A 122,786-nucleotide genomic window follows, 5' to 3' on the forward strand; every position below is an offset into this window, starting at 1 on the left:
AGTCTGCTAAAGGAATGAATAAAGTTTAGTGCAAGTTTAGCAAAAATTAGATAAGGAACACCTCTATTTTTTTTGTGCTTGAGAGAACAAATCTTGTTAAACTTAAGTTTTACTTAAGTATTGAATTGATCGAATTTCTTACAATAATATTATACTTTTAACAAATTGCAACAAGTGATCTCTCAAATTAAATGGCCTGCAAACCTTTTCGTATCTGGCAAGTTAAGTTTAAGTTTAAGTCTAAGTTCTGCTGATTTAATCCACCTTTAAGACACTTTTGATAGCCTTTCTGCTTATAACGCAATCCCTTGTCGTCCTTTTCGATTTTTCCCAGAACTGCAAGTATCCATCTGCTTGGCAAACGTGTCACTTCCTGTCGCCGTTCATCACCGTCCCGCATCCTATCGGCGAAGAGTGCTTTGTTGTCCTTTTGTGACTTTATTATAAACAAATAGGAGTAAAAATATCCTTGGCTCTCAGCGAGCTCCTATCGCCTGCTCACAGTGACAAGGCAAAGCACAGGATGCGCACACAAGAAAAGTGCACTGACATATATGTAATTTTCTTAAATAAAAATTAATAATCTTTATACAAGATTGATGTAGAAAGTATGATCCAAAATAAAAATTATTACTTACCGAACGATATATGATTTGTCCGATATTTAATCAATATTTTTCGCTGTCAAATTGAAATTTATTAAAATATTAAATTAAAAGAATTTGAAAATTGTATAGATTAATTGCTCTAAAGATAAGGAGATATTCTTGCAATTGATCGATAGACACTTATCGAATATTTTATGATTAATTGTAATCGATATTTTATGTCTGCCATGGTTTGGTTGATAAACCATATTAGCAATTAGCAATATAGAGATACCCAAGGAATACCTTTTGGTTACACCATTTGATTTTCCTATAAAAGTAGTTTTCAGTGTGTGGCCAGTGGGCGGTGGCGGGTTACGGAATGGGCGGGGCCAAGGCGCTGAGATGGTGCAGGGCAAAGCAAAATATTGTCGCCTGCAATAAATGCCAAGCATCCGCTGCGACAAGGAGAACCGGAGCGCCGACGGAACGACGACAGGAAGCGACCGAACCACCAACCGCCATTATGAATGCAGCGCCATTTTGTTTTGCCCCCATCCGCTCTATCTTCCCTATGTGTAAGTGTGTGTGAGTGTGTGTGAGTGTGTGTTTGTGTGTGTGTGTGTTATACTCCCCCCCCCCCCCCCCCCCCCCCCATTGCGTACACGATAAATAATGCGACTTGGCAATTTTCATTGCCTGCTCTGGATATTATGCCTTTTTTTGAGGTCCCAAATTCAAGCCACTCGCCACTTAAAGCTATCTTAAAAAGTTGCCAAGATCCCTTAAGATATATGAAATATTTTAGACCTGGCTATTCATAATCTATGGAACATTCTCTGTGCAATATGCTTAATTTATAGTACGTTTATTATAATTTACAAGTATGATTTTGTAATAAAGTAGAATTAAGAGAACAAATAACATAAATGATATTACGCATACGCACCATGCTTCAGTCAAATGTCCATAACTCGTACTTCTTTTTCTAAATTTGAATGTACAATAAACAATCATAAGAGCTGCGCAAATATAAGATATATTTCAGGGGAGAAACCCCTTAAAAAAAAAGAACTGAGAAAAACCGTGATTTGTGGAAATCTGTCACACTTCGCATCACTCATACGCCCCATCGGTTCATGCAAAGCCCAGCAGCAAACAACTATGAATAAAAACAACCCCCCCGGCCTTGTCACATCCAACAAGTTTAATTAAAACATAAACTAAGAGCATAAACAAATGAATAATTCACATTATGATGAGGTGCACGCCCCACGTGAAGGACCCTCCGCTGAAAGCCAAACCATCGAAACCAAACACTTATCCTGACCGCAACTAGACAAAAATTTGCATTAGTAACGCAGAACAAAACCAAAAAACAACCCAAAAAATAAACCAACATGGAAGTGGGAAAGGAAACTTTTGGTTTTTGGTTTCGCTGGTGTGACTTTTATGCAAATGGAAAAGAGAAATATGAAATTTCGTTGCATAGTTTTGGGCGCGCATTTAAATTGGTGCGGATCAACCCTCTCATCCTTTATCCCCATCGTCCTGCACTTGCAGCATGCCTTAAAGGCTTTAAAAGCAATTTGTCTACAGTATTTTTTTGGCACGTGAAATATTTGGATATATTCCGCCACCGATATGGTGAGTATGCTTGGGTATATCGACACATTTCGAAGATTGTCTATAGTATGTGGGAATAATATTTTAATCGCTATTGGAAACTAAACATTAAAGCTAGCTCATTGAATTATACAAACAATTTTGGTAAGACAAATTTCCTATTTCTAATAGTTAATATCTTGGAATTGAGGGATATCTGCTAGTCCAGCCCATTCAGCCAAAGCTCAATTATTTATTATCCTTTTTTTTTGTATCATTGTACGTGGCCGTGTACACAAATATATATATATTTTTTAGTTTTTTGACGCGTGCGAATTTAATCAAAAGTCAAAAAGCGCACTCACAACCTCCCCCGCCGCCCCTCTGATTTTCCCAAAGCTATCGCTTTCCCCCCAGCCCCTCCGCTTTTTCCACCAGTTTTCATTTCTCGTTTTGTGCGTGAGCCTCTGACCCAAATAAAAACAAACAAAAAATAACAACAGAAGTGGTAACTAAGGTGGGGACAACGCACAAAAAGACTCATCAAAAACTCATAAATTTGCAATTTTCGACACATGACAAAATAAATTGTAAACAAAAGGCAAGCGCGAAACCCGAGAAAACTAACAAAACAACCAGGACTATAAACTTGCCTACCCATGGCCACATTTCCCCTTGTTTGTAGTTAATCAATGAAACAATGTGCAAAAAGGTGTTAAACGTAAAGTTGCCATGAAATTGGGGCTTAGGCGAAGGTGATCCTAAAACGATATGTTTGGTTGAGGAAAGATATGATTTTAAATAAATAATAATAAAGGAAAAACAAAAAACATAAATTGTTAAGGTTAGAAACTGAAATGAGGAAAGATTTAAATGGCATTTCCATTGAATCAAATGATTAAAGAAATTATTTATAGTAATTCAACTTTTTTTTTTTTGTAGCTTAGCAACTAAAAAAAAGAATTAATATACTGTCTTAATCACTGTTGTATAATTTTTAACAAATCTTAGCGGCACCTTTCCCATCCGAATGGATCCCACGGATTGATAAAAATAAACAACTTGCATGGAATTGCATTGTAAAGCATTTCTCGCCACTCTACTTAAATTAAATTTAGCTTTGTTAAACTTTTTTTTTTAATACGATACATATACATACACATACACACAAGTGGGTATAAAATACAATATCTCCATTGAGTCAGAGTTGCATACATACATGTGAATTCACGACTCTCGAGCAATTTAATAACTTTTAATAAGCGTTAAGCGAGAAATCGTCGATGAGTCAGAGGAGAAAGAAGGGAAGAAGGCATTTCCCAGGTAAATGACTTATAAACGTCACATTATACTCCAAAAAACTTAACTGATAAGCGATTTAAGGTTTTAAATTCCAGAAAGGGGCGAGAAGTTACACTTGAACTTGTTTAAAAATTTTTGTATAACTTTGAAGGTAAGTACAATTTTCGTATAAGGTTAAAACCATTAAGCCATATTCTTATAACTCATTAATATTTATTAGTTGAGTATGCAGTTCTAAATTATTGAAGTTAAAGTATATTTTGGTTTTTAGTTTAATTAATTTTAATTTTATTTTATTATATCATTAACTCTATATTTGGTTTAAGTCTTCAACCATATTTTGAGTTAAAAAATAATTCAAATTCAAATAAAAAGTATATCGACGAATTCGCATAGCTCACATAATTTTTTATAAATCGATTTAAATGTCTTTACCTTATGGCGTTGCTCGCAGTTCAATTCACAGTATCAATATATCACGTTTACCTACTCTTTTTGTAGAATTATTAGAGAGGGAAGAATTCTTGTTGCTATTCTTTTATGCCATCTCTTTCTATGGCATGGCAACTTGAGAAGAATTGCGAACCGAATGAGAAATGGAAATTCGCAACTGTCTGGTGTTGATGGTTTTATTTTTTATTGTTGTTGTTGACGTAGTTGAGGGCAGTGCTTAAGCTTCGTTTTGCAACCGCAAAAATAGAAAACAAAAAAGAGGGTACACCATGAAAATACCCTGGAAGTAAGCAGTACTTTTAAAAGCTAATACCAATTACCCCAGAAAAAAAATAATGTAAATACATAAGTTAAACACTTTTTTAAAGGCTTCTGTATTTAAATATTGTTCTAACAGACGAACAATCCAAAATACTTTTAAATTAAAGTATTTATATTTAAATCTAATTTGTTTTATTACCTTTGAAAATAAAACTTGTACGTAACCTGGTAGTATTTTTTTTATTCGAGTAAAAATAAGAAGATATGAAATGAGAGAACAATTTCTATCTAAAACCGGGATAAAACGGCGTTGGTAAATAATCGGCTTTTGGTATTTTAAAACATTTGCATTTCGCTAAAAATGTGACAATGAACACTGAATACACCCTTGACCTACATCAATCCCACCCGTTGATACCCTGTAAAATGCATATGCTGGTATTATAGCAAGCGAACGGCAATAGAAAAAAGTTCAACTTATTAGCGCAAGTGACTTTTGAACGTTGTCGTCGCAGGTTTATTTTTATTTGTATTTTTTTTTTCAATTGAACAGCGGCATGGATCGTGAAAATACTGCAACTACAACAATGACAGAACAGTGTAGAAATATTTACCATACAACACAGTAATAATAATAATAAAAGCAATTAACACATTTTTCTCCGCCGTCAACCAGTTTTCATTTCGGGGGCAAAAGACGATCTATTCATTTTATTCGGAGACAACAAAAAATGTAGATCGTAACTAACTACACAAAATATAGTACGAGTCTCCATCTTTATCGCTCTCCAGCAAAAGCACACGAACGTATCAAATACAGTCGTGTTCAACAAAGTAGTAGTAGTAGTAGTATTTGCAAAAATTAAAACAAAAACGAACAAAAAAAATTATTTCAATTTTGTAATGTTTATACAATTTTCTTGAGGAATATTAATTGATGTTTCAGTGATTCAGTGTTTAAATTGGTCTTTTAAATAAACAACTTGTTTTTATTAACATTTAAAATTAAAAAAAAAAAATGTCAAAAAACACTAACAAGTTTTTGTTACTGCAGAAATAAAAATTGACTTTTTAGTGACCTTCTTTATTAAAATAACTTAAATCTAATCTTACTGGTTATAAGATAAATTAAATTTTGAATATTAAATTGAAACTTTGTCGTCAAAAAATAGCTTGATAAGTACAAACGATACAAACGAGAATATATGTAAATATGTAAGTATTTTATATTATTAAATATTTTTCTTGTTATAATAAATATATGCTAATATAGTATACATTTTGTGTTGTTGATTGAAAGTAAGGTATTTATTGCAGATAACTACTATTATTATGCACCCAGCTGTACCCAGAGTGTTTGCTGTCTTTAATCTTTTTGAATTGAAAGAAATCTCGACGCGACTTGGAGGCTCTGCGTTTTTTGTTCCGGCGTCAATTTTTTAGTTCGAAAACGAATGCGGCACGGTCAAGACAAAGGAATCGATTTCCAATAAATCGAATAGCGAAAGTAAATGTAGCGGAAAAATATTCAAAATAAATTGTAAAATACAGAAAAGTTATTTTCCCTATAATTCATTTTATTTTGTGTGTTGTGGAAAAGTGTGTTGAAACAAGGAAAGGAGAGAAAACTGAGTGAAAAGAGCGGCAAACAAATGGCAAAAAGGTGATAAGTGATACTAGGGGCTTTGCTCTCTCAATCACTCTTTCAATACCCCTCCCTCTCTTATTCGTTCTTCCCTCTCTTTCTCATTGTGTAGGGCATTCCGTAAATACTTAGGCGGTCCTTATCAATTCACCTGATAAGCTTTGATAACAGATAAAGCGAAAAGTTTCGCTCTCTTTTGCGCTCTTCATATAGTTTTCTCATTCGCGAACAGCTGTTGGAGCCAACAACAACAACGACAATTAAGAACAAAGCTCAAGACCGCAGCAAAAACTACGTTAAACGCTTGAAAAAAGGACAAAAACAAAAACAATTAAACAAAACATTTGAAAGTTGAAATAAATTTCAAATCACATAGAAGTCAATCCAACAAACCGAAATGGGAAAAGATCGACTACCTGAGCTTTTACAGGTAAGTGAAGCGGCAATAAGAAAATATTAGGTATGTGGGCGGTTGGGAGGTGTGGATGAGGTAACCGCTAATTAGCTTGAGGCACAGTGGTTCAACAACATTTAATTAGGCGTAAAAAAAAAATTAAACAATATTCCATTTTTACAAAATTCTATTAAACGTTTTTTTTTTTTAAATTTAAAATATGCAAAGACTGAAATTTAAATTGTAAACAAATATCGAGAAAAAAAAAATTATTTTTTAGACAAAACTGTCGTTATGAAAAATTAGTAAAATGTACTGTTATTATTTTATTAAAATAAATGTTATAATGAAATGTAGTTATTTAGCGTTGTAATGATGTACAAGTTTGAAAAATGATTGTGAGATATGTTCAATACATTATTGTCAAAAGTTCTCTCAGACTATTGTCACTTCTGAAATGAAAATATAAAAATATTCCCCTTCTTCTCTATAATAAAACGTAAGATATTAAAAGACAATATATATACAATTTAAATCACTTGGTGACCACTGTTCTGCCGTCTCCTTTGCAATTCGCTCAATTTCTCACAATTTTGTGGCCGCTTTTGGCACTTTTCGAGTTGAGAACCAGCAAAGAGGGGGCTTCTCTATGGTATTTATCAGATCGGCCAGAGATAACGGCGATAATGTGGCCACACATCACACTTACGGGGCACACACACCCCACACCCACCTCACGTTCCCCTCCAAACTTTTAGCACTAAGTGAATTTCAGTACCGAAGTCATTTTTATTGTTCATTTACACCGCGCCAGATTGTGAACACACAAACGTAAATAAAAAAAACTCAACCAAAGTTTGTAGTTTCTATTTAGTTTTTTTCTCAGTTTTTCGCTGCAGTTCGTTAAGATCGCATGGACCCATATTGAATTTATTTGGACATTTTTTTTTGTTTTTTTTGATTCCAGCGCTCGCTGACCACGAACTCAAACTCGAATTCGTCGTCCAACGGGTCACTGCTTTTGAACGTGTACAGTGGAACCACGGAGTTCATCATCAACAACACCGGCGGCAGCAACAATAGCTACAGTGTCATCAGCCAAACCAACAACAACAATAATAATAACATTAGTAGCGAAGCCAAGGATCGGATCAGTTCGAAAATGGCACAATATGGATCGAATGTGGACGATATTCTCAATCCGGTGAGTTTAAAACAAGGATTTGGGATATTATATATCATTAAATAACAAAGTATATATACCAATTGAAACAAAGTTAATGATAACCGGCTTAATAATTTAAACAGTGCTTTTAAAAGTGATAGTTTTTATGAATTAACCTCTGTACTAAGATAATAAATTGACAACTTTGTTGGCTCAACTTCAAAGCCATTCTTTTGTGAATAATTAAGTGCTGAAGCATTTTTTTTACAAACAATAGTAATTTATATTTGAAATTACATTTAGAATTTAAAACTGCATATTATAAGTTTTCCATGTGGTATGTATGCAAATCTGCAAGATACCCTTAAATCCAGAAAAAGAGAAGCGTATAGATAATCATAACAAAATCCGTTAATATCCAGTTAAACAGTATGACATTTACTCTCTATGAGAACTTGAGAACAGAGAGCCAGAGAGGGAGAAAAACTCATTTTTAGTGAAGGCTTGTATATGAATCAGCTGTATTACTCAATCGCAAAAACTCGTGATAAGTGTAGAAATGAACCTTTTCCATTGAGTATATTAAGTGTGTTTTGTTGTGGTCACGGGAAGTTGAGAGAACAGTGTAGAGAGAAAAGTCCCGCCCACTTTGTTTTGGGGGGTTTCTCAACTTTACGTCAATGTAAACAAATATTTAGCACTTGGCAACCGGCAGAAAATCGTATGGAAATAAAACAAAGACGAAACGAAAACATTTCAACAAACTCTATTAAAAATTCTAATTTTTTTAAATTTTGTTTTTATAAATATTCTTGTACAACAAGATTTATATATATTAAAACCGCAATTTTAAATGTTCTAGGAATATACTATCAAGAACATATCTAGCACCTTTAGTTGCTAACTTTTTTTTATTAGAATTTTTGATTCATAAAAAAAAATGTTAATTCCTTAATTCTACTGGGACTGACCTCTAAATATATAGATTTTATAAATTAAAAAAGCTTTATTAATGGCTTTTTTAAATATTAAAAAAATAGTTATTATATAAACTGTGTTCTTATTAGTACACGGAGATACGACAACAACTCGCACAGATAGCCGCCAATTTGGAGGCGATGAACCGCATGTCCCAAACCATCAATCTGCGCACTTTCAACGGTGAGAATGGGGTTCCCATGAAATAAGATTGGTTTATCTATAATACTTAGCCTATTTTCCAGAGAACGAAATGGATGACCTTCACAACAAGAACCTGAGGCTGGGCAATACGCTGATGACGAGATTCAAGGACTTCAAGACAAATCTGCCGGCGGAAAACGATTACAGTTTGGAGGCGAGGATGAAAAGGACACTCTTCTACGGCCTCCACCAGACTTTCATAAATCTCTGGCATAAAAACGAACTATTCCTACAGAACTACGAGACCAAAGTCAAAAAAAATCTGAGACTGCATACAAAAATCAGTAAGATTGCTCAGTAAATATATATAAAGTTATTTGAATTTTTTTAAAATAAGCACTTTTCTGTTAGACCTTAAGCTTAAATGTCAAGCGATTTTGTTTTTAATACTTATTCTTCCTTTTAGTTAATTCAGAAGCCAGCGAACAAGAAATCGAGTTACTCATCGAAAACAAGACAACCAAACTCTTTGTGGATAATGTAAGTACATAACAAATTGCGGGAAATGAAAAATAACAATAGCAACATCTGTTTGATAATAACATCACCACTGAGAAATGTTGTAAACATATGTGCAGAGTGGAATTAAAATTTTGATTTATATAGTAGGCAACAATTAAAAATTAATTTACGTTTACTTATTTTGTTCCTTCCTTAGAACTTTAAATTTGTTTTTAGACATATCATTAATTGACACATTTCAAAGGACAAAACAAGAAAAATATTTATTTAGAACACACTGAAATTTTTCTTAAAGTTTAATTTTTAAGTTCTATTATTTTGAATGCAAATTTATTGGTTTTTTAAAGAAACATTGTTTGATAATAATTAGAGTGGTCCAAATTTGTATTAAAATGTCAGGAAAAGAATTTTTTTTTAAATGCATTGGATTCATAAATGTTTTTTAACTGACATTATGTAATTTTACGAGAAATTTGAGACCTTTGCGCCACGACTAAAACTACAATAAAATGTTTTGCTTTTTGAGAATCACAATCTACCGCAATAAATGGTGCATTGTTAAATATTTCGAAAATAATATTTTCATTTAAATTACTTTATATTTTCAGTTCCTGCAGGAGACGGAAAAGGAGCGACAGACGCTGCGCGAAATGATGGATAGGTTCAACGAGCTGCGCCGCCTGGAGAAGTCCATCGAGGAGGTCCACGCCCTGTTCATGCGCATCCAGACGCTGGTGATGGAGCAGAGCGAGGTGATCCAGCGGGTGGAGTTCCACGCCCAACAGGCCACCCTCCACGTGGACAAGGGGGCGGACGAACTGGACCAGGCCGAACAGCACCAAAAAAAAGCGCGCAAGGTGAATATAGCCTCCCCAAATCCCCAAGACAATCGCAAATTCAAATCAATACTTCTCTAATTGCAGAAAAAAATAATGCTCATCTCGATACTTGTGACCGTTTTGTTAGTATTACTCTTTGTTGGTATTTATTTGTGATCCATATAAGACAATTTTAATTTTTTTGCTAATTTTTAAGTCTTTAATCTAAGAAAATAAACTGTAAAACAACACGAAATGGGATTACGTTTTTAATGACTTCTGTGATTTGTCGACTGGTAAGCTAAAAATATTTTGCTATCTGAAAAATATATTTTTATAATTTACTTAGAATGTAAGTCATTTAAGTATTTAAAATATTATAAATTAAAATAATAATCAGGTACTGATTAGTCAATTGTATTTATAATTTCTTTGCAGAAACTGATCCCTCTTCTTGTCTTATAATATTTTGAACAGTTATTTTGGCCACTTTCCTATATGTAAAAATTAATTAGATTTTGTATAGATTGTTAATAGTCATGTTCTTGGAATACCCTAAGAAGAAACTATTTTTTGTTTTGCTGCACTGTATTTACATATTTCCTTGTTATAATTTCCATTCTTAACATTTCTTAACGGTTTTGTTTAAATTGTATAGACTAGCGAAAAAAATTCTATTAGTTTAAGGATATAGCCAAAAAGGCTATATCTAGCTAAATTTAGCTTTAAATTAGCCTATAAACGTAAGCTATATGGCAAGTGACTAGTTACTAGCTAGAGCTAGCTAGAAAAGAGCTCGGTAGTCGGGACTGGGCGTAAACAAAACAAGTTAACAGCACGAATTTCACTGTTAACGGTCCCCCGTTAGAGATGGCAAAACATGGATGATGCTCTGCCCAACATCGCAAGTGCCGATGTTTTGAAATCATCGATGAGATTTGGCATCGATGTCCACCTCTAATATAGCATTTTTAATATAGCCATATAGCACCGATTTTCCATGTCCGATTTTTAGGTGAGTGCCCGCGGGAGCCAAGCAAATGTTCGGGCTCGTTACGGTTTAGTGAAGGAGCAATCCGTACGGACGGTGTGGCAAGAATACCAAACAATCCGCCACTCCGGCGGCGGCGAGCGCCATTTTTGCCCACCTCTCCCCCAAAGACTACGCAGTTTAATTGGTATAACCATTGGTAATCCTGTCCAGGCGACAAGCGGTTGTGGACTGGCCAACATGGAGGACCTGTGCAAGCCGCCGCTAGCCGTTTCCGTCGAGGAGCCCTTGCCAAATGCCAATGCCACTGCCAATGCAAATGCAAATGGCAAGGGAAGTGGTGGTGGTGGTGGAGGTGGAGGTGGAGGTGGCCAAATGCACTCTAAGACGATCCAGCTGCCCAAAGAGGAGGAGCTCCTCGGCTCGGTGACCACGCACAATTGCCCGGGAACGCGGGCCAGTGCCCGGGTCATCCAGAAGATGAAGCAGGACCAGACGCGACCGATGACACCGCCGCCCAGCGAGCGGGAGGTGAGCAAGAAGGAGGAGAAGGCCGCCCAGAAGACGCCCAGCCAACTGAAGACGGGCAGCGGGAAGACCACCTGGACGAACGTGGAGCGCAACTGCTTCTTCGACGCCCTCAACGAGTTCGGCAAGGACTTCGAGGCGGTGGCCAACTGCATCAATGCCAAGCTGAAGCGCCGCAACGCCAGCAGCGACTACAGCTTCAAGACCAAGGACCAGGTGCGCCAGCACTACTACCAGACCTACCACAAGATCTGCAAGTATGTGCGCTACTCGGAAGGTAAGCCAGCTCCTCCAGGAGTCTTCAAGTCGCCCCCAAACCATTAAGCTTTCGGTGGTTAACATATTCGTAAATGGGGTCAACAAATCAAAAAGTTCTAGAAGGGTATCTTCTAAAAAAAAACATTCGGAGAGGTTCTCCTATCAACAATGATCTTAAATAGACTTCTCCTATCACTTTAAAATGAATGAGCTTATTAAATTTATGTTGGCTTTAAAATGAAAGTTGTTCATATGGATAATCTAGGTAAATTCTAAGAATTAATTAAATACACAACTAAAACCCTGCTTCCTTGTTAAAGCGCGCCAAAAATCGTATGTATAAATGTGTAAAAGCTCTTTGAGTTCAAGAGAATCGTTTAATTCGGGGAATTCATTTGCGTCTATTTTTCCAAGAACTCTTTGCGATTGTCTTGTCTGTGAATTTTAAAATTCGTAGAAACCACATCGAAACTCAATAGCCCTTTGCCTTTTTGAAGGTTTTTAAAAGGTGATTGACAAAAAAAAATACAAGTTATTAATGGAATAAATACAACTTTAGATCGCATAACTGATGATTTGTGTTCTTTTCAGAGCTGAAAAAGCCCGCCCAGGAGTTGTACACGCTGATCAATTACGGCGAGATGCGGCGCAAGCTGCAGTTCCTCACCGAGAAGCACTTCATGAAGCTGAAGCAGCTGGTTTACCAGGGGCAGATCACTGTGCGCTGCAAGGGCAAGAACATCCGCATCAAGACGCCGTCGTGCAAGGCGCTACGACGCCTCAATCAGCTGGATGGTGAGTCTAAGGTCTAGGGTCTCCCCAAAATATCATTGTCTAATGTCTGGCCAATCACCAACAGATTCCCTTGAGGACATACGGCTGCCCAGCAAAGTGGAGGTGCTGGTGACGCCCGCCAACATGGAGGCCTTCGGTCGGGTGCAGTCGCTGGCCCAGAATCCGCGCGGCAGGATCATAGTGCCGCTGCACAAGAAGCTGATCGGCCTGATCAAGACGTTCGAGTTCAAGTGGCGCAGCGCCGACCAGCGACTGCACGAAGAGAAGGCCGTCTTCACCACCGCCGCCGCTGCCGCCGCCAATAACAACAATGAACCAGAGCCGCCGCCGACGACTACCACTGCCGCCTCGCTGGATCCATCGCTGTGCTTCCAGCCGCGGCCGGGAGTGGCCATCCACCGACCGCTGCTCAGCATAACCGCCTACCTGAGCAGCATCAACATCTGCCTGGCCGCCTACGAGGAGCGCATGGGCTTCAAGGTTCGCAGCGAGACGCTGGGCAGCCAGCCGTTCATTCCGTCGGCGGCCAGCAAGCGACCCCGCACGGAGAGCGGCTCCGAGAAGCGTTCGCCGGAGGCCAAGAAGCCCAAGTCGGGCGCCAGTCCGCCGCTGGAGAAGAGTCTGGACGATGCGCTGCCCTTGGAGGGCAACCTGTTGAAGCTGGAGAGCAGCAGCGGCGATGAGCTGGGCGAGGAGATTCACGAGTTTCTCGGCGACATTGTGGAGGCCACGGTTCAGACGGTTCAGACGGCTCTTGCCCCTGTGCCCGCCGATGACCAGCAGCCCGAAACGTTAACTGATCCGGCTGCACCGACAGTGGCCAGCGAGCCAGCTCCACCGGCACCTGCCACCCCAGCAGCTGGTCCCCCGGCCGCGCGCTCCAAGCGCAAAGAAGCCAAAGAGGCGGCGGCCGCGGCCACGGCGCGCAACTTTAAGCCGCTGCTCAGCGACGAGATACTCAAGCGCATACGCAAGGGCTGGACGGAGGCCAATGCGGCGGACATCACAATTGGCGATCTGTACGTGGTCTTTGGCCAGGACTCCAAGCTGGAGCTGGAGTACTTCTGGTGCGAAACGGAGAGCAGTTCGGTGGCTGTAGCAGCCAGCAGCTCCTCCTCCTCCTCGTCGTCGGTGGCCACGCAAACGGGTAACAGCCAGGCGAGCAGCGTGTCTTCCAACTCCAACTCCTCCTCGTCCTCCGTCGTAACCGCCGCCTCGCTGCCGTACAATCCCAACGACTGTGATAGCGTGGAGCGCGTGAAGGCCGTCACCACATCGTCGGTGGGCAACAAGCTGAAGCACCTGCTGCTGGTGGCCAATCTCAGCGAGCGGGTGCGCAAGCGGCAGTGCACCTGCGGCCATACCTGCGACCGCAAGCGGGACCTGATGAGCAAGGCGCAGCAGCTGGCGGAGGCGGCGGCCGCCGGTGGCGTCATGGAGGGCACCTTCCGCACCCCGATGCTGCCAGTGCGACGGCCCATAGCCAACATCATCGATCCTGTCCGCCAGCTTTCAGCGGTGAGTACTGCCAGCTAAGGCTTTTGGGGGTGTTCTGGTTTGGAAGCCCTTTAAATCCCTCAACTCATTCACTAATCCCCAAATCTATACGCTCAGCTCACGCGCCAGAAGATGAGTCGCCAGGTGCTGGTGCAGCGTCGCCTCCTGCCCCCCGCCTCCATGGGCGGTCGTCCGTACGATCTGCTGAGTGTGCGCCAGCTCCACAGCGGCCTCTTCGAGCCCATTGAGCGCCTGGGCGACGGCGGCGGCAGTGCCAGTGGCGTCGGCTCATCCGCATCCGATGCCAGCGGCAGTGTGGTGATGCCCCCGCAGTACCACCAGCAGCAGGTGCACCCGCAGACGATGCAGCAGCTCCTCGACGAGGGATCCGCCCAGGGTGGCGCACGGGACATGCCCAATCTGGACTTCTGTGTGGCCACCAGCACCACCGGCGTCGGTAGCGGTGGCGGCGGCGGCGGCAGTAGTTCCCTGGCCGAGGCGGTCCAGGATGAGAGCACAAGTAGGAAGATCTATGTCTAAGAATGGTTTCGGTTTCACCTTTGAGTTCACATCCTCAGTCGAATTAAGCTTTTGTCTGGGCAAAGTCTTCATTAAATGCATTTTTGTATTGCATACCATTATTTTGTTTGGTTTTTGTTCACATTTTAACATATTACAATCATATAAATGCTTAGGAGCCAAGTTTGGAATCATTTATCATAATTAAATTTATTGATTTAATTTTACATTATATATAAACATATTTAAAACCAATTAAATGCTTACTAACCAAGTTTCGAATCATTTATATTATTTTTTCGCATTGCAATGTTCTCTTATTCCTGGCAGCACAAAATTTTTTCACCTCAATCAGATTCATATTTTGTCAGCATTATTTTGTCTATCATTAAATGCATTTTTCTTTAGTGCATTAGAATTATTTATAATATTATTTCGCTTTTAAAATGCTAAATTTTCTCTGGTAGAACACAATTTCTTCGAATCATTTGAAAACATAAAACGAATTCAGGTTTTTGTCTTCTGTCTTTCATTCAATGCAATTATATTGTTTGTTTATTCATTTTTAAACATTTTTACATTTAAATTAGTTAGATATTTAGATTAATACTCTCCTTTAATTTCACTATAGCAATGTTAACAAATCATTAAGCAACAATTAACGAACTCATGCTTTCAATATTTGTCTTTCATTTAATGCATTAATTTTGTTTAACACAATTTGTTGTTTGTTTTTCCATATTTATGTGTTTTTCAAACATATTTACATTTAAATTAGTTAGCTATTTAATCTTTTAATTTCACTATTACAATGTGATCTTTTCCCTGGCAGCGCAAAACTTCTTCCACGGCAGCGTGAGCCCGATGCACTTGCTCAGGGATTCCACTTCCAATGCGCGCTGGCTGGAGGACAACATCAATGACTTCTCGCTGACGTCGCTGCTGGGGCACCTGGACGAGATCGATGCCACCCGGGACATACTGGTAAGCCAGCCCTTATTTTTTGGCCACTCCTGCTCGATAATGAAATGGTGTCCACCTCATCTTCTTTTCACCCCCCAAAAGGATCCCTCGTCGAGCATGTCGGTGATCAGCGAGAGCAGCGTGGACTTTCGGCACAAGTTCCAGGAGATCGCCGCCCTGCTGCAGCAGCAGGAGAAGGATTAGCAGTGGCGAGGAGTCTCCCTTGTTTGTTCACACAGATCCAGAGAACCCTGAGAGGATGGGGCTATCAGCATTCAGCTATCAGCTATCAGCTATCAAGTCTAATGTCTCATGTCTCAGTCTCATTTTTATTTAACTCACTGATATTATTGATCATCCCACATGTTATATGGATTAACATCTGTTTTTATGCGACTCCTTGTGATCTATTCTCATTTTATGTCTGCCAAGTATTAGCAAGCACTCACATTGTCTAAACATATATATATATATATATTTATTTATGCATTAACTTTATGTGTATCCACGCGATAGAACGCGAAGGCATCTGCAACTGCAACTCCCATTTTAATTAATTCTCAGCCTCTATGTTTGTCCATTCGCTCGCACACTCGTTCCGCACTCCTCTAATTGGTTTCTCAGCATGTAAAATCGGTTCAACATAGTTATTAAGCATAGAAAACACCAATCCCAATCGAAACTTCCAGTTGTATGATAGAGATTCTCCGTATGAGAGGCAACCAAAATCCCGAAGCAAGACTCGAAAGTTTTCAAGTCGGGGAAATGTTTTCCCTTCCACGGCCCCGCCCCTTGTTAATATATATAATATATATACAATACATAATTTAGTCGAGAGCAGAGGAACAATATTTAATCCTAGAGCGTATTTTGTGACAGTAACACTCAGAACTTGTTATTATACAAAGGCAAATACCGAAAATAAAAGCAAACTAAACTAAAAACTTCACTTTGTATTTTAATGGTTTAATGAAGCAAGGGGAATTCAATTAATTATTGGTGACTTTTAAATGGACGGGGAATAATCGAAAATAAATTAAATAATTAAACATATAACATAATGTTTTTTGGTGTCGCATTTTAAAAATATAAACTAAATAACTATTTTCTATATGAAGAGATATACAGATATACACAAAATTAAATACTTAACTATTTAGTTTTAGAGAAGCAAGTGTATTTCGTTTACTTCTTGGTTTTTTTTTACTTTAAATGTGACTTTTAAATGGACAGGTAATAATCCAAAAGAAATGAAATAATTAATTATAACATGAAAGTGAATGAATTTAGCACCTACAGTTTTTCATTAGGAAACCTGCTTTTTGGTGTCGAATATTAAACATAATTTTAACAAATTAAAAAGTAACTATGACCTAATAACCATTTTGTTTATGAAGAAATATAGAGATATATTCTGACCTAAAAACTTACATATTTATAGTTTAAATAAGGAAGGGGAATTCGTTTATTGGTTATTTGACTGTAAAACAAACTTTTAAATGGGCAGGGAATAATCCAAAGGAAATTAAATAATTAATTCCCATTGAAAGGGAAAAACAAACGAATATCATCCTGTGTTTCAATAAGATAGAAATAATTAAGTAACTATTAACTAATTAACCATTCTGCATATAAAGAGATGTACAAGGTAAAGTCTAGGTCTGGGATCAGGTCTCTTCGTGACTGTCCGGATGCATGTTCCGATCGTCCTTCTTCCGCTTCGTGCCCTCCTTGTGCGACTGCAGGTGGATGCCGAGGGAGACCTGCCGCTTGAAGGACTTGCCGCACTCGTCGCAGCCGAACGGCCGATCGCTGCTGTGGACCAGCATGTGGCGGTTCAGCTCGGAGCGACTGCCGAAGCTGCGCTTCTGGCACACCTGGCAGTGGTGGGGCTTCTCCTGGCTGTGGCACCGCTTGTGGGCAATCAGGTTGCTCGAGTACCGGAAACTGCGGCCGCAGATGTCGCAGCCATGCGGCTTCTCGCCCGTGTGGGTGAGCATGTGCTTCTTGTAGCCGGACTTTTGGGTCAGCCGCTTGCCACACACGGTGCATTCGAACGGCTTAATGCCGCTGTGGATCAGCAGATGGGTACGCAGCGAGGAGGCCTGCCGGTAGACCTTGGAGCAGGTGGGGCACCTGTTCGGATTGTTCACATCGTGCAGCGTCACATGGCCGTCGTGGGCGTTGCGCGTCTTGAAGGACTTGCCGCATATCTTGCATGCGTACGGCGTGGCCGTGCCATGCAGCTGCATGTGGTACTTGAACGAGTTGTTGGTGCTCAGTTGCTTGTCGCAAATCTTAAAAAAACACAAGAGTTAACCATCTTTTGAAGTCACATCTGTTAAGCCAACTTACCTGACACTGCAGCAAGGGATTATGGGGTTTCCCTTGCCGGCTCCTGCTGGCCAAAGGCTTTTGCATCGCCAGTGGTTGCTCCTCTGGCTCCTCCACAATCTGATAGAGATCGTCGCCAGCTTTGGCCTGCAACTGGGACTCTTGTGGACTGTTTTCTTGGCCATTGTTGAACGGACCATGGAGTTTTACATGGTTCTTGAAATTCCGATTGGTGCTCAGTTGCTTGCCACAGACCTGCGATTAGGAAAACACAAATAAAAAGATTTTTTAATATTCCTGATGCAGCCAACCCACCGGACACTGCAGCGCGGGATTAGGATAGTTCGCTCGCCTTCTGTTGGTGGATAACGCCTTCACTACAGATTGCTCCGGCACATCCACAATTTCATAGAGATCTTCACCAGCTTTGCCCTGCAAAAGGGGCTGTATTTGGAGGGTTTCTCCAACGCTTTGTGGGCAATGGAGCCTTAAATGGGACTTGAGGGTCCTGTTGCTGCTAAGCTGCTTGCGACCGACCTGCAGAAAATGTAGATACCATTAATATCTGTTAGTAATTCTCGATTTAGTCAAACCAACCGCACACTTAAGCAAGGGATTGGGAATTTTAGCTGGCTGAACTTTCTTGGTTTTGCCTCCCAGTCGCAGCACTTCAATGGTGTGATGCTGCTCCATCTCTGCGATTGCCTCCTGGGCCTCCAACTCCAGATCCAGCCTCTCTTCCTGCAGAATAAGCTCCATCTCCTGATCTGCCTCCAAGTTCAGGTTTTCCTCCTCGTTTGGGCTAGGTTCCTCTTGATTTTTCAGCTCCTGCTGGGGATCGTCTGCCATTTCCTGGTCATCTAGGTCAAAGATAAAGTCCTCTTTGATTTGAGGCGACATCCCAGCCTTGGTTTTCGGTTCATTGTTCCTTTGGTTGCGGCAAAACTCCAAATGACTTTGTCTCAGAAGTTTGTCCATCTGGTGGACCCTCCGCTTGAAATCCACCGCCAGCCATAATTTTTCCACGCATCTCGGGCAAATGTGGTGGGGCAGGAAGAGCTCCGTCTCCAAGACCTCCAGGCCGGTGCAGAACTTCAATATGTTGGCCAAAGTTGTTAGTCTTCCGGAAATCAAATTATCAAGTGGCTTGAAAAGCGGCAAACAGAGGGGCGATGAAATGTGGCAAACGCGGCACAGGGCGTCCATTGGGGTTTGGAGACGACTTGGCAAGGGGCTGTCCAGCAGCTCCATCGAGTCATCCAGCGACATGGTTGTCATTGGTTAGACTGCTATTAAAATAAAACTGATTTAAGCGTTTTAATTCGCCAGTTTATTTTTTTGTGGTTGTTTGCTTGCAGCTAATTGGCAACCAGTGTTGTCAAATGGTTTCAGCGCTCAGCTGACGGACCAGTGTTGGTATGTACAAAAGCCCAAGTCAACCACAACAGCTTAAAAATAGCTACATTTGTACGCAGTTAGTGACATATTAAATATCACTGAGATAGTGGTCAAGACGAGAAAAAATGTTTTTAATAGGAAAATATCGACATTCTTTACATATACATTTTTTTTTGAGCAGCCCGCAAAACTTGTTTAAAATTTATTGTGCACAGTCTGCATAAAAGCAATTGTTTTAACGAAATAACCTTTGCTGAAAGGTGACAATACTCAACAAAACACAAAAAAAACCGCCAAATTTGGCTTGCAAAACTGCAATTCATAGCTGGCGGGCACCACGTGCTAAATGTACTAACGCCTTCTGAGGACAGCCAAGCCAAAAAAACCCTAACGCTATCGCTGTGCCGGTGCGAGGTCGAAATTTTTATTGGAAATTTTGTAAGAAAAAAGTCGCTGCGAGCGGGCAGGACTCGTAACCAGCGCAAGGACACGAAATCGGGAAGGGAAGGGAAGCATGACCATGGCACCGGCCACCGTCCTCCAGATGCTGCGCAGCCTGAGCACGCCGCACATTCTCACCCGAATCCACCAGCACCGCGCATTGGGTAATCACCACCATAACCAGCACCGCCGTGCTGCATCGCGGCTATCCCACTCCACATCGCTGCCAGCGGCTCCTCCGTCGCTGTCCCCGATCCTGCACACTGCCCGCGGCTACAGCAGCAGCAGCACGGCCAGTAAGTGATCCGCTCCAGAAGCCCAACGAATGCCCCTCCAATCATGTGTTTTTTTTCCCTTCGACAGAGCAGGAAACTGGAGGCGCCACCGAAGGACCCGCCGCAAATGCCCCGCTGCTGGCCAAACTGTTTCCCCAGACCGCTCCGGAGGTGGACAGCAGCGCCGAGCAGGAGCGCCAGAAGCGCGAGGAGGAGGAGGCCAAGGAGAATGAGCGCGCCTGGAAGCGCATGAAGCTGGGGTAGGTTCTCGCCAGGACTGGGATCTGAGAGGGTGTACAATGGGTTATGCCTATGCCATCCACCACTTCCCCCATTGCAATTACTTACCCAAAAATGAAACCCCTTCTCCGGCAGCTTCGCAATCTTTGGCGGCGGCGGCGTGGCCGCTGGCCTGTGGGCCGTCTACGAGTTCGGGAAGCCCGAGGTGGATCCCAACGGGCAGACCATCGAGGACGAGTTCACACACAAGCCGCTGGTGCAGCAGTATGTGCAGCGCATGTGGAAGAGCATCCACTACTACCAGCGCATGATCCAGGAGCCGTCGCGGGCCAAGCTGCTGCCCGATCCGCTCAAGCCGCCGTATGTGCAGCCGCGCTACACGCTCGTCCTGGAGATGAAGGATGTGCTGGTGCACCCGGACTGGACGTACCAGACCGGCTGGCGCTTCAAGAAGCGCCCGGGCGTCGATCACTTTCTGGCCGAGTGCGCCAAGGAATTCGAGATCGTTGTCTTCACTGCCGAACAGGGCATGACCGTGTTCCCCATCCTGGACGCCCTGGACCCCAACGGGTACATCATGTACCGCCTGGTCAGGGATGCCACGCACTTTGTGGACGGGCATCATGTGAAGAACCTGGACAACCTGAACCGCGACTTGAAGAAGGTTCTATCACGCCGCTATCCCCCGTTTTGCATAGAAATCTCTAACTGAACTGAATTTATTTTAGGTGATTGTCATTGACTGGGATGCGAATGCCACCAAAATGCATCCGGACAACACATTCGGCCTGGCCCGCTGGCATGGCAACGACGACGATGGCCAACTGCTGGACCTCATTGCCTTCCTCAAAAGTGAGTTTCTCCGTTTCTCCGTCTATAAGCAAATAATAATGAAAATGTACTCCGTAGTCATTGCCCAGAACAATGTGGACGATGTGCGCGAGGTGCTCCACTACTACCGCCAGTTCGACGATCCCATCAACCAGTTCCGGGACAATCAGCGCAAGTTGGCCGAGCAAATGCAGGAGGCGGAGCGCATCGAGCAGTCGAAGACCAAGCCCATGGTCAAGCAGTGGTCGCGCAACATTCTGGGGCGCTAGGAGGCTGGCCAAACCGCACAACCCGTTCCATATCCATACCTTAACCTTCCGCCTGCCGCCAAGGCCACGCCCAGCCCAGAAACCAGAAACCGGAAATCGGGATTGGCAACGAAAACTCACCCTCGGAACAGCACACTGGCCATATATTTTGTCGATCAAGGAGCAGGAGTTGCAGGGTGGCAGGATGGGAAGGCACGCTCCTTTTATTACCTTCTTGGGTTACGATAAGGCGAATGTTTTTGTTTAAATAAATAACTAAACTTGCTTGTTTTTGTTGTTTGGCAATGTAACCATAATAATATTAATATAAACGGATGACCTTAAAGCGAAACCAAAAACAATATATACAAACCCATATGTTTTATTACAAAAGTGGAGGGCAAATTTGAAAAGTATTTAATGACCTGTCAATTGGAAATGTGCGTTATCTTATCAAGGAGACTGGATAAGAGCACACATTATCGTTGGTGGCTTCTGCAAAATAAGTTTCTTTAAATACGATGCACATAGATAAATAGGGAAAAAATTTAACGGACTTTATGGGAGATATATTTCTCTCATCAAAACTGTAATAGTTTCCTTATTCTTTAAAAATTAAATTTAAATAAAATAAATTTTATATACAATTTACAGTTTAATAATTACTTTTTTGAGTAATATTTAAAAATAATTATTTGAGCGATTAAATAATACTCAATTCAAAATTATTAAATTGTGATTTTGTATTATTTTACATGTAATGATTGTCCTTGTAATATATAAAGTATATTTACTTATAAAATAATAAATATAATAAATCTTTATATACCCCGCTAGATTAAAAACAGACACTTAGGTGCGGGTAAAAAAATACATGTACATGGTACAATGTCATTAGCGTTTAATTGATTCCTAACAGCTCCAAATAATCGTAAATGTAGATGTAAAAACCTTAGGCTAGTCTTAGACCCTAGAGCCGCATCCTCCGCCCGGCAGACGCCGCTCAGAGCACCACCACCACTTTGGAGGTGGACACCGGCTGCTCAGGTACTTCGGTCAGGTGGTGGCCAGCCGCTGCTCCGCCGCCGGCTGCTCCGGTTGGAGCGGCGCGCCGGCGATGATCGATGCCGCTGGCGTTGGCGGTGGCCATCACCGGCGTCTCCTTGTTGTGGACCCGCAGGTGGCTGTTCAGCCGCTTCTTGGTGGGAAAGGCCTTCAGGCAGACGTCGCACTTGAACGGCTTTTCGCCGGAATGCAGGCGGACGTGGGCATTGAGGTTGCTGGTGAAGGTGAAGGCCCGGCCGCAGATGTGGCACTTGTGCGGCTTGGCGCCGGAGTGGACCAGCATGTGCTTCTTGTAGCCCGACTTCTGGGACAGGCCCACGCCGCAGATCTCGCAGGTGAAGGCCTTCTCGCCGGTGTGGCTGATCTTGTGCTGGCGCAGCGAGGACGAGTCGTAGTACGCCTTGTCGCACAGGTCGCAGGCGTAGGGTCGCTCGCCCGTGTGCGTCAGCTTGTGGCGCCGCAGGTGATCGTAGGCTGCATAGCCCCGGCCGCACTGATCGCAATTGTAGGGCTTCTCCTCCGCGTGCGTTCGCTTGTGCGCCGCCAGACTGGAGGTGGTGCGGTAGAAGCGGGCGCAGATGTTGCACTGGTGCGGCTTGACGTTGGTGTGGGTCAGCATGTGCTCCTTGTAGTTGCGCAGGTGCTTCAGCCGCTTGCCACACTCCCCGCACTCGTAGTGCTTCTCGTCCACGTGGGAGCGCATGTGCTGGTTGAGGCGGCACTGCTGGCGGAACGCCTTCTGGCACACGGTGCACACGTGCGGCAGGGCATCGCCCGCGGTCAGTTGCGTGGAGTCCAGCGACTCCTCCAGGAAGTCCTCCTCCTCGCAGACATCCTCCGTTTCGGCCAGCTGTGGTGGCGGGCAATCAAATGCTTGGATTGGCTGTCAATTCTACCAACTCGAACACTTACCAAATGCTCCTCGCGCTCGTCCTCGTCCAATTCGAGAGCCTCCTCGCCGATCACCTCGTCCATGGCTCCCTCCGCCGGTATCACAATCAGCTGGCCCTCGATTATCTCGCCGTGTGCGCCTGACTCGTCCATCACCTCGATCTCGTCCTCCTCGGTGACAATCGTTTCGTATTCGTCCTTAATTGTCACGTACTCCACCTCGGCGGGCTGGAACTCGTGCACACTCTCCATGGTGATGTGCTCCTCCTGGTTGCCCACCAGAGTGTGCTGGTGGTTCTCCTCTTCCGTCAGCTCCTCCTCCTGCTCGGCCACTTCCTCGATGACGAACTCTTCCTCGTCCTCGTGGTTCGAGTGCGAGTGCGAATGACGTTCCGCTTCCGCGTCTTGTTCCTACCAAAGTCAATATAGGTTTTTGCTATGAAATTTATGTCGGTAACTTAAAGGGAGAGTACCCAGAAGTTAAATTCATATATTTGTAGGACAAGCGTAAGAGTCGGATTATTATGCGTGCAACTATATGCACATTAATAATAAGGCTCTTTTTTTAAGGTTGTCACATATCACACATCACATGTATCACATTAAAAAAACATTTTTTTAAAGGTCAATTAAAATATTGCTTTATAGAACACCTATATATTGGTTTCCTACGATTAATGGGTTCTGTTTCTTATTGAGCATCTGTATATTAATAATAAGGCTCTTAAGCGGATAACTGGGATCTGTCTTTTTCTTCTTAGTAGTTTCCTATACTTATGGGTTTTTAAGGTTGTCACATATGTCCCATCCTATCAAAAAGTGCCTCTATAAAATAGAGTGTTACGGTGCCTAGGTCACTTACTGACACTATTACCACCGCGTTCTAAGCTTAAAGACCCGTGCATACTGGGTACGTACAGTGCATGACTCCTGCTCCTCGTTGAGCATCTCGATCATGACGTATTCCTCACTAGGATCGGCGGACTGCAGGTGTTGATGTGGCTGCTGATGCGGGTGGTGGTGCTGCTGATTTTGGTGGTGGTGGTGGTGGTGGTGCTGCTGCTGCTGCTGCTGATGGTGGCCATGCGCCTCGTCCAGGCCCAGGCGGAGCAGCTCGTCCGAATCGATCACCATGCGCTTGAAGTTGAACGCCTGTTCCAGGAGCTGCAGGCAGTTGAGGCAGATGTGCTGCGGCATGGCGGCGCCGTCCTGCGGCTCGAAGGAGAGCCCGGCGCAGTAGTGGAGCATGCTGGCCAGCGTGGTGCTGCCCTCCGGGCCCAGCTCGATCTCCTCCTGCAGCGGCTTGTGCTGCTTGCAGGCACGCGTGCACGTCCGGCAGTTGAGCACCACCACCCCGCCCGCCTTGCCACTCATCATACCGATCCTGTCCGTCTTCCTTTTCGTTTCCGGGCTTGCTTCCGTCGGATTACGCCGTATACGCTAATAAAATTACGTTTAGCTTGCTTTTTTCAAAATAAAATTGAAAACTTTTTTGATGCACTGGACTAGAGGTGGCCAAACATCGATACATACATCAGTGACGTCGATGTCTTCAAAAACATCAGTAGTATCGATGTTTGCCAGGGATCATCGAGCGATTTTCCATCTCTAACTAGCGCTAAAAAATGGTCACCCGAAAAATAATAGCTCCACTTTGTGCGCAATGTTAACAATTCCACTCCATTTCTTAATTTTAAAAAAATAATTTTTAAGCAAACAAAAGTCAAGAATATAGTAAATATTTTTAGCTATCATTTTTGACAAATCTAGCCAAAGTGAAAAGCGCTCGGGAGACTATCCAAATACAAATATTTAACGAAATTGAACAATGGAGAACCCCAAAAATCATCACATAAAAATTACTAATTTTTCATCTTTCACAAACAAATATTAAAAAAAAAACGTTAAAAGGATTTAGGGTGGTGATTGAAGCGAAATATATCGAGTACATATTATCGATACGTATTCAAATTTCAAACGAGTATGCATTATCGATTAGTATTCAAATTTCAAACTTACATTTGACTTCATTCTTTTTGTGTTCGACTTCCAAGCGGATGTGCCTTGCTCTCTTCTCAACTGGCTCCTTGGCCATTAAACTTGTTTGATTTTTTTTTGTTTTCCCAAGTGCTTTTGGGCTCGTGCCCTCGTGTTTTTTCGGGTTTTAAAGTGCTGAATCGGATGAAAAGGGTGCATCAAAGCAATGAAGCCGCTGCAGAATGTTGAGGTTCCCAGCTTTACGGTCGAGTCCCACGGATCCACCTTCACTTACGCCAGTCCAAAATCCGGAGAAGCATCCATGGACTTTTTAGCGGGCACTATCGGGGGAAAAGACCCGAGCAAAAGCAGAATTATTTTGATATGTCAGCAAAATTCAGAAAGCGAGCGTCTGAAATCGGAGCTTGCCATTCGCAATGTAAACACAATTAGACTTTCAGCGGATGACCCAATGGTCCACCAAGTGCTGCTCCTCTGGTCCAAGGGCGTAAGTTCCGACAAATCTCCGATTTTAAAAAATATGTATGGAAAAAATATAATTTGCATATTAAATTGAACAAAATAAAGTGATCAATGAACTTTAAAAATATAACAAATTATTTAAAGAGCCAGATGCAAAACTTGCCTTTAATTATTTTAATCAAGAAATTTGTTATGTTAATTCCGCTTATTATTTTGTCTTTTTTCATGCCATTTAAAGCAAAAATAAACACAAATTTAAAACACACAGAAATATTGAATAATTATGATAGAGGCGTCATTTTTAAAATGATTTTTTTGCAATTTGCTTAGAAATGCGGTTAAGTCATTTTTTTGGTAACCATTTGATCCTATTTTCAGTACATTCAACAAGCTCTGATCCTTTGCGATGGTATGCTGAAGTTTCTTGAGGGGATCGAGGTGCATTATGTGATCCATGCTACACTGCCGCCCTTGAAAAAGTTCGAGGAACGTTTGGCGATGCTGAGCAAGTCGGAAATTAAGGCCGAAATGCTGGTTATTACTGGCCACAATGAGATAAACAATACAAATTCAGGCAACGATATAAACAAACTTGACCCGGAAAACGCCATAAATGTGGTGGTTAATCAATCAAATGAAATGATTACGAAACTAGAGAACAAAGCAATGACATCCCACAATATGTTTTTCGAAGATATAAAGCCATTGGTCAGTGCAGAGCCTACACACTTAAGGCTACTCCATTTAAAGAAAAGGGTGTCCTCCACGGATTCTAAAGGCTGCCAAACACCAGTTAAAGTTTCAGATCTTCAAAAAACCGAAAGAGTAAGCAAACCCTCTTTTGGCATCGCAGACATTAGAGGCGCTTTGAAAGATCTTCAAAAGTTGGTGGCCGTTGAGACAATCCCAACACCTCTGGATAGTGTCGAGCTTGAAGACAAGGAGCAGCAATCTTTAGAGCAGGTCCTTGACCGGAGTTCCATTGGATCTGTGAATTCGGGCAGCTCCACCAAATCTGAATCATCTTCAGCAATTGAACACAGTATGACGGATACGGATCCCGATGGAATCGGCTCTGGGGAAGATCCCCCTCTGGCGAGGGCGTCCTCTCCGGCCGCTGGAGTCCGGCATCACTTCGGCGTGCTGGCCTGCAGTCGCCACCTGCTGTGCCCCTGCTACTCGATGACCGGAGTGCCGGACATCAGCATGGCCGTCTGCCAGGCCATGCATAAGCTGGGCTTGCTGGACGAGCGGGCCCGCGGCATCCAGCGATTCGCCTGGCCACATGTCGCCTCGGGCAAATCCCTGATGGTCGTGGGCAACACACAGACGGGCAAGACGTGGTGCTACCTGCCCACCCTGTGCCAGCGCAGCCATGGGGATCTGCAGCGCCGGCCGGCGGATGACCATGGCTTCGGACCCACCAGCATCGTTGTGTGTGCCAGTGCCTCGCAGGGCAGTAAGATCGAGCACTGGGTGCGGCAGCTCCTCGGCTCGCTGGACACTGAGGTGGATGTGGAGCCAGTGGAGCCAGTGGAGGCAGTGGTCTCGCTCTGGGAGAAGGGCAATGTGGCGGAGATCGCCTGCCGGCTGTGCCAGCCCGTGGGCATTCTGCTGACCAGCGCGGATCTGCTGCTCCAACTGATGACGCAGCACCACTCGAAGAGGTCGCCCATCTTCGATGCCCGAGCGCTGAAGTACATAGCCATGGATAACCTGCACGACATGGTGCGTCTGCTGCCGGTCGTCACGATGAAGCTGCTCAAGCGGCTGCCCCAACTCTTCGACTTTGGCCAGGGCAAGTGCCAGCTCGTGGTCTCCGGACGCAACTGGCACGGTGGCCAGGTGATGGACCGCCTCCTGTCGCTGATGCCCGATGTGCTGATACTCTTCGAGGATCCCCTGGAGGCCAGCGTCTCCAGGGGCCTTCGGCTGGACACGCAGCTGGTGCAGGCGTCACAGAAGTGTGCCCACTTGGTGGGCCTGATCCGGGGCAGGAATCTCGCCGAGCAGCGTGTCATTGTGGTCTGCATGGGCAAGGCTGAAGTCTTGGAGCTGCAGCACAAGCTGGGGCAGTTGAATGTGGAAGCTTTGACCTGTTGCCTCGCGGAGGAGGGCCTTTCCCAGGTGGCCAGGTGGCGCGCGGCGTCCAGGGCCTCGCTGCTCCTGGTCACGGACGATGTGGTGCCGAAGCTCAAGTGCGGCCCCATCGATCTGCTCGTCCACTACAGCTGGGCCAGCAGTTGGATGCGTTTCAAGCACCGCTTCACTCTGTTCTACGAGAACTACAAGACCACACAGTCCGCCCAGCTGGGCCACCGGTCCGTGGTCCTCGTCCAGGAGACAGGAGAAGTGGACAGCATCTGGCTGCTGGCCGACTTCATGCTGAAGCACCTGCTGCCGCGGCCAAGCCACCTGCTGGACATCCTGGCCCATCGCCGCCTCACCGACCAGCCCAATGGGCAGGCGCCCAAGCTGTGCCGCCAGCTGACCGCTTTCGGGGATTGCCTGCGGCATCACTGCTCGTACCGCCACGTGCTGGGGCCGCAGGAGCTCCTGCCACCGGATCACTATCCCAGCGAGGGCAAGATTCGCTTCACGGTCACGGCTGTGAGTGCTCTGAAAATATATATAAACTTTTTTGTAAACCATTTTTACAAGTCTATCAACATTTTAGTGATACATTGTACTATTATATCTATGAATATGGGAATGTTTGGTAATCTTGTTAATTGTAATTGATTTTTAAGTCGATTCTACACTAAAGGGTATTATTAATTACATATGTAATGGCAATCTTGATAATCTTTATATTATTATATATAATATATATTATTATTCATAAGGTATATATAGGCATTATTAATTACATGTGTAACATAGGTATGCCAAGATAAATAATAATAAAATCTTTATCTGGATACATGTAATAAATAATCACTGGACATCTTTTTAAACGATTATCATTATATATAGTATTGCTACATCTAGCAAGATTACATCTTCATAGATATAATAATAATACAATTAATAAGCAATAAAAATACTATAGCCTTTGCAAAAATCTGTAAAATACCTTTCCTTGTTGAAAATCTTTAGATCTACTTAGTTGTCAGCTAATTAAATATAAAACATGTTTAAGTATTTAAGTATTTCGATAAGCTACTATATAAAAAGGCCTTGTCTTCGCAATACATATATTTTATTTATTTTATGGGTAACTATTGATTTGATGGGTTTTTTTTTTATCGAACTTACATTTCAATCCTCTTTCCAGTGCAACAGCCCCGCCAATTTTGCAGTTCGTCTGAGCGACCGATTCCCCACGACGACCTACTTCCTCGGCTTTCCCATGTCCCAGCTGAGCGAGCAAGTGCAGCGCCACTACGAGGCGGATGCAAACCGGGTCAGACATCCATATCCGATGCCCGGGGAGAAGGCCGTGGTCAGGAATCTCAACCGATACGAACGGGTGGTCATTTTGGACGTGGAGAAGGAGAAGGAGAAGAACGACAAGGTCGTGGCCCGCCTGCTGGACTCGTCCGTCGAGATTCTCACCTTCAAAGCCAGCCAGTTGTACATCTGCGAGGAAACATTCAAGGTAATTAGCCATGTCTAAATAGTTGCAATACATTCAAAATATATATCACATTATTCGTGCCTAAACTTGTATTTTTCACATATTGTAATAAAGGTGGATATAGGTGTGGGTATAAAATTATACATAGGAATAGGTATAATGATATATATTATAGTATAATATAATTCGCAGACAAAACATTTTTGCTTCCTAAATATTAAATTCAGATTTTCTTAACATAAATCGATATTATATATGTATTATCAAATTCGGGGATAAACTTCTATGACTATAACGATGTCTGACTGATTCTGATCATAGGTAAATCTATAAATCTTAAATATAATAATCCTAAATATAATACAATTTTGGAATAAACAATTTAGACTACCCTTATGTCTGATTTTTTTTTCTGATAATAGGGATTTCTTAAATTTAATTCAAAGATCGATCTGGAATATTAGCAAATTTATCTGACTATGACTATCTGATTTTGTCATGATCAAAGGTATTTCTTAAGTAAGATTATTATATCCTTAAATTAACATTTTTTCACATTATCTTAGCAGAGATCGGTCTTAAATATTACCATGTTGTGTGGTCATGTTTCTACTTTATCATGGGTATTTCTTAAGTAATGGCATTTGCTAAATAAAATTACTATCTGGGTTAAACACCTTGTAACTCTTATCTCAATTTCTCGACAGGATCAACCCGGGGAGGCGATGGAAGTACGGATCCTTGGCCTGGAGCCGGGCAACCTGGAACGCATTTGGGGCGAGGATGAGCGCCAAGTGGTGCGCAGCCAGTTCTTCAGTCGGACGCCGAATAAGCGCGGTCGCCTGTTCACCGCCCATGTGCAGTTCGCCATCCACGAGACCATCTTCGTTGACAACGTCTACGACAATGAGGGCAACGACCTGCTCGGCTTCATTGGGGGTCGCTTCAACTTTTACCACGAAAATCGTTGCCTGGGCAAGCTAAAAAGGATAGTACAGGCCACCAGATCATGCCTGAATAGCAACTGATTTTGATTTGATTTTGGAACTTACTTAACTTTTAGCAAACATTTCTGTACCATTGACAATTGTCATTGCTTTTCTCACATAATGGATTTTGTTTTGTTTTTGCTTTTAAAGTTTATACAATTATCTCACCAATCGTGAACGTTGCTCAAATTGTTTAGACAATGTTTGGGTATTTCCATATTTTTCACATATTTAGTTTAAGATTTGTATGCCAATATTTCATTGTGCAAATGTATTTTATTTTATTATTCCTGCATTTTCAAAATATTTAGTTGTGAAGCAATTATTCCAATTTTTATTAGGAGAATCAATTCTTTTTCTGCTTTGCAGTTATCAATTAATTATGATACTTAATCTTAAATATAATAACATTTTGGAGTCAACAACTTTGATTTTCCTTAAGCCTGATTTTTTTCTGATAACAGGTATCTTTATAATCTTAAATTCAATTTTTTGTAATGAATGTTTGCTTATAATAAAATGAATGACCCTAAGAAGGTAACTCAAAAAGGGCAATCTTTGGAGTCTTGAAAGATAGAGGTTAATATTACAATCATATTGCAATCATAACATAAGGGAAATCAATTATTGGGATTAGTTTGGGTTGAATGGTAAGACTTCAAAACATAACTATACATTTAAAAGAAAATATAAACACCTTAGTTAGATCTTTCTAAGAAGTCTTGAGTTTAAATACAAAAGTACCAATCGATATAAGAAATCCCAATTTATAGCACTATATTTACCATATCTATCCAAAGAACCGTTGCATTTTCGTGAGAGTGTGTGTCCATCTACATACGTGTGTAAAAATCGCAGTTTCCGCATTTGATGTCTTTTTCCAATGTCCTAATCATGCGACAGCCCGACGAGGTAGTGCATCCGTCCGAACATCGCTGTCCATGTACCTTAACGATTGCTCTCCGTTTTCCAGGGCAAGTGTCACTTTTGTAAGCGCGTCTTCTGTTGCGGCAAATGCCGCCAGAAGCATCAGTTCAAAGCGCACGCTATTGTAGTGCGCGAGCCATTGGGATTGAGGGCCTCCGGTGGCGGCGTCACCGAGCACCGCCAGCAAATGGAGTCCGGAGCGACCACCATTTACGTGTTCTGCCCGATTTGCGAGCGACGGCCACTGCTGCTCCGCGAGGAGATGCACGGCGAGCTGTTGGCCCACATCGAGGCGTGCCACCTGCCGTTGAGGTGCCGCAAGTGCCAGCGCAACTACACGCGCGTCGACGATCTGCGCGAGTTCAGCAAGTGTGTGGATCAGCAGCAGAACTGCACGGGCACGGGCATCGGCAGCGGCAATGATCTCACCGGCGACACGGAAACGTCCAAGGTGACGGTGCGCAAGGCATCCAACAGCACCGCCATCTCCACACAAACGTCGCCGGGCGTAACGCCCATTTCGCTGATTAACATGCGCTGGAAGGCCAAGAGCCGCATCGCCCACGAGGAGTTCATCAGCGACAGCGTCTCCTCCATCCGCAATCTGTCGTCCATCAGCAACAGCTCCATTCGCCGCTCCATTGGCCACCTGGGCGTGAATCCGCCGGAAACTGTGGAGAAGGGAAAGATCATACGATCGACATCAACGCCGCTGCAGGTGGAATCGGTGTTCGCCAAGCCCAAGGAGCCGATCACCTTCAATGCTTCCAATGGCGGCCATGTGTCCAGCATCTACCAGGAGGAGTCCAGTCCAGCTGTGGACAGCAATCCCGTCCAGCAGCCGTTGCATCAGCGCAACTGGAAGATGGGCGCCCGTAATAAGATGAGCGCCGCCACGCCATTGCGCCAGGTCATGTCGAAGAGCATACAGAAGGCCTTCGTTGAGCATGGCGGCATGCTGGTCCACCAGCCCGCATCCGGCGTAATCCAGCGTCGCGTGCGCCTCGATCTCAGCGAGCACAACTCGACCGAGGCGGCCGGATCCGCCGCTCTGGACCTGCGACTCTCGCCAGTGGTGCGGCGCACCCAGAGCGAGTCGAGTAGCTCGGAGGTCAGCAGCTCCTCCACGCAGAATCCTGATCTCTACCAGCGGCCGTTCTTGCTGTCCGCCCAAAAACTCACCACCGAATCGATCGTCATCACCCGCATGAACTCCAACTCGCGGGAGAGCTTCTCCACGGTGTTCAACTCCTGCGAGAGTGTGGAGATCATACGCTCCTCCTCGGAATCGGCCGAGGTCCATGTGCCGGCCATAACGCCCATTCGTGTCACTGGCGGCGCTCCGATCAACAAGAAGCAGATCAAGTTCGAGACGCCGACGAAGAGCTGCCAGGAGCTGGTGCTCAGTGGCGAGGGCGACGGCGAGGGCGACGACACCAAGGATCAGTTCTTCACTCCGGAACCTGGGTCGCCGGAACGCCCGGAGCGGCGTCGCCAGGCGATTGTGCCGCGCCAGCTGAGCGACCAGTTTTCGCCCAAGAAGGACAAGTCCAAGGAGCAGGAGCTGACGCAGGTTCTGGCCCTGGTCTCCCCGCCAGCGCAGCGCCCCAGGGCACGTCCTCCGTTGCGGGAATGCCGGCAGAAGAGAGTCTTTAGCGGCGTGCAGGATGTGGGATGTGGGCCGGAGGAGGAAGGGGAGGAGGATGAGGAGGACGAGGTGTTCCGGCCCACGAACGCCTCCACGCGGAATGACAAGAAACAGGAGGGTGCCTCCTCCGGTCGCCTGTGGTCCTTGATGAGCTCCATGATGCGGCTGCCGGCCAGCCTGCGCAGCGAAAAGGACAAGGATCAGGATCAGGATAACAAGGAGAACGCTGGCTCGGGCTCCCTCATCCGTCGGTGCGCCTCCATCGCCGGCTCCCTGGTGCGTCCCAGCGCCAAGGAGTACTCCATGGAGGACAACCAGACCCTCAAGCGGAAGCGCACCCAAACGCTGGACAACCAGTACTGCAGCCCGCTGTCGCCGTCCAGCTCCTCGAAACGGTACCGCATCCGGCCCAGGGAACCCATCGAGCGCATGCGTCGCCACTAGAATTTGAGTTCTCATTTTATTTAATTGCAAATTTGTGTTTTCATTGTGAATTTAGTTTCGTTTTTAATAAATGTTTGGTATTGCATTCGCCGTTATCCGGGGCGTTGCCAATTGGGGGAAAAAAAAAGCTCAACCGAAAGAGTGAACGTGCAAAGGGCCTTATTCTGTCGGCGTTAAGATGCCGGAGTTGCCAGCTTGACTTAAAGATCCTGTGGCAAAGAAGAGAGTAAATTTTGTTTGCGGCGTAATTAATTGGATTTAACCTAAAAACCACCAAAATTCGGGATGTCCAAGACGAGATCCGGTCGCGAAGCAAGAGACGATCAGGCGGACACCTCCACCGCCTCCTCCAATGCCCCGCAAATTGAAGAACCCGAAGCCCACAAGCTGTGGATCCACTGCAACTCCTGCTGCGAGCTGTTTTGCAAAAAGAAGTCCATGTTCTTCCTGCTCGCCTGCCACCACGTGTCCTGCGAGCGGTGCGTCAAGGTCGCCGCAGGACGCACGCCCAGCGACGCCCCCATCTACACGTGCCCCGTCTGCAAGCGGAGCGTCCGTGGCCGCCAGGTGAACAACGCCATGCCCAACACCTTCAAGAACTTCTTCCACCCGGAGCCTTACGCCCTGACCAACGACTTCCTCGAGGCGTTCCAGCGGGCCAACCACCGCCACTTGGACAAGCACAAGGAAAAGAAGGTGCGATTGAAGGATCTGGAAATATCTCTCAAGTATTTTAAGGTTGCCATACATATACAAATGATTTCCCATCATCAGAGGATCCGAGTTGCATCACGTGTACTCCTTAAATCCTTTTCATTATTCCCCAAAATATCTCACAAGGACAAGCTCGAGGATCTACACGACCTACAAGTCTCTTCAAATATTTATTAACTAACTAGGAATATCTAAATCACCTTTTTTAAAAATAGGAAGAACAGGCATTTATTAGTTGTATTTTTTAAGGGTCTTAATTAACTTAAATTGTTCAATTGCTTTTGCAGGAAAATGAAATGGACAAAGTGCTTAAGGATATTGAACTGGTGAAATCCGTGTGCCAGAAACGCTACCTGGAGTATCAGATGCTGCGCGTGGAGCGCAGAAGGATGACTGAGCGGACACGGCAATTGAAAGTGCAATTGGCTAATGAAAAGGCGGAAAGGCAAAGGTTTATATTATACGCTAGCGACTTGTATCGTAGAATCAATTATCTGAAAGTCTTATAAACGATTTAAATTGATTTGTTATTTACAAACTGGACAGAACAACTGAGACTTGAAAAAAACTAAAACTAACTAACTAAATTATTATTGTCCATTCCCATTAGGATTGCTCAGGCCAAGATTAACCGCGTCATGGCATCGCAGAAACCCACATCCTCCGCTCCTGACCGTGCAACCTCGCAAACCAACCAAAAACGACGCAGTTCAAAGGAATTGGCTCGCAGTTCTTTAGCCAAAAGCAAGAAGGTCACCAGCTTTAGCCACCAGCCAAACAATTCGTTTAATCTATAATCTACATTAGTATTTAAAAAATAATGTGTGACAATTTGACATTTTTTGCATTGAAAACTGCGTTTATGGTTTATGGTTTTTGGATTTTCTATTTTGTTAACAAGTAATAAATAAGAAATAAATATGTAAATTTACAAAAGTTAAACTTAAAAGTTGCATTTTGTTGAATCAACAATACCAAACCTGCAGAAAAAAATATATTTCTTATGGCAATAAAAACATGAATTAAATGGAACAGCAAATAGTTGCAAAAAATAAAATGCAACTAAAACTTTAAATGCTTATACTGCATTAATATTAAATATTTTACACCTTTTTATTGTAACTGATGGTTTTGAATTCTAAAGTGTTTAATTCAAATATTAATTGACTATGGTAGAGTTGGGAAAAAAGTTGTTGCTATTATTTAAATAATAATTGAATTGGCCTTATAGTGATAATAATTAATTAATAAATGATGTACTGAAATAATAAGTTTATAATGGATTTTTTATGTCGACCGAATTTCTCCAAAGTAGTAGTTTATTATAAGTATGCGATACGATATTTCCAAAAACCTAACAGAAAATGAATTAAATTTCTTATACACTATGGCTTTTTTCACGCTAGAAAGTGATTTTTAATCGCTAATTTATCTGGCAACTCTCTACTCAACATTCGACGTCACAGATTAGAGTTTCGTGCGGCACCCCACCGAAGTGTGGCCACCTTGCGCTGCTGTTTTCTTAACAATTCGCATGAAATTCAATATTGCAAGAGTGCACGTTCCATTAGACCAATCCGCATAGTTAATAGTTTAGTTAAGTTAAGTTAGCGAACATGCTGGACAACGACACCAGCAACAACAACAACTGCAACCCACTGAAACTGCCGCTGGGCGACTTGAAGTTTGCGCTTTCTGGAAAGGATGGGGTGCGCAGGCATGTTCCGGCACTGGTAGGTGGTCACCATGGTCTTGTCGCCGATATATTAATGCATTTCGTCCCGGCAGGACGAGCATTGGGTGCGTCGCGAGAAGCCCTTCGGCAGCTACCTGTGCCAGATGAGCTCCTACGGCCGCCTGAAATCCGGAGCAGCGCTGGAGGAGTGGAGCTTTGCGGCCAACAACTGTCGCCAGGACATGGAGTTCCTGCTGAGCCTCAGCCAGCACGAGTTCTGGTCCTACATGGTCTACGAGGAGTCGGCCATGGCGGCCATCGTCACATTCCTGCAGCGCGCCAATCCCTACTACAGACAGCAACCGGAGGCGGAGTCGTCCGGCCGGGACAAGGAGCTGGAGCAGGCCAACCTGCTGTACGGCCAGCTGCTCGATCTCGTCGTCCGCCTGGTGATGCGGCTGTGCACCGCCGAGGAGTCGGACACGGAGTGGATCAGCCCGCAGCAGCACAGCAGCCTGCTGTACACCAACTACCTGGTGTCGGTGCCCATGCTCTTCGATCTGCTCATTGCCGTGGGCGATGCGGAGCCCGCGAATGTGGAGCTGCTGCGCCAGATCTTCGAGAAGGTGCTGCGCCAGCAGCCCGAGTACCGCAAGGATCTGAAGGAGGCGCTGGCCTTCTACGAGAGCGCCTTCCTCAGCATGCAGATCCAGGTGGAGAACGAGGGCTGTGAGGGCGCCGGCGGCGGGGCGCCCCTGGATGCGGACCTGGAGACGCCCTACGACGACGTGGTGCTCTTCGCCATGGACTGCGCCTACACGCTGCGCCTGCTGCTGCTCCTCTGTCCCGAGCTGGTGGAGACCATCGAGCAACTGCGTTTGGCTCAGAGGTGAGTTGCGTTCGCCGCTGCCAGCTGCCATCTGTGAGTTTGAATTGAATTGAATTTGGCATCTCTTTCGGTTTCGCAGCATTGCCAATTTCTATGACATGACGGTGCCCATGCTGTACAAGAACATCTATATGGTCAATCCGGGGGCCAGCTCGCTGCGCTGGCTGAACGAGACGCGCCAGCAGTTCCTCAGCGTCGTCCGTCGCCTGGTCAGCCTGCAAATGGAGGCGGGTCGCGGCCAGCAGCTGGTGGAACTGCTGCAGGAGTGCCTCTCCGCCCAGACCTTCGTGGTGGACTACCAGCGGCAGTATCCGCTGGAGCACGACATGGAGATGCTGCTGCAACGCTGCCCGAATATGTGAGTTGATAGATAGTTGATTATGTGAGCTGATAGAAGATGGATGACAAAATGTAACCCCTGCATCTTCGGCTCTTCGGCAGCAAGAACTACAAGGTGGACTTTGTGATAGCCGGCTACCAGAAGGCGCTGAGCAGCTGCCCCGGCGGCATCATGGCCGACGACATGGCCCTGGACAACCTGGTGGACACCGAGGAGGAGGACGACGAGTTCGAGGACGAGGACTCCTCGCGCACCTCACCACTGCCGACGACGACGGCGGCCAACGGAGCCGCCAGGGACCTCGACCTGGAGGTGACCGCCGTGCTGGATGTGCTGCCCGATCTGGGCAGGGGCTTCATCCGGCGCCTGCTCACCCGCTACGAGAACAGCGAGCAGGCCATTGCCGCCATTCTGGACGACAACCTGCCGCCGGACCTGGCGCAGATGGACCGGCAGGAGGTGTACGTGCCGCCCGATCCGCAGGACAAGCTGCAGCGTCGCACGGGCGTGCGCCACTTCAACGTCCACGACGGCGATCGCTACGATGTGCTGACGCGCGACCAGCCAGAGTGCATCATAAAGCAGGGCAAGGGTCTGCCCGGAGCGCCGCGCAATGCGGAGCAGCTGCTGGACGACAAGCGCGACCTGGAGCAGCTGAAGGAGCGCTACCAGCAGTATGCCATGGTGGAGGAGACGCCGCTGGAGAGCGGCGAGTATGACGACGAGTACGACGACAGCTACGAGGCCCTGAACGAGGGTCAGGCGCCGCCGGTGAGCCTGCTGCGGGCCAGGCTTCAGGGAGCCGCCTCCAACTCCGCCTACGAGGCCCAGGACCAGGTGGAGGACGACGACGACGAGGAGAGCTCTGGCAGCGGATCCGAGGCGGAGACGGCCAAGCGCAACGGCCGGGAGTTTTGTGAAAATCCGGAGGTGATACGCGCTCGCTACCAGCAACGCCAGATGGCCAAGTACGGACAAAGAAATGGTGGAGGCGGAGGAGGAGGTGCAGGAAGCGGAGGTGCTGCTGTAGTGGGAGCACCCAAGGGCCAGGGCCAGTCGCAGCAGACGCAACGCAACCGCGGCCAGAAGGAGGCCCACAAATCCTCGCGTGCCAACCACAATCGCAAAGCCGGAGCGGCATTCAAGCGCAGCAAGGGCATGATGGGCTAGAAGAAATCCAGTTGGAATAAAAGCAAATAAATAGATATTTATACTAAGTATATATCAACAATCGGAGTTGAGTTTGCTTTGGGTAGCGTTGAATTCAAAACACCATCTATAGTTTATATTTTAAAAACTAGACACCAGAGTAATTTAATTGAATTCCGTAGCGTTGAATTTAAAGAACCATCTATAGTTTTATTTTTCTTAATGTTTTTTCTATTAAAACTAAAACTTGCCGTGCTTTTTGGTTTTAAAAACTAGACACCAGAGTAATTTAATTTAATTCCGTAGTACGGATTTAATACAGCTTGTAGTAAATAATATATATGTATGTCACATTTGCCGCCAGCATTCGTTAGGGGTCTTAAAAAATAGGAATTATGTATTAATATAAAATATAAAAGTTCAAACGTAACAAAGGTGCTCTAACAACAGGTCGGATTGATCTTCGAGTACTGCTCATTAAGCAGCCGCATTTTGGCGCTGTGCGTGGTGCCACTCACCTCGCCCAGCTTCAAGTAATGTTCGCGCACGAAGTTCCTGAACGGAGTCACTGTTGGATCTGGTCGCGATCCGGTGAACAAGTCGGCTTGGCAGTACTTCTTGACGCCCACCTCAAACTGGCAGTAGTGACAGCGCAGCTGATCTTTCGGGAAGTCGATCCTGCCGTAGGCACAGCGGGCGCACAGGGAGCAGGTGTACTTGAACGTGGGCTGGCAGTCGGCGATCGCCGGCAGCTCCGGCATCGCGTGCTTGGCCTGGTAGGCCCTAAAAAATACGGAAAAAAAATCGGGAATACCGGTAAGTAATGCAGTATGCAGGTAGCAAACAAAATATTTATTATTGCCACTAAAAGCTGATTGGCTTTATTCGGTGGTCATATATGAACTCCAAAACTGCCATTTTTTAGTGTTCAAAACTTTAAAGCGTTCTTTCCAAACTACGTTTTTAAAGTTGGTGCCTCGAAAAACTTGAAAACTTATGCACCGATCGTTTTGAAATCTTTAACACTGTTTCTGTACAAATTGGTTAATATTTATAATTCTAAATTCAAAAAAAAAAAAAAAAAAAATAATTGAAAATCTAATGATATAATTTTGAGTTTTTAGGTTTAAATGAATAAGCCATTTTTTTTAAGGAACTAAGAGGATTTTTTTTGTAAATGACATACTTTAATATTTATATTTTTCTATCATATTTATAAAAACCAATGGTAAAGTTTTCATAAATATGTTTCATTAAAAAAAAAATACAATTTTTACACGAACTAAGCCTGTTAATGAAAAAATGAATGATCTCGATCTCACCATCTGCGGCAACTGTCGCCGTGTCCCGTCTCCCGGTTGAAAACAAAGGCCGCCGCGTGTATCATTTCATGTAGCAGCGGCTTGATGAGCATGCACGGGTGGCTGATGTTCTCCCAGAGCAGGATGCGCGCGGTCCGCTTGCCGTTGGCGTCGATGGCCAGCTCGGCCTTGCACGGCGTGCCAATGCCGCGCTTCCACAGGATTGGCGCCACCAGGCCGCAGCGGAAGATGGCGTGATTGAAGATGTTGAAGAGCCGCTTGGCCAGAGCCACTTTGCAGGTCTCGAAGTTCTTCTGGCGATAGTCCAGGGCCAGCGGATGGCAGAAATTGATCGAGGTGACCGCTGGAAAGGCAGCAAGAGATTAACGCACCGGCATTTAAGCTCTGCGACTTTGGCACAACTCACGATCGAGCGACTCCACGAATCGGTAGAAGTCGGGATGATTGTCGAGACAGGGAACGCTGCCCTTGTGGCGACGACATATAATCGCCCGCTGGCGATGGCTGGGCAGCTCGCTCAGATCGATGGGCTCCTTGAGGAAATCGGGCGTCTCCGCCTCGAAGGAACTGGCATTGGCCAGCAGCACAAAGTTGTCGAACATCTTCGTCTGGCGCTCCTTCTGGGTGGGCGGGTTGAGGTGCGACAGGTTCAGGCTTGCCCAGGAGGAGCTGGGCGGGGTTGCTGGCGAGGCATTGAGACGCTGGGCTGGCGATGGCGTTGTGGCTGGTTTTGCGGGCGAGCAGATGGAATTGATCAGCAGACAGCTAAGCGATAGGTTCGCCACCTCCTTCCCAATCTCCGCCGGTTCTCCTGCATCGCCGTTCTCCTGGGGATTGTACAGCTTGCGACGGAGCGCCACCAGACCTAGAAACTTGTGCACCTTAGTCTTTAGCTCGCCATCGCTCTCCAAGTCGAGATCGGCCAGCGGCTCCTGCCACACGATGGCCACTGGCAGGCCCAACTCTAGGAAGATAATGGGCGGCACCGGCGACTCCGGCGAGGAGTGGCTGCCGTCGGTGCTGCAGGCACTGCTGCTGCTGTTCCCAATGCTGCGTCGCTTGCGACACGGCCACTGGCTCCCCAGGGGCTCCTCGAAGGCGGTTGCCAGCTGGTAGTCCGCGTCGTCCTCGTCGTTGGTCTCCAGCGACGGATCGTCGGACTCGTCCGCGTCCGCGTCCTCGTCCTCGTCCTTGCCCTGCGGGGAGGTGTAGTCGAACTCCAGGTCCTTGCGCAACACAACCGCACGTCCACTGCGTGTCACGACCGAGCGATTCGATGGGGTGGCCACGACGTCCGGATCGCGATGAGCTGCGTTATGATAATGATAAAACATAATGGTTTTCGTTAAAAATGGGTTTTATAATAAGATATGTATACACATCTATTATTCTACTTTAGGTTAACAACTTAAACTAATTTCTCAGACGGATTCTTCTTTGGCCTGACAATCAATCTTGTGTGTTAAAAGTTAGACGACTCACTGCCTGGCAACTTGGAAAAGTATTCAATATTCACCAAGAACGTAGGCAAAATATGCTTTTGGGATATACAATCAGGCAAAAACACATATTTGGTTTGGATTACTTAACTATGATATTTTTCCTCGAAAACCACCACATTTTATTTGTATATAAAACAAATGTAGAGGAGATTATCAATGCATTATAAATTTACTTTCATGCATTCGCTATAAAAACAAATACATTCATCAGCTTTATAGATCTCTCAAATATTTACCTAGTGAAGCGTTAGAAACTTTTTGCTTTTTATATCGCAGCATTATTAGTCATTATCCGTAGAAACGAGTTAAAAGGCAATGGCATAGACCTGAGCATTAGTTTAGTTTCAAAAATACTGTGTTGCTGTGGTTGAATGAGCCGGTATATTTTCCAACATTCCAACTCACGTTTCTTAACCGAAGGACCATTCCCATCGTGGTTCGCGGACCCTCGCTTCAATGGAGCCCTCATTGAGGACACGACTTCGGCGGCAGCACTTGTACTGGGACCTAAGGCAACTAAAATATATATCCCAGAAGTTACTTAATTATTGATTCAACATGTATTCTTCGTCCGGGTCCATAAAAGGTCCAGTGATACAAAAACATAAAGTCAATTCAAAAACGACCCTTATTTGAGAGTTTTCGAACACAAAAATAGACCAAGATTGAAAACTCTCAATTCGAGGTACTTTAGGATATTGAAAGAAATTCGTCAATACGTGGGTATTATTTTTGGTCTGCAATTAGTTAATGGTCAACTTAAGCTCCACCGAAACGAACGAGTTTACAAGTTTGAACACATTCTATTGGAATAAGGATTAAGTAACATTAAAATAAGTCCCTGCTCATCATTGGTCTTTCATTTCGTGTACCAAAGCGCTAAAAAATATTATTTATTCAACGTGAGCATCACCTTGATTATGTTTAAAACTACTGAAACCTGTGGAAAACATTAAATTCAGTCATTTTGCTCATGCCGTCGAGTTAAGAACATTTTAACAAATAATACGGAATTGGCTTATTAATTAATTATGGTTGCAATATGTTCCTGTTTGTCAATTAGAAAAATTAGTTTCAGAATTTTTCATTTTAGGACCTGCCAACGAATTATTATTATTAAATAAAATAGAAAATGTTATACTAGAACTGTACTGAAACACTTCAAAATGTAAATTCCAGTAATGTTCCATAAATAAGATTTGGAGTTCCACAAATACATAATAACATATAATGTACATTAGGTTGTTGTTTTTTAAAACCACTGACGTGGTAGAATATTTTCTTAGCATGATTGGGATGATGGACAAGGCCATATCAATTAGAATAGTATATATTTTATAAACGAATCTTTTAGTTTGGAAATAAAAGGGCCGTTTTCTCGTCCTCATGATACTTCAAAAAAGGTTTAAAACTGAGGAAATGTATGATATTGTGCAATTTAAAATCTACTTATGACTTAGCATGAGCAAGAGAGATGCGCACAAGGATTGCATATGCTATCTGGCCTATGGATGCCCAAAATTCACTCAGATCACCATCTCGGCAAGAGGCCAACCGGCTGTCCACTTACGTTTTTTTATCTGCAGATCGTCGATCTCGGGATCTGGGGAGTGTCGCTTCAAAGAGGAGCTGGCACTCATGCCGACGTCGGCGGAACCAGGACCTAGGACAATCGGAATGGAAATGTGGGTGTTACAACCGGGCGCGTTATTGTTTTGACGCGGCGGAACTCACGGCTGGCGGACAGGGCAGCTTCGCTGTCCGTGGTGGTCTCCTCTATGGTGATGGCTCCCTGGGACACTTCCGAGGACGAGATGAATTGGGATGTGTGCAGGTAGCTGACTATCGACGAATCAATCGACGACACCGAAATAACGCTGCTACTTTCGTCGGCGTCCATGGATGAAACACTGTCATTGGTGTTCATTTCTATTTGGGATTGGGGCGCCTTGCACGGTGACACGAAATGATTGGGATTGCATTAGTGTTTGGTTTGACTCGGCTGACAGAAAAGTCACAACTTACCGGATCGACATGGCTCTCGTCCAGGTGACAGTTCATGAGCATGGTCGTCAGACTTTTGTCTGGATTATGGTTTGAGGACGACATCGCATGCAAAACCAATTTCTTGTTTTTTGCGGCTTCATTCAACGGTCGGTGTTGGATAAAGGCCGCAGGTGCTGCCGCCGGGTAGCTCTGTTAACGGCAGTGTTGGGCAGCATTGGCTTATAGCGGGTAAATTAAAACCAGAAAAAATAGTATTGTTGAAAATTTAAGCACTTAAATTGACATAGCATATTAAATTCCGATTAATTAAACAGTCGCATTTCTTAAATAATACATTATATGTAAGTTTTTAGAAAACCAAGTGTCATAGTAAATCAGGAGACTAAAGTGTTTTAATGAGGAGAGAATGGTGCATTTAAAATATCTTTAAAAACTGGCTTTTGGCAGTTCAATATGATAGAATAGCCAAATTGCTTAGATGGGAATAAAATACCTCAATCCTTGATTTGCTCTAATATAAACCCGTTAATATGTAAACTCTGTTAGGCAAGATGTTGTAAAAAAATTATTTCGCCCGGCTTTTGTGAATTGAAAGTATAAGCGAATGGGTTGGATGGGAACCCGATTACCGATTAACAACTATTTGAATAAGTTTAAGTAGACACCCGTTGGACAAAAATAACAAATAAATATATAATATTATTTGTTAGTTATTTGCTTTGCGCGCTACCTAACAATTTCGGCACGGAATTGGTCAGCAAAAAAAAAATTTCCAAATTCACAAGAGGTTGCGAAAATACATATATTTTAATTTGTTAGTCAGTTTAGTTTTAGTTTTTTAGTTTTCCCACTAGCTTGTACTAATTTGAATCTTGTGTTTTAAAGCTTAGCTTTTTTTCTGATGGCAATTAGCTATTTCCCGACAGTTTTTAAGTGGCCATGTTTTACCACACTGAGCACATGACGTTTTCCAGCACTAGACTACTGTTTATTTTTACTTGGGCACCAAAAAAACGCCGCCGCTTAGGTTTAAAGTTATATTTTGCTAATTGGCAGACAATATAACTCGCCGCAAAGATGGGGCGCCGCTCCATCAACACCACCAAGAGTGGCAAGTACATGAATCCCACGGACCAGGCGCGTAAGTACGATAGTTGGCCCACGGCGAAGTGTTGAACCCACCAGGCGCTTTCTTTCAGGCAAAGAGGCTCGCAAAAAGGAGCTCAAGAAGAATAAGAGGCAGCGCCAAATGGTGCGGGCGGCGGTCCTGAAGAACAAGGATCCCTCACAGATACTCGAGGAGATGGAGAAGATCGACGAGATGGGTGGGTAGCCGGGTAAGCAAGCATTAAAACCAGCCACTGATGCAGTGCCTCCGCTTTGCAGAGTACAATGTGCTGCAGCCGTCGCCGCTGAACGAGAAGGTGCTGCGCGACAAGCGAAAGAAGCTGAAGGAGACCTTCGACCGGGTGATGCGCCTCTATGTAAGATTGGCCCGAGTGCCTGTTGAAATAAAGCTCCCTAATCAGCCCACTTATCACGCTTCCAGCACAACGACGAGCCCGAACACTGGGCGGACCTCAAGCGCAAAGAGGTGGAGTACGAGAAGAAGCGTCTGAAGAAGCAGCAGTACTACGAGAGCGTCAAGCACGCCCAGAGCGTCCAGATCGATGAGATTCCCCTGCCCGCTCCGGTGTCGGCGGCCATTCCGGGCGGTCCCGCCGGTCCCACTGGCGGACCCGTTGTCGGCGGATTTGGGGCCGCCGTTGGCATACGTCTGCCCCCGCCGCCCATGACCATGGCCCTGCCGCCCTATGCACCCGGGGCTCCGCCAGGCGTGGCCAAGAACAGCGATGCAACGGCCAGCGAGGCGCAGGCGGAGAAGTCAAAGGAGGACGAAGAAAAGGATTGGTTGGGTGTCCCACCGGGACCGCCGCCAGATCTGTTTGCCCTCTCCGAACTCGACTCCGATGCCGAGGGCAATACGGACTACGATGGCGAGGCCGAGGAGGAAGAGCCGGGGTCGCACAAGAAGAGCAGGGACAAGGACAAGGAGGAAAGCGAACCGAATAACCAGAACATCGATGACTTCATGAAGGAAATGGAGCATGTGCACAAGCGCAAGCATCGCAAATTGGCGGCCAAGGAGGACGAGGCGGATAAACAGCGGGACGAGGACGATGACGACGAGTCCGAGAAGCGACAAGAACGCGACTCTAGCTCTGATAGGAAATCCGACAGCAGTAGCGACAGCGACGATGATCAGGATGAGGATGAGGATGAGGATGAGGAAATGGCCGAACTGCCGGCCAAGCCAGCGCCAGTAAAATCCTCCTCCGCCTCCTCCTCCGTTGCGCCATCACAGCCAACACCAGCTCCTCCGACGGCGCCCACACTGCCGGCTATTCCACTGCCACCAGCGTCGGCGGTGCCAGCGCCACCCCAATTGCCCCAACTACCGCCCTTGCACAGCCTTGGGCCACCGGGCATCATGTACCGCCCGCCACCCATGCGGCCACCGCACGCAGGCTCCGGCTTCGGCCTGCGCATGCCGCCTGGACCGCCGCCAGGAGCCAGACCGCCGCATGGCCTGGGACCGATGCCCCGCATGGGCATCAGGATGCCACCGGGTCCGCCGCCGGGCCTGCCACCTCGTCTCGCCCACCACAACAAGCAGGGAGGCGGCGGAGGTCCGGCCAAGGAGTCGGCCAAGGGTGTGACCACCATTACCGCCAAACCACAAATCAGGTGGGTTGTGACTACCCTTATTTAATATACATATATATATATGCACCACATATTGGCAAAAATTAATAATTTGTTTATCAGGAATCTGAGTGCGGATGTCACCCGCTTCGTGCCGTCCACGTTGCGCGTGAAGCGCGAGGATCAACGCCGGATGGCGAGGCCCAGGCATGCGGCCAACGATGGCCACCACGCCCCCTCGGAGACGCACAGCAAGCCGCCCACCAAGGACGACGCCTATCTGCAGTTCATGAACGAAATGCAGGGCTTGCTGTAGCCCCTGCTGCGAGTCCTGTAAATTGTGTAGTCTAAGTCCTAGATAAAATGAGTCATCCAAACCAAATACCTAAGGCCTTTCACTAATTATTTGGGCACAGGATTAGGCAAGTATTTGAGAACAATTCTTTTTTTTTTACAGCGACAACAGGCTCCATTTTCATTCAGCCCACTTTAATATTTTAAATAGTTTATTTTCATATTTTAAGTTTGGTTACAAAACAGAAATAAGTATATGGCATTTTTATAAATTTTAATTTACATTTTATTATGTTTTAAGTACATACATACATATGTCATTAGATTTAAAGCATTTGCTATATTTACATGCTTTTATCTGGAGTGTTAGAAAATGATATAAGTTACTACAAAAAAAAAAGGTGGAAAACACGCATGAAATCGCTAGTTGCCATTAGTCTGGACTGCATTTGGGGATCCTGCTTTGACTGGCTTCTTGCTGAACGGCCGCATCTCAACTAAGTCCGCCTTGAGGGCCCGAAAGCTTCTCCTCAGCGAATCGGATACCTTTTTCGTGTAGCTCGTGCTGTTGCTGCACTGGGAGAGCTTGTCGTCGCCATGTCCGTTGCGCAGATCGCCGGCCAGCGGACGCAGTTCGTCCTCCAGGGGCGTCGAGTCGTTCAGAGTGTTTCGCAGATATTTGCGATTGAAGTGCAGCTGCGGAGTGCCCCACTTGCGCTCGAGTTCCAGTCCCCCGGCGCCATCTCCATCGCCATCGCCGCTGGCAACCACATCCTCCTCCGAGTTCAGAGTGGCCACCTCTGCCTTGTTGGCCTGGGCAGCCGTCGCCTCGCCAATGGCCTCCTTATACGTGCGCGTAATGATCATGCTGGTCGGCACGCTCTTCCCATTGACTCCGCCGTTCGCGGTTTGCTCCAGGTCCACGGGATGTGGCAGACTCTGGCGAGGAGGTTTCGCCCGGCGCGGTGACTTGACCGCCAGCACACTCACGCGGTAGTGGAGAACCTGCCAAATGGCAAAGGGCGTTAGTTAAGATCGTGCCATGGTTTGTCTTTTTACGCTTTATATGCCAATAATGCAGATTAATTTAAATTAATTTCAATAGAAATACATTTGTATATACAAATATTTCTGATTAATCACAATAAGGTTATCTTTCTTTTTTAGTTTCCACTTACTAATATAACATAATAATAATTTTAAAAATTTAAAAACTCGTAATTTCATCTAAAAGTTAAAGATTAACATATAAAGTTTAATATTTGATATTTCGGATTGATCACAAAAAGGTTTTTTTTTTTTTTTTTTTAAACCTATTTAAAAAATTATAAATTAGCAATTTCACTCAAAAATTTAAGATGAGCAAAGTTCTTCTTTTTTTATGTTTAATTTTTTTTAACGAAATTATATCTTGAAAATAAAGATTAAAATAGGTTTGCTTTTAAATTCCACTTTATATTTTTAATGCGTTTAATAGGCAACGTCTTGTAGGTGGTAAAATAAATTGCTTTTATAAGCGCATATAGGGTTTAATTCTAAAAAACTAAATTCGAAATTATATCATCTTGAAAGTCAAGATAAAATAGGTTTGTATTATGTATGATATTTTTTATCATACATGCAATGTATTTAATGCCCGAATATTTGCTTGGATTGAATTTTATCTGTGCTTATAAATAATAGTATTTTACATTTTATATATATTATAATTATAAAATAATATTATAATTATAATAATAATTTAAGAAGCTGGTTAAAAAAAATTGCACTTATATGTGCAGATAACTTTTAGTTCTTAAAAACGAAATTCCAAATGATCAAATTTAGTTTGTATTTGATAACTGGGACTGCGTTTTGTTCGTGTGTATATAAATAATAGGATTGTCAATTTGTTCTATTTTCAGTTAAAGAAGCTATAAAACGCTTTTCGAAGCTGGTGAAAAAGCGCAGATAAGGTTTGATAATATATTCCAGCTAACGGGCGATAAGAAAAATTCGGGGAACTCTGGTCGTGAAAATCAAATACTAACCACTGTGGCAAATTTAACCAAGTAATACAGCAGGGTACAATAATAGAGTACAAACCCTGCACAGAACTCACCTTGTCCTGGTCCAGGAAGCGGTTGAGCTCCGTCAGCGGAATGCTGACGCAGGTGCCCTCCATGAGGATGTCCTTGTCGTACTCGCTGTGCACGGGGAACTTCTGGGTCATGGAGAGGGCCTCGTTGTCCGGCTGGAGCACGGTCACCTCGAAGGCGTAGTTGTACTTGCTGTCCCGCCGGTTCGAGGTGCAGGTCATGGTGAACAGGATGCGCTGGCGGTCGTGGATCTCGTAGAAGTTGAACATCTCGTCATGCGCCTGGAAGACGTAGTAGCCGGTGAGCGGCTTGCGGCGCGTGGCCAGATTCCATTCCAGATCGGCGCTGCTGGCGCAGAACAGGCGGTCGCCGTGCTCCCCCTCCAGATGCTCCTTCCACTGCACCTCGCGTCCCTGCCAGCGGCAATCGCCCCACACGCGACCCATGAAGCACTTCATCGGCTTGTACATGCACTGCTGTTCGTGCCACGGCAGGAGCACCACGGGCATCCGCACCTGGCAGCCGCCGGAGGCGTGTCCGCACCGGAAGTGCGCCTTGGCACAGAGCGCCTCCACGGTCAGCGATCGGGAGGAGGTGAAGGGTTCCTAAGGCAGAAGGACATGGCATTACTAATGGGCAATTATATATGAAAAGCATTTGTTTCTATAGAATGAAGATGGTATGAATGGTGGCCCAAACACCATAGATCTATACAATACTTAAGGTGTAATGTGTAATTATATGTTATGTATATATGTTTTTAAAGAGTAAAGATTATGTGAACTTTTCTGTAATTTAGTACTTTTTTTAGAGATCTAACTTTGATAAATTAATATAGATACATTACTCATAATCAAGACTATTTGACTTTATCTTCTATTACCGAAACTTGAAAGGATTTATAAGATACATATGTACATATTTGTAGTGAAGAAGGCAGATACTTAGTTAGGGAACAAACTTACCAAAATAATAAAGTCCTTATATAATTATGTATTACACTTTAGAAATCAGATATAGTTTCCTCTTAAGAATTTGAAATTTCAGCAAATAATAATAAGGAAAACAAGAAGCTGCAGGACAAGACCTATTTGATTATAATAATTTGTATTATTGGTTGTAAGAAGTATATTTTATAAAAAGCTCTATAGTCAGTTCATAAAATATGGAAAATATTAATATGGCTCGTCTTGAGAATTAATTGAGCATCCTTCTCTCTTAAGAAAAAACGATATTTAAAATTCGAGATAATAAAAACGAATATTAGAAACTAACGCATTAGACCAATACATTTAAATACTTTGAATTATTTATAGGAATGGCTTATAACTTATTTAAAGTAAGTAATATAGCCCATACAAAACTTTATAACCACTTTTAAAAATTCCTTGTAAAAAACTCTATAGTCAATTGCTAAAACCCAGATGATATGGAAAATAAACGGACAAACGGGCAAACGGACAAACGGGCAAACGGACAAGGTGTATTTATACTTCTTTATAGAGCAGATAGTGGCTCCTCTTGAGAATTGATTAGAGCACCCTCCGAAAGGCAATAAAAGTAATCGCAACCGGAGATCACGATCACTCTGTCCTGCGCCTGTCGATGATATGATGACAATCTGCGTCTAATTTCTCAATAGTTTCCACCTACAATATTTGCACGTCACTAGATAAGGAAAACATGAGGGGGGGGTGGCGGTATATGAGATATTGATAACGACCGGGGCTGACGTCAATTTCAGTTACCTTGCACAGTGGGCACATGAGCAGAATCCGGGTGCACTGTTCGCAGACACTGTGGCCACTTTTGCAGAGCAGGATGGGTGCCTTCATGGCGCCGGCGCATCCGGGACACCGCAGCTCCTCGATGAGTCCCTCGTAATGCCGGGCGGACACGGTGGCGGGTGCTTCTTCGTTGGGAGTGGGAGTAGGAGTAGGAGTAGGAGTAGGAGTTGGAGTGGCTGCGACTTGAGTTGAGGGAGACTGGGGCCTGATCTTGATCACGCCCTCAGGAAAGCTCTGGCGGATGAGGGAGTTATCGGTGCCGTGGCCGGTGCCGTTGCCATTGCTCTTGCCATCGCCGGAACCTATGCTCCGGGTGCGACCCAGCATGGGCGGCTTGGGAGGCGGCGAGAGCGGGGAACGCAGGGTAGCCACATTGGGACTGGGAAGGGTGGCGTATTTCACATTCAGGGCGAGCGTGTTGGGGGGCTGCGGCTTGGACGGCTCCCCCTTTTCCAGCTCCTTCCTTGGGTCCTCCTCTGGGGGTGTTCTCTGCTTCACCTGCTTCTCCACCTCATCGTGTGTTTTCTTCGTCTCCAGCTGCTCCAACTGCTTCAGATCCTTCTCCAAGTCCTCCTCCTTCTCATCCTGGCTGGTCGCACCATTGGAGCCCTCCGAAACCTCCTCGGTGATCGTGCCGTTGAGGAATATCCGGCGCTGCTCGTTGATCTGCTCGATGCTCCTCAGTTGGCCCAGAATTTGCAGTTCCTCCTCCTGTCCACCGTTAGCCAGCGCAGACATTTTCCAGATTTTTTTTTTTGCAAAGGGGTTGTATAACCGGCGGAAACAGTTACTCCAAGCTCAGGGACCAGAATGTGTGCTTTTCTTCCAGCGGAATTCTCCGCAACTCGTACTCGTAGTCTCGTAGTCTCGTAGTCTCGTATCTTATCAGAGAGACGCCTAACTAAACTAACTTGCACCGGCAATCGATTTGGACTTGTGACATATGAATACACATATGTATAGTCGAAAACCAAACCAAACCGAACCGAACCCAAAGCGACACACACATATCAAGTGCCCGCCCCGTTGGCCAGTTTTTTGCTTCTTTTTTTGTTTTTGCCTTGCCTTGCCTTGCCTGCTCCGCTGTGGAAAGAAGTGTCTTCCGGACACCACCAATTGGAATGTTGCATTTGAATTTGAATTATTGGCCATTTGTGGTTTCCTCTGTTTTGGTTGCACTTTCATTCCTCGTTTTCCGCCGTTTTCCGTTGGTCAAATGCCGCAGCAATCAATGTCAGGGTGTTAACGTGTGGCCATGGTCTAGGGCACGGTACAGTACGCCATCTGTAAGGTGAACCGATTCGGTTGGTGTAGGGACAAAAATTCACCTGAAAATATAGCATATTTCAAAAACAATTACTTATAAATTATGTTTTATTTCTTCTGACATTTCTTTAAAGATCCTTGAAGAAAATATTGATGATAAAGTTTAATTAAGTCTATTTATTTTTTTGGACAATCATACTTTTTTTTTGTATTTTGTCTCTCGGTCTATATTTATAAAGAAAGTATGTCACATTTTTATAAAGGGAAACACAAGTAAACAAGTTGTATTTCTGTTTTTTGGGAAAGTACTCGTAAGCAATTTAAATTTAAATTTCAAACCGATGCACTTTGAATTGTTTCTCTTCTTCATCCGAGAGCTCACTGTGCATGTTTGTGCATGCAATAGTTATAAGCTTGAACAGAACAACAAAAAGCAATAAGCAATACCTTTCAACGGTGTAAACAAAAGGCCGATGCACCGATCGATATTCCTGTCAATCGCTTTTGTATCGAAGTGGTTTTAAAATTAAAGGAATATTTAGTGGACCACCGTTTGGAATAAACATGCATTGCAATCCTTGGCATGTAAGTGAAAGCATGATTAACTAAAACTAAATTACTGGTTTTCAAAATTTATAAAACAGTAAAATTTGACTCTTTTAAACGATTAAATTTTTAAAATATTAAGAAGCTGACTTCAGCCAATCAATAAATGTTTGAGATTATTTCAAACTCGATACTTTTGAGTGAACTTTCCTATCGAACTAGTTCTATTAAATTCAAAATAACATTTTGGAAGATTATTATATACTTTAATGTTGATGAAATATAAAAAGCATACTCTATACTTAACTACTGATCACAAATAATACAGTTAGTTTGATAATGTTTGATAGTAAACTTTGAAATCGATAGATCTTAATTGTATATATCGAACCAGTTAAAGTGCTACTGCAAATACCGCTATTTTCAAACAAAAAATAGAAATCAAATTCAGTAAGACATTGAGAATACTGGAATATAATCTTTTAGATAAAAGTTAGGAACTCACGTTTTAGCTGCTTGTCGATGCTAACAATAGCCAGAAAGCGAAGGAGACATTTTTTGTGTTGGTTTTGATTTTCTTTACAGATAATAAGACTAGGGAATAAGCAAAGCACGCGTCTTTCACGTCACGTCCCACACAGAAGAGGCATCTTTGCATTTACATACAAAATCTTATCGGACGAGGCACTCAGCCAGTCGGTTCGCTAAATCGTGTAATAAAAGATACTTAACATACATATATGATATTTCGGTGGCCGGGGAATCGGGGGAACAATGTCAATGCGTTGACATTGAAGGTTAAATGCCGGCAAAGCCAAGTCAGTCGGCTGTGGAATTTCCATGCGCGCGCAACCAGCATCCGTTGTTCATCGTTAACCATATATTGCCGATTATTGCCGCCTATATCCATGTCGCCGCCACGTCACATCCTGAAGCTGAGCCTGGAGGAGCAGCGCCAGTTCATCGACTCCTTCGACCTGGTGATCAGCGACTGCGATGGCGTCGTGTGGCTCCTGGTGGGCTGGATCCCCAACACCGGACCCGCCGTCAATGCCCTCAAGGCGGCCGGCAAGCAAATCAAGTTCGTGTCCAACAACAGCTTTCGCTCCGAGGAGGGCTACATGGAGAAGTTCCGGCACATTGGGGCCAAGAATGTCCAGGAGGACGACATCGTGCATCCGGTGAAGACCATTGTCAGGTACCTGAAGAAGCACAAGCCGGGGGAGCGGGTCTTCTCCCTCATGTCCTTGGAGGCCAATGAGACGTTGCGTAAGCACAACATCGAGTTCGAGTCGCTGGTGAGGAAAATAAGTTATTATTAGCTTGCAGTCGAATGACGAACAGTAACGTAATTTAAGGAGCTTTTCGATGACTTGCAATCTGAAAACATGGATTAACTACCATTGATAAATTCATAAAACAATATTTTATTTAAAAATATACGCAACTAAAGCCAATTTCATTAAAGAAATAATTACAAATTTTAAATTGTAGTAAACAAGCAATAGTTTTAAGCTAACTACAAGTTTTTTGGCCTATTAATATTATGATAAAGAATGTGAAAGTGATATTATAGCCTATTCCTAAAACTAATCTACATTTTAATTTTATTGGTTAAAAAAAACGTTCAAGCTAATTATTTTCAATATTATATTTAACAAATACCTTAATCGTTAGCCAACTACAAGTATTATTTAATATTAAGATAAAATACTGACTTGTTTTTGTAAACATACTTACAATTCTAGGCAAATTCCTTCAGGCAATTCCTTCAGAAAAAAAGTTTCACACTAATTATAGTATAAATATTTAAATAATACTTAATATTTGTTCAACTACAAGTTTTGTTGCAAGCTATTTATAAATACAATATTTAGGAAACACTAATTATTTTACTAACTACAAGTTTTTTTGCCCATAAACATTACGTTAAAATACGGACTTGGACCTTCTTACCTGGCAGCAAGTCAAGGAACACCTGACGGCCGCCTCGCTGGTGGATCACCTGGCCATTGAGAAGCCAGTGGGCGCAGTGCTCTTCGACATCCACTTGGATCTCTCGTACGTTGAGCTGGCCAAGGCCATCAGGCATCTGCAGGAGAACGAGGACTGCCAGTTGATAGCCGGTGGCAGCGATGTCGTCATGCCCCTGGCGGAGAACCTCAATGTGGCCGGGTTCTTTGACTTTCTGGAGCATGTGAAGCGCTACACCCAGCGGGAGGCCACCTTCCTGGGCAAGCCGTCGCCCATCTTAGGCGAGATGTTTGGCGAAATGTTCGAGATCCGGGAGCCCAAGCGCTGCATCTTCATCGGCGACACCCTGGTTCAGGATGTGCAGTTCGGCAAGGCATGCGGCTTCCAATCGCTGCTGGTGCTCAGCGGCTGCCTGACCAAGGAGGACATGCTGAATGCCCCGGTGGCGGCCCAGCCGGATTACTATGCTGATAGCTTGGCGGACTTCACGCAACTGCTCAAAAATGTTCAAAAGTAGATTCAAGGAATCAAACGAGAAAAAAAGCTACCTGAAAGAAGCTACTATATCACAGGGAGTGGAATTTGATATGTTCCTAAAACGTAAACCGATCCACCGCAATGTTTGATGTTCTGTTATTGCTTTCAGGTAAAATCTAAAGAAAACTATTCAATATTGTTAAACATTGTTGTTTTGTGAAATAGGCATTTACTTTCGAATGCACATAAGGCGAATTTAAAACGAGTTTATAAATGTTTACTATCAGGAAGTTAAAATATTCTATAGTGTTGTGAGAAGGACGTGCAAACGAAATAAAATTAGACTAAATCGATCAAACCCGAAAAAGATCTGCTTTTGGATTTAAGATTTTGGGGTCAGCGTTTATTGGGCGATTTTATGAAATGGTAAGGAGGCAAACTCGGTTTCAAATCTCCAGGTCCTCGGGATGATAAAGTTCCGTGAGTAGGCGGTACACATACGAGGGGGCGTGGCCACCGCTAAAGGATAACTTTATAAGTAGTACATTTGTAGGACGAATTAAAATCACTACGTACGTATTGGATATGAAAAGGGTGACCAGTTCTGGTGGCACGTAATCGAACATGGGACTGTAGACCTTGGCCTCGCGTGCTGGAATCGAATCGTAGGAGATCACATCCTCCGCACAGCCGACCATGTTGAAGGCGTCCTGCTCGCACAGATGCAGTGGGGACAGTTTGTACATGGGCGCCAACACGATCACCGGTACGGAGTAGTGTTTGGCAGCCAGTGCCACCGTGTAGGCGCCACAGGCCGCTCTCAGTCCGCCGTTGGCCAGCACACTGTGTGTGCCGATGATCACCTTGTTGACTCGCGACATCATCGCGAAGATGGCCGCATCCGGAATCACAACAATCTCCACGTTCTTCTCACCCGCCAAGCTGGCAGCCAGATTGTGACCCTGCAATAGGAATGCGGAAGTTATTAAGGTATATAAACATTATTACAACGAAATCACTAATAGTAAGCTAACAGAAAAACTATAAACTAAAGAAAAGTAAATTGCCTTAAGGCATATGCAATGGTGTGGTTCAGAAATAAGGACATGGGAATAATCTTAAGGTCTGTCTTAATCTGGCATTCTTAACTACAAGATTATCACAAATAAATCATAGTAGTAATAGTAAACTTAATGACTTTAAAATGCTTTAATTTTGTCTCTTTAATGATGAGCCCTATAGCTCACTGTTTCCCACTTTAAGATAACCAGATGAATGCCCTTTGAAATTTTTTACTAATACAAAACGGAATCCCCTGGAGGCTCACAACTCACCCGACAGGCAGGCGCACACTCGGCCACGATGATGGTGAGGAACTGGCGCTTCTTGATCGCCCGCTTGAGGAAGCTCTCGACACTGCGCGAGTGGCCCAGGGTCAAGATGATCTCCGAGGAGTGGATGTGCTCCTCGGCCTGCACACAGATGTTCTCCGAGCTGGTCTCCAGCTCCGTCTCCACCTCCTGCAGGTGGTCGAGCAGGGCCTCCCGCAGTCCCTGCTGCGGGACCGAGTAGTCCACGCTGACGTTGCTCTCGCTGGTCTGTGTGACCAGTTTGTGGAGCGACAGCGAGGCCTGCGAGTCGTCGGCGAAGTGCTGCACCTTGGCGTGCAGCAGGTCGAACTCCTCGCGCGTCAGCTTCAGGATCCTGCGGGCAATATTTGAGGTGACCGTCTCCTGGGGCAGAGCTGCCTGGAGGATTTTGCACTGGGCGCGCACAATCTGCATGAGGGCACTGCACAAAGGGATTAGTCCATGGGTTATACTGGCCGGGGGCACATTTTCAACTCACTCGGCGTTCTGCCAGCTCTTGCTCATAATGATGTATTTGAAGATGTCCAGCGTCTTGTTGGTTATGCTGTAGGATCCCTCTACCATCCTGCGGGTGATTGTCCATTTAGTGCTTGGCCAGAACGAATTCCAACCCACTTACCCCACTTTGATGGCGTGGATCAGCTGGGTAACCTCCTTCAGTGGCTGTTCCCGCATCCTGTCTCCTCTGAGTTTCACAATTTCCCAAAAAGTTACCAACTTTCTGTAAATATGCAAACCAAATCGCCACACGGAAATGTGTTATCGATAACTGGGTTGGCGAAAGCAATGCTTAGTAATGAGCAGCGCAGTATCGATAACAATCAGCTGCGTTATGCAAACAATAAAAGCTAAACAATTAATAACGGCCTACTATTTGTTTTGTATACAATTTTTAATTCTTTTTTTTTGTTGCCATATGAAAATTTGCAAGGACTTTCATATAAGTTTAAGGCTCTACTTTAGAGCTGAGTTGTCAAGCAGAAACATATATTCTGTAGTTCTATAGCTCGTCAATTTTGATTACCATTGACTGCTTAAAATAGCTTTTAATTTCAGATAAAGTCTACTGCCTAATGTGACGTATATATATCAGCACCTGAATAAATAAAAACAAAACTACTTCAAACAAAGCACATTATAAATTTTAAATCTTGAATTTTGTTTCTATGCGTTTCCCCAGGAAATGGAAGTTGAAAATTTAAGAAATTTGTACTCGTTTGATTCGATTGCAAGACTGATTTCTGAATTGCAAATCTTATAAACAGTGAAGGGTATGGAATAAGCCAAACCGGGAAATCGGAAATGCATTTTTCTAACTATAGTTTTTTTTTGAGCATATAGCCAATTTCAGCTTCTTTTTTTTTGCATGCAACTTTAGCTTTTTTTCGCATGCATCGAAGATTGCCGCGCGCACTGGCCATCACTGGTGGCTATCGAAGTGCCGGCCGCTGCCGCAAAAGCAACAATAACAACAACCACATGGACGGCGCTGCGATAAAAAAGTCGCCGATGGCAGAAGCTTGGGGCTCAGATTGTTGTTTACGTGTCGCGATCCGGTGTCGTCTTCTTTTCTCCTCCTCCGGCCAACTTGAACGCAGCGATCCGCCACCGCCGCACAGAACGCTCCACCGACAACTGAACGATCTTGGCCAGAAACGGAGGCCGTTTGTATAGCAAACTCCCGGCATTTGTTTGCCTTTGATTTCGGTTTCGGTTTCTGTTTCTATTGGTTTTGGAGTTTGTGGAGTTTGTGGAGTTGGAGTTGCGCGACTAACAAAGAGCAGCATGAACATACACAGTGAGTAGAGTATTTGGCCTTTAGTCGAGTGGCGTTGCTCCAGACGTACTGACATGGCGCTCCTGCCCGCACCCGTCACCTATTACTATTCCTATTCCCATCGTCCAGTGAACGCCAATACGCTGAAGTACATCAGCCTGCTGACGCTGACTTTGCAGAATGCGATCCTGGGTCTCAGCATGCGCTATGCCCGCACCCGGCCGGGCGACATCTTCCTCAGTTCCACGGGTGAGTATCAGTTGTGCCCTCCAACGGGTTGTCAGCTTCATTGGGGTCACCGGTTCATCCAGTTCACCGGGTTCATTCAGTTCACCGGGTTCATTCAGTTCACCGGGTTCTTTTGGTTCATTCGATTCACCCTGGCAGTTCCACGAACCCTCGACGTGGGTCTGTCCACGCAAGCAGCAACATCAGCAGAAAAAGAAAAAAAAAAACAGTAGGAGGAGGTGGAGGTGGAGAAAAAGCAGGCAGGGAATGGCCGTTCGAGTAGATGTGGAGCGGCCGAGGAACCTGATAAGCAGCCACTTCCGCATGGGGCGCCTAATAGTTAGATAAAAGTGGTTTCGGTCTTTCCCAACAGTTAGAACAAAATTGTAGGTTCACATTTGAGTTTATGGAATTCCAAGTCTTTTAATCTTTTAATTCTTTTGGTTTTAGGCTATCCACAAGTATTTTTTTAAACTATTCCTAGGCTTACACCAAGTGTTACCAATTTTTTTTTATTAGTTGACCTTATGCGTTATTAGATTTTAAACAAAATTATTGTATTATAAAGGTATTCCATTTTACTAGTCACTCGTTTTTTTTTTAAATGAAATCTCGTTGAAAAGAAAAAACAGTTGTAAAATAGTTTGCATTAAATTTAGAAAATTCTTACACAACCAAATATTTTATTAATATTTTGTAAATTTGAATTTAAATTACAATTTTTAGAGCCTATAGGTGCAAAACCATTTAAGTGGGATTGTAGATAAGCTATCGTCGCCCGTAAAACTGTTAGGGTTACTTTCTACGCCTTTGAAAACCCAAAAATATAACTCAGTGATTAAATATAAATAGTTTTTTTGGTTTTTTAAATGGACGCTTTGGTAATAAAGGTAGTGTTTAATTGTCATAAGCCCAGAATGGTTTTTACGCAGTGCCGGCAGATCTCTATCGCCCTCACATAAAATTGTACCCACTAATTGCTTTTACCGCCCTCGTTTGCAGCCGTGCTAATGGCCGAGTTCGCCAAGCTCATCACGTGCCTGTTCCTGGTCTTCAATGAGGAGGGCAAGGATGCCCAGAAGTTCGTCCGTTCGCTGCACAAGACCATCATTGCCAATCCCATGGACACGCTGAAGGTGTGCGTGCCCTCGCTGGTGTACATCGTCCAGAACAACCTGCTGTATGTGTCCGCCTCGCACTTGGATGCGGCCACCTACCAGGTGACGTACCAGCTGAAGATCCTCACCACGGCCATGTTTGCGGTGGTGATACTGCGTCGCAAGCTGCTCAACACCCAGTGGGGTGCGCTGTTGCTCCTGGTGATGGGCATCGTTCTGGTGCAGTTAGCCCAAACTGTGGGTCCGTCGAGCGGTCCAGCCGGTGGAGCCGGAGCCGGAGCTGCGGCCACGGCCGCCGCCTCCCTCGCTGGCGGAGCACCCGAGCAGAACAGGATGCTCGGACTGTGGGCAGCACTGGGCGCCTGCTTCCTGTCCGGATTCGCTGGCATCTACTTCGAGAAGATCCTCAAGGGTGCCGAGATCTCCGTGTGGATGAGGAACGTCCAGCTGAGCCTGCTGAGCATTCCTTTCGGCCTGCTCACCTGCCTCGTGAACGACGGCAGCCGGATCTTCGAGCAGAGATTTTTCCATGGCTACGACGTGTTCGTCTGGTATCTGGTCCTGCTGCAGGCCGGCGGCGGCCTGATCGTGGCCGTTGTGGTCAAGTATGCGGACAACATACTCAAGGGCTTCGCCACCTCGCTGGCCATCATCATCTCGTGCGTGGCCTCCATCTACATCTTCGACTTCAATCTCACGTTGCAGTTCAGCTTCGGAGCTGGCCTGGTCATCGCTTCGATCTTTCTGTATGGCTACGATCCGGCCAGATCGGCTCCAAAGTCGAGCATGCAGGGTCCTGGCGGCGACGAGGAGAAGCTGCTGCCGCGCGTCTAACTCTGGAGGAATCTGGATCTGTCATCAGTATTTGTCGACAACCCGGAGACCGTTCGATGATTGCATCTAGTGTTTTTGATATTCCCCACGTTGTGTGTATATATGTTAGGGTGGATATTAATGTCTGGACAATTCGTAGCACTTTCCGCTGGGAAACGATAGTTTTAATGTGTAGGAAACGAAAAAACGATAACAATACTTAATTATTTATATAATATAAATATATTTAGGGCGTTTACCAGCTACTTTAAAGTATAGATATTTAAATGGTAATACATAGTTTTGATAAATACATTATTAAAGCTAAGGAATGCCAAACAAATTTACTATTGTTTTGTAAATATCAACTTGGACCTGAGATTAGGTTGAGATATTATATTTTCATATTAAATTAGTTTCTTGGGCAATTCTCAGCAGTATTATTCAATTATCATGAATTATGTTTGAGTATATAATGTTCATTTGTTTCAAAGCTCCCTGAATAACCTATCATCCTGAGCCTTATGGAAAATGGCTTCGAATTGTCCACAGAATCTTTTTTTTTTTCGAGTCCCTATAATATTTACATCGTAAAATCTTATTTTCGGACTCTTCCCTGATATTTGTACTGAAGTCGTATTAGTCGCCAAGCGTTACAATTATATTCCATATCCAATCAACGCAACTCTCAATATTTTGTCATTTTGTTTAAATAAAAATAAGCATTTAACTTTGCGAAGTTATTTCAAATGCGCATTCAAAGTTGTGTGTACTTAAGATTCTCGATTTATTTAGAGTATGGTAAAATTAAAAAAAAAAAAGATTAAGAACGATTTTTTATAGTTTTAACTAAGAAATTCTTGATTACTATACTTTAATATTTGTTACTTTTTGATGAGACCGTTCCAAATGGGTTTTTAACGAGGTTAGTTGCCCACAAAAGTGTCACGTGCCTTGGTTTATCTTTCTTTTTGATACCTTCCCGTCAATAAACTAGCAACCCCCTGGCTTTCCACATTTGAAAAAAAATGTATTTGAACAAAAGTCATATTTGTTTGCAAATATAGCAGATATCATTTACAAAGTATGTGCCTTTGCAAGTGTTAAACTACAGAAGAACATCTTAAAAACTGGAGCGCAGGCCAGACCATCCGCCGGAAGACTTAATATAAGCTTTTATTGGTGGCCAGCGGACGAGGCCACGCTCCGACGACGAGTGTATTAGATTAAAGTTACAGTGCGGCGTAAGGATCTTAGGTGCTAAGGAGGTGGCGGTTCTACTCGATGCTACTCGAACCAGGCGAGTCTCACGTCGTCGGAGCGACTCTGCAGGGACATGACGAGTTCAAAGACGCGCAGCGCCGGTCCCAGCTTCAGGCCGAATCCGTTCATCACATCCTGGCGGGTGAGCAGCAGCAGGGAGGCGCCATCGATGTCCTGGTAGCGGAACACGTTCGCCTCCTTCGGATAGTGCTTGGCCACAAAGCCGACGACCTGCTCCACGGACCAGCTGGACACGGGCTGGCCCTTGATGTCCACGGGGCTATCTGTGGCCGCAGGAGCCGGTGGCGTTAGACGTGAGGGATACGATTTCCGAATTGGCTGCAGCGGCAGCTCCTCTGCCCGATGCTCTGGCTGCATGGGTTCATGCTTATTCTCCCCATCATCTTCCACCTGCTCCACCTTCTCCACTTTGACCACCACCACTGGCTGCTCCCGCTGCTCTTCCATCTTCTCCATCTTCACCACCTTCTCCTCCTTGGCCACCTCCTTCCTCTCTTTTTTCTCATCCATTTTCAAGGGCGGAATGCGTTTGCCCAGCTTCTCAATCTTTGCTGGTTTCTCCTGACCCGTGGGATCGGACTGAACGCGCTTCTTGCGACCCGCATTGGACTTTCTGGCCGCCACAACCACCGCCACTGGCTGCTCCTCGCGGATTGCGTGGGACTTCCTGCCCCCCGCCTGCTCCTCGCTGGAAGGGCTGGTGTTTTGGCCGCTATTACTCGCCTCGCATCGGAAGCACTTCCACTTGGGGTTGGTGTCCACTGACTTGGCCTGCTTGATGGTGGGATCATTGCAGTCCGCATGGTAGGCGTCCACGCAAGTGCTGCAGATGGCCAGATCCCGACCCCTCACGTTGCACACCTGGCAGTAGCGACACTTCTCGCACTTGTACCTTTTGCGGGCCAGGCTCTGGTTATCAAAGTTGATGGGCAAACAGGGAAAGTGCCCTGAAAGAAGACAGAACACACAGGTGATGAATATATATGTGCATGAAAGTGTGGTCATATTATGATTTTAAGATATACATAAATCTTTACCAAACATACCTATTTAAAGCCTTTAAAATGGCTTGAGATTACTTTAACCATTCAAAACTATTTGAAATCCATAGGCAAATTAGAAAAAAGGACGTTAAAATAAGTTAAAAGGGCAAACCTTTCGCTTGAGAAAACAAATCATAAAATACATTTTTTTCGTGAACTGTAAGCAGCATTATCTTCTTATTATCTCTGTGAAGAGATAGTAATCTAATAACACTTACAGAAATCAAATTTTGCTTTGAAAACCTAAATTAATGTATAAAGTATGGAAAATATGGGTAAATTGACGAGCATAATGCCATTAAAAGGTAATATTCTAAATTTAAGAGTGTTTATTTTTAAATCATTAACCCAAATCTTCTTAGCACCAAAAAGTGGGCCTTGTGTAGGTATACTTTATACCTGTTGCAAACATTTGATCTTTTTATGTGCACTAACTGGTTGCATAAAATAGCTAAATATATGATAATTAATATGCGTAGTTCAAGAATTTGGCAAAGTACCAGGAACTAGTAGGGTAGCAGTAAAGCAACATGACTTAAGAAACCAGATTGCATTGACAAACTGGACAAATGTAGGCTTTTTCTGTGGCTATAAAAATGTAGTGGTTTGGTAGCCCTGCTCCCCTAGATGAACCTGACAAAGAAGTGGGAGTTCTAGTCAGAACTACTGATCCAATACATAAAAAACATAAGTGCCTTAACAAACTGGGCAGATCTGGGGCAATCTGCCAAAATACCAGAACAGTTGGGGAATATTTACATTTCTGCATGCAGCCCTTGCAGGTGAGAAAGTTGCTCTTGTGGCCGGATCCTCGCTTCGGTTCGCTCTTGGAGCACTTCTGGCAGGTGTCGAAGTTGCGATTCTGCGCCGGATGCTGCTGCTGCTGCTGGTGCTGCTCGGAAACGGCCGGACTGGGTGTGGAGTCCTGGGAATCGCTGGCCACCAGCTCTTTGGCTGCCTCCTTGGCAGGTGATGACTGCTGGACACCGTGGATGACAGTGACAGTGGCAGTGGCAGGAGCTGCAGCGGCTCCAGCTGCGCCGAGGGAACTGCGATTGCTGCTGGCCCGGGACACATAGTTGTCGGAGGGATCGTACACCAGTTTGGGTTTCTGCGGCAAGCGGACGGATGGTTAGGCAAGATGAGCCGGGGGGATGCTCGGGGATTGGGATTCCAATCACACACTCACCTTCACGCGTCCCGTCGTGCGAACGGAGGCTCCAGAGGCCGAGGCATCCGGAACGGCGGAGGAATTGGCCGCCGGCGCAGATGTGGCCGCCACCGGAGATGGGGCGTCGTGGCCGTTGCTGCCGGCGCTGGAATTGTGGGTCACCGGCTGGGAAGGCGACTCCTCCTTGTCCTCGTCCTTAGTGCGCTTCATGTTCGCCGGTGTGTCCTCGGAAAGCAAAAAAAATGAGCAAAACAAAATTGTTGTTACTTGCGCGCTCGGTTGTAAAGTGTGACCGTCGGTTCGAGATTTAATACCAGCCCGGTTTCGGTGTGGCCGTATTCTAATCGCTGGTATTTTCTTGCTCTTCTTAAAAACGTTTCCGTTATTTAAAAAACTTGTTCTCATTAAAAAAAAAAAAAACAATTTTCTTAAATGTCTATCAGCTATATTTATTAAGGGTAGTTTTGGTTTTACCATAAAAGTGGTTTTGAAAAAAACGCTTTTAATACTTTACGAGCACTAAAATCATGGATCGAGGCACTGTAACAAAATTAGTATTACCCCTTTTTTTGACCAAAATTTCGGCCTTAAATTGCTTATAAAAAAATATTTGTCGGTATTTAAAAAGCTCGTGTTAAAATTGGACACTAATTGATTTTGCCGATTTCGTTTAAAGTTTGTTCTTGTACTTTCAAGCACTTTAAAACGACTTTTAAAATTTGCGTGTAACTTCGAATATATTCCCCTGAACGATATGATATTTTTTGTGTGTATTCTTTAATATACATAAACTTAGAAAATAAAATAAATAAAATCGGATATGTTACCCCTTAAGAAATCATAGGATTTAAAGTTCCTCAGGAGCAGCTCCACACACAAAATTATGGTACGACAACTCCATTTTATCTATGGCAAAAAAATATTATTAATTTTTCAATTCACATCCTTTGGATTGAAACTATGATATTTGATCAATAACAACTGTGCTTCATAAGGACTTAGGTCTAATCATCATTTCAACGTAGGTGAGTGATATTTTCCAGTCGTAGTCATGCCATGAGCCCCAGTATATTCCGTTCGTTATGTCTTCATTGGTTATTTGACCATCTTTATAGTATTTTGCATTGAGCTGACTGTAATGTTAAGAGGTTAATTTAATAACAATGAATTCGATTTTAATTGAACGTTTATACCTAGAACCACAATTGCCATGCCACCAACCACCGTATTCCGAATCAGCGCAATTTCCTCCATCCCATTTGTCATTATCCCGATCAAATGTAGAGAACTTTTTGTTCTTATTGTATTCAAGGGAGTTTCCGGCTTCACCGGAATAAATTCCATAACTCTTCAGCTCATACAATTCGTCCTCACTGCCAATTTTAAAATCGTCATAGTGAGCATAGCTGGTTGGTCCATTTACCTTCCCAAGCTTAATGTAGAGTTCGTGGGGACGTGCCTTCGTCATCTGATGCAATTTTTCCAGGCCAATGAAAAATTCTCCCTTAACGTTTCCAAATCCATTTTTGTAATCAGCCCAGTTTCGATCGAAGTTCTCGGATCCGTCGATCCGTCTCTGAATTACGGTCCAGCCATGTGGAGACGACGAACATGACACCCTTAATGGTTGTGTTTTTTCGAAATGTAATCGGCATTCCGAAAGCTCATTAGATTGGTTACGTTTTGATGTTTCAATCGAATTAATCTGATTCTTTAGGTCTGCGATTTCATCATCTTTATTTTTAAAGCCTTCATCGATTTGTTTTTTTTGCGCATTGATAAGATCGTCTTTGGTTTTGATTTGATTCTCCAAGTTTGCAATAGTCTTTATCATAGTATTTTTCCGTTTGAGTTCAGTTTTGGCATTGAGTTGTACCAAATGATTAGGGCATTAAAACAATAATCATTCAAGTCCGTCTGTAGATTTGTCAGTTTGCAACTTACCGCTTTTAGGTGGTTTTCGATTCCGGCTAATCTCGCCTCGTAATCATTTTTCATCTTACAGGAATCTAGCTTTGTATGTACCCCCTGAAGTCCTGTCATGAGATCACTGAGGACCTTCTGCCCTGCTTCGATGCCATCCAACCTGCTTCGGATATTATTAGTATCGGCAAAGAGCGGATATAGTGCGCTCAGGCAAAAGGAGCCGCACTGCGTTGGCGCATCCCGAAGGACGCACACCCGATGACCCTGAGATTCTACAAGGGATCCTTGTAGAGAAAGGACAATACAGACTGTGTACAGTGCCAGCCTCAGCATTTTGAATTGATATTACCGACGGAGTCTAAGTTTCGGAACGTACTGAAATCGAGGTATTTGTTGAAGAAACAACGAAGACTCTAATATTGCTGATAACTAAAATAAGCCCCACAAGCATATACATATATAATAGAAATAGCAGAATTGAACTGGATTGACAAAATATTATATTCACTGCATACTCAGAGTTTATTTCGATCGGAAATATTCGGTTCTCCAGTTAAAGGCTTCGCATTCGAATTACTTGTGGAAAACTACTGAACCGTTCTTTACAAAATTTCTCTGGCTTTTAAAGCACCTGCAAATGTAGTTTTTAATCGTTAAATTTTGTTAATAACAACATGGTGTTATTTAACACACAATATCTAGTTTTCTAGAATTTCGGTCACCGCAAAACAAAATCAATAAAAGGTCACATATTTATCACACCATTTTTACATAAATATGTAATATGTATATATATTAAATATTTTTTAATAAACAAATTACCCAAGAGTATTTTTTTTTTTTTAATTAAAAGAAAGTTTTTTAAAAATAGCCTGTGATTTCGATCTGCATAGTGGTCGAAAAAAGCCTTGACCCACTGTATATTATTTGTGTATGGCATTTTAAGTATCTCAAATATTTTTCCATACCAGACTATGTTTTCGGTTTCTTTCATATTATTTTATTTTTATGATTACTTTCTAAATGGAAAGTAAAGACGGAGGTCAGACATCAGGAAAAAACTGATATTGTCTAACGAGGCCAGTTCTTCGATAAACTGGGGACTCATCAAAAATAAATATAATTAGAACTAATATAACATCCGTTTAAGTTTTGTCTCTCTGGATTTTTTCCACTAAAGATTACTTTTTATGTGTACATATGTATGAACAAATGCAGGTCAGAAGTCAAGACAACAATCATTACGTGATGTGTGGCCACATTTGGGAATCACTAAAATTAATAACCTCTCCAATCCACTGGCCCACAAACCCACAAAACAATCCCTCAGATTTTGTTGACTTGCTAAGAAATTGAAATACTCTCATGCAAATAACTTATTCGTGGCAATAGAAAATGAAACGGTAACAGTAATCGTTGTCTTTTAATGCATGTCTTAACAATAGAAAGCAATCAAGGCTCTACAAACATCCGGTAAGTACATAACTTAATTTCGGAATTGATTTACAATTGTCAACTATGTATAAATATGTCATAATGTCTCGAACTGTGCGTTTCATTGAATCGACGAGGGGTCCATGCGGTCCATGCCCCAGCTACTCGATCTTGATGCGGCGGCCATAGCGCCAGGCCAGTCGCACCAGATCCCGATGGGCCAGTGCCCAGGACAAGAGGCAGGCGAGGCCGGCCAGTACACCCACGCCCAGATGTGTGGCGAGGCCAGAACTTTGGTACTGCAGGAAGTAGGGATAGGAATAGGCCTCACTAATGAAAAGAGAAATAGCGAACGCATACTCACCCAATAGCAGACGATCCCGGCCAGGAGGAGCGTGCCGCCGAAGAGTTTGCCCGGCCAGAGGCCCAGCAGCGGATCCAGCGACAACGGTCGGTACTGAGCCCGGATGTAGTACGTGCTGTAGAGGATCCTGCTCAGCATGTTGATGCAGTTCGCAAAGATGAAACCGACCGGGCCGAAGATGCCCGTCAAAATGTAGGAGAGCACCAGGAAGCTGACCGAGAAGATGGCCATCAGGTAGTTGTACTTGTCGATGTCGCGACTGGTGTTCGTGGCAAACATGTAGCCCTCGCTGATCCCGTTCACGGCCAGCAGATAGATGGCCAGGCAGTGCCACTGCAGGAGGCTCTGCGGCAGTCCGCCGGCCACGAAGTCGGGGCCGCCGTATAGCAGCAGCACCGGGTACGAGTAGCTCTGGCCGAAGGTGAACGCAATCAGGCCGATGGAACTGACGCCCAGGAGCAGGTTGTTCAGGACGCTACTCGCCTGGCGGACGCGCTCCTGCGGCTGCTTGGCCAACTTGATGTCACGGGACAGCGTCTGCGTGAAGTAGAAGTACGAGCTGTCCTCGATGGGGCGGAAGATGAAGCGGGCGGCCATGCTGCCCAGATTGTTGACCACATCGTAGGTGGCCTGCTCGCCGAAGCTCAGCACTGGCGACACCGACATCACGTACTTCTCGCCCTCGGTGAGGATCTGCTTGAGCACGCCCTGCTTCACGAAGCTCAGCGTCAGCGTCTGCAGCTCACGGTTGAAGTGCTTGCCATTCGGATTGAACATCACGCCGGGCAGGAAATCGTTTAGCTGCTTGAAGGGGAAGTCATCCATGTGCTCGTACAGCGACACCTGCCAGGCCTTCGCTGTCGGCGGCTTCTTTCGCGCCTGTCGCGCCACAAAGTCCTTGAAGCCCCTGAGGTAGAAGTAGAAGAAGCCATACTGGCCCACGACAATGGTCACTGCGCTGGAGAGTTGGGCCAGCGCGAAGGCATTGATCGCCGCACTGCGGTCGCCGGTGACGATCCACAGGAAGATGGCCGAGCGCACCAGGATGTGCAGCGTGTTCAGCAGGATTTTCAGCTTCACAAAGCAAAACACCTGGGCCACGAACACCGCCGACTCGGCCAGCAGTTCCAGGACGCAGGACAGGGCCACGGCATAGCAGGCGAACTCGTACTGCGAGGCGTAGATGGCGTCCACCGCCGAGAGCCAGTTCAGCCAGATGTACAGGCACGGAGCACACAAAACAGCGCAGATGGGCACCCTAAAAGAAAGGGTCTATTTAGTCAACAATCTGGTGAAGTTTTAACACAAGATGCAAGCCGATTTTCAACTGACTAGTTCACTTGAGTATGCATTGTAACCTATGCCGATTTTTAAACTTAAGTCTTTCACATTTACATTTCGTTCGCAGATGGTGCCGGCTACGAACATAAGAACTTCAAAGCGCAGGGTACTATGAGTGTACTTAATACAACAAATGGAGATGGTAACAGCTATACATTTTCATACAAATTCAGAAAATGAAGAAGGTATCCGCATTACTGATTTGAACAATTATTCACAGAAAGAGCTAAGAGCTAAACTAAATAGGATACCAAAAGGGTATTTACTGTAATGTTCTGACCATTTTGAAGATAATAAACAAAATGGACATGGTAAGAGCTGTACATATTCTAGCAAATTCAAAGCAGGATATGGGAAAGGCTTGATTTCCTGACCACTTCCATAGGTAGTACAAATCTCCTGTGGAAATGGTAAGAACTGTAGGGGTGAAACTTTCACAGGACTTCAAGGTGAACACCATGAAGGATTCCTGGAAATTGGACAGTTAATAAATAAAATGGAGGTGGGGAATAGCTAATCATTTTCCATCCAATTTTCTGATTTCCTGACCACTCATTTCTTGTTGGAATGATAAGAACTGTAGGGTCATGGTGGACACCATGAAGGTATCCTGCCGCCTGGCTTCCCAAGGACCAGGCAATCGACTTGCATCATGGAGTATTTACGTGAGCCACATCTGGTTGATCAGCTGCGCCCAGGAGCAGCGGTCGCCCTGTTGGGCATTGGCGCTGAGGGCCGCCCGGTTGATGGCCTCGCGGGACAGGAAGAGCAGTGTGCTCTCCAGGAGCAGCAGGCGCACGTTCATGATGCCCAGCACCTCGCGGCCCACATGCCGCACGATGTACGCGTTGATGCCGAAGGTGAGGATGCGGCACAGTATCTGTGGGGCGATAAGATCGGATCACACGGCGGATGAGTAATGAGTGCCCGGGCAGCGGGCACAGTGGGGCGGCGCTCACCTGAAAAATGATGCTGAAGCCGGCGCCCAGCAGGCTGCTCTCGAGCACATTGCGCGCCATTGGACCCCGCTGGCCAGGCTCCTCCTCCGAACCGGGTCAAAGTGCTGGCCTCCAAATGGCAAAAAAACTGTAGAAACAGGGCCTACTTTGTTGGCCAAAACAACCGAAAATTCTCTCGCATCTGGATTTGCCTGCTGTCTATCGATAGTCCGTCGGTGGGTCAGGTGCGATAGCCTGGGTTATCGAAACAGCTGTTTTGCTTTCGCATTTCGCGCCCTCTGGTATCGAAAAGTGGTCGTTTAAAATCCCAATTTTAAATTATTTTTAATAGTTAACCAAAGCTAAAAGAGGAAGTTAACTTCTTTCGGATTTGTTTATTTTCCAAATGGGTTTAATTTTCGTTTGTAAAATTGTTTAGATCTGGAGGCCTTAAAACAGTGTTTAAAAATATATTTTTAAGAATAACTAAATAAAGTTGTGAATTATTTTTTAGAAATTTGAAAAAAAAAACACATTTTTTAAGGTTTTTTTCTTTTTGACCAAAATAAGGAGGACTGCCGTAAGACTGATTAAATAAATAACTATGGTATAACATTCCATCTTTTGACCATTACTTCCCAATTTTTTCATACAGAAACCGCAATTTTAGGTGTTATTTTTGGGTTTCTGAAGATTTGTCAAAAAACTAAACTATCTATAGTCATAAGAGTGAATGTTTTGTATAGCGGGCGACCTATACTACCCATCCACAAAACTGAATTATGAATTGATGCAAAAACCGATTTTTTTAAACTCAATTTTTTGAAGAATATAATTTTTTTTTACCAATTTTCCCTTTTTACAAAATTTAAAAAACTGAACATTTTTAACTGTGAATGCCATTTGATTGACAATTTAATGACGAATTTACCGATGTATGACATTTCATCTATTGATCATTTCTTCCCAAGGTTTTAATACAAAAACCGATTATTAGGTGCTTTTTTTGGGTTTTTAGAGATTTGTCAAATAAAAGATTCCTAAAGCGTGCTTTTGTTGGGGGGAGAATATTTAGATTGAAATTTGTTCGCTGAGTAACGTGTATCTTATAGTCTGGGTATTCGACTGTAGCGTACTTTCTTGTTTTTATTTGTTATCCTAATATTTATATATGGTGACCTTTTTTCCTATTATTTGGCGACTTGTTTATCCCAAAATACTTTTTTTTAAATTTATTTGTGTAATTCCCATACTAATGAAGCTTTTAAGCTGGGACACGGGCGGCGTCGCATTGATGAGACCTGGAGACTTGGAGATCTGGAGACATGGAGACTGACGCCACCAGACTAGTGAGATCTGCCAAAGATCAAATCTTGACATGGGAGTCACGCGAAAAATTACATAGACCACATCCACAGCTACAACCAGAAGAAACAATGCCAACAGCACGGATGACGGACAGACGAGCAATGATGTTGTTTCAGTCGCTTGGAGCCGCCGCAGATACAGAGATACAAAGATACAATATCTGTAGGTCGGGGTGTGTGTGTCGGGACGGACTAACGCACGATTCTGTTGGATTTGTGGGATCTGTGGGACCTAGCTCCCATTTGGTCCCTGGCCACCGGCGCCACTGCCCGCCATTCAGGCTTCTGTGGGTGGCAGCGTGACACGAGCAAAGGATCACATTATTCGATAGTTTTAAATTAGGGAACTGTATGTTATATACCACCTTAACCAAATGTTTAATGTATATTTAAGAAATTATAATACGAATAACAATAAAATTATTCAGTCCTGAAATTAATTTAAAACATTTCTTTGATATTTTTTCTCGGAATTGTTTGCGATAAAACCATTTGCTTTATAGTAAGGATCTTAAAGTAAAAAATTTCTTAAAATCATTAGTCATTTTAAAGTTTACGATTTATTTTAAGAACCTTTTTATCCATTAAATGTTAGATTATTGTTTTAAATTATTGAGTATCGATTATGATTGTGGGTCCACCTCTAGTGCGCACCGCAGCCAGGTAATCAGATAAAAATATATTATGACGTACCAGACCGACTTTTCATTGTTAATTGAGCGGCAGCGGCAGCGGCAGCAGCAGCTACGTAAACGTAAACCTTTCCCGGAGCCCGGCCCTGAATGATTGAGATTGAGACGTGCTTGATATCTGTTGGCATCGCAGCAGCAAAGCCACTGATACACCTAACAAAAATCCAGAGTCCTCCTGTCCTGTATCTTTTCATTTATTGAGATTCGAATAGGAAGTTTTACTCGCAAAGTTATCCCAGGGATACATTTGTAGTATTTGTTTTTGTTTCTTGATAATAAATTTTAAAGTAAGTTTCAGGGGAAATTTAGCTAGCATTAAGTTGCCATTATAAATTAAATAAATTAGCATGTTGAAATATGGATCTTGATTGATTTCTTTTTTTCGAGTGTTTAGGCGATGCTGCGTCTTCGCCGGCGTCATTGTTGTTGTAGTTGTTTTTCTTGTCTGGCGTCTGTTGGCTGTCTCTCTTATCTTGTATCTCTATCTCTGTTGCTCCCTCTCTCGCTCGCTCTCCTTGGCTTTTTTTCTTCTTTACCTTATCTCTACTGTATCTGCTGCTCATGTGTGTGAATGTGTGCACCGAGCAAAATAATATTAATACAGGTGATAGGTGTAAAGATAAATGTATCTAATCCAAACGAAATTAGTTGTATTTTTAAGATTTAAAAAATATTTCCAACATTCCATTGAAAAGTAAATACTTAAAATATAAAAAATAGTTGCTTGACTCAAAATATTGAAAAAGGTAAATAACACATATTGGAAGTTAGTATAGAATAAAATTGTGTTTCATAATCAAATTGTGTTAATAATTTGAATGTACGTTTTTTTATGTACTTAAAGCATAGATGGACAACTTCTTTGAATCTTTTTCTTAATAATTCTGAAATCATTTAAATTTAAAGTTCAATTACTATTACCTTTTTATATATTCAATATTACAACAATGTAGAAATACACTATCCAATACACTATCCAATGTTCATAAAGTGTATACTCTTAATTATAAGAAATGATTTATAGTTTTTATTATTTCGCCTACAAATGTCTTCTTATTGGGCCTAATGGCTGGTTTGATAATTAAAACCTGTACAATTTATTTTTGTGATCTCGATTTGTGCTTTTTTTTGTCCAGTGTACGGCTGAATGCTGCTGCCACGCTCCAGACGTGTCGCCGCAATTGCAATTTGCAGCCAAACGCCGGCGACATCGGCTTGGCGCCTAAAATCAAACGGGGGCCGAACGAAACGAAAAATTTTAAAAATAACGTGCAACAACGACGGCGGCTAATAATGTGATTTGTTTTGTTTCGTCTTCGTCTTCGGAGGAAATGGTGAAGGAGCAGGTGAAGGAGCAGGAGCAGAAGCAGAAGCAGGAGCATGGCCACTCCCCCTACTCCTTGTCTCAATCGCATCCTCGCGGCGTCTTTAGTATGTGATAATTTTAAACAATTTACTCCCCTTTTTTTGTGCAGGCCCGCCGGCAATTGTCTGCATTTAACGGTGTGTCCTTGGCGAAATACAGCGCCCGAACTTGAAGAGATCCCCCCCCACTCCGCCTCCATGGACTCCTCTCCCTGGACATTCGCGCAGTTTCTGGAATCACTATATAAGATAAGGCAGCAATTTCTGCGGATCGACGCCGTAAAGCAGATATGCATGATACGATTATAATTATACGGCAAACACGCATGGCAACAGTCTGCACAGCCACAGTGAGGATTGCCTATAGGAAATAGCCTATAAGAGGGTGGAAATCGAAAGAGAACAATTTTCAAATAGTTATATAAATTCATAAAATAAATTGTATTTTTGATATTTTATGTCCCGTTTCTTAACGATGTAGATATTTCATAGGCTAGTCTTATTATTTACTTTAAAATTATTAGCCTACTTTTAAGCATGAACTTCAAACAAAGCTATTCAATGAATAGTTAAGGACACCAAAATTACTTTTCAAAAAATTAACGAATAGAAATATAGCAATTAGAAATACTCATAAATTTGTGTACTCCAAATAAGAAAAACAAAAAAAAGTCACAACTACATTTTTTTGGAAAATAGTAATATTTAAATAGGTTTCTGATTGGTCTAATTTCGAAAGGTATAAAACAATTCCCGTTGGAAAAATGAGATATGTGTAGCTAAGAGTTTTCATTTGGCGAATGAGTTCACTGTACCAGGCAGCAATATATTTTGGATATAGCAAAATTTAACCAAAAACAGTGATAGAACTTTGAAACCCAAACTTGATCGTAAACAGAAATTAGTTTTCAAAATTTGGTTAAGTAGCAGGTGTTTATTTACATATACAACTCAACAGATAATTTTTTAATAAAATTTGATAAATTGCAAAAACAGTAGTTCTTCCACAATAAAATGGGAATTTATTTGTTGAGCTTTTCCCCCCAGCTGTTAAGCCAAGGACGCATGCCGATGATTTTCACTGTTGACACGAAGAGCTCTCTCTTTCTCGGTCAAGCCAAGTTCGAGATCGAACCCGGCTCGAACCGGTTGCGAGAGATCAAGTTAGTGCTGTTGCAACCATTTGCACAAATGCGGATAATTGGGATAAAGAAACAATTATACAAAAATCTCTTCAAAACATATGTATACATTTTTTTATTTTCTTTTTATATTTTTGTCTATATACAAAAGTGAAATACCTATTTTCTTTGTAAAAAGCTATAGAATGAATGAATAAATATCTTAAATATCAAAAAACGCCAACATTTTTATTTTTTATTATTAAATTTGCTTGCCAATATAGCGCGCTAAGAATCTGCGCTTGCGAATGCAAGTTCTACCAGTTAAAATGATATTTTGCTGTTTTAAAAAGATTTAATCAATATTAAAAATTTAAAATACTACCATCAAACAAACAATTTGTTTACAATTTCCTATTTTTAAGCATGCAATATTTTTTTAATTTTGATCAAAAATGATAAAGTGGTTAAATGGATAGGTACATACATATGTATATAAAAAGTGCTAGATCGGCAACACTGAATCAGGTTCGACGTCGAGCCGGCAGGTTCGAACAGATCGAGACCAAAATCTATTTAAGCAACACACAACTCTCGAGACTTTGTATTTGCACGATATCTTTTCAGCCGCGCTGCTTGTGTTTCGCTTTCGATAAAGAACCAATAAGAAAACCTCATTGATATATTAGCCCATAGAACGCCGAAATTAAAAAAAAAGTGTCCAGTGAAAAATATAGATATGTTGTTTTTTTAGAATGATCGAACAGCGTTTGCGCAGAGCTCTCTCTTGAACATAGGAATACACATGCAATATATACGCATGTACATATACAGAGGCCGGGCTTGTGTGCGAGTGTGATTGATTCGAATCGTAATATCTGTGTTTTCAAAAACGCACTCTTTTTTGTTGCCTTTTTTTGGGTATTTCTTTTTTTTACCAGTGCCTGTGAACCGAAGTTCGCGACTTGAGAAATCTTCGGCCATTGTTGTGAAAGAGCGGTTGCCTGGGTTCTCCTTACCTGGCGTTATAATCTCGCCGCCCCTAAAAAAAAGCTACAACTGCCGTCGGATTTTGATTTTTATTTGATTTTGCCTTTGTTTGCGGTTAAAATATTTGCGGGCTTCATCAGCGGCGGCTTTCGGAATTGGATCCGAGATCGAATTGAGGATCGGAATCGGAATCAGTAAGTCGCGGCATCTAAGGAATGTGTTTCCCAGATACCATGATGGTATCACAGACGCCCTTTTTTTATATTGAAAATAAGAAAAAACTATAATCATGTATTTCTTAAAAATGTTTTTTTTTTTAAATGCACATTTTCTTTTTAAATATCTGACTGTTGTTAAATCAGTTTAATTCCTTACTTAAGAATTTAAAAAAATATTTTTGTGTTTTAAGCATTAGATACTTTAATCGAAGAAGGGAATATTTTAATCAATTAAGTGAAAACATATTACAAACATTCAATGAAAATGCAGCAAAAATATATATCATAATTTAAAACATATCAAATGATATCATCGGTGATCATTTATACAAAGTTTGCAAGGTCTGATATGGGTAAATAAAACACTTTAATGTACTACATAAATAAATTACATAAATATGCATGTTTAATAAGCTACTAATAAAAAAAAAATAAGTAGGTACATATATGAATTTAAAAGAAATTTTTATTTAGACAGTCAAAAACAGGCAACATGCAATACGGTAAACCAAATAGCCTTTGTACATCTAGATAGTATCTTTAAAAACTATACAAAATGTCAGAGCTCAGTGATAAATGAATCCTGTAAATGATCATAAAACCCACCTCATCTCTTTGTATTTGGTATCATATCAACACTATCGATCTTTAATTTTTAGGGCATTTGCTATTCCCACTTCCTCTGCCTTTTTCGCTTCACACTCAATTTCCTGTGTGATCTCAGCATGGCGACAAAAAAAAAAAAAATATATATATATATATATATATATATATATGACTCCCAAAAACGGTAAAAAAAAAAAACAAAAACCAACTAGTCATGTATGGTCACAAGCGACGAGATGGCAACAATGTCATGACAAATAAACCGAAATTAAATGATGTGCTCTGAAGTATTCTGTTTTTTTGGCCGGGACCAGTTGGCCCATCCGATCCGTCGACGGAACATAAAAACAGAGAAAACATCCCCAAAAAACGCTTGTGCAAAAGTTAAAAAAAAAAAAAAATGAAGATGAAGATAAAGATAAAAACTCTTTCCAAGCAGACATGTGTGTACTCGCTAATAACACAAACAGAAAACAAATGAACTAATAAATCGAACGACGTTGCCATAAAAATACATTTTCGGCCCACATGCGAATGCGCGAAGCCATAGAGATTCAAATGTGCCCCGAGATAGGAGCGAAACCATCGGAGTAACGTGGATCCGGCGAGGGCGGGGCCCCCAGGTTTTTAGATGGGGGGTTTCTCGGGGACCGGGGACCGGGGATCGGAGACTACGGGGATGTACGGGGATGTACGGGGAGCTACGGGGAACCCAACCCAACCGTAGCCAAGCGAGCAATTTGGAATCGTCGTTTTACGTGAAAAGTTTCATTTCATTCATAAAAAAACGCCATAAATGAAACAGAAACGAGCAAGAAAGACAATTTTGGGCAAACCGAAGCTTCTACACCCTTGCAGAGTGCCAAAAAAAATTAATTGCTCAGTAAAAAAATACAATTGAAAACTTAATTCGTATTATGCACACGATTTTTTTTTATTTTTAACCCCAAAACAAAAGTTTCATTTGGATTTTACAATATAAGTATTTTTATTATTTTTATAATATAATATATATATTATATATATTATTACTATTATATTATAATATTGAAACATTTTGTTAAAGACTAAATTTGTATAAACCCTACAAAGCCTACAAAAACAAAGTTAGGAATGTAAGCGTTTTTTCCTAATCCCACTGAGGTCATAATTAAAGATCAGTTTTATTTTAATTGAATAATTTCAATATTAGTTTGAATAGAAACAGACAGACAATATTATGATATAATATTGAAACATTGTTCTGGATGTTAGGACGTATTAATTATCAAATCTAAGTCTCAAGAAGTTTGTAATAAAAACCAAGATGGTTTAAATGTAAAAACATAATATCAAATCTGAGGCTGAAATGCCCTAAAAAGGTTAATTAGCCATTTAAGCCTTCAAAATATTATTAATAGATACTGAAAATAAACATAATCTGCCTTACAAATACTTCTTACTTCTTTCAGCCATATTCCCAAAAAAATCGTAGGTAATTGTTAAAGCGACGATACCGCTTTTAAAGGGTATCGAAAAATTGAAATTGTGAACCAGCTTCATGTGCGTCTGTCTGAGTTTCTCAATGAAACTACAACGCATGAATGGCAAAACATATGAATGGAGCTGCCCTGCTTCACTCCAATCCCCCATCCACATCCACATCCACATCACCATCCCGATCCCCGAAATCTACACAGCCAGCCAAGTTGGATCCATTTTGGTCTGGTCTGTGGCCTAGTCTGAATCCAATGTCTTGGATACTGGATACTAGAGTCTGGGATCCGATCTGGCCAACTGGTGGGCGTACAAATGGCTTCGCCTCTCGGCTGGAGGCCTCCACAAAGTGAAATCGGAAATTCGCCAGAGCCAGACCCTCTCGGTTTTTTTCTGTATTATTTTTTTGTTTCATTTTACAAATGTAGTCGTGGTCGCCAGGAAAGAGGAGGAGTACGTGTGTACCCGATCTTGATTCGGCCTTTCATTAGCATAAATATTCGTCAACGATGATCGATGGTCCGCTTGACCAAAAAACCAGAGGTGACAAATCTTCTCATAAATGTTGAAAAACGCCTAAAGATAGCGCCAATAAGCGAAATAATAAAACGCCAACGTTGGATTAAAACGTGCAAATGGGAAACACGGAGGAGGGATGTCGACTTTACCAACTGAAGGAAATGGATATTTAATTCAAGTGAAATTTCCGAAACGAACCCATTCATCCAAAATGGAGAAACAAATTCACATGAGATCATGCCGCGTTTGTAGGGTGACATTTATAAGAATTTTGATCACACCCCATGTGACTCTCAACGAACTCTGTCTTTAAATAAACCTACGCATTTTAATTTATTCAACTAAGTCAGTTGTCAATGGAAAATGGGGAAGTACCTTAATTCCTTTTCGAATTGGACGTTATATTTGTTGACATTTAGGAGGTTGAAGTCTGTTCCAGAAAACCTCATCAATACTATTTAAATATTGTCTTGAAAACAGTTTATTTTATTATCATTTCACAGATCCTAAAGATTTTAAAATTGAAATTTTAAATTTATATGATAATTTATATTTATCTTTTTAATCTTGAAAATTGCATTAAAAGATTTTATTTAACAAATTTCAATCTCAATTTTGGGACATTTTCTTGAAGTTTTAAAGGCGGTGAGCCTTCTGTAGAATATACATACATAATTGGCAAATTATGCAAAGTTCTCATTTTTTTTTAATGCTTTTTTTATACTGCAGGAATTTAGGCCCAAAAACTTTGAGTTTTCTGTGGCATTTGGGTACATTTTCATGAAGATTTAAAGGAGGTCAACCGGTTGTTAAATACAATAATTAGCAAAACATTTAAATTTATTTGTTGTTTGATGATTTTTTTTATACTGACTATGCTCAAGTTGAACCCACAAACTTAGAGCTTTCTATGGCATTGCTGATAATTTATGATTTCCTTATAATCTACAAATGTTTCGATGATTGATCGTATGCGCCAGGAGGAGTCTTCGTCCTGTTTCCTGTTTTTTTTATTCGCACCCAATCAAAATGCAGCCAGCGAAGCGCCAAAGAAGTTGAATACGACTAGGTGGGGATATATGTGTATATGTATGCTAAGATCGGGCGGGGCGGAAAGGGAAGCGAGGGGTGTGGCAGACAGTCTGCATTCAATTGGCTGACATTTAATGGAGGGAGCCGTCGGGCGGCAGTGATTGATTGATTGATAATTAAGAGTGGCGCCTACTGGCATCCACCATTCGATCATTTGATCATTCGATCATTCGGACATTCAGTCAGTCAACCAGTGAACCGGCGGACTGGGAGGCACTGCAGCATAATGGGACAAATGGACAAGTGGACACACGGATAGATGGATGGACAATGGCAACATTTTAATATACGATCATGTGGCGCTTGCTAATTTAACTGGGAAGTCTTTCAAGTTTCGCCGCGACTCGAATTCGATTCACAGAATAAATAACGAAACAGGAATGGGAGTGGGAATGGGAATTTCGGGTATTGGGTATTGGGTATTGGGTATCGGGTATATCCAATATTTAAGCGCATATTTTATTGCCATCATTATGGCCACGATGATGAGTTCGCATTGAATTTGGAATCAAGAACGGCACCTGCCCGAGGCGCCATCGCCAAGGTCATTGTCGTTAGACATATAATATGTGTATGTGTATGCTCTTTCTATAGCTGGTGGGGTAACTTCGAATCACAATCACTACAGAGATAGCGAAATATACTATACGGTCAATTGATGGGATTTCTGGAAATAATTTCGCAATTATGCAAGTAATACATATTACGTATATTATTATACAGTTGCGGAATTTTTGACATATTTCTGAAATTTCTATATATGTTTACAAATAGGTGAGGTCATTTTATTCTCTCTAATCGTTATCACCAGCATTTTTATAAAATCTATAAAATTATATAAGAAATATATTTTAAATGGCAATTCAATAATGTTTCTTTAAATCTTTAAACCATTTGTCATTTTAAGGTGGACCAAAATATTAACTGATAATAAATAGTTTGTTGCTTTTAGTAATAAATCTATTATTATTATTATGACTTATTGGAGTTATTTAGGAATAACACAAAAAACATCAGCATTTAACGATTCTTAGTTCTTTGTGTTTATAATTTAATACAAAAAAATATTAACATTCATATTGCCTAAAGTAGTCCGAAAATTATCATTAGAAAAAAAGCATATTTTGAGTAATTGTTTGTGAGTAATTGGTGATAATTTCGATTGACGCAGAAAAAATTTGCTAATCTGGATTGTGCGTTCATTGCCTGCAATGTGCGACCAATAGCGTCACATTTGTGAAGCTGGTCTTTCCCCAGTTTGCATCATTTCATGGGTGGCCAGTAAATTGAACTAAGAATTTGAGAGCCAGACTTGAAGAACTCTCAAAGCTACCCACTTTCAGGGTATATTATGCGACTTTCTTGAGTGGCAAGGAGTCCGATCTTTTGCTTTTCCTTCGACTGCAAATCGGCTTTGGAGCTAATGAGTTTTTGTTTAATTTTATTAATGGAATCGCCAACATTTATCATAAATTACAAATCGTGATCGTGATAAGAGCGCCGTTGACTGCGTCAATTTTTGAATAATTAAGTTGTCGTGTTGCTTTGATAATGACCAGACAGTGTTGTTGTTTCTTCTCAATGTTTTAGTTGTTGTTGTTGTTTTTGTTGTTGTTGTTGCTGTCTTTGAAGCGCCGCATTGAAAAAATTTGCTTAATTTTATGGCCCGTGTCTTATTTTTGGTTTTTTTGGCCCCGCACCATTGTGTCTCCGTTCCATCTGGAAAGTGTTTGCTAAAAAGGCAAAAAGCAAATCACCTCTTATTTATTATATCTGGGGAAGTGGTCTCTTTCTTTTTATGGCCTCCATATGCCATAATAATAATACGCATCCAGGGGCTAATCCCAGCCCAAATAGGCCGGTTCAGTTCGGATTGGATCGGTGCGGATCGAGGGTATGGATTGCCATAACAACAGCTTGTGGTTAATGGCGCCAGGTCCCCAGCGAAACCACAATGATCGGCGAAAACCACAACAATAGGCAGAGAGCACTTCAAGATTGATTGCCTCATTACTAACCAAAAAACTGAGGCACTTCAGGTATCATGAATAATAATAATCTTCAGTTTGCTACTGTCATAGGGATCACGATTTCATTGTGATAAATCAACATATTTTGTTTACCCAAATTAAGCGGAAATGATAATCCTTAGAAATAAGAAACGATAGAAAGCTTACATAAACAAAAAAAAATTTTAAAAAAATATTTTAAACTTTGTAGATATAAAATACAGCAGAAAAGATTTACAAGATAAAATATTTTAAATGAAAACTTTTCAGTTTAAGCCATGAATTCAATGCAAATCGTGCTTCTTTTTTTTTTGTAATTTAATATTGTTATTAATAAACGTAAACTTTTATTAGTATGTATGTAAAAGAGTTTTTTTTTTTAATATAAATAATCGAATAAGTATTAATCTTTCCTATTTTGTTATATACTTTTAACTAAACAGATGATTGTATGAAGGAATAACAACAAACTAAAATTCATTCTAAGAAGAGTTACTGCGATTGCTACTAGAATTTTTATCGTTATGGAACATGAACTATAAATATTATATATGTAATTTATAATTTCAAGAGCTCGAACAAAAATAATAAATTAAACCAAAATATTTAACCATTAAAAGAAGTACGAAATATATTTACAGATAAGAAAAATGGTTCAGGCTTTCTATATTTAAGATATTATACCGCCTTAAATTCTCAGAAAAACGACCCTTAGAAAATAAGCATATTTTCTGTAATTGTTTGTGAGAGTTAATATAAATCGTTTAATTTGTCTCCCTAATTTTTAGCCAGAGCTGATCTTGAGCAGGCCAAGATTCGTAGTATGCGATCGCTGCCATGCTGCTGAGACATCGCCTGGACAACGGCTAGGGCTGTGGACTAGGATTGGGATTGGGATCAGGATCAGGATCACGATCTGGATCAGGATTGGGTGATGGACGGCAGCAGGATGCGGATGAGGAGTCGCTGGTTGGGTCTGCTGCTCTGCTTTTGGCTGGTGGTGGAATCACCTGGGGGAGCAAGGGCGACGCTTCGTGGGCGACTCTACGGTCTCCACTCCGACGAACTGGTGGCTGGGGAGGGTCAGCTGGTGGTGCCGCGACGGGTCCATCCCGATGGTGGGTTCATGACCCACCGGCTGGACTACGCCCACGATCGGGATCATCGGCGGCATCGCCAGCGTCGCAGTCTGGACGGGGGGCAACTCGAATCGGAGCCGGCGGACTTGCACCTGCAGGTGCCGCTGGAAAACGAGACACTGCATCTGGAGCTGACGGCGCACAGCTACTTCCTGGCCCCCAATCTGGTGGTGGAGCGCCATCGGCGGGATCTGCGCACTCGGTCACCTTTGACCCCGCGCCACCTCAACTGCCACTTTCACGGTAAGGTGCGGGGTCAATCGGACACCAATGTGGCCATCTCCACCTGCTCCGGACTGGTGAGTCATTCAAATTGTTTATTAACTTGGTTGAACAAATTAGGACTTTATCTTAAAACATCTTTTTACGGCATTGAGAGCGCAAGTGTTTTTCGGAATACTTTGTATATTTAATAGTTATACTTTTTAAATAGCTTAACCATAAAAGTTAATTTAATTAATTGATTTTTAAAAGGTTTATAAGATTAGTTTGTCTTATTTAGTTAACCATTTGTAAAAGCATCACTCACAAAAATGATTTAAAATACAATTTGCTTTCCAAAAACTTTAGTTTTAAAAATAATATTTTATAAATAAATAAAAAAATAATTTTTGTGTTTAAATGTCTACCATTAACACTCACAAGATTTACAATTTATTTTGCTTCCCAAAAACTATTATAGTTTTCAAAATAATATTTTAGTAATATATTTTAACACTGAGTGAAAAATACATCTTTAAGTGTAGTTGTAAAATGTGTATTTTTTGTTGAGTACCTCCAATTAAATTTAATTACAAAGTTAATCTTAAAGAATTGATAATCTTTTACTGAAATTGAAAGAAAACAATTTCATACACATACAGTTTCTAAACCGATTCCTTTTTGGCAGGTGGGTCACATCCGGACGGCCAGCAATGAGTACTTCATTGAGCCCTCCAAGGAGCACGAGCCGCATCCGGCCAATGGCCATCCGCACGTGGTCTTCCAGCGCTCCTCCGTGAAACCCAAGGTGAGATGGGGGAAATTTACACCTTTAGATGCCCAGTTTTACAGCCATTCTTCCACTAGCATGCAGCGAGGAAGCGGAACAAGCGCAAACGGGGCGGTGGAGGAGGAGGAGGAGGAGGAGGAGGAGGAGGGGGAGGGGGAGGAGGATCGGGAGGATCCGGAGCGGAGGTCAGCAACTGCGGAACTCGGGAGCCTCGCCGGCGGATGGAAACCAGGCTGGAGTGGCAGTCCAGGGGCAAGGTGAAGATCCAGGGAGGTCGCCAAATAAGGCGCCACCACAGGCACCACAAGCACCATCATCATCAGCAGAAAACCCGTGTGCCGCACACCAAATTCAAGTACGAGACGCAGTTCCAGACGGATCAGGATCATCCGGAGATTCCGCGTAGGCGTCGGTCCATCAGCAGTCCCCGGCATGTGGAAACACTCATCGTGGCCGACGCCACCATGTCGGCATTCCACAAGGACCTCAATGGCTACCTGCTGACCATCATGAACATGGTATCCGCCCTGTACAAGGACCCCAGCATCGGCAACTCCATCGAGATCGTGGTGGTGCGCATCATCCAGCTGGACGAGGAGGAGTCCCAGCTCCAGCTGAATCTCACCCAGAATGCCCAGAAGAACTTGGATCGGTTCTGCAGGTGGGTCTGCAAAATATTAGCCTAGCCTCCATTAATTTTAGCCTTTGTTGGCCAAAAGTGGATTATCTGAAGGATTTGTTAAGTCATGTACATATAGACCAAAAAGAAAAAACTAAAACTATGTCTTGAAAATAAACTAAAGAAAGTATAAGTATTAATTCAATATAAAATAATGTAACCCCTACAATTTTCAGTTAAATTAAAAGAATTGTGTTTTTTTTTTCAAATCACGTAAAAACGTTGTATTTTATAAATACTTTTTAAAAATAATTTTTATAAACAAACGGAAATTTGAAAATAATATATGGAAATGGTTATATTGTTTTGTTTTAAATCTTAGTAATTTTTTTATTCAGAACATTATCAATCATTATTTTCAGTCCTGGTGAAAAGGATTAAGAAATCCCCTAAAATAAGTTGAAGAAAAATCGCATATAATTTATGAAGAAAAAGGACTAATCCTTGAAAATAACCTGTTTTTTTTTTGACATTTCAAAGCTGGCAGTACAAGTTGAACAAGGGCAGCGAAAAGGATCCGCACCACCATGACGTGGCCATCCTCATCACGCGGAAGAACATCTGCGCCAACAACTGCATGTAAGTCCTTGTGGAAGAGGTGGATGTGGGGGTCCCAAAGCTATAATCTCCCGATCGGATTCATCCGCAGGACACTCGGCCTGGCCAACGTGGGTGGCATGTGCAAGCCGAAGCAATCCTGCAGCGTCAACGAGGACAATGGCATCATGCTCTCCCACACGATCACCCACGAATTGGGTCACAAGTGAGTCCCTTACCGAAATATAATGTTACTGTGGTGTTTTTTCATATGATTAAATATGATTAGGAAAGCAATAGCTTTTTTGGAAATTCCAAAAATATATAATGGCTGTATTTTCATTGGTAATTGCGAATTCAATAATAGGACAATTGAGAGAAATGTATCTTTAAGAAGGTACAGTAAATACCTAAAACAAAAAAATTAGTTTCATAAAAAATAGGCTTAAATTCCTGTTTAAAAGATAAATTCTTTAATAAACTATAGCACATATTTTAAATTGGTCTTAATGTTTTAATAACCAAATGTAAAAAATCATTTCCAATAGTGACATTTTTAATCATATTTGATTAAGCAAATTCAGGTAGAATTGTTTTAAAGATAGGTTTATGCAATTGAATGAGGTTACTGTTTGTATAATTTAAATACATATATGTTTTGATGAAATTTAATATAGAGAATGATTTCCCTTTAAGCTGAACATGTGTGTTGCTCACTATTGATCTTTAAAAAAATAATAAAAAATAATAAAACAACGTTTTGAGCCAGGTGAGCAAGACAGGTAGCCGGCAGCGATTTGCATTGCCTCCTGCGGCGCCAGACGTTGGCCAACGCATGCCCCATGCCCAATCGATCCCCATCCCCAAGGCAAGATTTATGGCCAGCCCAATTTAATGAATGAATCGAGTGAAATACAACCAAGACCAAGACCACGACTACGACTACGACTACGACCACGATTTTCACGTTTCCACTGAGGCGGCTAAGTGGACGCGACGGACGCTTTGACACCTGCGTTTGCCTTTCTGTGACAATGATCGCCTGCGTTGCACGCCCACTTTCCATTGCAGTTCCACCTGCCAGTTGATGGTTTTACAGTCGATAGTTGCATACTGAGATCGAGATTGAGATTGAGATTGAGATTGAGATGGAGATGGAGATTGAGATTGAGATCACCTCTCGGTGCCCCGGCTTCCTGTTCGATTCAAACTCAATTAGTCGAGCGAGACACCAAAACGTCAGCGGAGATGATCGCCCAGTCACTGCGATCACGGCGACACTGTTTCAATTAAATCCAATACAATACAACTTGATCAAATTCCATTTGATTTTGTAATCTCTCAATTTACAAACTATGTTACGAAAAGACGAGCTGCTATTTGCAAAACATATTAATGATTTATTTCATCAGTTCATTAGGTTGTATGCCATATAAAATAAAGTCTATTTGTTGCTGTTAAAATTTATTTTCTATGTAATCGATTAGACTAGATCTTAGGTAGCAGTGCGCTAATTACCATTTATATTAAAAAAAAATATATATATATATATTTTTCAAAGATACAAACTTTTTATCAAAAATTATAACATACAACTGCGATTTTATGAAAACTCATACTTTTTCTGATCAGATTATATAGTCAATTCTTTTTTTTTTAAGAAGAATTACAAACTTTTTATTTTATTTACAAACAGAACAAGTTAAATATTTTTAGATAATTGCAGAAAGAGTGTGTTATGTATTTGCAACTCTGTGATACCAATATGTGTCTTAATATTTAAGTAAAATATTTACAAATTACACCAATGGCGAAATAGATTTTTCAACTAATCTATGAACTTTAAATAGTTAAATGATAGGGAAAAAAAAGTACCTCTCAACTTAAATTGTATAATTGCTCACAACCCATCTCCATTGACCCTTGCACAATATTTTAAAGGGAGAATGATCTATTACCGGCAATTACCCGAACCCGAGTGAGTCACAGTGATCACAGCATCGGCACACCCAGACACTCCGACTCATTCCAACTCAATCCAACTCACACCCATTCGATAGCCGGGTCCGGTTTTTGCTGGCTATCGGGGGAGCTGCGGATTTGGATCGGAATGGATCCGATCGTAATGGATCGGATCGAAATGGAATGGATCGGATCGGATCGTTCGATGTTCGCGCCAAGTTGCCAAGTTGCCAAGTTTTCAAGTTTCCAAGTGGCTGGCTGTGATCCGCCTTCTGTGCCGGTCCACACAGTGAGAAAATTAGGAAACAATTGAGAAATATTTCAGTTCTCATATATAGCACATATTTCTTCTAAAATCATCAATTCTTAAATAGTGATTTGCTTATTTTAATGTCTTAAATTCGTCCTTTTAATTTAATGCAAATTTAACAAATTCAAAATGAAAGCTTTTTTTATTTTACTCTTTTTTTTAATATCATAGAATTTTTTAAATCTTTTGTTCTGAGTCAATGTTGTAGTTTTTGAAGTCTTAGCCCAATATGTTTTTTTGGTTGATTGATAAACAATAAAATATATATATTTCCTGATTATTTCAATTAAATAAAACAATGCTTTATTTAACATATAGTTTTAGGTAACTTTGTTGTTTTTGAAATTTAATTTTGTGTATTTGATGTTGACGCCGGAAAAGATGTTTTTTTTTTCCTTTGCCCCACTTATACCACCCATTTTTTTCGAGTGCAGCCCAGTGGCCGTCAGTCAGTCTAGCGTGCTCGGTTCGCGATTGACTCAGCGCCCCCTCTTCAGCTGCGATCCCTCCGATCGGCCAAGATATAAAGATATAGCGGCGATGGGTTGTGTAAGTCGACCGGAATCGGAATCTCCCTGGGCGGCAACAACAGGTGGTTTGTTTTGGTTTTGGTTTTGGTTTTTGTTGCTGTTGCTGTTGCTGTGCCACAGGTACTTAGATATTCAAACACTCAGACACTCGGGTACTTGTTTATATGCTTTTAATCGGATGTATCTGCTTGTGTACAAGCGATTTGCTCCGAATTGGCTATTAGTTCTATTAAATTAATCAGGTTTTGAAGTGGCGAGTGGGTGGGGATTTCCTCAACGACAATTTGCAACATTGTTTTGTACTGTTATTTTGTTATTAAGTGCAATATTCAACCCACAGCTTCGGGATGTTCCACGACACTGCCAAGATTGGCTGCCATCCGCGGGTGGGTCCCATTGTCCACATCATGACGCCCACTTTTGGGGCGGACACCCTGCAGGTTTGCTGGTCGAACTGCAGCCGCAAGTACATCACGCACTTCCTGGAGTAAGTATACCATATAGATAATATAAACTGTATGTTTGCACATTTCTTTGCCATTCAAAAGCCACTGATGTTGCCAGGATACAACAACACCTATACTTATATACTATACTATACTATACTTTATATACAAAAAAAAAAATAAATTTATGTGAATTTATATTATAAAAACTAAAATTGCTTAAAATTGTTCAAAAATAAACAAAGCCCGTTTTGCTAAGAATCCCTTCTATATTTATTAATAAGTAATATAAATCATATAGAATAATATATTTAATATTTATCATATAACATAGCAAAATACTAAAATTTAGTCAGGCTTTAACATATTTATTTAAATCTCCCTTGTTTGAACCTCTCCTTCAAATTTAAAATAAAAGCAAAAAATAAATAAATCCTCTAATATTTAGTTATGGATTTTGCGAGTACTCGATCTTTGAATTTTTTTCGTTTGTCTAATATAGTCTAATGTTTTTTTTAAACAAATATAATAAAAATTAAAGTACGGGATGGCCGGGAAAAGGGAAAAAGGGAAACCAGAGGGAATTGATATTTATTTTATACCACATACATAGAATAATCGAATGTGCAAAATTTCAGCCAAGGATTGGGCGAGTGCCTGGACGATCCGCCGACGCCGCTGGACGAGTACAACTACACGGGCGAGCTGCCGGGGATGCGGTACAATGCGCGGGGCCAGTGCCGGCTGCAGTTCAACCTGACCACCGACAGCGAGGTGGGCGCCTGCTCCGCCCCCCACGAGTTCTGCTCGACGCTGTGGTGCAAGGTCAACGGGGAGTGCGTGACCCACATGCGGCCCACCGCCCCCGGCACAATGTGCGGCCGGAACAAGTGGTGCCAGAACGGCAAGTGCGTGCGCCGCGAGGAGCTGGCGGCGGTCAACGGCGGCTGGGGCGACTGGAGCGAGTGGAGCGAGTGCTCGCGCAGCTGCGGCGGCGGGGTGTCCACCCAGCAGCGCGAGTGCGACAGCCCGGTGCCCGCCAACGGCGGCGTCTTCTGCATCGGCGAGCGCAAGCGGTACAAGATCTGCCGCAAGCGGCCCTGTCCGGCAGAGGAGCCCAGCTTCCGGGCGCAGCAGTGCGCCCGCTTCGACAACGTCAGCTACCAGGGGGCCACCTACAAGTGGCTGCCCTTCTTCGACAAGAGTGAGTCATTTGCCTTTCGATTTATATCTCAAAGTTGTCTTGTAGAAGCCCTTAAATATATTAATATATTTTTTTGTTCTGCTAAAGATAAAAAAATGATTAAAACCACAAGAGTCAGTCATTGCGGTCTAGTAGATTCTGTTTAATTTCCAATTCTTCTCGCAATTTTCTTGGATCTATATAAAGAAAATAGTTTTCTAGGCTATGAATATAAAATCACATTATAATATATCCATTGCTATTAACCATTGATTTTAAAAGTAGTGGAAATCAAGTAAAATAGTTTTTTAACTAAGATGATCTAAACTTTAGAGGCTATAAACGGTGTTAAAAAAATCAAATTTATAAGAACACTGTATTTATAATTGCTTAATGGCCACACCACTAGCCTATAAAATATATATATATATATATTGCCCCAGATAATGAATTCTAGTTTATCATATCCTTTGATTTGCGTACCTAAACTACGTATAATATTAAAATTGAACTAAAAAAGATTTTTAGTTGACTTCAAAGTTATTCTAGACTATAAATATTAGGTATATACATTAGACAAATATAATATAACATTACATGATATATATAGAGATATAATATATGGGTACCTTGCTTTCCCTCAGACAATCCCTGCCGGCTGTTCTGCAGCGATGTGGACGACACGATAATCGCAAACTGGGGCTCCACGGTGCTGGACGGAACGCCGTGCACGCTGGGCACGAACAACATGTGCATCGACGGCATCTGCAAGGTAGGGTATCCCCACATACCATTCAATCGATAACTGAGCCCTGAGCCCGATCGCGTTTCGTTCAGAAAGTTGGTTGCGATTGGCTCGTCGACTCGGAGCTGCAGGACGATCGGTGCGGTGTCTGCGGCGGTGCTGGCGATCAGTGCCAGCCGGTGAGGGACACCTACGCGGACGCGTTTGCGGCCAAGGATGGCGCCTACGTGGAGATCGTCACCATTCCGGCCCGGGCCCGGCACATCCTCGTCCGGGAGCAGGCCAACTCGCCGCACTTCCTTGCCGTGGCCACGGCCCAGGGCGACCGCTTCTACCTGAACGGGGACAGCCTCATCTCGATGCCCGGCGAGTTCGAGATCGCCGGCGCCGAGAGCCTCTACGATCGCGTCGACGAGCAGGAGACCATCACAATACCTCAGCCCATCCAGCATCCCATATCGCTATATGTAAGTGGAACTTCTACCCAAACATATTGTATACTACTCGCTTTCGCATTACTCAAACACTACATCATCGATTGCAGACAATAAAAAAAAACTTAAATTTTAAAGACCTGCTAAGATTATTTTCTTTTTTTTTATTTGAAATAAAACATGCAAGTATATTTTTTGTAGAAAAATTAAAAGTCATCAACATAGTTTTAAGAGAACAAAAGAAATTGTTTTCCAAAATTGTGTTTTTTTATAATTTTGATAAAATCAATCTTTTTCGAAAACACAAAATTTGATGCTATTTGTTTGCTCACAATTTTTCCACATTTTAAAGCAGACATACTTTTTTTGTAATCATAAAATATGAGATATTTGAACAGAGGAACTATAGGTTTCTTAGTTTTTTTCAAAAATTCAAAAATATATATATTTTTATTTTCACTTACTTAATTATTTTATTGTGGTTTGTACCTTACTTACTTATATTTAAACAGAGAAACTTTGTTTCATCATAGCTTTACTGCTTAATATCAATAACAATCGAAATAAAGTTGTTATTGAGAATATTTAAATTTTGCAATAGCTGCAAGGGTATATAAACTTTGGCTTGTCGTAAATTGTTTCTTTTCATATTGGTTCATCTTATTTAAAAAATAAATAAATATTATTCAGTCTCTAAAATTTCCCCACTTGCTATAGGTTTTGAAAGCCTATACTTTATCATCCCTTTTTTTAAATAACAACATTATTTTGTCTGTAGGAGCTTGCAATAATATTCCTTTAATTTTCTTTGACGATAGTAAAATATTTGTGTCTATTTGAACAAAAAAACTATGTTTTTTTTTAATTATCTGCCTTTTTCAGTATGAAAAGTAAATGTTATTTAGTCCTGAGAATTTCCACTAATTTCCCTTTGCTTTTCCAGGCGATTGTGCGCGGCAATGAGAGCAACGCTGGCATTTTCTACGAGTTCACGCTGCCCGCGCTGAATGTGAGTGCCGGCAGGCAGTTCCTGTGGCGGCTGAGCAACTGGACCTCGTGCTCCGCCAGCTGTGGCGGCGGGGTCCAGCACCGGGAGCCCATATGCCAGGAGAACGGCAAGGGTGAGTGCCTAAGCTTCCTCCCAAAAAAAAAAAAAAAAAAAAAAAAAACTCAACTTAAATTGGGAGTTAAATTATATATATTAAAATATAATTAAACCTATTTCAGGACTGGCTGATACGCTGCCCTGCTGGACGCATGCCAAGAATAAGAGACCGCTGCGGCAGTCGCGCGGATGTGGCGAACAGCCGTGTCCTGCCCACTGGTGGCCAGGTCCCTGGCAGTTCTGTCCCCTCACCTGTCGTCCGGCGGGCTCCTCCTCAGCGGCGCCGCCACTCCGCCGGCGATCCGTGGTGTGCCTGGACCAGCACGACGTGGTCGTGGCCGATGCGGATTGCGACCTGCTGCCAAAGCCCCCGGAAACGGAGCCCTGCGGATCCTCGCTGCCCGACTGCAGGACCAAGTAGCAAGCAGATACAACCATACCCCTATTTATTGACAGTACCGGAACAGTACTTTGTAATTGGAACATACACATATTTATTCAGCGAGTAAGCGATCATCCCAGATGTACTTAACTAATCATACGCACAAACAAACAAACAAACAAAAAAAAGTGGAAATTACATAGGCTAAGGATATAATGATAGTGCTTAAGCAGCTAGCGATAAGGCATCTTATGTATTACGATCGCGGGCTTATCGATATATATATATAGTGTTTAAAAGTTTAGTGTTTAATATTTAGTATTTAGTATTTAGGTTACTCAATACAGATACAGATAGATGTATGCGGAACTGCCGGCTCTCTTTCGATCATATCACATGGGTGGGAGAATGGATGACTGGTGGTTAATGAGGATCAGGTTGACCAGGTGAACCAGGTGGAGTGCATCGAGCACTCCTAGAACCGAGTGTTGTCCGGCATCTTGCGGAAGTAGGCGATCTTGTCCTTGGGCACCCGGTAGCCGTGCATCCAGCGACTGCCCTTTCGCAGCGATCCATCGATGCCGTCCTTCCAAACGCCCTGCGGCAGATAAACTAAAAACAGAAGACGAAACAATGTTTAATACACAATTAACCAAGTCTAATAGTGTTTTATGGTCTGGCCTGTCCCATAAGCTAAATTTCAATGCAAATTGATAGAAAATTAACCACAATATTTTACAAATAAACCATTTTAAAATCGAATGTCTATAAGAAAAGTTATGGAATAAAAACTGCAGGTTTTTGGTCACTTTTCAGCAAAGCCATTTTTCGAAAATTTTGAAAGGGGTAACATCATTAATATGACAAAAAATCGACCTGAAATTACAAAACAACTTTTGAATGCAGATTTTTAGAGAATTAAAACACAATCTTTTAAAAATAAACCAATTTAAAATCGGATGTCTGTAAGAAAAGTTATGGAATTAAAACTGCAGGTTTTTGGTCACTTTTCAGCAAAGCCATTTTTCGAAAATTTTGAAAGGGGTAACATCATTAATATGACAAAAAATCGACCTGAAATTACAAAACAACTTTTGAATGCAGATTTTTAGAGAATTAAAACACAATCTTTTACAAATAAACCATTTCAAAATCGGATGTCTGTAAGAAAAGTTATGGAATTAAAACTGCAGGTTTTTGGTCATTTTTCAGCAAAGCCATTTTTCGAAAATTTTGAAAGGGGTAACATCAATAAAATGACAAAAAATCGACCTGAAATTACAAAACAACTTTTGAATGCAGATTTTTAGAGAATTAAAACACAATCTTTTACAAATAAACCATTTTAAAATCGGATGTCTGTAAGAAAAGTTATGGAATTAAAACTGTAGATTTTTGGTCGCTTTTCAGCAAAGCCATTTTTCGAAAATTTGTCATTAAAATGACAAAAAATCGACCTGAAATTACAAAACAACTTTTGAATGCAGATTTTTAGAGAATTAAACACAATCTTTTACAAATAAACCATTTTAAAATCGGATGTCTGTAAGAAAAGTTATGGAATTAAAACTGTAGATTTTTGGTCGCTTTTCAGCAAAGCCATTTTTCGAAAATTTTGAAAGGGGTAACATCATTAAAATGACAAAAATCGACATGAAATTACAAAACAACTTTTGAATGCAGATTTTTAGAGAATTAAAACACAATCTTTTACAAATAAACCATTTTAAAATCGGATGTCTGTAAGAAAAGTTATGGAATTAAAACTGCAGGTTTTTGGTCACTTTTCAGCAAAGCCATTTTTCGAAAATTTTGAAAGGGGTAACATCATTAAAATGACAAAAAATCGACCTGAAATTACAAAACAACTTTTGAATGCAGATTTTTAGAGAATTAAAACACAATCTTTTACAAATAAACCATTTTAAAATCGGATGTCTGTAAGAAAAGTTATGGAATTAAAACTGTAGATTTTTGGTCGCTTTTCAGCAAAGGCATTTTTCGAAAATTTGTCATTAAAATGACAAAAAATCGACCTGAAATTACAAAACAACTTTTGAATGCAGATTTTTAGAGAATTAAACACAATCTTTTACAAATAAACCATTTAAAATCGGATGTCTGTAAGAAAAGTTATGGAATTAAAACTGTAGATTTTTGGTCGCTTTTCAGCAAAGCCATTTTTCGAAAATTTTGAAAGGGGTAACATCATTAAAATGACAAAAAATCGACATGAAATTACAAAACAACTTTTGAATGCAGATTTTTAGAGAATTAAAACACAATCTTTTACAAATAAACCATTTCAAAATCGGATGTCTGTAAGAAAAGTTATGGAATTAAAACTGTAGATTTTTGGTCGCTTTTCAGCAAAGCCATTTTCGAAAATTTTGAAAGGGGTAACATCATTAAAATGACAAAAAATCGACCTGAAATTACAAAACAACTTTTGAATGCAGATTTTTAGAGAATTAAAACACAATCTTTTACAAATAAACCATTTCAAAATCGGTTGTCTGTAAGAAAAGTTATGAAATTAAAACTGCAGGTTTTTGGTCACTTTTCAGCAAAGCCATTTTTCGAAAATTTTGAAAGGTGAAATTCTGATGTGTTATTTTTCAATAAAATTATTAATTATTGCTTGAAAATAGTGACCCAGACTCACCCTCTCGCTCCTCGCGTCCGGCATGGAGGATGGGCGCCACGATGAGCTCCTCGCCGACGGAGAACTCGTCGCTGACGATGAGGCAGGCAGGGTCGTGGGGGTCCATCATCCAGAGCGGGCGGACCAGCGGCAGGCCCTCGTTCATGGAGGGACTGAGGTACTTCTTGAGCAGGGCGATCACCACCGTCTGGCGCACCTCCTTCAGCTCCTGGGCCACGCGGGTGACCAGGTCGCTGCGGTACTCGGACGGCAGGTGGCTGAACTGCATGGCCGGCATGAAGGTGGCCAGCTGGAGCCAGCGGATGAAGAGCTCCGGATCGGGCAGCGGTGGCTGGGCCATCGCATAGAAGGAGACCATTTTGGAGAGTGGCCGCTGCAGCAGATAGTCGCCGCCAATCACGCCGGGCAGCACAAAGGGATAGCCAATGACGCCGTAGTTGAGCACCGCTCCCAGCGTTTCGCGCAATCCCTCCCACGTGGCATTCGCCGGCGGAGTGCTGAGGAAAGTGGGCGGCTTGGGCACCACGCTGGCCGTGGACACGGCCATCAAGCCGGCACCCTCCAAGCTGGCCGTGAACAACCTGGCATAGGTATCCGGATTGTCTAAAGTCTCGCGGCACTGGTAGTAATGCGGTAGATTGTAGCCCGTGCCCAAGTCTAGATAGAAACTCTGCACCCCGTACTCCTCCTTGAGGCGCTGCAGCTTCTCCAGCAGCCAGGGCACCGAGGCATTGTTCGTGATGTCCAGGACACCCGCACTGGAGCTGCTCTTGTACCTGGTCAAGGCGGGAATGCTGCGCTCCGAGTGCCTTTCGTAGATCAAGAGCTTGCGCCGCACTGCATCCTTGAAATTGTCACTGTCCGTGCTGATGAAGGGCTGGATGGTGAGGACCACTTTGAAGCCCCGCCGGCGCAGCACATCGATGGTGTCCTTGAGGGTGGGAAACCGGGCCTTGTCCACCGTAAAGTCACCGATATTCTCCTGCCAGAACTCATTGATCAGTATGTGGCCCAGGCCCATGGCAATGGCGCTCTCCGAGTAGTCACAGATGGCCGTTTCGTTGAGCGATTCGGGTGTCTCGGCATGGGGTATCCGCCACACGGGCTCCTCCAGCAGCGAGTGCAGCACCTTGAACTCCTGCTCCTTGAGGCCATCCCACAGGCTCTGCTGGGTCATCAGCATGTGCAGGCTGCGCATGTCCTCGGTGGTGCAAATGCGGTAGTCCAACTGCGGCAGCGGTGTCAAATGGTTCACGAAGGTGAACTCATCGTTGGCCGCCCGCAGGCAGAAGCGATTCTCCGTCCGGTTGACACCCAGCTGCAGTGGCGTCCGCTCACTGATCTGCATGGCCACGCCAATCGAGTTGATGAAGTATCGCTTCACCCCGTTGCCAAACTGATGGATCTTGCTGTCGCCCGAGGCGTAGGGGGCAAAGTCGAAGTTCGCATAGCTGAGGGACCACTCCTGACCCTTGGTGACCCCGCCGCCGAACCACAGGCCATTGTCGCGCTTCAGTTCATAGCAATCGGTGGGCAGCAGGCCCGGCGTCAGGGCCTGCCACTGCAGCGTGTAGCACCTGAAGACGCCCTTGTCCTCGAAATTAAGATGCAGCCGGGCTATCCCGTTCCACTCGATGCACACGCTGCCATCACGGCGCCGATGGTCCTCCAGGCAGTGGAACGGTGCCGTGTCGAAGCCCAGCGTGGTGCCCAGCTGCCCCGAGATCACCTCCTTGTCCTCGTGGCTCAGGATGCGGAAGATGCGGTCGTGCGAGTTGAACTTGATCTTCTGGAAGTAGCTCTTCGTCAGCACCTGCTGGTGGTAGGCCACATAGGCGTAGCCAATCTGTAAGGGGGTTGGTTCTTTGTTAGACAGTTTTCCAGTCTATAGATACTGACACCTACTTACACCTGTAGTCGAATGCCCTATTTTTAAGCCGCATAGTTTTATTTTGATAAATTCGTTTCATTTTAAAGTCATTTTTTTGAGAAATTTGATATACCCAATATTTAAAAACTCATGGAATTCATAATACGTATGTAATGCAATTAACTAAAACCTTAACTATTTATATAGCTCATTAAAAAGCTGAGGTATTAAGGTACTAAAGTGGTTTCTTGGAGGTTCATATATTTGAGTGAAGATGCTTTATCACCCAAGATTTATTGGGAAGTATCTATATACTTACACCTACGTTATATTATATGATACTTTTTACCTTACCTAATTACAAAAAATTCTTTTACCCATTTCTTAATATTAATATACCTTATGAAAAAGCTGAGTGAGGTATTTAAGTACTGTAATATTATATTAAATTTATTTTCGTTTTAGAATTTGCTTAATACCACTAAAGAAAATATATGAAATAAAATAAGGCTTAAGTAGTAATTCTTTTGATCAATGAGAGTGGCTATTTAATCTTATGTCTTAGATATCTTAGATATTCTTCTCTTAATTTATAGAACTTTTAATTACAATAATATAACTAAGATAGATTTTTTGGTTACAAGTTTTAAACGATGACTTCTGATGTATAATAAGCTAATGTCTTAAAACAAAATTCATTTTAATTTATTTATTTCTTATAAGGATCACCGCACTAAAAATAAACTATGAATAAACTTTAAAGGAATTTCCTAATAGATAACTATATCTGAACATAAAATTTGTTTATGCCATGTGATTTTGGGTAAAAACCTTGTCAAAGTGTCAAACAAAATTAAAAGCGATGTGATAAACTGTATAAAAGGGAGCTTAAATCATCAAATTACATTTTTGAGAGCCCATAAAACCCATTTGGACATGAGTTGAAATTACTATCTAAATGGAAAAAAAAACGTTTATCTTGCAAAGCCAGTTCAATGCCTTCAGTTTGCTGTGACAAGCTTAAATCAGCCACGAAAATATAAAGTCGTCGTCTTATTTGTACTAGAAGTTCTTCCATTGATTTCCGTCTCTTGAAACTAATCTATAGTTTACTATTGAAAAAGCAGTCTTTTGTTTATGATCTCCGACTGGTGCTAATCACTCATTATGCTAGTGATCTGTATTCACTGGGTGAATGATGATTGATTGAACAGATTGCTGGAACTGATTTTTAGCCTGCTTACCAGAAATATGATCATGAAAAACATAATGATGACGAATATCTTGATTTTGTAGTCCTTTGTCTCCCGCTTCTTTTTTCTTATCAGCTGTGGGAAGGCCTTGGTAGATAAACATGGTAGTTGTTATTACAAATTGACCTTTGAACTTTTGATGGTCGAACGACAACACTCACCTGCATCTTCTCGCGAAGCAAACTGGCCAACGAATTGACGCTGGTGATGGAGGCCTGGTTGGAGGCCACACTGTGGCTATCGAAGTCACTGGCCAACATCTCCTTGCTGTTTAACCGCAACGCGGGCAGGGGGGCAATCGAGGCACGTCTCCGACTGCGGAAACGATCGCTGCAATAATAATATAGTTTTACAATAGATAAAGACAATCAAATCATGTTACTATATTTTACTTTTAAAACAAGCTATAACTTTTAGCATTACAAGATTAAATTCACTTGAATCTTAACTATTTTATAATTTTTCAAATTTTTTTTTTCTTAAGTTTTTGTAATATTCTCTTAACATTAAATAGTCTACTTCATAAAAAAAATGTTTTTTTTTTAAAGAAAATTGTACACTAAAAGGTAAGGTTAATTGCTCTTTTAAATAAACAAGATAGGTATGTAATTGTAAATTGACATAGAGTGTTTTTACATTTTGTTGTCCGAAAATCATAAAAAAGTGAAGAAGACCTACGCTTGTTGTCTCTTTGACATACTCCTATATATACCTACATAAAGTACAAGTGTAGCAGCGATAGGACATTGATTTATTTATTAGCCCGATAAGTAAAGCTGTCGTATATATTCCTATGTCGGATGATGCATTGCACATGGCAAAAATATCAGTATGATTTAAAACAAAAATAATAATAGTAGTATTTTCTGGATATCAATATATCAGATATATTTTAAAGTGTACATAAGAAAATACTTATTTAGCTAAATATTTTGAGATTGCAGCAAGTTGACATTTATTAACTTTAGAATGGTTCTAATAATATCTTATAAAAAATCAAAAAAAAAAAAAATTAACCTTTTTACAATATTTAGATTTACCTATTCACCTTCTTTGCGAATTTGCAAAGATGAAGTTATTTGCATATTTCCGTGCTAAAATTGCGACATGTCGAAATCGTATATAGAAAACCTATGGAAACATTATATAAACGAGTAGATGCAACTAGATGAATCGTAGACCATGGACCCTGAACTTGCAACGCAATGGGGGCCAGCTTATCGCCCTTATCGGGGACGGAAGACAGTCGTTAAGCTATTTCTCGGGGCCCCAAAGTAAATTTTGTTTGCATAACACACACACTTTTTGCTCTATTCCGTCTGTATGCAAATCGCACGTAAACAAATCGCACAACCAAAAAAACGGCAACACGAAACACGAAAATCTGGGCAGCTGATATTGTGCTCTATAATTATATATATATAGTATGTGAAGTATACATACTTGCTTGGCCTGATTTATTTGCAGTTGATAAGCGGCTTGGCAGCTCTCAAAGTCGCAAACACTCCCCGAAGCCTATAGCCGATATATATACACCATATATGATATTATAGTTTTATACATATAATTGCAACTCTCAAGATTGAGATACTCCCACTGGCATGCGGATATGCTATCACGCCCAATCACAGTCATCAACTGAGCCGAGATCCGTTTATGTCGCCATAGCCCAGCCATAGAAACAGATACAGATACAGATACAGTTACATATAAAGATACAGATAGAGCTCCAGATCTGTAGAGTCCGTGTCGCCGGAGCTTCCTCCAAATTAACTTATCATCGGCGAACAGATTGGAGACCCGTCAGCTTCTCCGCCCGTAATGTGCTTAAGCACTTAAATTGCCCTCATCGCGTGTGTGTGCCGACAAAAGCTGTATGACACTGTACTTTGGAGAAATCTCGGGGAGATCCATATGTGATTTTGGGTATTACTTAAATACCCTTTCTATCTTCAGGAAAAAGAAAAGACACAAGGCTTTGAAAAAGCCTCATTTTTTATGAATAATAATAATAACAGTTTCAGTATTTTTAAAATATCTTTAAAGCTTTATGACACTGAACTTTGGAGAAATCTCGGGGAGATCAATTTGTGATTTTGGGTATTGCTTATATGCCCTTTCTATCTTCAGGAAAAAGAAAAGACACAAGACTTTGAAGAACCTCATTTTTTATGAATAATAATAATAAGAGTTTCAGTATTTTTGAAAATATCTTTAGAGCCTTATGACACTGAACTTTGGAGAAATCTCAAGGAGATCAATATGTGATTTTATTTAGCACTGAAGGGGAAATCAACTTTATATCTTAATGAAAAACAAAAAGGCTGAATGACAAATGACTTTCAAGAGTTCCACTTCTTTATTTTTAGTATTGTATTAAAAAATTTTACAAAAAAAATATACCTATATGTATAAAAGTGAAGTGGAACGTTGAAGTTGCCATGCTAAAACAGCTAGTTTTAACTGCTTCAAATTACTATGAAACCAGATAATAATATGTAATGTCAATAAATCAATTCTTTCATGGGGATTTTCATTTAAATTAAGTAACATCTTTTAAATATGCATAATGATTCAAGGGAATGCCCATTATAAAACTACACGGAATATGTTTCAATTTAAACACATCCGACTGATTTTACATTTATATTATTTAAAGCATCCAAACAACATTAATTTTTGGTGTCTAATATGGAAATTTCTTAGTTAAAAGTAATAATAATAATAAGCAAAGATATAGCTATTTTACATTTTTGTTTAGTTTATTTATGACTTTAATTTGAACGGCAAACAAATTTTTATATTCCCCAAGCTTTAAAATAGAAATACTTGTTAAAAAACTAAATATACCACAAACTTAAAAAAAATTTATATTGCGGTTTTCTTTTAAAATAGATATTGTTTTTCCTGCTTGCAAATAGCAGTGTAATTGTTTTGGGATTTATCACTTTGTTAATAACTGTTATTCGACCAACACTTGCCAGTTACCAAATAGGTAATCAGAGGAATTCACAGCGCAACTCAATTCAAATGGCTGAGGCGGGGAAAAATCGAATGAAAATCACTATGAAATTAACATGGAAGTGGGCAGTAGCTGTAACCCATATAATAAAATGGTATGGGGAATGGATATCGGGCGTTAATATGGGGGGAATGTAGGGAAAGGCACGTTCCATTCAAAAGACGACGCCACAATTGAATTACTGTCGTTCGGAGACAAAAGGCAGCGACTTTCAATTAATTAATCTAATTGCCCGATGAATCAAATGGCAAATGTGCCGAATGACAGCGTGAGCTATGATTCAAGCATCCCGATTCTGGATGGTAAGTGGCAAAGAATGGAGGTATCCTGTCGGCAATCTTTTATCTTTAAGGATCTAAAGAGCGGCCATTTAGGCTAATCATCATTATCACGGATTGACTCATTATCTATTTAACACGAATTGTTTGGCACGAACACTTTGTTTGGCATATCAACGATAAGAGAACAATTTGTAATAATATAAAGTGTTACTTAGGAACCTACAAAAAAAAATAATAAAACACAAAATAAAATAAATCGCTTTAATTGTTATATATTTAAACCTAAACGAGATATGTAATAACCCTGGTAAAATCAAAAAACGTAGTAATTACAAATATTTTGTAATACATTTAAATATTTTTCGATTTGATTTTTGTTGGTTTTTTAGTTTATTTAAATATGACAACATTTAATTTTGTAGAATTTTTTATTTTAATATTTTTGCCATTGATTTAAATATCTGAAAATTGAATCTAAATTTAAAACACATTTACCGTAAATAAAATGCATTTAAATCAAATAGGAACCATTTTAAAACTCATATTTTTCACATTTTTAAAAATATTTTAATATTAAATCATGCAATTTAATATGCAATTAATATAATAGAAAATGTTGAACGCAGTAGTCAGATATATATATTAACTATTCTATTTTTTATCACATTTATACATTGCAACTGGCTAAAATTTATGCCTGCAATTTATGTCTCTAGTTTATGTCCCTAGTTTACGTCTCTAGTTTATGTATATAATTTAGTTCATAATTTGTGTAATCAGGACATATATTGTATGTACAGCTAGGCTAACCACTCACCGGTGAACTGGTCTTCTGGCGTTCCCGAACTCGTCATCGCTGTCATCGTTGGCGTTGGCGTTGGCAAAATTGATGGCCGTACCGCTGACAAGCTTATCCGTATCCGGCGTATTCGCCGATGTCGTTGGCGCCGTAATGCCCGGAGTAACCGGAGTAGTCGGAGTGCCCGGAGTTCCATCGTCGGCTATCTGAAAAACAGGAATTTATATAGCCAATTGTCACTATTTGGTTTTCTTATTTCATTTTTTTTTTGTTACACTATATAGATAAAGCAAACAGCAAACAATTGTAACTAAAAATGTGTGGGGTCTTGGGAGGGGGCATACTGGATGGGCTTTTGGCACCTGCCTACCTTGAGTGCAATTAGCACGAAGGCGTCACCGCAGAGAACCCCCCTCAAGGTTCTTCAATATAACCGCAAATAATATCAATCATTTGAATACTATGTATATTTAGCTGCAAGCCACACTTAGTACCTGCCTTATCCTTATCCTTATCCAAATCCGCACTGATATCCAGTATAATGTCGTTGTCTATGTTTATATCCCTATCGGGTGACTGATCCTCACTGGAAACACTCGACAGGATAAAGCGGGTGTTGGGTGAGCTCATTTTTTTATCACACAATGTTTGTATTTTTTCCACTTTTTTTTTTTAAATTAAACTATCATGTTTTTAAAATTCCGTTACTAAAAAGTAAAGAAGCTGTAATTAGGTAAAATGAATGAAATAAAAGTAAAGTCCTTGAAAACTTAGTTTTCAATATAAAATTGTACAACAACATTAAAATATTTTAATTGTTTAAACTATGATATAATTTGTAAAGATTTTTATTTATATCTGTAACACGAAAAAATAATGTTGTCCAAAAAAAATTTGCATTTAACACCCTTTTTTTATTATAATAAATTAACACAATTATCGTTCGATTTTTCCAAACTAAAAAGCAAAAACTATAGGTCACTGACTAATCTTTATTTTGTTCAGTGTGGCCAAAAGAAGAGAATATAGAGCACCGATCCGAACGCTATTAATGCCGCGATCGCAATGTTAGCCGTTGATAATTGTCGGATTGCTATTGCCTGTATATTGTTTTTGAAGCCTCAATTTATGCGTTTTAATCGCTCTGCCTCTGTTACCGCCTCTGCCGCAGTCGCAGCCGACGTCGGCAGCGCAGTCAGAGTGGAGCGTTGAGTGGAAATATTGACACCCACACTCAGAATAACGCTAACCAAGTTGACTCGATTCGAAAGCCAGGCAAAAAACCAAGTGAGAAACCAAGCGAAAACCCGCGAGTGAGTGGGAATTTGATTTTTATAGAATTACACGGCAGTCGTAAATTAATTGTGGCTAGCCTGATTGGTTATGTAGTATGGCTTTAGCTTTTTAGCGCCGAGCGCTGGCGCTCGATTTAGCCTTTAATGTTGTCGGCTGGCCGTAAATAGATACACTGAGAAAAGGGCAAAAAAAATGTTGATTAAATGTAAATTTGTTAAGCAATCAAACTTATTAAAAAAAAATCATAGTACAAAGAGTTCAAAAAGTTATTTTTAAATCTCTAAGATACGAAATACATAATAGGAAAATAACTAATGAATAATTTATTTATTTCATTAGCCTGTGTTGTTGACAAAAAATCACTGATTTTATTGATTTCTAAAAAGGCAAAACAATTTTTCAGTGCAAGTTACTGTTTTTCCAGTGTCACGAATTCCTCGAAATTTTCGCATCTTATCTGATGATGCTTTCTTTACAGGTGTGCTCCCATTCTGTAACCGGTCGAAAGATACGTTAACTGAATCGCTATATATCCAGCTAGCACCCGTTTCGAGTTGGTTTTGGTCGGCTTACTTTAATCAACACATGAAAAAGTCTTAATCAAACAAAAATATGTATTACCTTTTTTAAAAATTGTGAGAAAAGAAGCTTAATTTTGAAGTACCTGCGCGCTCAAATATGATTAAGTTGTATTATCTTTAACAACAAATTCAAGCATTTCATGTTGTTGAACATTATTTACCAACCTAATTACATTGAGTGAAAATGGCGTTTTGATGAAAAACCATTGCATACTTGCAGGCAGCACCAGCAATGACCACACTGCGTATGTGTGATTTAACATTGTGTGACAGTTGATTGCTTAGGTACATCACACATACGCCGCATTGGCCGGACCACGCCCCCTCCGCCCGCCCGACGGCTTATTTGCAGCTCCATCATTAATGCAAGTCATACATCGCTTCTTTCTGACATCAGAAATGAGTTTGAGTATTAACACATCAAAAATACTAGGCATAATCTCCCACGGCAAAAAAATGGGATGCGCTAATAATTCAAGTTGGATTTTCTAGTTGGGGTGGGGCCGGAATAATTTAAATATTTGTGGGAAAGATCAGTAATCAAACATAATTGCATCACTGCTATCAATGTGTAAATATTTTTTTATACCACAAATATGCAGGTATTTTATTGTAAAAGACCAGTAAACAAGTTTTAACTTCGAACTCGTCTTAGTTTTGCACTAAATTAAATTGTTTCAGATGATAAAATCTTGTTTATGCTAATTTCAAAACGATTTGGAAGCTATTAATTCGTATTTGGAGCACTATGCATATATTAATGGATATTTCATTTGATATATTCTAATTTTCAATAGATATTTAATGGGCATTTTGGAAATATGATAATAATTTAGATTGTAAGCAAGTTGTTAAAATGTATTTGATTGCTTGGGATATATTTTAAAATAAATTAAATTGTTTTGTTCTTCTTTGTGGTTAACCAAAAACTTTTCGAGCCCATAAAATACATTATCAAAAATGAAAATGATTTATAAATACCCATTATTCAAAAGGGGTTATTATAGAGCAACTAACCAGCAGATCTATTGTACAACTAAAGTGCTAAAATAATGGTGCCCATTTGTACCTTAGGACCATCATGTGACTATTAACTGGATTTCGGGTGTTTTGTCACATGTGGATTGCTTGCCAACTTCGTATAATTAAAGCTCAATTAACGGTTGGATATTATTTTGGGGAATTTCGCTGTAAGCCAGCGAGAATCGCCGACAGCGAGGAACCAGACTAGAGGCGATGACGCTTCGCTTAATTACGCATTGTATTTTAATTTTGAATGGGGCTCAACTGCTTAACTGGTTTGCTGCAATTATAAATTTAAAAAAAAATCAACAAAAAAATTCAAGATCACTTTAGTTGCATCGCTTTAGTGTATGAACTGTAAGATTCCCTATTAAATTAAGGTAGATAACTAAAATGCAAATAAGTTTTATATAAAGCAAATAGTGTGACTGGCAAAATCTTTTATTTTTTTATAAAAAAATGTTTAAAAATTAAAAAAAAAATGGGTCTATGTTTTCAACTTGTATTCCATGTGAGTTTAAAAGTGTACAAGTTCAATATGAGTTTACGTATTGCTCTATTTTTTTTTAAATGAATTATTGACAATAATGAAGGGTCTACATATCCAATTCAATATACATTTAATGCCAAGCTCTTCCACTTTTTAAATGTGTATGATGGTTAACTTTTATACGAGTACTTTAAGCTTAAAACATAATTAGACAGTTTTGAAATAAAATTGTATGACATATTCACATATTTCAGAGAAAATTCTATTTTCCCAATAAATCCATGTGAAATGATTTCGATTAGGACCAGTTTTCAAGATACCAAAATAGCTTCCAAAACAAATATTTCAAATAAAATGTTACACAAAAAAATTTTATATGGACCAGTATTTAAGCTATAAAAAGGCTTCCAAAACAAAAAACCATATAAAATGTTACCCTTTGTATGGTTATGGGAGAGAGCTTGTATACTAACCCCTAAAAGGCCAATTAAAAAGTGAATATAATTCTATGTATTGTAAGAACAATTTCAATGCCTAAGAGCGCATTTGATGAAACTCACAATCTCCTCATGCAGGGCATCCTGTGGCTGCATCTGGTGTCGCAGACGCAGTGCCTCCAGGTCCAGGGCATTAATGCCCGATGGCATCGAAATCGAGTTCCGACGGAGTCCGGGGGCGAAGGCCTCTGGCGAGGGCGTGGCCGATTCCGATTCCGATTCCGGTTCCGTGTCCTTTTCGTTGATTACTTTCAGCAGCGGGAGCTCCACATTGCGTCGCTCGCTCAGGGACTGCTTCCTGGCCATTGATCCCAGGAATGGTTTCTCCTCCGGCAGTTGGGCGCCCCGCTCCCGTTCCCGCTCCCGCTCATCCTCATCCGTATCCGCGTCCACGAAGGCCAATTCCGGATGCTGGCCATTAAGCGCCTGCGCGGCTCCCGATTGCGATGGCGAGGAGTAAGCCATTTCCAGCGGCTGCGTTCCAGACGCGATCGCGTTCCACTGGCGAATGAAAGGGTTGAGCGCCAACCGGAACCCAAAATCGCCGGCAGAGCGAAAGAGAGCGATAGAGAGAGAGAGAGAGAGAGAGAGAGACAGCGAGAGGGAGAGGGAGAGGATTCGATTGCCATCGCTGTGTTTACCTTTAATCAGCGCTTATCATCGGTCAGCGATAATCGAACACCGACCAAAATAATCCTATTTTTAGATTGAGCAATTAATATTTATATATATTTTTTAATAAACCAATGATTTAAACCAAAAAAAATTCTCTTAGTCTGTTCAATTGTGATTGTAATTTTTTGTATAATAATTATTATTAGATGTTAAGTTATTATTAAAAAAAGATTATATGAAAAATATCAAGCGTTATAATTTTGATTTTCATTTACAAAATAACAAGCTAATTATAACAACAAAATTCACATGTAAATGAGTTTTTCTTAAAAATTTCAAAACTTTTGAAATGTTTGTTAATTTCAAAGAATATGTCCTTTATAAAAAATCTTTGTTATAACTAGGAATGGAGTGTTTAAGTTTTTTACTAAATTCGAAAAAAATATAAACATATTTAAATCCATAATGTAAGAAGCACTTCCCTTAAAAATGTTTAAACTATGACGTTTAGCTAAGAAAGGATGTAGTCTTCAATAAAAAGTAGATAATTCCTTAGAACTCCATAATTCTTAATTTCAAAGTGTAGTTTTAAATCGCAGTGCACCGGTTACGTAGTCATGGCTGATCCACATCCCAACACCCCCCTTGACTGCTTCTTCTCTTTTGTGAAACCTTTCCTGTCGCTGCTGTTTGAACTCCGCAACTGCCCTCTTATTGATTCAGTTAATTAAATTCGCTTCTCAGCCATAAGCCCATTTCGTTGATCGCATTTGTTTGCCTAGCTAATTAGGCGTAATCTCGCCGTGGCTCTTGTTCGCACTCGCGACCGCTCCTCCCCGTAGAATTCTCGACCTTGTTTCAGCAATAAGCGTACACAACAAACAAAATCAATCGCAAAATTAATCAACGGACAAAGTCAAGAGCTAAAACTCGTTCGTTCGTCTGCCGATTCGATCAATTCAATCGAGCAACGCCAGCGGTCGCTTATTTCTTGATAATTACATGTGTTACCTGATAAGGTAAACAAAACCAACCCACCCACCCAGAACCCTCTCACCGCCCCCCGTCCTTGTTCCTGTCCCCTTTCCACGATAAACATCCCCTTCTGCTCGGAATAATAATACTAATTCGCAATATTGTTTAACAAATTGCACTCATAAATTCTCTCGAAGTGGGCAAATATTTGACGATTGAGCTATATTTATGATTAACGCATTAATAAAGGGAAGAAGAGGAAAAACTGGAATATATAGAAAAAGTCAACGTTTCCGGTTTAATTAGTTACTTCAAAAAAAAAAATTCTTTTCTATACAATAAAAAAATTGTATAAATGTATATCTAATAATTTTGTTGTAGAAACAATGTGATTCAAAAAAACAAATATTAATAAAATGTAGATTATTACTATTTACTTACTCCTGTTTTAAATACTATTATAGCCAGTGTTCGCTGTACTTAAAACGTACAAAAGGCAATCAGACAGAATCACATATTAGAGGCGGTAATAAAACGATTTAATGAAACAAAAAAAAATCGGCAGAGCCATTTAACTTTTACAGCTCCTGATAAAACCCTGATACAGTGAGGCTTAGAAATAAATTCCCTATCTGTAAAATCTAGCGGAGAAATATACCCTTAACAAAAGATTAAAGTGCAACATATAAATAGGTTGAGAATGGTTTGCAGTAAATTGCTATACAATCCACTCAACATTTCTAAGTATTTATCACCTCGTAAGAGTTTGTACTGTACCACGTGAGAAGCCACTAGGCTAGCACTCTACCAACTGATGGAAAGCGAATTGCAAAAAAAAACCAATTCGATTTCGAATTAATAAACACTTATACGCCCTTTTGTAATGCCGTGAAGCGATGCCCGAGTTCAGAATTAATGATTGTTATTAATTAAAATGCAACTCGCGATTCGATGACAAAGTCACATCAAGTCCATCAAAGTTGGTCAGCTCTTGAAATATGTGCGGAAATTTTCAATAAGTCAATAATAATATTATTTGCAGCACTTACAGCCTTAACCATGGATTTTTGATGACTTCATACGGATTTTACCACTGATAGTTTTACCAAAATTATATTTTTAAATCTGTAATAAAAATAAACCCAGTTATACAAACCAGTATTATCCAAAGACCATAATTTAAAAAGATTATGCCATTCCTAACTGCCAACTATGCAAAAGAAAAGTACTTCAAACTGTTCATTCATTAAAAAATATTCAAATAAATAGTTTTATCCGAATACTTTTAATTTGGTTTAAAAAGATAAAGTATTTCAATTTTACATACTCACAATTTCGACCTGAAACGCTGAGGTTGCACAAGAAATTCTTTTAGTAATTTTGAAAAGGGGAAAAATGCAATTTTTTATTATTATTTTTTCAGTAAGTTTGTTAAATTTGTTCATTTAGTTTAGTTGTACACTTAAACGTTTGATGGTTTTTTTCCCTGTTCTTATCGCTTTTATTTTTAACCTCTCATTTAGCTTATTTTGCCGAGTTTTGTTGTTGTATTAAATGTGTTAGAAAACATTGATAAATATTTTCGTATTTGTTTTAAGGAATGTATCTTTTTTGTTAGCGTATATATATTCTTCGATATATGTTGCCTCTGTTTTCGCGGTTCCGAGACGCCCAACACTTTTGTTTTGCTCAACAGCCACAAGACAGAAAAACAATAATCAAATAAATAACGACAGAGCGGAGTTAGTTGAATAGAATAGTATTATTAATTATTATATGGAATACACACAAATCTAAAATAAGCGCTCGCTACATGTAAATGGCCAAAAAGAGACAAAAAAAAAAAATAAACAAGAGCAATAATAAGAATAAACATAATTTTAAATTCACATTATTGTAGGACTATAACTAAACATAATAAATACATTACGTGGACTACACACATTAAGATATTAACAAATCCAATACAGATACAAAAAAGATATGGAATCAATTAAATAATATGTAAAATTAATTGTAATAATTGTGTAAATTGTAAATATCACAAGCAGACGTCACTTGCATCGTTGATAAATGTATGCCTATATATGCCATTTCTATAAGTATGCGGATGTGTAATTATGTTCTGCCTTAAATCGTATGAAATTGTTTATGTTTTTGTTGTTTTTAATGTGATTTTTGTGGGTTGCCGTCGTGAAAGAAAGCTCGCAATTTTCGCTATTTGTGTTCTCTATCTCTCTCTCTCTCTCTCTCTCTTTCTTCTGCCCGCCTGCCGTCTCTTTCTAGGTTCGATTTTGAGTTCGGTTTTGAGTTTAGTGGCGTTTTGAGTCTCGTTTTCGCATTTGTTCAATAACTATTAACGTTACCTTAAATTTAACTAACAATTTCTATAGAAAGTTTTCGAATGAGTACAATATTTTCAACATTACATCGATTTAGTTTACTGTTAAATTTATATTGTTTCGTTTAGCATTGGCTTGCGTTTACTCTAGGCAGAATTTTCTGATTTTTGTTTCTGATTTCGGTTTCTTGCGTTCAGTTGAGTTCGTTCTAGGCCTTTCTACGTGTACATACATACAAATAAATAATGACCAATGTCTGTTGATTTGTTTGCTAAACATTATAATTAAAATTGACTTTTTACAATTTATTTTTCATAGATATCCTTTAAAGCCGCTGCTTTCCTATGAGCAAAATATACAAACAAAAACGGAAAAGGTATTTGGAAAATTATGAATTAAATATTACGCTGAGGTTGGCTTAAATATACTCTTCGATATATTTTTGTTTTTGTTTAATAATAATGTATGCTTGTCTGTGAGTGGTGTATGTATATTTGTATATTTATATATATATATATATATATATATATTGTATAATGAGAATCGTCGGTTCTGCTTGATCTAAATTGGTGCCTGGGTTTGCTCTAATGTGCTAAGTGCCGAAAACATTTGAAACATTTTTGTTGCTGCTGTTAACATTTTCCAACTCCGTTCATATCCATATCCATATCCATATCCATATCCACCTCATCTCATCTCATCCGCATCCCAAGTTGAAGCATGTGAGCCAAGGCAAATGCAATTGCTTGTACAAATGATATAAATTTATATATATCAGTGCCAAATATACTTTACAATATATATGGATGGCTTGGGCGAGGCTTCAGGTGCAGCAGTTTGGCAAGCACGAATCTGAGTTCCCAGATTCCGGAGCCCCAAAAAAAAAAAACCGACCAGCCGGAATATGGCAAGCTAACCGATGGGGATGTGGTGTTGTTCTTGGGCTTAAAAGCGGAGAGGTCAGCAGTATAGTGGGAGGTGGGCTCCACTCCACCGACCAACCAACTAACGAACAATGTGCAATGCCTCGGCCCGCCTGGTGATGTTTGGTATGGTGCTGGGCTGCTTAATCTGTGCTTCCTGCCGTCGACGGCCCCGCTGCTGCTCCTTCTGCTCCACTGGCTGCTGCATTGGCTCCTTCTGCTCCTCCTGCACCGCCTTCCGCCTTCCCTAGTCGCCGCTGTCGTCCCACTTGCGCTCCTCCATGATGCGGTCAAAGCAGTCCGCAAGGAATGCATGCTGCAGGATGAAAAACAGCATTAATTAAATGCACTTCATTTGGGAATGACATAGATTTAAGCTTTATATAGTGCGCAGCTGAGCTCCTTTCGTTCAATTAATAACATTTAACATCTGCTTTCCTAAATTATGGTTTAAACATTTGCGTGTTTATAAAGGAAATTATCTGCATTTGTAATTAATAGTAAAATACTTTTGTCCAATTAAGTATTTAAGCTGTATTACTAAAGCGTGTTTTTCTAATCGATGATCTATTACAATATTTGGTAGATTTTTTCTATGGAGGCAAAAACAATACAGCTTGTTTTAAGAGATTCGTTCAAATACAATCTGAGAGCTTGCTCAATATCAAAAACTATGCTTTAAAGTACCTACAATTAAATTGTATACTAAACTAGAGTTAAGCAGCGCATTATATACAATTTTTGAACAATCCAATTCAACGTACATATGGCGTGTAGACTTTGACCCAACGTGCTGGCTTATCTGGACGATTGTATTGAAAGCAGAACGACATGGACTCCTCGTCGCTCTCGGAGCGCGTGATGCTGTCCCAGGTCAGCTCGACCATTTGCGCCTCCAGTGAGCCATCCTCACGGCAGGCGTGTAGCCGAAAGCTCTTCATGCCTGTCAAAAAATATGGGGGGTGTTAAAAGTTAAGTTTATACTGAAAGATCAAGTAACAGAAACCACTTTAAAAGAAAAGTTGTGTTATTAAAAGTTGTTAGGCGCGATTTGAAGACATTCGGCTTCTTATTCACGCCACCACAAAATATCAACCAAAATTGTAAACCCTTAAAGCACCTATGTATGTATGTATAAAAATGATTTGTTTGTAAGGAATGTGTTGTGATAATTTTTGGGATCAGTTTTTCTTCCGGTTCTTATAAATGTGCCAAGAATGGGAGCTTAAAAAGTTGTATATCAAATAGTCAAAGTTCTATATTTAAAATACATTATTTATCAATTCAATCTGCACTTTTTGTTGGAAAAAATACTTTTATTATCTGACCTATTTTTTAAATAAATATATTAACAAAATATTTGTTTCCAATATTTTTTATAAATGGTTTTTTAATTTTATGCCTTTGATAAAGGTGGGATATTATATGTGTCCCAATTAGATTATAGTATTAGCTTCATGAAAATATAAACAAAAATTTCAAAAGTAAGTTCAAAACTAGTTTTGATTGCAATTTGCATAAGCTAAAAAACTACTATTTTCATGACCGCAGCCAAATAAATAATAAATTAATTTTCTTTACATATTTTTGGGCAAAAGTATTTGGCGGCCTGGTTAGTTTAGTTGTTTGTTTTTTTTTTTTTTTTGAGCATGCACTGTAGCCCTATCTCCATTAGTTTTCATTCGAATTCATCACGCTCGGCTGCCCCTTTTTTAAATTTGATTTAAGTACAACACAAAAAACGAGACGAGACGAGACGAGACGAGACTCACCCACGGCGGGCACCACGTGTCCCTCCTTGCGACTATCACAGGAGCAGTGGGGGAAGACGACGTCCCCGTAGCCGGGCAGTGTGCGGGCCAGTGCCAGATAGTCGCCCGCTTTCTTGGCGTCCTGCAGCGCCTTCAGCTCGTAGAGTCGGCCGTCGGCGCGGATGTTGCCGCGATTCACCTCATCGACGGCCTGGTAGAAGACAAACCGGGCGGCCTGTTCGCCATCGGGCAGCGTCAGCTCCTTGGCAACGGAGAAGAGCCAGCGGCGGACGCAGAGGCAGGTGGATGAGGCGGTGCTGTAGTTCTGCACGTACAGCTGATGGGGGATCTCGTGCGGCTGCAGCTTCCGCTCAAAGTTATACTCGACGATCTCGAACAGGTAGAAATACTGCTGCGTGTAGGCGGTGAGATTGGCGCGCTGCACCAGGATCTCCCACACCACCTGGGCGTTGGAGGACTTCTTCACCGACACGGTGCTCACCTCGTGGTCGGGCAGCATCACCTTGATGTCCACCGGCGAGGCGGATATGTCGTCCTCGGTGTCGGTGAGAAAGTCCTGAACGGCATCGCTCTCCGCGATCACCCGCACCGCGCACACCTTCTCCAGATACTGCTCCAGTCCGCGGCGCCGCGTGTCCAACTGCTGTTCGCTCAGCTGGAAGGGCCACTTGCCGGGCAGCTTGGGGAAGTTGAAGCCGGAGAACTCCTTGCGCAGCAGCGAGTGCAGGTTGGCGAATTCCCGATAGCGACGTGAGCACAGCTGCCTGCCGGCCATATGTATATTGAAGACTATGTACCGCTCGCCGTTCCGGTTCACAATCCCATAGTCGGGTATGCTACAAAGATCGTGGCGTTTTTAATAAAGATTTTGCCATTTTTTTTTTGTTACCCCCCAAATTGACTCACCTAATGGGCAGCGAGCGCTTGTCCGAGTAATCAATGTAGGAGTAGCCGCTCTGATCCTCCTGCGGCTCCAGTCGGTCGGCCTCCTGTGAATTAAAAAAGTAAAAGTTTGTTAAGAAAATGAATCAATACATTTAGATTTGTTTTAGAAACTGATTACTAATAATATTTAAATATTATTCTTGACACTGATAAAAAAAATGAAATACTTAAAATAAACATCGGACTATTGAATTCTAAATTGTATATTTAAATATAATATTAAATTATAATATTAAATACAATGCATATTAAATTGCAGGATTTAAAATTAAAATATTTTTTTAATAATGTAGAAAATATTTTATTTAAAATAGTTCCTATTTGATTTAAATACATTTCGTTTAAGTTAAATATATTAAAATTAAATTTTTACATATTAAAATCAAAATCATATGGCAATGGATGAACATCAAAACGAAAAATATTTAAATTGAATACAATATATTTGTATTTAATACGTTTGTTTTGCAAGTGTAGCATAACCTATTTATTCATTAGCTTAAGTAATTAAAAATTTTACAATAATTAAAACCAAAATTACTTGTTATTTTCAAATATTCTGTATTTTGTATTTTTCTGTATTTTAAAAACAATGGTAAAAAAACACCATTCAAAACATTTTTAAAAATAAAAAATAAGAAGCGTAAAGAAACTTTAAAGAAAGTTTCTTTAATTTAATTTAGTTTAAAATAATTTCTGACTGCTTTATAGAGATTATATTTTTTTTTTTTATAAAACTATGAAAAACCATGAGATGTGGGTAAAAACATTTTCACTCACCTGTTGTGTCACCGATATCACCGTCAGAGTTAGGCAGTCACCGCCGGATTTGATTAGATCCACGACCTGTTTGTGTGTGGCTCCCTCCACGCTGACGCCATTTCTGAAAAAAAAAAAAAAAAACAGAAGAAAACGCACACAATTATAATATACTTGATTTAGGGATATGGATAAACAGGATCTAAATGCGAAAATCCCACCGTTTGCAGCGTTTCTCTAAAGCAGTCAACTGCGCAAACTGAACAGAATGAAAGGGCAGCATTCGGAGTGAATTGAAAATCAAGAATGGAATCGGTTTTGAACGATCGCCTGCGGCGAATTGAAGGCGTTGCCAACGACCACAGATCCATTTAAGCGAAAATAATAACAGTGGGAGCCCGGAGATAGCGCCGATAATGGATGCATTGACATCGGCCAAGTGTTGATAAGCCAGGCGGCGATTCTGGACCGTCACTCGATTCGATTCGATTCGATTCCATTCAATTCGATTTGATTTGATTCGATTCGGGTCAAGTTGGAATCACGTCCGAGTGCTTTATCGTATCTATTCTAGGATCGAAGCTCTCAACTGAACTTGAAGGTTGATAGACAAGAGGAAAGATAAGGGAAAAAAAGACAAAAGGGATTTTGTGCAACTAATAAGTCAATTTTAGTGATAAGAAATTGATTGGCATGTAATAAAAATTACAAGGAAAATTAATTAGAATTTAGCCAAAACAGAAATAAGAAAAAAAATGATTAAAAAGGATTAACATACAACTTCTAATGAAAAACAATTAAGAATAAAATAAACCAAGCTATAAAAAGACTAGCTAAACTATAGACATTGCAATGTTATCATTAAGTCACATTACCTATCAAGAACTGATATAAAAGTCTTAATGTAACAGAGTGGAGTACAGGATATAAAATAAAACATTGATTACATTGCATAGAACACAACAGAATCAACGCAATTAAATGGAGCACAATAAATTGCAGTCGCGAAAATGAAATGGAACGACAACAAGTAGCACAAATGTTATTTGCACGACCAAGAAATCAAGTGGGGATTGCAATAAAAGAGGGCAACGAATGGCCTTTGATAAGGGCAAAGTTACCCATCCCACATTGACATCCATTTCGCCGGAGTCTGTGTCGTCTTTCCGGTTTGCAATTTGCCATCCGTGCCATCCGTAAGTTAGTAAATAAAGTAAATAAATCTCAGCAGATATCGCCGCAATGTGACGCACTCGAAAAGCTGCGTGACGCGTGACTCACATAGCGACATGTCAGAAATCCAGAAATCCAGAAATCCAGAAATCCAGAAATCAGAGGGACCTGGCTGACTGGCAGGCATACCATAATACACCAAACATACTATATATATTATGGCCGATAAAACGGGGACGAAGTGGAGGAGAACTGGGGGTGAATTGCAGGAGAAGACAGGCGTAGACAGCTGAAAGCCTGAAACAGAAACTGAAACTGAAACTGATACTGATACTGAAGCCAAGACGTGGAGTGACTTTACTCCACTACGGAAACCTGTTTGCAATGGAACCCACCAGCTAAAATAGTTAAATAAAAAAAAACACACACAAAGGCAGCAAACGAGAGAGAAACATAACACAATACAAAGCTATAGCTATCTATGCATTTATTTATAGGCAAACGCAAATGCAAATGCCTTTCCCTCTTAATTGTGTCCGAGACAATATGCGGCAAATGTTTTCTGGTTTACGACCGACTACTACTACTACTCATTTTGCATTAATTGTTGCGCCTTCTATTGTTGCGAAGTTTCAATTTGCACTATCTGTAACTACACAACACATTTGCAGTGTGGTCGTCTCTTGTGGGTGTGAATTGTGGTAAGACGACGGCTAACAAAGTAAAGGCCAAAAAGAGGCGAGAAAAGCGTGCAAATTGACGCACAGTGGGACTAGGTGGCATCGCTTGTCGACCGCACAGTGGGCGGCCACCCACAAATTGTGACATGTGAAACAACATCTGGGGGCGTTGTGGCTTGTATTGTTATTACCAACTCCTGAGGGCGTTTATTCTTTGCTCACCAACCATATCGATTTGCATTTGCATGCTTAATTTTAGTATTTTTCAGTTTGCCAACCTGATGCCTGCATAATTGGCCATGGCTTTTGCCTTAAAGGTCAATTAGTTAATAATTTCTAGTCATAACATTAAGTTCTTATTATTATCCCCATCATCTGGGATGTATAAAGGTAATCAAATGTAAGTTTAAGCATTTTATTAATTATAACATCTTCTCAATGGATTATAAATCACTTGATAAACAAAAATAAGAAGTATCATACTATCATTTCGCAGTGTACCTCCAAATTTAATAGGACAAAGCAACTATCTTGAGAAAATAATGTGATTTCTATATTCATTTCGGACAATGTTTATAAGCGATTTGTGTGTTTCCCTCCAGCACTAATTGGACATGGAAAATGCGACTGTACTGTGGCATATATGGGTTTTACGGCGAAAGCAATTGTTTAAGTTGAGCAAATCGAATAAATATTTGCAGGCCACCGAACAAATAATAGAATCAAAAATTGTTTACATACAGATTTTTACTAGTTGCGGGCGAAATGAAAAGATAGATAATTCACATATATAGGCTGTAGAGTGCTATATAGAGGTTTAAATATCTAAAAATATGCAGAGAAATTTGAAGAGCAATGTATATGTACATATGTATATATAATATATCCATATATATCCCCCTGGATTCGCAATGACCGGCATTCTGCATTCGATGTTTATATTTAATTTACCTTGGACACGTACAACGCTTGCAACTGAAATGTAATTCCATTAACGGGAATGGAAATCGAAAATTAATTAAGCCCAACAGGGATCCAGTGGAGGACTTGACATGAGTGCTTAACAAGTGTCCTTCCATTGCTTAATTCTCGTTTTCTGTTACTGTTTTTGTTGCTTTTTTTTGTAGCTTTTTCTGTTGCTGTTGCTGTTGCTGTTTCTGTTTGATGTGTATTTTTTCCCCCTCTCCTGAATTCGAAATGGCCCCCCTTACTAATTTTCCGTCATGTTTATTTTTGGCTAAGTCCGAATGAAACCGAAAAGTGAAACCTGAAAACATGAAAACCTGAAAACCTGAAACCGCCACCGAACGAACGAACTAAACACGGGGTCTCTAGGAAATGCGGAAATGTGGGCCAGAGTCACAGCCAGAGCCAGGCAACCAACCAACCAACCAAGTCGAAACAACAACGAACACACCACGCCACACCACATCGCACTCCCCATCCAATCCCAATTTGAATCCATCCATCCAGTGACGTAAATCTATTGATTATTGTCGGGGCATATGCCACAAACCACCAGCAACAATAGTAACAACATTGACACAGAACCAAACCGCAAACACAAATTCGTGGCGGCATAAAAACACATGCAGTACGAATTCGAGGCAAAGGTCTCGATCTAAAAATACCTAGAAATGGTTTAGTCTTTAGTTATTTTTGTTTTTTTTTTTTTTGTATTTTTTTGTTGTATTTTTTTTTTATTTTATTTTTTATTTTTTTTTATAAAAAGCTCATCCTGTTTACTATTTTTGTTGTGAAACGTTATAGATAGATGTACTTTCCACACATTTTATTTCGTTTGTGAAACTTTATAGTGAAACAATTAACATATTTACCTAATTTCCTATATTATATTTATTTGAATTATTATACCATCATTTATAAGTTTTAGAAATAACAAAAACTAAGTTTTAAAGAATAAATCTCTCTATATAATTTAATATATAAAATTGTTTAAACAGATAAACTAAAATAAGCTACACTTTGGTTTATTTTATTTGTGTTTTCGGTATCACAGAAGTCCATAACATGTAACCAAGTTGGAAACTCGATCTCAAACACTATCCGCCTTCTAGGTGGTTCATATGGTTGGACAAAGACGTTTATATGCTGGCTACAAATCAGCTAATGACCCTTCAATAACTCAAGCCATATGCCACAAAAACTCATTCGACCCGTGCGGCAAGTTTGAGTTGGGAATTGTCTGCCACTTGCCACTTGCCACTTGCGTGTTTAAAGGCTTCTTAACACTCAATTTAGTTTCAGCCCGAGAAGATGAACTTTAAATTGTTTGCTTTAACTTGTACATACGAAATACGTACGTTCGTGTATATTTGTGAAGGGAAAATACCTGGGGAGTAATAGGATGAAAGCGCAGGAGCTCAAAAAGAAGAAAATAAGGACAAAAGTGAAGGAAATTTCCGGCTCAAGATGCAATTGTTCTGCTCTTCGTTTCAATCAAGTTCCCTTCTTTTTTTATGGTTTGCAATGCCTGCAAAGTTATTCTCGGTATTCTTTGGAAGAATTTGTTCATGTATACACTGGAAGAAATAACATTTGCATAGTATAACAAGGTCAAAAAGTAAAGTAACGCTGATGATAGAGGTTGTCAATTTTGAAGCCTGCTTTGTGTGTGCTTCCAGACTTTTTTCCACTTTGAAGGCTTGCGAATGTCACGTTCATTGGGAACCGAAATAGCCATATATTTTCTCATTTAATTTTATTGTTAGTAATTTACACTCTTATTTTAATGTCTCTATTTTTATTTGTATGTGTGTCGTGGCATGGTTGTTGTGGACTTTAACGAGTGTAGTGGCAAGAAAGCGATGAAACGAAAGGCGAGCTGAAAATAGTTCATAATCCCCATTGATTGAATCGCACAACCTTAGAACAACCTCCCACGACCAAGTACAATGTCAAGTGGACTGAGAGACGGCCAAGTGCAAGACGTGCACAAAAGATGCAGATGGAATATGGCTAAAAAAGACTGCCTGGGGTCCTTGGGGTGCTCAATTATGTCATGCAACCAGAAGTGTAGCCATTCAGTGTCCCGTTTCCCAGCGATGTCTCAAAAGGCGGCTGTTAGCGAAAGGTTTCAGCAATTCATCAAACCCCCTTCAGGATTAACCCAAGGGTCAATGAACTCATCCTTTTCGTCCTTTGGCATTCCATAGTTCAGTGACAAAGGGACCGTGAACAGTGGACAGTGAACAGTGGACAGTGGACAGTGGACAGCTACTTGACAAGTCCAAGTTTCAGTTGAAAGTGCATTATTTAGTTGCCCCATTAAATCAACCGCAAAAGTTCAACAACTCTAAATTATTATCATGGCAAATACTAAGTGACTGCCTAAGCGACACAAGTAATTGATGGCCCATTTTCTCGTTGAAATGAATTAGGTTTCATGTATGAGTTAATTCAGTCAACAAAGTTGAGACGTAGCAAACGCACAAATTGTCCAAGGAATTTATTTATTCAATTTGAATGCACAGCGTGGGGGTGTGAAACTTTCTCCACAGCAACAGCACAGGGTTAAATTCACAGACAAATTATATTTTCTTTTAGCAAAATGTATTATTTTTAATTGCCTAATGTTGCGAAACAAAAACAGCATTAAATTGAATCGATCCGTTTACTTCACCTACAAAGTGTTAATTCAAGTAGTTTGCACAAGTTGACTCAAGAGACAAATAAAATAAACGATACCATTAATTTCTCTGAATACCAGAATGTTATTTTGATATTACTCTAAATCAAACAATGAAATTTAAGTGATGAGATACATTTTAACATTATTATTTATCAGGTTATCGAAGACCAAATCTTACAGTCAGCACTTGAGCCATGGCAATCTGCTGAACTTTCGGAACCCACATAGAAAGAAATACCCATGCCAAAACTTATCCTGTCCCATCAGTGCGAACTTGGAACCACTTGAGACTCAAATGCTAATCTAATCGCAGTATAGCTGCATCATTCTTAGCCAACTAGTTCTTTGTCCCAACAGTCTGGCCAGCAATTCGAAAGCGACGACACGATGGCCAAGAGGGGAATATGGGATTCCCAGTGGCTCCTACTTGTGGTGGGTGGACTGCTCATCATGGGATTAGCTGTTGTTGACTCCCTGGAATGCTATGCCTGCGATTCCGCCGAGGATGCGGAATGTGCCACCCGACCGGGTCAACAGCTGGAAGTGGAGGAGTGTTCGCTGGCCGGCGACGAATGTGTCACCTCCATTTCGGCGGGACTGACGCGACGCGGCTGCCTGGCCCGCCTGTATCCCAACGGCTATTGTGCCGCTCCGTGTGACAGGTGCAACACGAGTCTATGCAATCGGCACGTCTATCCCACGGATCGCCTGCGATGCTATCAATGCAGCGGATCGGAGTGCATCGATGTGACCAGCAGGCCACAGTATCTGCTGCCGTGTCCGGTTTATCGGGAGGATGACAGGTGCTACACGAACGTAGTCCACTTATCCAATACCCAGCGTGGCTGTGAGTACACCAATCTACCCACAACCTGTCCGCATGTTTGCTTAAAGTGCAACTACAATGGTTGCAATGCGGAGAAGACCGTCACGGAAACGCGTTGCCTCCAGTGCGTTCACAATCGATTGGCCCCAAATCCCGATTGCCTGAGGGATCAGGAGCCCGAGGATCGGGTACCGGAGGACCAGCCGAAGTGCTCGCTGAGCAACACAACCGTCTCGCATTGCGCCAACAAAGTGATGTACGGACATCGGGAGAATTGCTACAGCTATCGCAATACCCAAACGGAGGTATTTCAAAGGGGTTGCTCCACAACGATGGGATTCTTTCCCACCGGCGAGCTAAGCGAATGCCACGGTGAATTCTGCAATGCCAACTGCCAGGACATAGCCTGTGCTGTCTGCAATTCCACAGCGAATCCGGGTTGTCGGGCTGGACGCAATCTGCCGACCGAAAAGTGCGCAGCGGGCACTACGGCCTGCTATTCCTGCGAGCAAGGTTAGGGTGAGTGGGTCAGTCAATCAGAACTGAGAATACCCTTTTAAAAAACTCACTGAGAGAATAGTATCTACCAATAAACCTTTCCACGTCGATCAATCATTAGGCCCTTTTGAAATAAAATTTGATATTATACCAAAAATCATCCTTCGAAAGAGTTTTAGTAATTTGGTAAAAGATTATCTTCGATACTAGAAATAATCTTTAGTAATAGTAATTTGTCGGTATTGAACTACATAACTAAATTTAGTTTCAAAAATGCTAATTACAAATAACAATATTTTGGGCTATAAACTAATTTAAACTTTGTAAATTGGTTAGAATATCATCTATGGTTCTATACATATTTTCATTCTTCTACAACAAAATGTACCATGTCTGAAAAAGGTTGTTTTTTAGTTTAAAAGTTCCAGACTTGTTAGATACCTATATAACAATTCCCCGTATTTATCCAGATACCTTCCTGCGACGTGGCTGTGCGGATGCGGATTTTGCGCCTGCTGCACTGGGTGACAGTTGCCAATTGTGTCGGGATGCTGATTCCTGCAATCGCTACTCCGTGCGGAGCTGCTATCGCTGCAATGCGCAGGATGCGGATACGGATTGTGCGGCCATGGCTTTGCCCTCGGCAATGACCACCAGTAATTGCACTAGCTCCACAGAGCTGTGTGTGAGCACGGTGGTCAGTCGACTGGACGGCATCTATACGGTGCGTGGATGCGAGGCTCAGGTACCGGAGTGCTCCGCAAATGATCCGTATTGTGTACGGTGCAACGGAAGTCTGTGTAACGATGCACCCACTCTCTGGAGGCAAACGCAACTCGATCTGGTTACAAATCAGGATTTGCGGGATAGCTGGTGGTCACTTCTTCGATACTGGTGGTCCAGGAAGCTCCGATAAAGTCACCCCATACAAAGTATACCAATGAAATAAAGTGTGATAAGCTGACAACTGATGTTAATGAATGTTTGGCCGGCAATATACAAAAAACCGAGAAACGCCCCCGCAAAAAAAAACCAAATCCACTCGGATAACCAAGCTGACTATAACCACGGATGACTTATCGCGTGAACTGCCGAATATAGTACTCATCTTAGGTTCAAGTTCAAGTACATCTTCTCAACGAGGTTTTACAATTTTCAATTTTTTAAATATATTTATCAAAAAGAATTTCAAGATATGAGTTCTTGTAGTTCTTTTTAATTAATAGATTTCAAAAAATTTTAATTTTTTTGACATATTTTTTAAAATTTCTGATTTTAGCAAATTTGCCAGTCTTTCATATCTAGTTATGTATTCAAAATTTGCGGGATTTAAGCGCTTGATTCCAGTTGAAAACTGGTTCGCAAGAGGCGGAAACTAAATGCAAATTTGTTTGCTTTTGCTTTTTACTTGCCCACTGCAGTTTGTGCTTTTTTTTTTGTTGCTTTTGCTTTTACTTTTACTTTGGCTTGTGTTTCTGATTTTCTGCTTTTGTTGGCTCACGCGCAGCCAAATTATAACGGCTGTCCGTCATTGTTGTTGTTATTTTCACTGATAATGAAATGATGGGCACTGCAAATAGCAACAACAAGCCGCATAATAAACGAGCATCCCCCCTTCCAATCCCCTGAAATATCTCTTATTTTCACGTCACACATTCTGTGTGCAGTGGAAAAGTGTGGAAATTTGCGAGTTTATCGTTGCCGACGAGAAGGGGACAATGATAATTAAGTTGTTGGGCGCTAGAGCAACGAAACTTTAGCAAAATTTATTAATTGAATTTCATCTCCAAACGGGAATAGTCGGATAGAAAGAGAGAGTGAATACCGCACCCACAATACGACGAAAACGAATCTTTAGGAGCAACAAAATACAGTAGGCACTCTTTTACATTACATCTTTTTATCCTTTAACTATTTTATGAAACGGAACATTATTCTAGGTTCAAATTGTCGGAAACGAAAAAGATTTTTTTGTTAACAAGTATTGATTTTTACAAAAATTTAATAAGTTATAAGCAGTAATTAAATATTCCATGGATATGCATCGCTTAAGAAAGCGGAACTTGGATTTTTTTATAAAGATTTATTAAAAGTTCCAATTAGGATTATATACTGATGTAAGAATGATTTTTAATAATTAAAATATATTAAAAACATGTCTTCTCTTTGGTTCAATATCTTTAGCGATGACTGTACATAAACGAAATAAAATAAAATGATTGATGGACAACCTTGAATGTGAGGGAAGGGAGAAAGAGAGAGGAAAGCGAGAAGGACTGATAACGGGTATCGAAACTAAAATGTCAAAGATGCTAAACAAAAGCTTTGCTCGACAGAGAAACAGCATACTGACAAAGAGCAGAGTAAAAGAAATAGAAATGAAAAAGAAATGGCAAGTGAGAATTTTAATTAGCCTGCAAATAGTATTGGAATGAGGGCCCATGTACATACATACATATGTACATACATATGTCATAATACTATGCCATTCAGGAAAACATAACAGCAAAAAAAACACAATAAATCTATTTTCATATCTACATTCCACTACATTCATACTTCCTGATTGCAGTTGATAACGGGAGTTCCCAGAAAATGGTAAATGCCTTAATCATTTAATAACAAGAAAGAAATATGAGCTTTGCTCGACATGATCCTAAAACAATCATGTTTATGTTTAATAAACTGTTTACAAATGATACTTATTTACTTATTCTGCATTAAAATCCCTGTTCAAGCTTTTTTTTTTCAAAATTTCGATAACAACCCTCTAAAACGAGTGGACAAAAATGTACCAGGAAAACGAGCAACTAACCAGATCATCCACCCAAAAGCAACAAAAAAACACAGACACATACAGAAGCAAGTAGTTATTGATATTCCCGGCATTTTGACCCACTACAAATTCACTTCCACTTCCAACTTTAATTCCAATTCTCTCGCCCACCCAAACTGAAACGCCCCTGCCAGCTCAAAAGTGGGCGGGTTCAGAGGTTGAACATGCAAGCCTTTTGAGGGGTTAACTTCACTTGCTTAACCCCTGTATACCCAAAAAAAAAAAATCAACTCCACAAGCCCAGCGCTTAAAGAGCTTATACTTTAGATTGCTTTTTGAGATTTGACACACTTTTTGTTTAGAAGTTTTTTAGTTTATTTACACCATACTCAAAACTATAATTTGGGCTATAATTGTTGAAAGAAAAAGTTATAAACTGGCATAAG

General features: G+C 41.5%; 22 protein-coding genes across 42 annotated transcripts; 12 read left to right on the top strand and 10 right to left on the bottom strand.

Moving 5' to 3' along the window:
* Nucleotides 1-5,648: 5,648 nt before the first annotated feature.
* On the top strand, nt 5,649-10,140 carry LOC128260414 (syntaxin-4). 6 transcript variants are annotated; one of them, XM_052993396.1, is made up of 8 exons: nt 5,649-5,871; nt 5,966-6,283; nt 7,215-7,451; nt 8,480-8,573; nt 8,636-8,878; nt 9,001-9,074; nt 9,665-9,913; nt 9,980-10,140. In XM_052993396.1, the coding sequence occupies exons 2-8, from the start codon at nt 6,251-6,253 to the stop codon at nt 10,049-10,051; spliced, it is 1,002 nt and encodes a 333-aa protein (XP_052849356.1). In that variant the 5' UTR covers nt 5,649-5,871; nt 5,966-6,250; the 3' UTR covers nt 10,052-10,140. The 6 variants fall into 6 exon arrangements, with proteins under 6 accessions (XP_052849356.1, XP_052849359.1, XP_052849358.1 ...); XM_052993399.1 differs by having other exon boundaries at nt 5,986-6,283; XM_052993398.1 differs by having other exon boundaries at nt 6,086-6,283.
* Nucleotides 10,141-10,802: 662 nt separating this feature from the next.
* On the top strand, nt 10,803-16,369 carry LOC128260407 (protein cramped). Its single transcript, XM_052993381.1, has 7 exons — nt 10,803-10,889; nt 11,079-11,670; nt 12,243-12,446; nt 12,511-13,964; nt 14,061-14,463; nt 15,295-15,446; nt 15,528-16,369. Exons 2-7 carry the CDS (start codon nt 11,106-11,108, stop codon nt 15,627-15,629), a joined length of 2,880 nt encoding a protein of 959 aa, XP_052849341.1. The 5' UTR covers nt 10,803-10,889; nt 11,079-11,105; the 3' UTR covers nt 15,630-16,369.
* Nucleotides 16,370-16,485: 116 nt separating this feature from the next.
* LOC128260409 (zinc finger protein ZFP2) lies at nt 16,486-19,143 on the bottom strand. The gene is made up of 4 exons (XM_052993383.1): nt 18,357-19,143; nt 18,075-18,296; nt 17,781-18,014; nt 16,486-17,722 (listed from the first exon to the last, which is right to left on the bottom strand). Exons 1-4 carry the CDS (start codon nt 19,035-19,037, stop codon nt 17,093-17,095), a joined length of 1,767 nt encoding a protein of 588 aa, XP_052849343.1. The 5' UTR covers nt 19,038-19,143; the 3' UTR covers nt 16,486-17,092.
* A 189-nt stretch (nt 19,144-19,332) lies between these two features.
* LOC128260411 (mitochondrial import inner membrane translocase subunit TIM50-C) lies at nt 19,333-21,503 on the top strand. Its single transcript, XM_052993385.1, has 5 exons — nt 19,333-19,894; nt 19,962-20,133; nt 20,249-20,777; nt 20,842-20,965; nt 21,023-21,503. Exons 1-5 carry the CDS (start codon nt 19,672-19,674, stop codon nt 21,211-21,213), a joined length of 1,239 nt encoding a protein of 412 aa, XP_052849345.1. The 5' UTR covers nt 19,333-19,671; the 3' UTR covers nt 21,214-21,503.
* A 545-nt stretch (nt 21,504-22,048) lies between these two features.
* Nucleotides 22,049-24,667, bottom strand: LOC128260410 (zinc finger protein 436). Its single transcript, XM_052993384.1, has 3 exons — nt 24,067-24,667; nt 23,170-23,559; nt 22,049-23,107 (listed from the first exon to the last, which is right to left on the bottom strand). The coding sequence occupies exons 1-3, from the start codon at nt 24,523-24,525 to the stop codon at nt 22,196-22,198; spliced, it is 1,761 nt and encodes a 586-aa protein (XP_052849344.1). The 5' UTR covers nt 24,526-24,667; the 3' UTR covers nt 22,049-22,195.
* Nucleotides 24,668-25,179: 512 nt separating this feature from the next.
* Nucleotides 25,180-30,522, top strand: LOC128260402 (putative ATP-dependent RNA helicase SoYb). Its single transcript, XM_052993375.1, has 4 exons — nt 25,180-25,633; nt 25,987-28,218; nt 28,886-29,209; nt 29,896-30,522. Exons 1-4 carry the CDS (start codon nt 25,352-25,354, stop codon nt 30,214-30,216), a joined length of 3,159 nt encoding a protein of 1,052 aa, XP_052849335.1. The 5' UTR covers nt 25,180-25,351; the 3' UTR covers nt 30,217-30,522.
* A 450-nt stretch (nt 30,523-30,972) lies between these two features.
* LOC128260404 (mitosis initiation protein fs(1)Ya) lies at nt 30,973-33,291 on the top strand. The gene is made up of 2 exons (XM_052993377.1): nt 30,973-31,089; nt 31,151-33,291. The coding sequence occupies exons 1-2, from the start codon at nt 31,048-31,050 to the stop codon at nt 33,194-33,196; spliced, it is 2,088 nt and encodes a 695-aa protein (XP_052849337.1). The 5' UTR covers nt 30,973-31,047; the 3' UTR covers nt 33,197-33,291.
* Nucleotides 33,292-33,422: 131 nt separating this feature from the next.
* On the top strand, nt 33,423-34,723 carry LOC128260405 (RING finger protein vilya). Its single transcript, XM_052993378.1, has 3 exons — nt 33,423-33,892; nt 34,198-34,361; nt 34,521-34,723. Exons 1-3 carry the CDS (start codon nt 33,482-33,484, stop codon nt 34,705-34,707), a joined length of 762 nt encoding a protein of 253 aa, XP_052849338.1. The 5' UTR covers nt 33,423-33,481; the 3' UTR covers nt 34,708-34,723.
* A 637-nt stretch (nt 34,724-35,360) lies between these two features.
* On the top strand, nt 35,361-38,214 carry LOC128260392 (activating signal cointegrator 1 complex subunit 2). The gene is made up of 4 exons (XM_052993359.1): nt 35,361-35,643; nt 35,699-36,474; nt 36,554-36,832; nt 36,916-38,214. Exons 1-4 carry the CDS (start codon nt 35,527-35,529, stop codon nt 37,982-37,984), a joined length of 2,241 nt encoding a protein of 746 aa, XP_052849319.1. The 5' UTR covers nt 35,361-35,526; the 3' UTR covers nt 37,985-38,214.
* Nucleotides 38,215-38,281: 67 nt separating this feature from the next.
* Nucleotides 38,282-42,965, bottom strand: LOC128260393 (germ cell nuclear acidic protein). 4 transcript variants are annotated; one of them, XM_052993361.1, is made up of 7 exons: nt 42,813-42,965; nt 42,522-42,735; nt 42,358-42,450; nt 41,193-41,294; nt 39,692-40,594; nt 39,286-39,628; nt 38,282-38,746 (listed from the first exon to the last, which is right to left on the bottom strand). In XM_052993361.1, the coding sequence occupies exons 1-7, from the start codon at nt 42,894-42,896 to the stop codon at nt 38,404-38,406; spliced, it is 2,082 nt and encodes a 693-aa protein (XP_052849321.1). In that variant the 5' UTR covers nt 42,897-42,965; the 3' UTR covers nt 38,282-38,403. The 4 variants fall into 4 exon arrangements, with proteins under 4 accessions (XP_052849321.1, XP_052849320.1, XP_052849323.1 ...); XM_052993360.1 differs by having other exon boundaries at nt 41,193-41,303; XM_052993363.1 differs by lacking the exon at nt 41,193-41,294.
* Nucleotides 42,966-43,766: 801 nt separating this feature from the next.
* LOC128260445 (WW domain-binding protein 11) lies at nt 43,767-45,882 on the top strand. Its single transcript, XM_052993458.1, has 5 exons — nt 43,767-43,935; nt 43,994-44,119; nt 44,181-44,278; nt 44,344-45,542; nt 45,624-45,882. Exons 1-5 carry the CDS (start codon nt 43,872-43,874, stop codon nt 45,814-45,816), a joined length of 1,680 nt encoding a protein of 559 aa, XP_052849418.1. The 5' UTR covers nt 43,767-43,871; the 3' UTR covers nt 45,817-45,882.
* Nucleotides 45,883-46,047: 165 nt separating this feature from the next.
* Nucleotides 46,048-50,987, bottom strand: LOC128260443 (uncharacterized). Of its 2 annotated transcripts, none has more exons than XM_052993453.1 (3): nt 48,838-49,296; nt 47,896-48,477; nt 46,048-46,799 (listed from the first exon to the last, which is right to left on the bottom strand). In XM_052993453.1, the coding sequence occupies exons 2-3, from the start codon at nt 48,379-48,381 to the stop codon at nt 46,218-46,220; spliced, it is 1,068 nt and encodes a 355-aa protein (XP_052849413.1). In that variant the 5' UTR covers nt 48,382-48,477; nt 48,838-49,296; the 3' UTR covers nt 46,048-46,217. The 2 variants fall into 2 exon arrangements, with proteins under 2 accessions (XP_052849413.1, XP_052849412.1); XM_052993452.1 differs by lacking the exon at nt 48,838-49,296 and adding an exon at nt 49,621-50,987 and having other exon boundaries at nt 46,049-46,799.
* Nucleotides 50,988-52,178: 1,191 nt separating this feature from the next.
* Nucleotides 52,179-54,126, top strand: LOC128260449 (uncharacterized). The gene is made up of 2 exons (XM_052993464.1): nt 52,179-52,769; nt 53,435-54,126. Exons 1-2 carry the CDS (start codon nt 52,212-52,214, stop codon nt 53,960-53,962), a joined length of 1,086 nt encoding a protein of 361 aa, XP_052849424.1. The 5' UTR covers nt 52,179-52,211; the 3' UTR covers nt 53,963-54,126.
* Nucleotides 54,127-54,128: 2 nt separating this feature from the next.
* LOC128260450 (translation initiation factor eIF-2B subunit beta) lies at nt 54,129-56,090 on the bottom strand. Its single transcript, XM_052993465.1, has 5 exons — nt 55,912-56,090; nt 55,771-55,857; nt 55,257-55,713; nt 54,499-54,884; nt 54,129-54,441 (listed from the first exon to the last, which is right to left on the bottom strand). Exons 1-5 carry the CDS (start codon nt 55,965-55,967, stop codon nt 54,369-54,371), a joined length of 1,059 nt encoding a protein of 352 aa, XP_052849425.1. The 5' UTR covers nt 55,968-56,090; the 3' UTR covers nt 54,129-54,368.
* Nucleotides 56,091-56,748: 658 nt separating this feature from the next.
* On the top strand, nt 56,749-59,990 carry LOC128260447 (UDP-N-acetylglucosamine transporter). 2 transcript variants are annotated; one of them, XM_052993460.1, is made up of 3 exons: nt 56,749-57,090; nt 57,199-57,318; nt 58,300-59,990. In XM_052993460.1, exons 1-3 carry the CDS (start codon nt 57,078-57,080, stop codon nt 59,247-59,249), a joined length of 1,083 nt encoding a protein of 360 aa, XP_052849420.1. In that variant the 5' UTR covers nt 56,749-57,077; the 3' UTR covers nt 59,250-59,990. The 2 variants fall into 2 exon arrangements, with proteins under 2 accessions (XP_052849420.1, XP_052849419.1); XM_052993459.1 differs by lacking the exon at nt 56,749-57,090 and having other exon boundaries at nt 57,111-57,318.
* Nucleotides 59,991-60,337: 347 nt separating this feature from the next.
* LOC128260444 (histone-lysine N-methyltransferase 2D) lies at nt 60,338-63,691 on the bottom strand. 3 transcript variants are annotated; one of them, XM_052993456.1, is made up of 4 exons: nt 63,554-63,691; nt 62,745-62,951; nt 62,315-62,666; nt 60,338-61,459 (listed from the first exon to the last, which is right to left on the bottom strand). In XM_052993456.1, exons 2-4 carry the CDS (start codon nt 62,934-62,936, stop codon nt 60,516-60,518), a joined length of 1,488 nt encoding a protein of 495 aa, XP_052849416.1. In that variant the 5' UTR covers nt 62,937-62,951; nt 63,554-63,691; the 3' UTR covers nt 60,338-60,515. The 3 variants fall into 3 exon arrangements, with proteins under 3 accessions (XP_052849416.1, XP_052849417.1, XP_052849415.1); XM_052993457.1 differs by lacking the exon at nt 63,554-63,691 and adding an exon at nt 63,288-63,294; XM_052993455.1 differs by lacking the exon at nt 63,554-63,691 and having other exon boundaries at nt 62,745-63,172.
* A 23-nt stretch (nt 63,692-63,714) lies between these two features.
* On the bottom strand, nt 63,715-65,396 carry LOC128260448 (fibrinogen-like protein 1). 2 transcript variants are annotated; one of them, XM_052993461.1, is made up of 3 exons: nt 64,671-65,396; nt 63,920-64,551; nt 63,715-63,859 (listed from the first exon to the last, which is right to left on the bottom strand). In XM_052993461.1, the coding sequence occupies exons 1-3, from the start codon at nt 64,983-64,985 to the stop codon at nt 63,715-63,717; spliced, it is 1,092 nt and encodes a 363-aa protein (XP_052849421.1). In that variant the 5' UTR covers nt 64,986-65,396. The 2 variants fall into 2 exon arrangements, with proteins under 2 accessions (XP_052849421.1, XP_052849422.1); XM_052993462.1 differs by lacking the exon at nt 63,715-63,859 and having other exon boundaries at nt 63,960-64,099; nt 64,150-64,551.
* Nucleotides 65,397-66,056: 660 nt separating this feature from the next.
* Nucleotides 66,057-68,978, bottom strand: LOC128260400 (protein RFT1 homolog). Its single transcript, XM_052993373.1, has 4 exons — nt 68,751-68,978; nt 68,457-68,671; nt 66,451-67,708; nt 66,057-66,385 (listed from the first exon to the last, which is right to left on the bottom strand). Exons 1-4 carry the CDS (start codon nt 68,808-68,810, stop codon nt 66,248-66,250), a joined length of 1,671 nt encoding a protein of 556 aa, XP_052849333.1. The 5' UTR covers nt 68,811-68,978; the 3' UTR covers nt 66,057-66,247.
* A 4,918-nt stretch (nt 68,979-73,896) lies between these two features.
* Nucleotides 73,897-90,996, top strand: LOC128260376 (A disintegrin and metalloproteinase with thrombospondin motifs 7). 2 transcript variants are annotated; one of them, XM_052993333.1, is made up of 12 exons: nt 73,897-74,458; nt 80,973-81,622; nt 82,213-82,332; nt 82,392-82,975; nt 83,474-83,572; nt 83,643-83,756; nt 86,673-86,819; nt 87,417-87,982; nt 88,606-88,733; nt 88,799-89,173; nt 90,084-90,261; nt 90,368-90,996. In XM_052993333.1, exons 2-12 carry the CDS (start codon nt 81,119-81,121, stop codon nt 90,664-90,666), a joined length of 3,114 nt encoding a protein of 1,037 aa, XP_052849293.1. In that variant the 5' UTR covers nt 73,897-74,458; nt 80,973-81,118; the 3' UTR covers nt 90,667-90,996. The 2 variants fall into 2 exon arrangements, with proteins under 2 accessions (XP_052849293.1, XP_052849294.1); XM_052993334.1 differs by lacking the exons at nt 90,084-90,261; nt 90,368-90,996 and having other exon boundaries at nt 88,803-89,039.
* On the bottom strand, nt 90,713-104,923 carry LOC128260377 (myogenesis-regulating glycosidase). 6 transcript variants are annotated; one of them, XM_052993337.1, is made up of 7 exons: nt 101,504-101,612; nt 101,016-101,224; nt 100,536-100,723; nt 96,577-96,745; nt 96,407-96,502; nt 93,293-95,138; nt 90,713-91,239 (listed from the first exon to the last, which is right to left on the bottom strand). In XM_052993337.1, the coding sequence occupies exons 2-7, from the start codon at nt 101,145-101,147 to the stop codon at nt 91,103-91,105; spliced, it is 2,568 nt and encodes an 855-aa protein (XP_052849297.1). In that variant the 5' UTR covers nt 101,148-101,224; nt 101,504-101,612; the 3' UTR covers nt 90,713-91,102. The 6 variants fall into 6 exon arrangements, with proteins under 6 accessions (XP_052849297.1, XP_052849296.1, XP_052849298.1 ...); XM_052993336.1 differs by having other exon boundaries at nt 101,016-101,240; nt 101,504-101,602; XM_052993338.1 differs by having other exon boundaries at nt 100,536-100,719; nt 101,012-101,240; nt 101,504-101,602.
* A 4,449-nt stretch (nt 104,924-109,372) lies between these two features.
* On the bottom strand, nt 109,373-113,112 carry LOC128260398 (sorting nexin-27). Its single transcript, XM_052993369.1, has 6 exons — nt 112,957-113,112; nt 112,757-112,859; nt 111,938-112,020; nt 111,032-111,867; nt 110,024-110,202; nt 109,373-109,575 (listed from the first exon to the last, which is right to left on the bottom strand). Exons 1-6 carry the CDS (start codon nt 113,016-113,018, stop codon nt 109,507-109,509), a joined length of 1,332 nt encoding a protein of 443 aa, XP_052849329.1. The 5' UTR covers nt 113,019-113,112; the 3' UTR covers nt 109,373-109,506.
* Nucleotides 113,113-118,201: 5,089 nt separating this feature from the next.
* LOC128260380 (uncharacterized) lies at nt 118,202-120,711 on the top strand. 2 transcript variants are annotated; one of them, XM_052993345.1, is made up of 2 exons: nt 118,202-119,579; nt 120,035-120,711. In XM_052993345.1, exons 1-2 carry the CDS (start codon nt 118,628-118,630, stop codon nt 120,478-120,480), a joined length of 1,398 nt encoding a protein of 465 aa, XP_052849305.1. In that variant the 5' UTR covers nt 118,202-118,627; the 3' UTR covers nt 120,481-120,711. The 2 variants fall into 2 exon arrangements, with proteins under 2 accessions (XP_052849305.1, XP_052849306.1); XM_052993346.1 differs by having other exon boundaries at nt 118,209-119,585; nt 120,035-120,154.
* The last annotated feature ends 2,075 nt before the right edge of the window (nt 120,712-122,786 follow it).

Source organism: Drosophila gunungcola, assembly GCF_025200985.1.
Source record: "Drosophila gunungcola strain Sukarami chromosome X unlocalized genomic scaffold, Dgunungcola_SK_2 000023F, whole genome shotgun sequence".
In the NCBI taxonomy this organism is placed as follows: Eukaryota; Metazoa; Arthropoda; class Insecta; order Diptera; family Drosophilidae; genus Drosophila; species Drosophila gunungcola.

What these genes read in the sequence shown, in the direction of transcription:
- LOC128260444 (XM_052993455.1), bottom strand. Translation starts at nt 63,131, where the DNA reads ATGAGAACAAGTTTTTTAAATAACGGAAACGTTTTTAAGAAGAGCAAG. An exon ending in GCACGACGGGACGCGTGAAG is followed by an intron (nt 62,667 to 62,744) that starts GTGAGTGTGTGA and finishes CGCTTGCCGCAG; the next exon opens with AAACCCAAACTGGTGTACGA. An exon ending in CAAGGGCTGCATGCAGAAAT is followed by an intron (nt 61,460 to 62,314) that starts GTAAATATTCCC and finishes GTCTTCTTTCAG; the next exon opens with GGCACTTTCCCTGTTTGCCC.
- LOC128260402 (XM_052993375.1), top strand. Translation starts at nt 25,352, where the DNA reads ATGAAGCCGCTGCAGAATGTTGAGGTTCCCAGCTTTACGGTCGAGTCC. An exon ending in TGCTCCTCTGGTCCAAGGGC is followed by an intron (nt 25,634 to 25,986) that starts GTAAGTTCCGAC and finishes TCCTATTTTCAG; the next exon opens with TACATTCAACAAGCTCTGAT. An exon ending in TTCGCTTCACGGTCACGGCT is followed by an intron (nt 28,219 to 28,885) that starts GTGAGTGCTCTG and finishes TCCTCTTTCCAG; the next exon opens with TGCAACAGCCCCGCCAATTT.
- LOC128260380 (XM_052993345.1), top strand. Translation starts at nt 118,628, where the DNA reads ATGGCCAAGAGGGGAATATGGGATTCCCAGTGGCTCCTACTTGTGGTG. An exon ending in CTGCTATTCCTGCGAGCAAG is followed by an intron (nt 119,580 to 120,034) that starts GTTAGGGTGAGT and finishes GTATTTATCCAG; the next exon opens with ATACCTTCCTGCGACGTGGC.
- LOC128260407 (XM_052993381.1), top strand. Translation starts at nt 11,106, where the DNA reads ATGGAGGACCTGTGCAAGCCGCCGCTAGCCGTTTCCGTCGAGGAGCCC. An exon ending in CTGTCCGCCAGCTTTCAGCG is followed by an intron (nt 13,965 to 14,060) that starts GTGAGTACTGCC and finishes CTATACGCTCAG; the next exon opens with CTCACGCGCCAGAAGATGAG. An exon ending in GGTCCAGGATGAGAGCACAA is followed by an intron (nt 14,464 to 15,294) that starts GTAGGAAGATCT and finishes TTTCCCTGGCAG; the next exon opens with CGCAAAACTTCTTCCACGGC.
- LOC128260404 (XM_052993377.1), top strand. Translation starts at nt 31,048, where the DNA reads ATGTCTTTTTCCAATGTCCTAATCATGCGACAGCCCGACGAG. An exon ending in TCATGCGACAGCCCGACGAG is followed by an intron (nt 31,090 to 31,150) that starts GTAGTGCATCCG and finishes TCCGTTTTCCAG; the next exon opens with GGCAAGTGTCACTTTTGTAA.
- LOC128260450 (XM_052993465.1), bottom strand. Translation starts at nt 55,967, where the DNA reads ATGCGGGAACAGCCACTGAAGGAGGTTACCCAGCTGATCCACGCCATC. An exon ending in AGTGTGCGCCTGCCTGTCGG is followed by an intron (nt 54,885 to 55,256) that starts GTGAGTTGTGAG and finishes TTCCTATTGCAG; the next exon opens with GGTCACAATCTGGCTGCCAG. An exon ending in ACCCTTTTCATATCCAATAC is followed by an intron (nt 54,442 to 54,498) that starts GTACGTAGTGAT and finishes GTTATCCTTTAG; the next exon opens with CGGTGGCCACGCCCCCTCGT.
- LOC128260410 (XM_052993384.1), bottom strand. Translation starts at nt 24,525, where the DNA reads ATGATGAGTGGCAAGGCGGGCGGGGTGGTGGTGCTCAACTGCCGGACG. An exon ending in AGGAGCAGGAGTCATGCACT is followed by an intron (nt 23,560 to 24,066) that starts GTACGTACCCAG and finishes TGACTTTGGTAG; the next exon opens with GAACAAGACGCGGAAGCGGA. An exon ending in ACGAGCGCGAGGAGCATTTG is followed by an intron (nt 23,108 to 23,169) that starts GTAAGTGTTCGA and finishes CCGCCACCACAG; the next exon opens with CTGGCCGAAACGGAGGATGT.
- LOC128260447 (XM_052993459.1), top strand. Translation starts at nt 57,144, where the DNA reads ATGGCGCTCCTGCCCGCACCCGTCACCTATTACTATTCCTATTCCCAT. An exon ending in CATCTTCCTCAGTTCCACGG is followed by an intron (nt 57,319 to 58,299) that starts GTGAGTATCAGT and finishes CCTCGTTTGCAG; the next exon opens with CCGTGCTAATGGCCGAGTTC.
- LOC128260445 (XM_052993458.1), top strand. Translation starts at nt 43,872, where the DNA reads ATGGGGCGCCGCTCCATCAACACCACCAAGAGTGGCAAGTACATGAAT. An exon ending in GAATCCCACGGACCAGGCGC is followed by an intron (nt 43,936 to 43,993) that starts GTAAGTACGATA and finishes GCTTTCTTTCAG; the next exon opens with GCAAAGAGGCTCGCAAAAAG. An exon ending in GGAGAAGATCGACGAGATGG is followed by an intron (nt 44,120 to 44,180) that starts GTGGGTAGCCGG and finishes TCCGCTTTGCAG; the next exon opens with AGTACAATGTGCTGCAGCCG.
- LOC128260376 (XM_052993333.1), top strand. Translation starts at nt 81,119, where the DNA reads ATGGACGGCAGCAGGATGCGGATGAGGAGTCGCTGGTTGGGTCTGCTG. An exon ending in ACCCACGAATTGGGTCACAA is followed by an intron (nt 83,757 to 86,672) that starts GTGAGTCCCTTA and finishes TTCAACCCACAG; the next exon opens with CTTCGGGATGTTCCACGACA. An exon ending in GCATCGACGGCATCTGCAAG is followed by an intron (nt 88,734 to 88,798) that starts GTAGGGTATCCC and finishes CGTTTCGTTCAG; the next exon opens with AAAGTTGGTTGCGATTGGCT.
- LOC128260377 (XM_052993335.1), bottom strand. Translation starts at nt 104,869, where the DNA reads ATGGCTTACTCCTCGCCATCGCAATCGGGAGCCGCGCAGGCGCTTAAT. An exon ending in GCCAGAAGACCAGTTCACCG is followed by an intron (nt 96,746 to 100,535) that starts GTGAGTGGTTAG and finishes TTATTATTGCAG; the next exon opens with CGATCGTTTCCGCAGTCGGA. An exon ending in TGCTTCGCGAGAAGATGCAG is followed by an intron (nt 96,503 to 96,576) that starts GTGAGTGTTGTC and finishes TTATCTACCAAG; the next exon opens with GCCTTCCCACAGCTGATAAG.
- LOC128260443 (XM_052993452.1), bottom strand. Translation starts at nt 50,397, where the DNA reads ATGTCTGCGCTGGCTAACGGTGGACAGGAGGAGGAACTGCAAATTCTG. An exon ending in TCATGTGCCCACTGTGCAAG is followed by an intron (nt 48,478 to 49,620) that starts GTAACTGAAATT and finishes CTTCTGCCTTAG; the next exon opens with GAACCCTTCACCTCCTCCCG. An exon ending in GCTTCCTGGACCAGGACAAG is followed by an intron (nt 46,800 to 47,895) that starts GTGAGTTCTGTG and finishes GCCATTTGGCAG; the next exon opens with GTTCTCCACTACCGCGTGAG.
- LOC128260392 (XM_052993359.1), top strand. Translation starts at nt 35,527, where the DNA reads ATGCTGGACAACGACACCAGCAACAACAACAACTGCAACCCACTGAAA. An exon ending in CAACTGCGTTTGGCTCAGAG is followed by an intron (nt 36,475 to 36,553) that starts GTGAGTTGCGTT and finishes TCGGTTTCGCAG; the next exon opens with CATTGCCAATTTCTATGACA. An exon ending in CTGCAACGCTGCCCGAATAT is followed by an intron (nt 36,833 to 36,915) that starts GTGAGTTGATAG and finishes GCTCTTCGGCAG; the next exon opens with CAAGAACTACAAGGTGGACT.
- LOC128260398 (XM_052993369.1), bottom strand. Translation starts at nt 113,018, where the DNA reads ATGCTGCCCTTTCATTCTGTTCAGTTTGCGCAGTTGACTGCTTTAGAG. An exon ending in AAGCGCTCGCTGCCCATTAG is followed by an intron (nt 111,868 to 111,937) that starts GTGAGTCAATTT and finishes CGATCTTTGTAG; the next exon opens with CATACCCGACTATGGGATTG. An exon ending in TCAAAGTCTACACGCCATAT is followed by an intron (nt 109,576 to 110,023) that starts GTACGTTGAATT and finishes TTCATCCTGCAG; the next exon opens with CATGCATTCCTTGCGGACTG.
- LOC128260411 (XM_052993385.1), top strand. Translation starts at nt 19,672, where the DNA reads ATGACCATGGCACCGGCCACCGTCCTCCAGATGCTGCGCAGCCTGAGC. An exon ending in CAGCAGCAGCAGCACGGCCA is followed by an intron (nt 19,895 to 19,961) that starts GTAAGTGATCCG and finishes TCCCTTCGACAG; the next exon opens with AGCAGGAAACTGGAGGCGCC. An exon ending in TGGAAGCGCATGAAGCTGGG is followed by an intron (nt 20,134 to 20,248) that starts GTAGGTTCTCGC and finishes CTTCTCCGGCAG; the next exon opens with CTTCGCAATCTTTGGCGGCG.
- LOC128260393 (XM_052993360.1), bottom strand. Translation starts at nt 42,896, where the DNA reads ATGTCGTCCTCAAACCATAATCCAGACAAAAGTCTGACGACCATGCTC. An exon ending in CGATCTGCAGATAAAAAAAC is followed by an intron (nt 41,304 to 42,357) that starts GTAAGTGGACAG and finishes TATATATTTTAG; the next exon opens with TTGCCTTAGGTCCCAGTACA. An exon ending in GGCGACAGTTGCCGCAGATG is followed by an intron (nt 38,747 to 39,285) that starts GTGAGATCGAGA and finishes CGTATTTTTTAG; the next exon opens with GGCCTACCAGGCCAAGCACG.
- LOC128260409 (XM_052993383.1), bottom strand. Translation starts at nt 19,037, where the DNA reads ATGACAACCATGTCGCTGGATGACTCGATGGAGCTGCTGGACAGCCCC. An exon ending in ATCCCTTGCTTAAGTGTGCG is followed by an intron (nt 18,297 to 18,356) that starts GTTGGTTTGACT and finishes CATTTTCTGCAG; the next exon opens with GTCGGTCGCAAGCAGCTTAG. An exon ending in ATCCCTTGCTGCAGTGTCAG is followed by an intron (nt 17,723 to 17,780) that starts GTAAGTTGGCTT and finishes TGTTTTTTTAAG; the next exon opens with ATTTGCGACAAGCAACTGAG.
- LOC128260448 (XM_052993461.1), bottom strand. Translation starts at nt 64,985, where the DNA reads ATGCTGAGGCTGGCACTGTACACAGTCTGTATTGTCCTTTCTCTACAA. An exon ending in TCGAAAACCACCTAAAAGCG is followed by an intron (nt 64,552 to 64,670) that starts GTAAGTTGCAAA and finishes ACTATGATAAAG; the next exon opens with ACTATTGCAAACTTGGAGAA. An exon ending in CATGGCAATTGTGGTTCTAG is followed by an intron (nt 63,860 to 63,919) that starts GTATAAACGTTC and finishes TTAACATTACAG; the next exon opens with TCAGCTCAATGCAAAATACT.
- LOC128260405 (XM_052993378.1), top strand. Translation starts at nt 33,482, where the DNA reads ATGTCCAAGACGAGATCCGGTCGCGAAGCAAGAGACGATCAGGCGGAC. An exon ending in ACAAGCACAAGGAAAAGAAG is followed by an intron (nt 33,893 to 34,197) that starts GTGCGATTGAAG and finishes TTGCTTTTGCAG; the next exon opens with GAAAATGAAATGGACAAAGT. An exon ending in GAAAAGGCGGAAAGGCAAAG is followed by an intron (nt 34,362 to 34,520) that starts GTTTATATTATA and finishes CATTCCCATTAG; the next exon opens with GATTGCTCAGGCCAAGATTA.
- LOC128260400 (XM_052993373.1), bottom strand. Translation starts at nt 68,810, where the DNA reads ATGGCGCGCAATGTGCTCGAGAGCAGCCTGCTGGGCGCCGGCTTCAGC. An exon ending in GCTTCAGCATCATTTTTCAG is followed by an intron (nt 68,672 to 68,750) that starts GTGAGCGCCGCC and finishes ATCGCCCCACAG; the next exon opens with ATACTGTGCCGCATCCTCAC. An exon ending in CCGGGATCGTCTGCTATTGG is followed by an intron (nt 66,386 to 66,450) that starts GTGAGTATGCGT and finishes TACTTCCTGCAG; the next exon opens with TACCAAAGTTCTGGCCTCGC.
- LOC128260449 (XM_052993464.1), top strand. Translation starts at nt 52,212, where the DNA reads ATGATATTTCGGTGGCCGGGGAATCGGGGGAACAATGTCAATGCGTTG. An exon ending in ACATCGAGTTCGAGTCGCTG is followed by an intron (nt 52,770 to 53,434) that starts GTGAGGAAAATA and finishes CTTACCTGGCAG; the next exon opens with CAAGTCAAGGAACACCTGAC.
- LOC128260414 (XM_052993396.1), top strand. Translation starts at nt 6,251, where the DNA reads ATGGGAAAAGATCGACTACCTGAGCTTTTACAG. An exon ending in GACTACCTGAGCTTTTACAG is followed by an intron (nt 6,284 to 7,214) that starts GTAAGTGAAGCG and finishes TTTTGATTCCAG; the next exon opens with CGCTCGCTGACCACGAACTC. An exon ending in GAGACTGCATACAAAAATCA is followed by an intron (nt 8,879 to 9,000) that starts GTAAGATTGCTC and finishes TCTTCCTTTTAG; the next exon opens with TTAATTCAGAAGCCAGCGAA.